Raw genomic sequence first — 139,048 nt, forward strand, 5'->3', positions numbered from 1 at the left:
TTTATTTTTTAATAATAATTTAATATAATTTTTTATAATTACTTATATTTTATTGAGTTGACGTCACTTGCTACCATCCAAATTTCCAATTGTTATCCTTATAATTGCAAGTTTCGAATAACAAAAACCGGAGTTTTAATGATTGAAACTTGATTTGAAAAAAATTCACAAAGAAGATTAATATTGTTTTAGAACTAAATATTAAAATTAAAATTTTATGATTTCCATTTGCATTATTATTCCAATTTATTATTTATATTATGTTTCTCTTTTTCATTTCTAATTTTAAAATATTGGGAAACAAAAATAATTAGCATAAAATTTTTAATATTTAAACATAAATAAATAAGAAAAAAATTATCAAATAAAGATTAAAACTTTTTTATAAAATTATATTGAAATTTTTTTAAAATTTGGTTATAACTTCGTAACAACAGAAACTTTGAAATGCACATAATTGAAGGTTATGGCAATCAATCAAAACTCAAAGTCATAGGTTACAAAAACTATAATTTTTTACTTAAAATTTTCTTACTGTTCAATAATAAAAATTTTGCATGTAAAAAAAATTAGAAAAAGGGTTAAAAAACCTTTTTACTTGCATTGATTTCCCGTAAATGACAGCGTAGAAAAGTAGAATATTTTTATTTCCAATTTCCTTTTTATCAAATTCCACAAATGAGAGGCGCTTGCAAAGAATTTGCTCTGAATCTTCAAATCAGTCAATAAAAGCAGCATGACCCAACACTCATAGCCATTGGATGCTTATCACTTTTCCTTCTCCCCTTTAAAATTTTTATATATATTTTTGGAAGCATATGCCGACATGAACTTTTTTTTTGTTTTTTTCCTCGGATGCTTATCACCTTTCCCTTTCTCATTTGATATTTTTATATATTTTTTGGAAGCATAATCCGACATGATCCCTTTTTATTTTTTTCTTCACTGGATGCTTATCACCTTTCTTTTTTCTCGTTTAATTTTTTAATATATTTTTTGGAAGAATATGCCGGAATGATCACTTTTCTTTTTTGTTTTCATCTCAAATATCGTTTCTATTTTTTTAAAGGACGTAGCAAAAGATCACGGAGTGGCGGATCAAAAATTTGTTTATTTTATCATATCTAAATAATTAGTTTTTTACAATAAAATTCTTATAAATTTTTTAAAAAAGTGAAAAATAACAAAAAAACATAAATAAGAATAACGTGTCTTTATTTTGATTGACATTATTTTTTTCAAAAGTTATCTAATTTTTAAAAAAGCAAAAAAAAAAAAAAAACTCATAAAAGATGTTATTAAACTTAAATTTTTAAATAATTAATTTATTAATATAATATATAAAACAAAATTAATAATAAAATATATACTTTAAAATTGGTCAAGGTAAAATACTTTAAAATACTTTTACCTCAGTCTCTTATTTCTTTTTAAAAAAATGACGTATTTCGATGTAAAAAAATTTCGACTCCTTATCTAATTAGAATTGATTAAACTTATTGAATATAAACTATTATAACATTTGTATCAATTGATACAATTTGTTATAAAATTGATTAATAAAAATTTTGTAAAAATGATATAAAGATTCATTAAATTAAAATATTAAATAATATTTTATTGATATATAAATAAAAATATAAAATCAAATGAATAATTAAAAATATATTTATATATTTAGATAGGGTAAAACACTTTAAAATTATTTTCGATTTGACTCAAATTAAAAAAAAAAAAAACTCGATACAATTTCAAATTTGTTAAAAAATTATATCTATTAAATTCAAAAAAACCAATATATATCAAATAAGAATTTTTTGTCATATATACCTACATTATATTTTTTCAAAAAAAGTGATTGACCAATTTTTTTTTGTTGAGAAATGTTTTTAATTAAAAAAAATAAAATTAGGTCACACGTATACACATTCATTATTTTTTATTGAAAAATGATCTAATTTACAAAAAAAAAAAAAAAACCTTAAAAAAGATGAAAAGTAAAAAAAAAAAAATTGAGTTCACATCCTACATGAACAATGATGATTTGTCATATCTAATTAATTAATTTTTTATAATAAAATTTATATAATTTAAAAAAAGTGAAAAGTAACAAACAATAAAGATAACATGTTTTTATTTCAGTTGCTTTTTTTTTTTTTGGAAAGTTATTTAATTTTTAAAAAGATAAAAAAATGAAAAGAAAAATAAAACATAAAAAAATAAACAATGATCTCATAGTTGATGCCATGGATATATTAAACTTAAAATATCAACTCCTTAAATTAAAGTATCAAATAATCATTTTATTAATATAATATATAAAAAATAAAATTAATAATAAAATATACACTTTCATATATACTTCAAAATTGGTTGGACATAACACCTTAAAAATGTTGCCACCCTGATCTCTTTTTCTTTTAAAAAAAAGCAACACATTTCAATTTGATCATGATCTAAAATAATTTTATCTCTTATCTAATCGAGATGAATCAAATTTGTCAAATACAAATTGTTATGACCTCTTATCAACCAACACAATTTACTATAATATTGATTAATATTAAATTTGTAAAAACGTCACAAAGATTCATTAAATCAAAATATTTATATTGATATATAAATAAAATATAAATCAAATGAATAATTAAAAATATATTTATATATTCGGATAAGATAAAACACCTTAATTCAATCTCGATTTTTTTTAAAAAATAAATATATCAAATCTAAATGAACCGAAATACATCAAAAACAGGATTTTTATCATATACACTTACATTGATATTTTTCTTTAAAAATTGATTGACCAATTTCTTTTATTGAGAAATATTTCTAATTAAAAAAATTTAAAACAAAAAAAAGGCAAAAAGAAAAATAAAATTAGGTACCACATATATATATATATATTCGGTTTTTCATTAAAAGAAAGAATAAAAAACCTTAAAAAAGAGAAAAGAAAAAGAAAAATTAACAAAAAAAAATTGAGTTGCACCTCACATAAGTAATGATGAGTTTTTATAAAAAAAATTATATTATGAATTAAAAAACAAAATTAAAAAAATAAAAAAAATCAGATGCGAAACCAACACATCCACCAATATAATTTTCTTTAAAAATGATTAAATAAAAAAATAAACATATATTTTTAATAATAATATCAAGTGACTCATATTAAAAAAATCAAAATATAAAACATATTAAATATAAAAAAATGTTAATAGAAAAAAAATAAATAAAAATAAATGACTTGACATGTTGTAAATTGTTGATATGAAATGGATCTGACAAAAAAATGTAAAAAAAAATGTTTATCAATTATGTGAAAAAAAAAAACCCTTGATACCAAGTTAGTTTCAAAATAAAATTAAAACGAAAAAATAAAATTTTTTGAAAAATTATAAAAGGAAGAAGTAGAAAAAAGTAAAAAAAAAAATTACTATAAGTAAATCACACAAAAATTTTTATAAAAAAATATATTTTTTAAAATATTGAATATAATAAAAAAGAAAGAAATTGAAAAATTGAGTGAAAAAAATAAAATCAAATGATCAATTTAAAAAATGTGAACCGCACACCTTTTTAGAAGGTTTAAAAAACATGTGATCCGACTAATTAAAAAGGATAAAGCCAGAAGAAAAAGGAATCCATTCAAAAAAAATGGATCCGACTCCTTAAAAAAAATTATGAACCCGACACCCTTTTAAAAAAATTAAAAGAAAAATAAGCAGGAACCACCACAAAAAATAAAAGAAAAATCAAAAAATTTTCATGTGACATTTCACACGATCGACACGTGATATTTTTTGTTATAAATTTGCAGCATATATATATATATATGTATATATATATATAAGATTTCGTTTTTATTTCTTAATTTAAAAGTGTCAACTCAAAAATAATTCAAATGATATGTGTCCATTTCTTTTGATTTGATTATTAATTATTTTTTAGGACTTTAAATTCTATTGGAACTAAAAATTATTATTAATTAGATATAGATTTAAACTAATAATTTTATAAATATAGATTATAATGAATTTATGATTATCACTTTTATGAAATTTGGTTGAGTTTTAATTATATTATAAGTGTAATTTAGTTTTAAAATTTTATAAACTTTAACCCAAGTGTTTCAATTGATAATGACATGATTTGAATTTTCTATTGAGCTATTTCTTTGATAAGTTAAAAATGATTGTCTAACATCATACTTATAATAGTTAAACATTAATTAGAAACCCAACCAAAGGAAAAACAAAAGGTAAAAGATATAAACAACTAAATGCTGATTTTAATTAATATCTGTTCTATAGCAATATAATATAGACAGAAAATTAATTTTAAAAAATTAATATACCTGCAAGCATGCATCCAAGAAAACAGTTATTAAGGTACATTTTAATATTACACATTTTCAAAAATATTTTTTAATCAAATACTCTTTCATATCATTTATCATTTATATAAATATATCTTTTTAATATAATAAGGTATAAAGTTACCGAATACCAACTACAAACTTAATAAATTTCAATCCAAATATTAAAGTTTCGTAATGTGTTAACAAAACATGATTATTAGTTTAAATGTTTTTTATGTTTAAGATTCAACTATATTTTATCTTTGAATCAAATGCTCACCATTATTAACTCATGATTTTTATTAAACTATATAGAATTGTTAGAGATTTAATTAAATTATATAGAAAATGATTAAAAAAAGAATATGACATAATTTATAGATGAATTTGACAAAATCAATAAAATGTATTCTAAGTTTTTGTATTTATATAAATTATGACACATAATTTTTATATAAAATACGATATAAATACATGAATTATTAATGTTTTATATGATATAAATACACAAATTACTATGTGTAGTTTTTGGCAAATGATACATATGATGTATATCATACTATATTGGAATATATCAGTTCAAGCAAAAAAACATTTCTATTCCCATATAGCCTTACAATAAATATATCATACATTCAGGCAATAAAGTCCAAAGTTAACATCCCACCGCTGGACAGTAATTAATTGGAAAGTGGAAGTTCAAGGGCAGACTCCAAATGTTGTTCCATATTCCAATTACTTGTAGGAAAGAACCAATTCCAATAGTACAAATGTTTATCAGAAACACTAAATTTTCTTGGAGATCTCATGTACTGCAATGCTACAGGCATGTATATTCATTATATTAAAGAAGGTAAAGAACACAAAGCTTATATCTGTGACAAACTATTAAGTACCATCATGAGATCACAAGAAGCAAATTAACCAAATCACCAACTGCAGCTTCTTTATCCCCTGAAAAGAAGCGAGTAGTGCGATAAGAGCATCGCCATATCCGACGGGATCTATCATGTTGAACAAACAGGTAACAATAAATGACCAGGTTACACTGCAAAACACCACAAATTGAAATATATTGAAAGATGACAAGACATACCACCATCCTCTCTTGGAATTTTTATGACTTCCCCAGATACATCAGACTGGTAAAAGAATAATCAGAACTAGAAAAATAAAATCCAGATTGATTGGTCATATAAACATAAGCATACATAAAAAGTAAGTAGCAAGAGAAGTAGGGTGAAATCCACCCTCATTTTCCATCAGTCAACATACAAAAATTGCAGCAATTCCCATTTAAGTCAAGATTCATACCTCAATTGGAACTTCAGCACCTAGTTGATAAATGTAGCAAAGCATTTTCCCCTCCGCTATTTGCTTCTGTTGCATAATAGAAAATGTTACCATCAGGGATTGATCCTTTTGTTACAGAAAATAACTCAGAATTTCTCAACAGAATCTCTAACCTACTGAAACAAAAACCAACAATTAAGACTCTCAATTTGACAGTACAAGGGAACCAATGGGATGCGCTAGAGATGGCTTCCAAAATCAATGGTTTGATGTATGTTTTGTCTGTTGAAGATATTTTGAAAAAGAGGAACGGTGAAGTTATCTTGAATGCTATGACCAAATCAGAAAAACAGTATATTTTATTATAATGTGATCAAAACAATCTATTTTTTGGGCTCCTAAAATAAACAAACTCCTACCAAAATCTATTGAAGTAGTACCTCTTTACACGATGGTGGAGCACGCTTCCCCTTAATGGTTCGTGATCTCCTGAAGAAACCTACCTGCAAAATTTATGATCTTTAGTTCTACTAGTTCAAAGAAAGAGAAGAATTTAAAATTCAGTTTCTCACCTTTGGAGACTGAAATATCACCAAGCCTTCATCTGCAGCTTTATCAAGTAATGATTGGAGTCTCCCTGAAGAAGACATTGATTTGGTGATAGCTAAAGAAGGTGAAGAAACAGCCCCATTTGAGTCAGGTGCTTCAACAGTTTTATTACTGCTGACGCGGAAAGGAGGAGGACTTGGGATCGCAGGTGGAGCTTCACTGTTTCCAGCTAAGTGCCTCACTATGTATAGCCCAAATCTACCAAGCTAATACACAGAGACAGATAGAAAGCTTAAGAATTTGATAATTCATAAAACAAAAGATCTGCAATTGTTTTGGATACAAAAGAAAACAAATTCACGTAGAAAAGCTATTCACATAATAAAGCAATTTACGACACAAGTATTTAAAGTTTAAACCAACATACCTTAGTTCAAACTCTGCAATTGAAGTCGTATTGCATATATCTCTGACCAGAGATTCCACCTGCGGTTAGAAATTGTAAACTATAAACTTCTAAAACAAGCAAAAAATTATGTTTTTTCATTCATTTATAAAAAAAAGTCCCTAAGCAGACATATTCACATATTTATTCTCAATTTCTAATTTATGAGTACATAAAAGGCAGACAATTCAACTACTGCATTTTCTCCTAGTCCCATCAATTGTTTCTTCACAGCTACTTAAAACAGAGTTAAAACTTGAAACAGCTATGCAAGCATAGTTCATTAATTGAATTACCCAGTAAACTTCAATAATGGTTTTGCATAACATATATGCTTGCGTTAGTTATTTACAAAAACAATTATGAACTCACCCCAGATGAATTTGCAATAAGCTGGCTAGTCAAACTGGACATATTAGTCTCTTTAGAATCATCTGCTAAATTTAAAGTAGCTGCAAGTCAGCAACCAAAAGGATGTAGATATAAGCTATAGATTGACAGAAATATATAAGATTCTCACCCCAATCTTAGACTCGAAGGAAATCTCATAAAATGGCATTTTCAACAAATCATTGTAGTTTTTAAAAAATTCAAAAGCGAAAAAAGAGATGATGGCAAAACTTCAAAATTTCAAATTTACACACCTTAATCAGTGGGGTACTTCATTGCCAAGTTTGACAGTGGCTACTCCGAGAAAAGACAACAATTAAAATGACATGTGACCAGCAACAATCTGCAATACGATTTTATTTTCCCAATGAGTAGCATGTACATCAACCTTAAATGAAATAGGATTGAGCTGTTGAGACACAAATCGATTAGACCATTTCATGAAATTGTTACAAATTCAAACATGTTTCAATAGTTATAGTCTTTTCTTTCCCTCCTTATGCCACCATGTATTCCTTTCCCTACTTTTTTTCTGCCAAAGCCTTACAGCATAGTGACTGATGATAGATTTACAACCTCTTTCATGAAGAGAGAATGACTTCAAATTGCAGAGACATTATAGGCTATCCCCATTTCGACAAATTTGAGTGGACAATAGAACCAGAAAGAGAGGTGAATTGAATATTATCAACTTGAACCATATACTGTCATTCAATCGCATTATTCATCTCCAAAGTAAATAAACTGAAAACTACCTTTCTATTTATATACTACTGCACTATGTGTGTGCGTATGTTGTGTGCGCGTAGTTCATTTGTTATACACATACACGTATTACTCTGTATATGTAGGTGTACATATGAGTTATGAACCAAGAAATTACCAAAGATTTTAAGGAAAGATTAGTCTGTAAAGCAATCCAAGGGGTAAAATTCTACTAAATCTGAAACAAGTAGAATAACATGTCTTCATGATTATTTTATCTATACTCATTAAATACTCAAAGGATGGAGATGAAAATAAATTTGAAATATTCGTTGGATGAGAGTATAAGGATAGATATAATATAAAAATAAGAATAAAGAATACTTTATCTGTCTTGTTCCTTATCCATTGATATCTCTCACGTTAAGATTTGTTTTTTTTAAATGATTGCATTAAATAACAATGTTAAGTCTCATATTCATAATCCTTCTTTGTTGTTTTTCTTTTTGACGTACATAAAGAGGAACCTTTGATTTCTTTACTATATATAACAAGTGAATATGTGTTAATATTATGTAATTGATTTTTTTATACAAATTTTGAATTACATAATAAAAAATAATCATTTCTCATATTGTAATACATAATAAATAAATTTTTTGAAAATTACTTACCTTTAAAACTATTTGTTGTCCTCGTTTTTTTTTTTTTTTTTTTTTTTGTATAAAAGAAACAATAGTTTAGTTGACAGGAAAAGAAATTATATATACATGATTTAAATTTTTAAATTTATTTAATTTAATTTTTTAAGTTTTAAAATTAATTGTATAAATTAATTGAATTAAGAATTTTTTTTTAACACATCGCTCTTTTACTAACAACTGCTTATTTAATTTTTTTTTTTTCAAATGCACACACATTTCACATTGGTGTTCTTTACCATTAATATAAGTATAAATGTAAATGCAAAAACATGCTTATAAGTTATTTAAATTGTAAAGTACATTTATTTCAATTTATATGTTTTCTTCGAAAAAGGCAGATATCAATTTATATTCAATGTATTTTCAACTATCGTTCTACTTTGTTTTTAATGAATTGTGTGACCCATAAATTTCATTTTAAATAATAAAAATCTTATTTGGTTGTAGTCTACTAGAAATAAAGAATTGCATTTGGATAGATTTTCACAGATATAGAAATCGATTTGACAATGATTGAGTGATAGATTGCTATCAATTCGATAATGATTAGGCTGCCTCTTTGGTATTAATGTTATTTATTAGTAATTGAATCTTCAGCAATTAAAAAATTATTTCATTTGCATTGTGTTAAGTTTGATTAGGGAAAGATAAAAGGAAAAAAAATTGTTATTTTTTATTTGATAGTCGAAAATAAAAAATAATGAATTTATACATTTTTCGTCTTTCAAATTTAATCTTTTCAAATATAAAAAGAAAATATTCATTCCATTTAAACTAATAATTTTACTTTTAATCTCATTTTTATAATGAACTCTTAGTTATGAGATAGTAGCAAATTTTTTTCAAGGTTAATCTATTTCTATTTTAAATTGAAAACCATTAAAAAAACACTTTAAAATATAAATATTCATTTATTTTTAGAGGTCATGTATCATGAGGATACGATGAGATAAAAAAATATATATATGAAAACCGAATATTAGAAAATTTTTAATTTTTGATTTAAATTATTAATATCATTGAAAATCGATCCTTATCATCAAGAACCAAAGGCGAAGGGGAATCATTTTAGAGGGGATATGTATAAAGAATCAAATAAAAGCTTTCAACTGTAAAAGCCTCTTTCAATGTCGAGGAATGTTATAGCTAATCCCCATCTCAGCCTCTAAGTACGGAGAATCCAAGACCAGCCAGACTTTAACGTTGTTTCTTAGATCACTCTTCAGATTAAGACTCTGTAATAAAATACTATTGCTTAAGTCTGTCGAGGACCGTTTGCTGGTTGTTTTTGGACAATAATATTTGTTTTTTTAATCCTTGTGTTAGCAAGGCCCAAACATGGTCATAGTAGGAACTTGATCCAACCTTAAACCAACTTAAAAAGGAGTACATTTTTTTTTTTAACTATTGCAACATAATCATTATAAAAATATATAATCATTTTAAATTTGAAACTTAATCAAGTTGGTTCAATTAACCACCTGCTCAAGAGGTGTTTGGTGTTTCAATTTCTAACATATATTATCTCTTCCCTTATCCATAATTTGCAACCGGTTTTGTATAAAAAATAATATAATTTTTTAAATTATTCAAGGTCTTATCTTATAGCATATGCTTTCAATATGGGATAATAATGTAATATTAAAAGGAGTATATATAGCACAGCAAGAGTGCATGCAACTAGGAGAACATCATGGGCCCCAAACAAGCTTGTAAGATTACTTTATAAACTAGCCATAAGAGGACTAGACATTTCATTAATATCAATAGGATAATTAAACACAAAATGAGGTAAACATAATTAAAGTTAGCTGAAAAAGGAAGACAAAGAATCTTTACTTAAAGAATAAAATTAATAAATATTAGTAGTACTAAGTAGTAATAAAATTAATAAATTCAAATTGATTTTCGATTTTTTTCTCAAACCCTAAGTAGCAGTGTTGGAAGAGACGTTAATGAATAGATTGTTGCTAGCTTTTTTTAATCCACGATTTGTAAACTTTTTGGGATACAATATAGGTCAATAAAGGGAATCCAATGTGATTTTATGTTTTGAATATACTTAGCTTTTTGGCATGATAACAACTTCTCCAAATTGGAAGCAATTTGATTTTTTAATCATGTATGTGACTAAATTAAGGAACAGTCTAATGGTAATTATGTATATTTGACTTCACACAAATTAATTAATTAAAGGAGTACTGATCAAATTCAAATTCCACCAATTTAAAAGAGCAGTTTCTTACATTAAAAAAAAATGTTCTTCAGTTTCAGAAAATATGCAGAGATTAAAGAACAAAAAAAAAAAAAAAAAAAAAAGGCCAAACAAATTCGCTAAATTATAATGATTTATTTAGTTTAATTTAGTTTAGACAATAGAGGCTGCGCTTTCCATCCTATAAACATAAACTCTACATGCTTCCCAAAGTTTAAAATCTAATTTACCAAAAAAAAAAAAAAAGAAATGTAAAGCTTTTAAGTTGAAAATCCAAATTTTAACTATCAAGAACCATTTCCTCTTTAAAGACATTAATTTGATTACAAGTTACAACGAAGAGGAAATGGTTCTTGATAGTTAAAATTTCTACTAATGGGAAAAGAGAAGAGAATCATCTTTTTTGATACAAGCACAGTGACAATGGTGTAACACTAAACTAATTACCTCTATGGAGTATATAAAACATCAAATTAAAAGGCTGTGATACCATAAAAACAACAAAAGGTTTAAGATTTTAGAACACATTTACCTTTAGACCAGCCTTAATTTTTTTCCCCTATGGTATTAAGATTAGCCTCAAGTGTTAGTTTGCTGTTATTATTGGACAACGTTTCTATATGTTACTAATTAAATTCTCCTTTGCTTAATGATCATATTTAATGTTCGAACCTGAATTTGGAGTGCACTTATTTTTAATTAATTTATTATCCTTTCAAATCTCTTCAAAAAAAATTATTACCCTTTCAATTAAGTTTAATATGTTTTCGGGTATGTTAGTTTTTAATCTTTTAAATTATGATTGAGATTCAAACTCAAAATCTTAAATTGCAATATCATTGAATTGCATATTATTCCTTATATACAAAATCCTACTTCCACACCATCCTTCCCCAAAAAGAAGTAATTGAACAAAGAAATATATAAAAGGAAAGGATGTGTACAATCAACAATATACTTTTAAAGCTTTGCAATATCTATTTATTACTCATAATTAGGTTCTCTTTTAGAAAATTATTATAGGGGAATCACTATTTACTGTCCCTCAGGCTTTTCAAAAGAAAAATTTGCTCATAAATATTCCGTGAATTTTGACCCAACGTGGTCCCTTATATACAGTGAAGTTACAAATTCCCTTGATCTTCATATTATTAAACTCTTGTTCCTCATCATAGCAATAATATTGTTTAAATCACTTTCCAAACCAAATTTTCGAACCCACATTCAGTTTGAAGCAGCCTTAAAGACTCACTTGTTATAGAAGTTAGAGATTACTCGTCCCATCAGATAATGATCAGTCACCATACAAAGGAGAGAGATGGGAAGGGAGAGAGGGTCATTTTTTTAATCTACCTGAAGAAGTTCATGCAAATAATAATTTTTACTAATGGGAAAAGAGAAGAGAATCATCTTTTTCGACGAAAGCCAAGCACCATTACAATATAAATACTCTCTAAAATACATAAAAAGAAGACAATAAACGATAGATTGAAAGCATCATCATCACAAAAGTAGTACATTTGCTATATTCTTATAGGAAAAACATGACAAAATGCTAAGGGACAAATTGCTTGTGGTGGTGATCAACAAACGGCTTTTACACCATGCATGTTTCTTCGCCTTAAGGAATTTCTAGCACACACTCCAAAGGAATATAATCAAGAAAAAGCAGTAATATTCTCTCATTTTAGTGATCTCTCTTACTTGGTTGCAACACCTACAAGGTCAAGCCATGTCTATTAATTAGAATTGTAATCAAAATGAATGAAGAAATTAAAGTTAAAAAAAAAAAGAATATGGTGAAAAAAAATGTACCCAAAAATGGATAGCATGGTTTTAGTATGAAGTTCTATTGTTAAAGTCCCTTGGGGCACTGCATCTGAAACATTCCATCCGGCTCGCAAAATTGTGCTCATTGCATCCTGACCTGCATTCATCCATCATATATGTAAAAGTTGAATTGAAATTTCCACAAGAACAAATAGATTCAGGGTCATTTTCTTAATGTTCTTTTTTCTTTTTTTAATTCTTAAAGCTTTCAAAAGCAGTCAAAAGGAAATCTATATAGTAAGGAAAAGAATGATATATAGATAGTAACAACTAAAGCTTTCAAAGAACAGAATCTGGCGAGCAAAACCAAAAGCAAAGTTCTGTACGGAAAAGTTCCGCCATTGTCAAATATTAAAAGAAAAAATGTAACAAGAATTCATCACCTGGTACATATCCAGTCGCCAGATTTCCATCCGGATCGATTACCTCCAAATCCTCTGGAACGTGGGACGTCACAGTCAAAACCTCCAGCAGAGTCATCCTTGAGTGCACCACATTTGAAGCAGCTGGAACGGCTGGCAAAATTGTGGGTGCCGCAGTTTCCAGCAGTGCAGTACCAGTCACCTGGTCGAACATCGGAGCCGGTGGTGAATCCAATTGAGGAGCCACCCCTCCCACCGTAGCTACCAAAGTCACCCGACCGAGATTCCCCGCAACGTTGGCAGGAGTCCCTCCTTTGGAAATTCAGGTGCTGGCATGACCTGCAGTTCCAATCTCCTGGCCTGCTCATGTTTTCTCCTACATAAAAAAACCATTTAATCCAACATGATCAGGGGACAAAACAGGAACAAACAAAAACACAATGTATCAAAAAAAAAAAAAAAACCTTAGGATTTTGAAGTGACAAGTTTATAATTAGATACAAAGAAAATAAACTAACCTGAATAATTAGAATAATAGAAAGCTGATGATATAATGAAGAGGGTGAAGTTGAAGGAATCCTTGAAGGAAATGACTCAAGGAAGGGCTCTTTATATACAATCTTAGACCACTGGAAAAGGAATAAATGGAGGGCTGTGTATGTACTTTTTCTTGTTCTTCACATTGTCTTGATAAATGAAATAATTATAAAAAAAAATTTAAATCTAAAGGAGGAAAAGGGATAAAGGAAAATTCAGGCTATGATTCCAAAGACAGGAAATTTTGAAAATTAATTTGAAATAAATGCTTTGGCTCCGGCTCCTTTTAGGGTTTTGGGATATGATTATAAATTTTAGTGAATGCACAAATACATAGTTTATTGGGTAAATCTGGGAAATATAGAAACAATTTAGCTCTTTTTTATTTTATTATTTTATATTTTCGCAACCCAATGCAAATTTCCTTCTGACACTAAGTGAGGGATTATATACACATTATTATTCCACTTGATGTGCTTGTGAACTTATGGGGTTAAAGAATCAATGTTTCCCATTGAAGAATAATTTACCATATTTATTTGAACAAAAAAATTTTATTAATAAATTTTTCATCATTATCTTTTTTATTTTTAAAGGTCGACGAAATCGAAACCAAAGTGCCTATGGCATGAGATTATCGTAATTTTTTAAGTATAATCAACAACTTTCCGAATGATTAGAGTTATAAGTTTAGGGATTCAGGCACCAAATCTCTAAAATAATTCATTAATTTCTCTTCCACATAAATAATACTTTTGTTTCCAATACAAGTGAAATTAAAAAACTAAAAAAATTTTTGAACACACAAGTGAAATTAATAAACTTAATAGGCAAATAATGACATGAGATAATAGTAGAGATAACGATTGGTCAGGTTAAGTTGTATTTAGATAACCTTAAGTCAAGTCATCTTTTAGTTTAAATTTGTTTAGGTTCAAATTATTTCGAGTTCGAATTATTTTGAATTTAGATAATTTAAATTTACATTTAAATTAGTGAATTATAATCATTCATGTTCCTTTTGTTAACTTTAAAGTAAAATCAATTCAGATTCAAGTTTTAATCATTTCGAATAAATCTTTCAATTCATTCAGATTTAAATGTCATTTTGGGTTCAAATTGAGCATGGTTATAATGTTAATTTTTATTGTCAAGTTAGATTGGATGTTTCGAATTCATACAAGTCAGAAAGACATTTTGGTCACAGTTTGCTTATATAACTATAGTGTAGTCCAACTCTCAAACTCAAGCTGGAGTTACCTCATTGATTCAGCCATGTAGACCTGGCCAGCAGGCCAACAAAATCAGGATCCCACATAAAAGCAAACAGAAGATCCTGTCAGCCTACAAGCACAACAGAGCTAATCCAAATTTTCTGTTCAATCAAGTGAAACCATGAACCTTAGAAAAGGCTCTTTGACCAGTGGCATCTGGGACCCTCCTCCTCTAGCACGGCCAATGCAATCTCAGTCCCCTCAAACAAAATATGGGGAAAAATAAATCTAAGCCAATATGGCTGTTTTGTTTTAACGAAAAAATATAGAGATAAATAAGTTGCTCAATTTTTCAAAGTTATGACAAAATGTGCAATACCCAATAATATAAAAACAATGATTAGGAGTCGTGTATTAAAAATGATTCCAATAAAAAATCACCGATTAAACACAAATCTAAAATATTTATGTTAAGGTGAACGATTCTTATCAATTTTATCAACTTCTTGTTGGTAATATGGCTGCATTTCATTTTACAGTCAAGAATCCAAACAAGCATTTCTTGCCATTACATGAATATTCTGAACAATAAAACCTAGGCAGGGCCACATCTTATCTCAATTTTTTTGGTCTTGTCTCTTTCAATTTTTTTTTTTTTGTTCAGATGTCTCTCTCAACTATACTTGGGAGAATCAACAACAATGCCAGTCAATATGTATGAGTAAAATTGTTGCTGCTTTACATATTTGAATATTCTCCTTTTTGTACTTGAGCTCCAATCGAGTAAACGAATTTCCCTATAATTTTTCACCAACTCAAAACCACTGTTTTTTTTTTTTTTTAACATGCACTCAATTTGTGGCACCATCTTTATTTTCTTAAGGAATTCTTTGAAAGTAAACCCCAAATATATATTGCATCATTCCAAAAAATATTATAATTACTATATACTCAAACTCCTATAATATTCGGGTTATGCTCATCGATTTCTTCTATGGATATATTATTTAAAGGATATTGAAAGTTATTTGATTGTGATTGTAATTTTTATTAAGTAATTTCATAAAATAAAAAGTTCCCATTTACATTTTTCATGTATTTTTAATTCATAAAATAGAATTAAAATCAAGTTACATGATTAGGGATTCAAATTGCCAGACCAAATCTCCTTTTTCCTCTCATTGGTAAGTCGCAACATCAATATTAAGAGAAAAAAAATTAGAAAAGAAAGCACCTAAATGGAATACAAATGGAATCATGCATGCACATTTTTCATTATCTCTTGATAATTTTCTAGGCAGAGGAGAGAAAAAAAAAAGAAGAAAAAGAAAAGGCAAACCAAAAAGAGAGAAAAAAGAAGAGCAAATGGTGAGTTTCAATAAAGATAGGTTTGAAGTTGATGATGGAATAACAAGTCCTTCGAGGCTTTGATTTTGACCATCTTTTTCTTTTCTCTCTTTTTCTGCGGCTGCTTTGCATACTATTCCAATTCTTTTCTTTCAATTTTCTCTCAGAAAAGAAATAACACATGAAGGGAGAATATGTAAGATATATGGCCTGGCCTCCATTCTCTTGGAGAAGGGTAAAGGAAGAAGAGAGCAAACTGTAAAGAGAAGTGGGCTGATTCGATTCGCCTTGGGAATCGTTCCCATGCATGACCACGACCAACTTAATTATATTCCCCTCCCCTTTATTTCTTCCCCACCACTCTTTTACATTCTCCTTTGACAAACACCCCTATTTTGTCGTGTTTTTGTGTGCGTGCGTTTTTACTAGGTAAAAGGAGATTTTCTTTACTTTATTTCTTTTTAACCAAAAAAAAAAAACTTAATTACTATTATACATATATATGGATTACGAAAGATTTAAATTTAGAGTTCGTTTTCATAATCTAATAGTAAAATTTTTTAATTTTACAAATAAGATTAAGAAGTTTTTATATATTTTACATGTTTCACTTTTTTTTCTCTATGATACCCTAAGAGGTATGTATTATTCTGTCAATGCTGTATGTGAAATTTCAAAACTCAACAATTAATGATATAATAATTTATCTTAAATTTATATTTTTCACGGAATATTACAAAATATTGTGTTAATGCAAATGACAAATCCTACTATTATGCTTTCAATTACTTTGATTTTTTTAACAAAAATAAAAATATTAAAATATTTTACGAAATATTTTGTTAATGTAAGCAAAATTAATTTTCATCATTTCTGTTACTTTATATCTAAAAATCAACGAAATTAAAGTACAATGACAAAATTCAATATTAACACATAATACATTGACAAATTTGACCTTAATACCAAACTTATTTATATTCCGAAGTAATCACAAGGTTATTAGCTTCATTTCTTGTATTTTCTTTATAGGAGATAAAGATGGTGGGCTTCAAATTCCCACCTTTCTTGTATTCCTAAATCTTCTTAGCCACTTAGTCAAGAAGTTGAAGACCATTTCTTATGTTGTTAGCATTTCTAGTATTAGCTAACAATATTCATGTTAGCTTCATTTGTTTTTGTTAATTATCATGAGGGGCACATCCAACCAGCAGTTAGAATTTAAGACTATTTTAGAGGTCTCTCGAGTCCGAATCTTGAAAAAAGAGGGGTGAAATTTATTAAGAGTAAATTTTTTTGTCTAGTCCAAAATCATCTATATTAAAATAAAAATGCTAATTAATTAAGGATATATGTTTAACTAGTAAATTTTTTCGGATAACAAGTTGTTATGTTTTAGTACAAAAGAGGTCAAGACTTTTGGGGAATTGAGAAATAAAAATTTATAAATATTGAGAATTGATTTTCGACTTTGTTAAAATTTAATTTTTAAAAAAGATAAATGATTCATTTGAATTAAATTTCGAATTCCATTGTTATCTACTTTATTATGCTACAGAACATGTATAGCATATGGGACAAGAGTCCCCGGCTCACATGCTTTAGGATTCCATTTCATTCCATAAGATAAGGATTTAGTCATCCTTGAGTCCATGACAATGACAATATTGTTACTTGCTCATGCATTTCGATTTTCAATCAAACATGATTTCAAATTTTCTCTTCAATAATGCTCACGTTCTTCGCTTTCTCTTCCGCAAACAAATAGTGATGATGAATAGAACAGCTTTTGTAGTTGAAGTGCCGCCATCGTTGACCTGTTAAGATCATGCATTCAACCAATACATACATACATACATATATATATAGTTATATATATGAAAAGGGAGATTTAAATGAACAACTTTGGGGTTTAAGGACGGGGCCAGGGGATAGGACTAGCATAGCACTACATGAAAAAGAGAGAACCATTTTAAGTATTATAAGTCAAGTAAACCAAAAGCAAATGAACCAAATAAATAAATAAACCAAAAGCTAAAGCAGTTGGCTAAGTTTTCCTTTTGGTACCTATGGCTGAGATTTTTTTTTCCTTTTGTCTTACTTTGGGCCATCGTTCAGTTAGATCTCGGAAAGATGGTAAAACTTAAACACTTGATGATAGATGTTGTTAAAAAGGTATTTGTACTGTGTAAAAAGAAGTAATGTAGTCCTTTTATTCCAATTTTGAGTAATTTAATATGTATATTCTTTAAAAAAATAATAACAACAACAAAAAATAAAGACTTACTTAGATGATGGGATGGTAAATCTCATATCAGACCGGCGTTGCTGAAGAGTGAGCAAGTCGCCATCAGGAAAGTATTCCATGACCAAGCATGAGTACTGGCAACAATCAAGCTCTGCATACAGTGTTGGTAGGAATGGATGATCAAGCATTCCAAAAATCTTCCAGTGCCCACTCGATGCCATAGCCAGAAGTGTTCAAGTTCAACACGACCATTCCAGTAACAGGCGGTTAATGGCTACCCAAGCAGGAATATGTTTCCTTTGTGCTGTTTGGCTACGATTAAAGCTAGGATTGCAGTGTGATAACAGAATCAGAATTTGGCTTAGCCATTGTTTGAGAAGTAACTTCGGTGTGTATTTTTTGCTTTCGAGGATGCTGAATATACGGACACTTGGACCCTCAATGAGAAGCATAATGGAAAGGAAATTTTAACACAAAAATATTAGTATAACTAGTATCTTAATCATCTTTAAAAAATGTGTCTCAAGAGCTAAGCACTCGTTAGCGAAACACTTATAAATATCTCACACATACTGAATGTTCTGCCCATACATGAAAAATGAGCATAAAAAGGGGGGCTACCATTACTTAATGCAATCCCCCGATCAAAATATAACTCCACAAAAGTACTGCAAGGTCCCAGAGAAACATGATTATGTACAATACCATTGATTCCTCGAAGACTCATCCCAAACCCAATCATCTAGTTTCTTCGGGAGTCTCCTTTTGGAAATACCACAAAAACAACAATCTCTAAGTTCTCTTCGTGGTATTGCCTCTAAAACAGTCTTGAACTTGATCACCAACGACCAAGTTGCAGAAGTTCCTCAGATAAACCCGGAAACATATTCAACCTGAGAACGGGTTCAAATGAGAAGCAATGATCATTAGTTGGAGAAAACATATGTAACATTTTGAGATTGAATTCAGCAACATAATTCAATTTATGATCTATAACTGATGACCCAATTTCTTCATTTCTTTTATAATAAGAAACATGCTATCCCAAAGAGAAAACATATCAATATCGTTAACATCATTTTGGGTTCTAATCTTAAATCTAATAGACAAGTTGAAAGAAAGTCTGAAACACCAGCAAAACAACATGCTAGTCTGAAATTTTACATTCTCTAAACAGCATGGGTATCTATGCAATATAAAGAGCAAAGAAGAAATAAATTAAGGGCACAACTAATGGAACAGGCACATTTATTACTCACAAATTGCATTGAGAAGAGGATTGGTCCAGAAATTTTATTAAGATCGTTTTCTGCTTCGGCTCCCAGGACCAGAAAATGTCCTCATGCTGATGGTCTCAGCTGAATTATGCAAGTCTCTCTGGCCAGCCAAAGCACTTCCTCGGAATCCATGAGATGAAGCATTATGAGGAGAACTTGGTCCACTCCCCTTTAAGGCTTCAGTCTCCAAAGTCTTAGCTTCGTCGGTCAGCATTGCTAACTGTTTTAACAGAAGTTGTCAAGTCTCCAAAGTAGATTTTAGATGAGAAAGACTTTGATGATATCATATACCACCGAAGAGAAATATAGCATTGATTGTGTCTGTATTCAAGATCCAATGAAATAGCACATATCAAATGCCACCAAGCATGCCTTTTCCATAAAAAATGGAAAGCAACACCCATATCCACAGTGTATAAATCAGAGAAGTAATCTGGACAAGTCTAAACAAAATTGACAAATGGAGTTGGCAACACCAACTATTGGAACTTCGGCCACTCCAAAAGTAAATGTAACTTTTATCTTAAGTACTTAAAATTAAGAGAACCTGCTGCTATATCAAACAATTTAATTTAATTCTGTACCCGAATTTCATTCTCTTTTAATCGATCCTGAAGTGCAATGATGGCAGGACTTAAACTGCAAATTAATAAGAAAGAACATGAGTACAAACATAAATACAATCATAAATAATGAGAGAGGTCTGCATCTGTTCTAACCAATATTCAATTAACTTGCACATGGAAGCCTGATATGTAGATGTGTGATGGATGAAAGAAAGTGGATGCACTTTGCCATCTCTGAGTCAAATGAAGCAAGTTAGAATAAGATATAAATGATAAGTTACAGTAGGAAAATAGAAATACCAATGAATGGTTAAAAAATGCCTATTAAATAAAACCTCATATTTTGCAAGATGGCCTGGTTATATGCTGCCCGCTCCTCTTCATATAGTACATGTTGTAAATCCGTAAATGACTTTAATGGTGAGTCAAGATGAACAAGAGATGATGTTGGCAAAACATGAAGAGGAATTTCTTTCCTGACATACTCTGCACCACTGTCAACAAACAAAAAGGCAACGATTATCTCAAGTTGACAGTTCCTAACAACTTCAAATAGGTTAGACATGGTTGATTAGTACATGAAAATGCACCAGAAAGATATATATCCATGCAAGTGTAGGCATATGCGGAAACACACATGCATGCATGTTTCTGTGTTTGAGCATATGCATGCCAAATGATCTCCTTCAAATCCAAGAGCTGTTAGTGCCAATTCCCAAAAAAAAAGTATCATGAGATCAAGTATATACCTCATGTCCAAATTCGAGCGGTGCATGGCTTCTTGCATGCTTTCTGACATATCCATGGGGTCAACATCAACAACAGCATGCTGTATACTATTGTTATTATAGTTTCCTCCGCTTTGCTCTCGCCCTAGATAGTTGGCATCAGCATCAGCAAAGAAACCTCCTAAGTCTACAGATCGTCCCCCCCCCTAGTCAAATTCCATATGCACAAACAATTGAAAGAGAACCATAAGGAAGAAAAGCATATAATATCATGTGGAGCATAAAAGCATGAAGCAAATAATAAGTACAAGTACAAACTTAAGAATGTTTACCACTATATAAAACTCATTTTTATAGATACTCAACCCACTTTCACCAGATTAGTAACAAATGATCAACAAGACTGTCATATCTTACCTAGGATACATGATCCAAAAGGAGCAAAAACCGCTATCATAGTTAAAAAGCAGAATCTATTGCATTACATTCATAATTTTCTATTCCCCAGCAAACATACAGACAAGATATTAATATTCAATTCCTTAGGCACCATTTTTAGTTTTCAAGCAAATAAATATAATTCTATTAAGCTTTCTCCCACATAGAAGAAAGAAAAACACTTGGTTTTATTGACCTTATGGGAGGATATGATCTTAAATACAGTATAACAGTGCAATATTATCTATACAGCTGATCCTAAATACTGAGAAAAGGCTCAGTTTGTTGTTTTCTGTTGTAAGCTTTCTCAAAGAAGACATTAACAGCAGGAACGGCCCAGTGTTTTCCTATAAGAAAACACTGTTGCATAGAAACATTCTTAGTGAGGAAATTAGAGAGACCGCTAAGAATGAAAAGGCTATATCATATATTAGAGACAAGTTAAGCAAAGTAACAACATATCTAATGAACCACCTCCTTTTATGCGAACTAAAATCCATGCAGCATAATAGATAAATATGTTCCATTCCATCACCTAAAACATTCCCTATTTCCTTCTTACTTTTTCTGGTTTAAGAGCCCTAACATGGTAACAAGATATATGACAAATTTTAACTTTGATAATCAGAACTTGTACCTTACTAGATCCTTGAATTAATCTGGAATCACCTGTGTCTTGCATAGGACTATCTACTTTTGCAGATCCAGATGTCATCAATGCATTTTCGGAAGAACTTAAAGATGATTCAAGATCAATAACTGAGCTTCTATTCATAGGAGATAAAGCAATAGGTCCTGATATATGACTCTGCTTCCCATCTGACGACTGAAAAGCAATGACTTGGATTCTTCCCACCTGAAATTATCACAAGTCTGTTTTGAGCTTTCCAGGGTTAACAAACACTTCTATAAGATTAGATTTGGTTTAGCATGCATGAAGCACTAACCTTGTTTGTATCTTCACTAAAACAAGAAAATATAAGCCCAATAAATCCAGAATCTAGTAGTTGATACATTGCCTGAGTCCGCACATCTGCAGAAGGTAGGGGGTGGAAGATATTTTAAATGTCCAGCAACCAATCATAAATATATACCTATCTAAGAAGAAATAACTAAAAGTAGTCTTAAGTTAAAAGAAATGACCAATAAGTTCGGTTCAATACTTCAAAATCCAACTGTGCCTACATAATGAAGAATCCTCTTCTTCACAGACTTGTTATCACAATAAGCAAGCACTCTTAGCTCAGCTACACAATGTCACAGGTTCAAATTTTAAGGATGTGGTTCCACACTCGCAAGGTTGAAAGTTACAGAGAACAAAAAAATTGAAAATCTTAATTTGCATCCAAAGGAGTAAATTTAAAATGCAGCCAACAGTAAATATAGGAGAGTGTGCCTGAAATTGCATAACTTAGACATGAAAAATGTCTAAGCACTCATCCATTCAATGATTCATTATACATGAAATTAATAAATTGGCTGAAGTAGACAACAAACACAACTTAGGATTTGCAAAGATATTAGTACATGACGTGAAAATTCAGTAAAAACTAAAAGAAAACAGCACACAAAATTGAAGTGCTGTAATAAATGTTGTTGTCAATCCACAGAGGTAAAAAGGGAACAAAAAGATCACATAATTCTCCCAACTTATTTCGATATAGAGCTTCAAACCGACTAATATATTTTTCTTAGCAAAAAGCTAGAGCAGTAAATTAAATTTTACAAAAGAAAACTAATCGTTCAATACTTACCAACATGAGAAGGAAGAACTGTAATATGGGGATGCGAATGGTACCACCCGATCACTCTTGTTGTTCTGCCAGTTGACGCAGTCATTCTGTGCCTTGAAGTTAATTTCACAACAAAACTAACAATCTTGAACATGTCACTATGCATCAGAACAACAATTTATTTTAACAACAAAGAAATAAATGCAGAAAGATTAAGGATATATCAGCTTGAGCTGAGGCAGCTGCCAATTGTTCAGGATTTGTCTCAACTCGGTCCTTCCGCCGATCAGATCGTGATTGTGGTGATGCTCCCCATATCAATGCAGTGACATTTCCATCTTTTGAGTACTGAAATTTGCAAGAAGAGAACAAAGCATCATAACTGAGTCATATAAGTGAAAAACAGAGTAATAAAAGACCAATGCAAAATCATCATACTACAGCTCTGCTATACTCTTTGGTAGGAAAGCAAGAATTGAAAATACCAGATTTATCATCATTCATCAGTTATTTCCTGTACAAAGAGATTCAAGTTCCTAATACTTTATTTTAGTAAAAATGCTCATCAGATGCAAAGATCCACAAAGTCAAAATGAAGAAAAGGTAGACGCACTTCTAACATTGCTTTTGTGAAATACATCAAACATGCATTTTCTAACGTTTAACAATAATGCCAGAACTAGATTGTCCTCGTTAGTATCGAAAAAAAAAAAAAAAAAAAGAACAAGCATTTAAATAAGCTCAAAAGAAAGAGTAAAGTATTCTCAACCTAAAAAGAAAAAAAGAAAGAGTGTGGTGTGAACTTCTTTAGTTTATCTGCAGTAGCCAAACTGAACTAGAATTTGTAAAACATACAATTCAGTAAACAAACAAAATGCCTAAGATGTAAACTACTTCTCAGCATCTCCAACAAAGAATCTGAGGCTCCAATAGTAACATGACTACATTGTTAATTTACAGATTCATACTTTAAGTGAGACAAAGAAGACATATTAATCAACTTGAACTTTTTTTTCAAAAGGAAAAGCAGAAGAAAACCAGAACCAAAGGACTACGAAGAAGCACCTAAAACATGAAAAACCCACCTGCAATTGAATCAAAGCAAGAACTTTCAAAAATAGTAACTTTATAATTCTATTGAAAAGGAATGAAGTAATAATTACAACACCGAATCTATATGGAATCAGGGAAAAGTATCAATCTACGTACAAGCACAGAATTTCATGAGGAAAAAGATAAAAAGATAAGCTTTGAAATCAAATAAAAGCTGCAACATATAAATAAAGAGCATAGTATTTGCAACTTCAGTTCTGATCTTACTTATAAAGCGAAGGAAAAGGATAAAACTTGAATTCAAGCATAACCCATAGCATATAAATAAAAAGAGTATAATTTGGAAGAACATAATCAAACTTCAACCAAAAATCCAATAACCCAATTCAGCTAACAATTCAAAAAATCCGAAAAATTTCAACATTAATCCCCCTATCAACATCAGCACCATATACAAATTACATTACAAAATAAACCCACAATTTAAAGTAAAAAACAAAACACAAAAAAAAAAAGGATTTTGAGATATGGGTTTAAAGAAAAAAAAAAGATTATATAAGAAAACAAACCTCAATATCTCCGAGAAGAAGACCCATGATCTCTTCAGTTTCAGTAGACAATGCATGCGTAAGACAAGTTAACCAAACATCCTCAGACATTTTCACACATGTTAAAGACATTCTCTTTATCAATACAGCAGACCCAATCTTTTCTAAAAAAACTATATGTTTTTATCTTGGGTCTGTTTCGGTCTCTCTAAGAAAGAAGATCAGAAGATTTTCAGTTCTTCTCTGAAGGAGATCTTTTTTGGGGGCCGATGGATCTTGCTGGACAGGAAAGAATAAAGGGGGGATAGACTACAATCCGTTATAATTCTTTTGTGTACAGCCATAAAATCTAGACCGTTGGATTCTTATACATGACATCCTTTTCGTGCCACGGATTAAACCTGTCCACCGCCGGACTGCAGCCCAATCCGGATCAGGCCTTGGCATAGATTTTTCAAGCTCGAAGTCGGCATGTGTATCTATTTTATTAGGTATTAAATAACTAATTTTTATTAATTTTAATTCAAATATAATTAAAAAATCAAATGTTAATAAAAAATATTTTTATAATATTTTAATGAGTCTAAATGGGCTTTAATGAACTGTTGAAACTAACGTATCTTTTGAGGTATCAATTGGGTCAACCAATGAAAACTTTTTGGAGTGAGACCAATAATTATTTTAATAATTTTGGTTGACTCTCGACAATGTTAATTTTTGGTCGAATTTAACGATGCTAATTACAAAATGAAGAACATTCAAATGAACTTTTAAATTTTAATAAAAAATAAATTCTTTTTTTGCTAAATAAAATTTAATTACCAAAATTTTTAAAATAACATTTTCTTAAATATTTATAATCCAGTTCATCAAAATAAATCTAAACAAATATTTTATGTAAATTAAATCGTGCAACTAAAAAGATTTTTTTAAGAAATTAAATATTTTATAATATTGTATTAATTATCTTTATATGTATAAATAAATACAGATATGGAGAATCTTTTGATTTGATAAAAATGCACATGATTATTCATTACGATTTTTTTTAAATGTCGTTTATCATTTCTATATTAAGGTAAAAACCTCTTAATCCAATTCCCTGTAAAATCCCGCATGCGGCGGAGACCCCTATTGAAGCTCAAGCTGAAGATGAAGTTTATAAATAAAAGAATTTCCTTTGTGATATATATCCCTCACCAGGGGCATGCCATGGGCAAAGTTAATTAGAAATTTTTTATTCTCATTAATTATCCCAAAAATATTTAGAGGATATAATCTTGATCAATCCTAAATATAGAAAGGAGAAAAATTATTCCAATATATAGTTTTGGATTCAAATTAACCTATATGTTATGGACGAAAGTAATTGTTTTGTTTATTATAATCACAGGACATCTTTTAAATGAAGTTTCAACTTTGAATTTTCTTGTTTCAAAAACAAATGAAATTAATTGAGTTCAAAATCACTCAAAAGTTGATTGCATCCATTTAAACTTTAACGAACATTAGAGACAACAGGATAGATGACAACCCTAGCTCTTACATATCAAATGAAAAATAGTAAATTGAATAGCAAATGACCAAAGCAAAACAGAAACGCTTTGTGGAAACGCTAGCTTCAAGTCCTGGGAGATGGGTTGCTTGGATGGTTGGTGCTGGGGCTTGGGTTGGGGGCATCAGAGGTATTATCAGTACTGTTCATTCCCAAAGTGTTCTTTACGGCATCAGCTGCTCCTTGTGCCATGTTCTTCACTTGCTCTCCTGTCTGCACCAAACAGATTGAAAAAAAAGAAGAACAAAGAATTAATTAATTAATTAATATCCCAAAGAAGGGAAGAACAAAATCATTATACATTGTTTTAACTAAAAGCAACATCTAAATTAAATTTGGAATAGAAACAAAAGAAACTGGGTGATGCCTGCTGAAGGAAGTTGGTGGCCTGGGAAGTATAAGTAGACTTCTGATCATTAGAAGACTGAGAGTTGGTGGCCTGCCCTTGGGATGCCTGATTCATCATCTCATCCCTCTTGAGCTGTACAAGGAAAATTAAGATATATCAGGCTATTCAATTCATTGTCTGATTCATGAAAGTCAAATATAAAAAGAACCCATTGCCACAATTTCATTTTTGACATTGTTCATCATCTAGATAACCTAACAACAATTAATGCTTTTTGATAAGAAATATAATTGTTACCTGAGCTTGACCAGTCATTTCACCAGCCATGTTTGCAACATTCTGAGAAGTACTTTGGCTTGACATTTTTTTTAATCGATCACAGCTTAAAAAATTATAGTCTTAAATCTCAAGCGATCACGAAGAAATTTATAGGCAGGAAATGTGCCCTATTTTTGTCATCAGCAACGTTAATCCAAGCATTCACCAACACTTGGCACGTTACAATGAGTCCCAGTTGAACAGGGAACTTAGTACAACAATGGTTGGAATATAATTGCTCGGTCAAGAGAGATCGATGAACCCTCGGCCTACATTTGGCAGAGAATTCTTACGTCTAACAATAAGCATAACCATATAGAGGGAATTATGGTCAATTATTTCCTTTTCTTGAGCGCTTTATATATATATATATATATATATATATATATATATATATATAACACAAATTATTATAGTAATAATGGCACGGTAAAAGATTGGCAAATGAACACTACTCGTAGCAGGTCTGGTACCTCTAGCCAAATCATTGGAAATTACCTTGGCATTCTTGAACTTGCATGGATCTTTTATCCAAGATGTACATGATATGGTAATGAATATTAATATTGGGGATTATTTCATTAAAAGTTTGGTATAATCTTAGTTATATAATTTTAGATATATAATCTTAGATATAATTATTAAAAATGTTTCCATCCTCATTCATTTTCATCTATCCTGCCAAATAAAGCTTTATTGTCATCACTTACAAGTTGCAACCTTATTCCAAACATTAACTAGTTAGAGCATGCTACGTTATCATTACTCCAGCTAGTTGAAAATTAAGATTTTTGTTTTTATTTTTTTGATAAAAAAAATAATGGAAAAACAAAAACTAAAATACAAATAAAAATTAGACAAAATAACAAAAGGAAAGTAAAATTATATAAAAGAACTCTCATACAATCATTTTTTACTGTTTTACTTGAAGTGTTTAAATTTTTATTGTATCTTAAAACCATATTAAAATCTTAAAAAAAATGAAAAGGTTCGATGCGCTGTAAAGTCATTTTACTTTCTTAATCTTTTGTTTTTTTATCTAATTTTCTAATAATAGTTTGATAAAAATTTTATGATCATATAGATTTTTTATTAACAACAAATCCATAATGTCTATTTATAATGATAAACATACTCTCATAAAATTGCATATGCTACTTAAATAAAACAATTTCACATTTAATTAAGTTTAACTAATCTTTGAAATATTTTGTTAAAATCCGATATTTTAAAATGAAATTAAAAATATTAGTACTTACAAATAACCTTCATGCTTTGAGAAGGTAGCTTGACACTTAGATCTTATACAATTTTATGTATAATTTGTCTAGAACCAAAAAATTAGTACTTTACAAATAATTGCCGAGGTATTTGCATAAGTTCTGATTTCTTTGTTAAATTATGGAAAAGAAAACGAAAAGAAGAGTTAAAAATTAGGTTTAGGAACAGATGCCATATATTATCATTTTAATAAACATTATATGCTACCAAAATATTAAGGATTTTGTATTTGCTATCGCTCGTCTTTAAGTGAAAACAATTTAAATAAAATGGTACCCTTGTAATTTATTTTAAAATCATTTTATCAACTTTCAATTTCTGCATTTAATGTTTATATATATAAAGAACCATTACATCTATAACAATATATAAAAATATTCTAAAATAAAGTTTCCGCCAAACTCTTAAAAATAAAAAATAAAATTCAGAAAAGAAACTAAAATCGAAAATGACAATGAGTTTTCCACTATTTGTTCGAAAATAGAAAAATAAAGTAAAATAAGTAAATCCAGGTATAGCAACAGTAACTGCAAAGTTGTATCAATCGTTTCTCTTACATGTTACATGTATCTGTGCTTTCCTGGCGTACACTTGGAACCGGCAAAAATCTAAACCCTCAATTAGATTCATCTTCTCTGATTTAACAACATTTCTGGGATGATCCTTCTTGCTGATCTTTGATAAACTGTCTGGTATATTTTGCAATGAGAAACAAGTGTCATTGTCTCGAAACTCATTGCTTTTCTTCTGTTTCCAAGGTTGAAAGATGGAAGGAGGCCAAAGCAGTCGTAATTACCCGTCAGTCAGTCACTCATATCATCAATTCCTTCAAAATCACTGACACCATCAAATGCTTCATCAAGTGCTTCCTCATTTTCGTTCTCTTGATGATCAGTTTCCATTGCATCTTCTGATTCCTCCTCGTCACTTTCATCCTTGTCCTCAAATATTACTGGGATTGTGGCATTCTCGTCGAACTCATCCTCAACAATCTGTCATAGAAATTGAGAAAAGTAACAATACTCTATAAGTCATAAATTCACTTGCAAAATTTTCACCAGAAACAAACTTTAACATAACACATACCCCTGCATAAAGGAAGTCTAAGCAACTTGATATTTGAAGAGCTGATTCAAAAGTTGAGACTCTAGATTCAATAAGCTGCACAAAAAACAAGCATTCACATTATGATATCAAAGTTAGCCAGTATAAGATCCAAGTTATGATTTATTAAAAAAAAAATCACCCACAATGAAGACTCCCTATCTGACCTGATACAAAGAGTTAAGGGCAAGCAGAGAGGATTCCTGGGACATAATTCCACTAGCATGTTGAAGAAGTAAACTTTTTATCCAAGGGAGGGCACACGCCAATACTGCACCCCTGCAGTGAATTAGAAACATAGCAGCCCAATAAGATTGATAAGACTTTGGAAGAAATTATTTGTGAAAAACAAGAGAACTACATTATCTAAACCTAAAGATAAAAAAAAAAAAAAGGGCACTTGTCTCATTTGCTGTCCTGAAAATTTGCAAATATCACAGCATCATTTTTATGTTTTTGGTTCAAGATTAGGCCCTATGGTCTTTCAGGGACCAGTCTGCAAGAAAGGACAAGTTAAACTAATGTCTTGTTCTGAGTTCAGAAAAATATTTGCGTAAGCCATTTTGGTCTGTGCTGCTTGTTGAAAGGATAAAACCAGATTTTAACCAAAAAAATTCTTACAAAGTATTAATAAAAACAGCTGGCTTAGCAACATTGTTAAATGCTACAAACTGAATCAGTAACTTACCTTAAAATTAGAAACATAAAAAAAAAAATGACAAAAAGAAAAGAATAACAACGATTCCTGGAACCATGAAAACTTCTAATAGCTAAAAGGATAACGACTGCAATTACCCTTCAATGCTTATCAAAAATGAAATCTTGCTGTTTAGACAAGTTGGAATCAAGTGTGGTAGAATCTTAGGAGAAGTACATTTCAGATTTGGGTGACAGCAAATACAAAATGTTCCCGGGCCCCCACCTTTCTTTTTTTTTTTTTTTTCTAAGGCAAATTAGCATTGCTATTATAACACCTGTTTGTAGAAACTGATAAGCCACCATAAAGGAAGTGAATAGGCCTTGTTAACATCACTCTTTTCCCCATGGTCAACCGTACATACTAAACTTCACATACAATTATACTAGTAAGAAAAAAGAAAGAGTGCAAGTATCTTCAATGTAACTCACAGTTGGTCTTACATATAATAATATTTTACCTTGATTGAATTATAGATAATAGAGATCGTAAAAGCTTGAGAACATCAGATGGATTCAATTGAGAGATTGAATTTGCAATAACCTGAAAAAGGAGAATATTGTCATATTAGCTTTAAGATTACATATATAAGTCAAGCATACTTCCATCAATAAAAAACCTGTTTGCAGGAACCAACCTTCTCATCTTGGGTGTATAAGCAATCTAATAGAAGTGCGCGATCATCAGCATGCAGTGCCTGCTTAAGCAGAACATTAACTGAATCTGCAATGGGATGCTTGGCACGAGGAGAGGATTCTTCTCCTTCTTGCGTTCCACAGGCTTCATTTTTTCCATTTTCTACTAAACTTAAACTCGCAAGTTTCTCACCCATGGTAGGCTCATTTGGATCATCATCAACAAGGACTCCATCTACATTCTCTCCATGACCTGTTCCTAAATCACCAACGAATAAATCTCCAGAGAAAAAAGGGCTTATTTCAGCAACTATTGTAGAGACGTGATACGTATTAAATCATGTATAATATTGACAACAAGATAATGCAGTATGTTATGCTGTGTTCTTGTTATTGCCTCATCAGACATATCACAAGATGCTTCGTCCAAGACATGTTGATCCATCCAAAGATTAAGATACAACTATGAATATTGCAATCAATACCTTCCAGTACAAACAGCACACAGACACGAAGCATAGGATACATCATATTTTAATATTTTATTCTGCTAAGCCAAGGGTGTTGTTAAACATTTATATATTGTGCTTACAATATCCATGCATAAAAGTGATGTTAATTCTTTATAAAAAAATAATAATAAGGCTTGAAGGCAAGCAGGTTTTATTTGAGCCATTAGCTCCTCTGGAAGGGAGAGGGAAAGGGGAGGTAGCACAGAACTATTATTTAATAAAAAAAAAGAGGTAGCATAAACGAGGTAGCATATGGTTTGATTTTTACCCACAAACCATGAGAATTTAGAAGCAGATGCTTCATAAGAAAATCAATTCATGTGATAAAAAATCAGACCCAGAGCCTGAAGTAAAATCAAGCAATTATGTAGCCTCCCTCACCAGTATCATTTATGCCTCTTGTAGTTGCAAGGTCTGGATCAGGAGCAGCTCTTTTTTTGTTTGGTTTGCCATTTGGATCACCCGCCACTCCAGACTCTGGAACTTGGAGACCTGCCACAAAATTTTCTCTGGTTATACCACCTACAAATAAGCACAATCACTCCACCAAAGAACTGTCTATATGGGAAATAATGATCACATGGACTTAATTTTGCCATAGACTTCAGTCCCATAAATTCAAGTTAAATGACATTATTCATGTTACATCTTTAGGTGTATGGTAGAATTATATCATGAACAAATGGATACGACATAATAATATCAAAATTTACCCAATTTAGCAGGTCTAATAACTTCCTTAACAAAGATTTATTGCTCATTTTGTATAATGGAAATTTCAATATTATAGCTATACTAAAAGATTCAGCCTCATAACACCTAGACTTTGGAATTAGTCAACACAAGGATCTTAAATGCAACTGTATAAACAAATTTGGAATAACTTGTGTGAAAGCAAGCTCATCATTTCAATGTACTAAATTCAGTGGATCATCCTTTTCCTTTCCCTAATTCAACTTAGTGCTGCAAAAGTAAATCCTTTTTTGCAGATGAAACAACAGTAAAAAATAATAAAATAGATTCCTGAAATCATAAATAGTACACAAAAGCAGCAACCGAGGCTTGGTCTAGCAGTTGTTACTCCTTACGAGGGGGAATGTCCATGGCTCAAATCCCCTCTCCCCCCTTGGACTTCTTTATATGTACCCAAGAAACAAAAAATTCTTAATATTATGATTGAAAAATGATAACAGAAGTGCTCTTCACTCTTCAGAACCCAAGAAAGTTGAAATAAGAGTTTTTCCAATAAATAGAAAAACAGCTCAGGAGATAAGAAAATCTACAACAAACAATCATCAAAAAAAACAAAAAGGGAAAAATCAATGAAAGTAAGCCTAACAAAATTTTAAAATAAATTATTGAAAATTAAAAGAAACAGAGAAAGTTTGATCCTTCAAAATAAAAGATTTAAGTTTTTCTCCATTTCTTTTCTTTAAGAAATAAGCAAATGTTGCAGAATCATGAGTTATTAAAGCATTTTAGAAACTGCATGTCCCACCTTTTACCAAAGCTGCCATGTTTTCTTGAATAGTTTCAGTCTGATCCACAGCATTTATAACAATATTCTCCCCTGTTTTGCAAACATTTACAAGACTGAACTGTGGAGAGTCTAATGGACCATAAGCAATTAGGGCAACAACTTGTTGGCCCATGCCCAGAGCGTGTAATCTGGCAGAGATAATAGAAGTACGGCTTTTCCTTGAGCTTGCACTCATCTGCTGGTTTCTCTCTGCTTTATCAGGTTTTACAGTAATCTTTGTTGGTTTAACATCATCCTGGGAAATGGTCTCCAAATTCCAGATATAAGTGATACCAGACTCTGACACTGCTAAGATTACACAACCACCATCTTCACTACCATTATTCTTACATTCAAAAGCTAATGGAGGGTGAGGCATTGAAATAACCAAGCCACCACTCACGATTTTGGAACTGAAATCACAACTCCAGACTTGAAGATTTTTCTCCCCGAACCCTGATGTAACAATTGTCTTGCCATCATTGGACATAGACATATATTGCACAGAATCCTGTAAAAACAAAATAATGAAAACCATCAAAGCCTTGAGCACACAAGGAAAATCTCCAAATATGTGAGACAACTTAAGTAACTCACTAACTCATCAGGAAACTTTAGAAGCTCTTTTCCATTTTCCAGGCTCACAACACAGGTCTTACCACTGGCTAAAGCCAAATACTTCCCATCTAAAAAGTTTATAGAAAAATAATTAACAAAAAAAAAAAAAAAGGTAACAAAGCAGTAAACATGACATTACTTACTGACCTTGTGAAAAAGTCAAAGAAGAGATGGACCTTTTGGAAGCTTTGAACTCCCTTATTAAATCTCCATTTTCTGACTTCATTTCAGATGCCTTTCCATTACTTCCAATGACATACAGACTATGACCTTTATTTGTGAATGAAAGACCAGCAATTCCACTGGACGAATAAAGGAACAGTATCAGTTAAACCGTCTACTAGAAGAAGATAACCATAAAGAAATTTCACATACTTAGCAGTTTTGCTCAAAGTTATGTAGAAAGATAAATAAGAACAAGGGCCTAGTTTCACTATCTACAAACAGACAAACACAAAAAGGTGCAATTAAATGTAAATGATGAAACTTTAAGCACTTTGGCAACAGCAATTCTTAACAAATTTATCATCATACCTAGGATAGCAACCAGTAGACGTCCACTTCCTATCACCAGCTAAGACATCAATAGCCAAGATGTCCCCTTCATTTGTCCCAACAGCTAGTAAGCAAGTCCCATGCCCCTTTTTATGCTAAAATATCAACACATGAACAATAGAAGAATGATTAACAAACAAGTGTAAAGTTTAAGGAAAAAGTATAGAACATAAAAGAGCTATCAAGAGATCCTGATGCCACCACCTTCTTTCCGATAAAACTGCAAGCCATACAGGAATAACTATTAGCAGGGTTGCCATCTGACTGCTTCCACTCTGCTAATAAACTCCCAGTACTTGTGCTCCAGATCTGCAAAAGTGCAATGAATTTTCACCAATATAAGAGGAAAAGAATAATTATTAAGCTTTCAATCAGGTGGCAACAATTTATACTGCTAAGGAAAGACCAAAATAATGCATTATTTTCATTATGAAACTGAGATGGACCAGACATTTAAGCAAGAAGAGGGTGTAATCCAAAGTACATTACATAATACAAGAATGATCTAATCACAAGCAGCCATGTTTCCAGTTTCTATTAACTACCCTACAATAATGCTGCTATAAATTCCCAAAAGCAACCAGCAACTTAGTATCCCTTCCTCTTCATTTAACCTTTATTATTGCTACTTTGCTACATAATCCCCAGTGATAGCTTGTATATGTAAATACTTAAATGGCTATTATTGATAAGAAACAACTACCATTCCTTAGCAAAGGTTGTAATCTAGATTACTCTTATCAAAGGTCATAATCTAGATTACTCACCCATGAGCTACATAGGAGGTTAATAATTCAGTGACTTGAAACAATGAACTTTTAACATTGGCTTAAGCATTTGCTTAATATCAATTGCAATTAACCAAACAAAAATGTACATATTTTGCAGAGTAGTCGCATTTTAATAAATGAAAACCAATTTTCACCATGCAACTCCTTTGAAAGACAAAATGCAGTAATATCATCAACATAGAGCTTGGCTCCCTGCACATGGTTTTTTTATACCATTAGCAAAAGGATTCTTGCCCTGCTACTAATCGCAATTGGTTTTCAACCTTTACATTGGTTTTTTTCTGGTGCAGCTCGATTTTTATTACTTTCCTCCTTAAGGGTCTCAAGCATATAAATATACATAGAACCTAGCCCGTAATTATTGTCATATATCACACCTACTCCCAATTTCGCTAACTACCGGGCCTGTTTCTTCTCTTTTTAGTGTTAGATGACCCCTTGCTTTTGCAGCCTAAAAAATTACTACACCAATAATAAAACACCAAAACTACCAAGTTTTTACCTTTTACTACTCATATGGACCAGAGCAACCCCCAACTTTCAAACCAAGTACAGCCCCAGGCTTTCCCATTTTTAGCATTTAACCAGACCTAACTAACCCAATTGCCATTATCCAGAAATCCCAGCGTGTCAACTAAAATTTCCTCGAATTTTCTCAATCAAATCTCAACTATCATAAACCTGGTTCAAATCGCAAAACCTACATTCATTTCCCTACAATTACCAACCCTCAAAACCTATTCTTTCCCCTACCAAGCTCAAGGATTCTTTCCATTTTCATATGCTACTTCATGAAGAAGCTGACGCATAGCTTTTTTTCCTCCTAAAGGATACTTCGTGATAATCATATATTCAAAGGGAGAAACTAAGAAAAAAAATACATTTGCAACATAGCATTAGTCCTGCAACATCACAAGGGTAGCATTACTTTCCTTATACAATTTTAAATTTATTTCGAGAGCAATAAAAGATCTCCCAAAAAAACGAACATTCTGAAATATCAAGAACAACCCACTGCATCAAAAAATGGAAAAACAGGTAGGGATAGAAAGAAATACCTTGACGGTTCCATCTGGGGACAAAATGGCGAGGTAGTCACCTTCTGGAGTGAAACATGTAAGGAGGGGTTTCGCCTTCTGCTTTCCCATTTACAGAATCAAACCAAAGCTTCGTTTGTCTTGAGATTAACAAGAGCTTTTAAATTGTTTTGATTTACTGCAGACTGCAGAGCTTGAGAGAAAGTGGAAGAAGAAAAACGGCGCGGGTTGAGGCAGCAGCGAGGGTTTTTGCGTTTCGGCCTTTGGGTTTAGAGGGGTAGTGGCAAAATTATGTAAAAGTTAATATTATTTAGATGACTTATTAACTATTATGTTTTTTTGCTATGGTATTTATTAGTATGTTTGAATTCAATGTAAAAATTATTAAAGTAATAGATTTATTTGTTTCTTTTGTGAAAAAAAAATGAAATAAATAAAAAGAAATTTGTGAAAAATTAGATTAGACTAAATTAATTTTTCCTTTTTCCTAATTTCTATGAAAATGTTTAGCTGTCAAAAATAAACTTAATGCATGAACCTTGGCAAAATAAAAATTATGGTCAATTAATAAAAATAATTATGCAAATTAGGTAAAAGAAAATTTAGTTCTCGAAATTTCCATGAAATTTGAATTGATGCATTTTTTTTCTTTTTTTTCTTTAATATGGTGGGTCAGTTTTTTTCTTTTTTCCAAGAAAAAGATGGTTTTGGCAAATAAATTTTGGCTTCCATTGCAAGAGAGGAGGGATGGAGTCCAAATTATTTTTTTGCCTTCAACTACAACATAAAATGCACTTGGATAGCTAGGGATGCAATTGAAAACAAAAAATCTTAATATTTTTTTTGTCTTCCACTGAATGAAAAGAAATTATCTAAATAATTTATTGGATTTTAAAATAATCAATTGCCCTCATTATAAAATTAAAAATGAAAGACATTTTTCAGTTATAACAATTATTTCGTATATTCAATTTCACCATTATGATTATATTTATAATATTAAAGTTTACTACTATAAAATATAATATTTTTTATTTCAAAATATTATTAATTTCTACGATATTTAAAATTTTTTTAATTTTAATATATTTAATATTAAAATTTTAAAAAAAATTTATAAAATTAAAATTGTATGATTTTAATATCAAAAAATAAAAATTTTAAATATTAAAAAAATTAAATATAAACTTTTTATAGGTCATATTTAGCTTTTTGGAAAAAAAAAAGTCTAATTATCAAGAGGAAAAGAAACGTCGACCTAATTAAAAATGAAAATTGGAAAATATACAAAATATCGAAAAAGTCCCCGAAAGATGAGCGTTAGCAGGGACTTTTATGTACTTGCACATATCTCTCTCTTAATAAGACGGTCCCCTAGTTCCTTTATAAGGACCCCTCTATCTCTCACTTTATACGTCAATTAACTTGTTTTTCATCAAAGCTTTCCTTCAAAAAAAAACAAAAAAAGTTTCCCGTTTCCAGAAAACTCTGGTAAGTTCGAACCTAAGAAAATTCTATCATCAAATTTCACTTTAATTATAATGAATAATCGTATAATTCCTTTAGATAATTATAATGAATAATTGTATAATTCCTTTAGATTTGACTAAAATTTCAAATAGCTTTTGATTGATTTGTTTCTCTTGTCGTTTTTTCTTGGTTGACCTTTGAGCCATGTTTAAGAAAAGGGGAATAATTTACTTGTTAATCTTTAATTTGTTGTTTAGGTGCTTAGTTTTTGGTAAAAAAGTTTGTTTCTTTGGCTTATATGACTACAACATAGTCTGGGTTTGTTCTAAATATGTTTGGATTTTTTATTTTTACTAATTTTTCATGCTTAATTTATATGAAAAAGTGTTTATGTATGCGACTTTTGATCTCATAAGTTGAATGTGATTATTATTAAGGGATTCAAAGAGTTTTTTTTACTAATTTTTAATTCTTAATTTATAATAAAAAAAGTGAGAGAAATTCGAAAAAATAGCTCAGATAAAAAAATTTTGGGATTGAAGCATTGTGATTGTCGCATTATTTTTGTACCGGTAATTTATTTTTATATATGACTTTTGATCTCATAAGCTGAATGTGATTATTATCTAGGGAATCAAAGAGTGCACTTTTGAGGCCTTGAAAAAAGGCAGATTTTTAAGGCAATTGTTACTGATTATTTTAAGTTCCAAAAAATGCCAAAGGATAGAAGAGTTGGTTCCTTAACTTTTGATCGCTCTAGGGTATCTCCTTACCCATGTAGTTCCAGGGATGCCAAGCAATGTCAACATGAGAATCCATTGGGATTGGGATTTGCATCACCCGATTATGTTAAAGAGTTGGAGGATGTAAGGTGCCCCATCTGCATGGAACACCCGCACAATGCAGTTCTTTTGCGGTGTTCTTCCTTTGAGAAGGGTTGTCGCCCTTTCATGTGCAATACAAGTTACCGCCATTCTAATTGTCTTGACCAGTTTTGTAAGACATTAGTGTCATCTCCTTCTACGGCTGTGCTACAGGAAATTCCTTTGGGAAATGTGACTTCTAGTAGATGGAGGGATCCATTGCCCTTTTATGATCAGACTGTGGCTGGTAGTGATCTACAGCCGAAGCTTCTTTGTCCTCTCTGTCGAGGAGAGATTTATGGCTGGAGTGTGGTAGAACCAGCTCGTGAGTTCATGAATTCCAAATCCAGGAGTTGTTCTTCTGCAACATGTGATTTCAGTGGGACTTACAGTGAACTCAGGAAACATGCTAGATCTGATCATCCTTTGGTTCGACCAACAGAAGTGGACTTGGAACGACAGCGTGATTGGACTAGTTTGGAGCGTGAAAGGGATTATGAGGACATGCTTAGCTCAATCCAACCAGTTGCTAGGGATGAAAGTAATGGAGAAAGCATTTCAAGTCTCTTTCATACTTTGTTGAGTTTACATCTTGCGTACTTGAGACTTGCACTTGAGGTCATTAGTGATTCAATAAACATGGAACAAGTTCAATTTAGGAGGAGATCAGGAAGTAGGAGATGGTTTAGGTATGATCTAGAGTTTGATCGTGGTGCTAGAGAGCACATTAGTTCTGTATCAGATAGAGCTTTCCTTGGTCACCACAACAATCCTTCACCAGTAGAGAGATTTCGAGGTAGAAACCACAGCTCACAGGGCATGCTTCAGTGGAGGCATCGCAGTTCACCATCAGAGAGATTTTTACGAGGAAGGCGCCGGAGTTTGCAAGCTAACAGAACGCATCGTGGCCGATTGCGATGGCGAGCACAAAGATGGTCTACATTTGATAATGGGCAGTGATTGTAGGACATTTATGTGTCTCCCAGGTACAAATAAAAATTTATGCCTGGTTGTAATGGTAATTGTTGTTTCTCTAGCTTCCTTAATGTCCTTATTTAGATGATGGAATTGATTGTAGTTTCCTATTTTTTGCATTGCAGATGGAAACAAAAGCAGGAGGCGAGGGTAGTTTAGGTCTATTAGGTTAGGTTCGGAAGTAAAAAGTGAGAAGTCATTGTTATCCCCTTTTTAAATCACAGAATTAATGTTTAATGTTTAATGTTTAAGAACATCAATTTCTTCTTTGGAAATGTTATTTATTTTCAAGAATTATATCTCTTTTGCTTGTGATTTATATGTTCGATGTGTTCATTGTGAATGCTTAATGTGATTGGAAAGAATCATAGCAATCAGGGGTTAACCAACACCTGATCAAAAGTGGCATTGTTGTTAATCAATCAACCCTTGTTTCTTGCAGAAAATGTGAAATGTAACTTTTTGAGCTAATTTACACCCTTATCACGGAAATTTAACTTTTTGTCACTCCTCTCCCTTAACTTTTAATGATGCAAATTTAATCCTCGAAGTTTTAAAATTTATCAATTAGAACATTTTGTTTGTTAAAAGCAACGAGAGACCCCATCTCTTAAGTCGGAGATTGAAAAATTATTGATAAAAGAGAATAAATTAAACAAATTTTCGATTTACAATGGGAATGATTTAATACAAACGGATTATAAATTTGTAATATTTAATCTAGGAACTAGATTAATATGCTTAAAAAGTTTGAGAGCAAAAACAACATTCAAGTCAAACGTCAGGGACTTGGACGCAATTCGCTTTTTTCTTCAGATAATTCTCGATTTCTCCCTTCCTTTACTGAAATGGGTAGGTTTAAGGTTCGAGATTTGATGAGGTCGTTGACGGAGACGCGGTTGCCTACGGGAGAGATTAGGTTGGTGTTTTGCGTCATCAAGGCGTTTCCGCCGCGGTAAGAGGCGACTAGGAGGTTTTGGAAAAGGTAGTTCATTCGGTGGTTGAGGTGTGTTTCGGTGGTGGGAAAGCGTCGGAAAGTTTTTGCCTTTTTGGAGCGTTCAAAAGGGTTTTTAACTAGGGTTTAGAAAGGGAGGGAAAGAGCAAAGGAAAAACCCTATTGGGCTGTCTGTGACCCGACCCATAAAACATCCAATGGGCCAGTTAGTAACCCAAAAGCCCACATTTCGGTCCATTTTTTCTTGGAATGAAAGGATCCCAGCCTGCCCGCTCAGAGGGAGATTTAAAAAGCGCGGAATCAAAGGACCGTTGAGAAACAGCAAATATTGTTTCCCCATCACTTTCTTGAGAAAATCTTTCGATAAAAAGCAAAGATGTTCGCACTATTAATGACCTGGATTCCCCAAAAAGTGATGGAAATGAAGTTGAGGCATCCTCTGGTACTCCTTCTGCACAAGTAAGGCTTTCTTCATGCATTTTCTTTTCAAAGATGATTTTTGTTTTAAATCAAGAATTTGATTCTTTGGGATTTATTTTACAATAATCATTTTGATTCATTTATCATTTTTATATGTTATCATTTATTCTTTTTTTTTTATTTCTTGGGGTCATTTATTCTTATTTCTGCTTATCTTTGGCTCTGTTTGGCTGCTAAGAAAAACAGAGAAAATAAAAGCATACAGAATTTAGATTTTTCTTTTTTTTTTTGTTATTCTCTTTTTATTTTTGGATATTTTCTTGATTAACTTATACTTAAAGTAAAGCGATTACTGATGAGTCTTAGGTCACTGGAGCAAAGGATTCGTTTCAAATAGAAACAAAAATCATGGATAAATTTTGTGAGTTAGTCATTGTTAAATGTGTGTTTCTTGGTTGTTCTGAGTTTTGATGTTCTGTTGGATCCCACGAGAAACTTTAAAGTTCTATTTGAGATAAACTAAGGCTTTTCTTGATGGCTTTATTTGGACAAGAACTTTTTGTTTTTGTTTCAGCACTGTTCCACGGTGGTGTGGGAACTTAATGACATTCTACATTGTTTTTACTTGTACATTGATATTTTTGCGTGCAAATATAGGAGGATGTTGTCGTAGCCAAATCCAATGGAGGTCATGTACCAGACAATATCGAACCTCCATGGGATTCTCAGAAAGTTTCACGTTTTGACTAGCAGACACTTCCATATGATGGGAAAAAGCCTGGTCAACAATTTGCTGACAGGGTTGAGGAACTATCCCAACGCCAAGATAGCTCAGAAGGGGAGAGGCAAGTTTACATTAATCTTTTATTTAAATTTTTTTAAATTAATTTACATTTTCACATTGCTTTCTTTCTTTTTTTGGTTATATTTGACATTGCATTCTTAGCTATGGGGTTTGTTGTATTCAGGAAGAGGGAAACATACACAGATGAGAGTGGGTTCTGTAAACTATGCAACTCAATAGGTCCGAATGTTTGAAACTGTAAGTTCACATGGTATAGGAATAGAGAATTTGTTAAGGCTCAAAGTGGTAGCTTGAATATGTTGAGGGACGTATATGCTTATTTGATTATTGACTTGCACAGTGAAAAAGCAAAAAGATGTTTTAAGGAACTTGAACTGTTTCAACGTATTTTGCATACGTCCTTGTCAACATGAGAATGTTCAGATGCTTCCACTTACTTGAATGCCAAGCCAGGCAAACATCTAACCAAGGAATTTCTGGAAACTCCTACTAAGATCTTACTTTCATTGCTAAAGTAAACTGGAGTACATCTGTTCAGTTTCTTCATGACACCCAGACAAGCCCTAACTGGAAAAAGGGTTTATTAATTAAATGTTTTCCTTCTGAATGAAAGCAATTTAAGAACAAATTGCATTTGACATGACTTAACAACACCTTCAAATTTTTTGGCATGATAAAAGAGGAGGTATATTTGCAGTCTGTTTCAGCTTTGTTCTTTGTCATTGGCAGTTAACACGCCTGAATATGAGGATGATGTTCTTGATGTTCGAGAAAAAATTGAATTGCGTAACCCTCTTGCATTCGCTCCAACAATTGTTAAGCAAACCAGTGATTTTCCAAATATTGCGGTAATACCTTCTAGAATCTTACTTTTTCTTTAAAATTGTGTAATTCAAAGTATTTGACATGAGAAACTTTGCAGGATGATAGAAACTCGATGAACCCTTCCTCATCCAGGCATAAAAGAGGATGCAATTGCAAGAAGTCAAAGTGCCTAAAAAAGTATTGTGATTGCCATCGGGTATGTTTTAACTTGGTAGCTCCATGTGTGATGCTTTTTTTCTTTCTTCTTTTTCCTTTCATTTGACAACTATCTCGCTCTTTCTGGCCGCTTTAATCATAATTTCATATCTAAGCTGGTGCAGCGTGGAGCTTTAAGAACTAAAATTTAAATGGCTGTTATCTTGTTCCTTTTCTCTTCTGATGAAAAGTGGAGTTTAACTTTGTTAAGATGATACAGGGTAGGAAGTCGCTTACCTCTTATCATTCTGACTGCACAAGTATGCTCCTTTATTTTAGGCCGAAGTTGGATGCTCTGATGGATGCGGCTGTGTGGATTGTGACAATTCTTTTGGAAAGAAGTCAGGTTACTTCTAATATAATGTCTACATCGTTTGTTATTTTTTTCAATCAAAGATTGCATTCAGGCTATGAAGTAATTTTCATTAACCCCTGCTGGTTGATGAGCACCCAGCAGCTTAAAATTGTGTCTGAATCATTGTGTATTGAGATGGAGAAAATGAATGCCCTCGAGCTCTTTCAGATAGACTTTTGGGGTGTCTCCTTCAAGACACTGAACCTTAAGTACTTATTTCCCTGATTCGATTGTTGAATCAGTTGTGATTTTTTGGCACACTAAAAAAATGTGCAAAAGTTCTTACTGACGTAATTATACCAGATATTGTTCAATTGATGTCAAATATGTGAGGAGCTGACACCGGTAGTGTCATCATCATGCTTGCATACATGTATTATATGCCCTTTTTTTTAATTATTAACTTACTCTACCATGCTGGAGCTACAGAATCAATACTTCAGAGAGTGAAAAAATGAAACTCTCATGAGAAGCTGAATACGGCGGAGGTTATGTCCGATGGAATCAAGGGTGGGACAGCAAATCAGTTCTCACCAATAAACCATTTGTCTGTTGTCACAGTGCCTTTTTTGACATCACCAATATGGGGGACTTCCAAAATGTCTCACAGGCTCAATCACAGAAAGGAAGTGACCTCCAGTTGTCACCTGGTTACTCCAATTGGTTCTCTTCTGCCTTGACTCCTACACAAGCATTTGCAAGCAAGGTGTCACATGAATTGGGTTCTAGTAGTGCGCTCTGTGACATAATGGAAGATGCTTCACCAGACATCCTCACGGAAAATTCCAACCCCACCAACACAGTGAAATCTGGCTCACCAAATCATAAACGTGTGTCTCCTCCACAGCTTAGTCCACAAAGTGGTATTTTGCAGGCTGTGCCTTCTTTCCCACTTCTTACACCATCCTGTAACTCTGAAGACCGTATGAATCAAACTAAAAATGATCATCAAGGTAGCAGTCATGACTAGTGAATGGAATGCATAGAGTAGGGTTAACTCATCATTTTGTTATTTTGATGGACTTTGCAAGTAATTGGTAGATATAGGTTTCTCACAGAAAGCTAAGTACCCGATCAAGATTTTACTGCTTTTGTCAGTGACATGCCAAGAAACTGCTTAAATATGTAGCTGAGCATAGCCCTTTATATTGCAAAGAGCGCTACGAGTTTCAATGCTGACAGAGGTGATAGTTCTTGGCCTTTTCTAGCAGTGTTAGTCAAGTTCTTTAGTGTTGCAATTATTTGATGAAATAATGCATGTAGTTACTAACTGTAAAAAGATTCATAGATTTCAAATAGGTTTGCAGCACTAGATCCATCAAAGTCTTGTAGTCCTGCGAATGGATTTTACTCTAATCCATTATCTTTGGTGGTCAGAATGTTTCCTTTACTTCTTATGGTTCCTCTTTAATAGACATGGTAATAACATGCGGCTACTTTATATTGATGGCTGCTTTTTTTTTTTTTTTTTCTTTTCTGTATATAGGCATCTACTCACTTTCTTAGCAAAATTTATCAAGTAAACGCCTTCTTTCTCCTCTATTATTCATCAACTTTTGATCGGAAGAGTCCATCGGAAAAATCAATTGGGATGTGTAGATCAAGCAGATGCTCTTCTTATGGTCTGTCATGTCTTGCAACTCAGTTCCAATTGTCTCATTGGTCTGAAAAACATGTAGAAACCTTCACCTCTTATAAATTACTGGACATCAACAACACCTTAAACTGATTCATAATTACTAGACAAAGCTTGAATGGATGCTGATAGGCTACAAAGGAAAACAAATGAAGATAGAAGCCAAATGCCACTAATTCAAACATCATATTAACTAATACCAAAATGCTTTGAAAGTACAATAAACTAGGCTATTACGATCCACATCCTACATTCAAAATGAAAAACACATCCGAAACTTTATTTTGAGGGCTAATTCAACTATACCATATACCCAACAACCCGTTTTGTTTACTACCTACTTGTACATATGCAGTTTTCTCTCCTTTTCTGCCATTATTGTTTCCCTGTTCTTTTTTCCTCCACTAGCTCAAAGTAAAAACTGATCCTGTGCTACATTTAGCGGGACCCCTCAAGTCCCAGCCTTGATGTAAGCCAATGGCAGATCTCATCCATCTCTTTAGGGACTGTGTAATGACCAATCCTGCACAGTCAAATCAAAACTTAAAATGCTGCATGGTCTGTCAATTAACAAAGAGCTAATTACTGCTATTGTAAAAGCCTAAATAGTTACCCTTCATAGGTTTTAAAAGTGAGGTTCTGAAATCCTGCTGTACTCAAGGAATGGGCAGATTTTTCTCCATATTTGTAGGGGACAACGTCATCACCTGCAATAAGATTATAAGAGGATCAGTTTGGTGGACTAAACATGAAAATTTTCTCATACATGTTGAAGTAAGAGTTGTAATCAGAAAGTTAATAATAAAGCGTTTTCCTGATAGCCTTTGAACTATGAGGGAAACAATGTGTCCACTTGTCTGTCAACATTTTGAGTTTTGTTAACCGGAACATCTTTCCAAGCAGATTTTGAATAAGAACATGTTATGTATTTTATTCAAATTGTCATTGCTTAATATGGAAGATTCATAGTTCATGCGTAATATGACAGAGCAGGACTTTCATGTTTTCAAGCCTATTTAACCTATCAGTGATTAGATCCAAAAAGACTCTTTGGTGAGGCTTTGACAGAAAAAAGTGCACAAGTTGATATTTACAGTTTTGGAGACTAAAGTATATTAAGGTGTATCCCAAAAGAAAAGTAAGTTGCAATATTTGCTTAAAAAAGACAAAAGATACATACAAGTTCCATGGCTAAGCAAAATTGGCAAGGATGCAGCACGCCTCACAGTTTCATGTGATACTTCGATTTTGTTCTTTAAGCCCCTGCAAGGCAACACCTTTAATGAGTAAGTAGATGAAAAATTTTCCAAAATTTAAAGGTATTCAATTATTTTGTTATCGCAGGCAGAGAGTAAAACAAAACTGCTGGGTGAATCCCCTGTATTAGATTCTTCTGAATCACTATATCATGATGATTCCTAACAAAACTAATCTCATGTTCGCATGGCAAAGAAGTATATATGAAACATGAAAGAGTATACAGGTGAGTTTGTTAGCAAATTAATTCTGAATGATGCCATACCTTGAACCTGGAAGCCATCCACTTAATCCAATAACTGCCCTTAGGTTGGTGGAGTATGGGTTTCCATTTCCATACCTTCCCAAAGCACATGCAGTCGCAGAGTAGAGGGCCATTGCAGCACCCATGCTAAAGCCTCCAATACCCACCTTAACTGTCAAAAGGGAACTGATATGATAGTAAGTTTTACATTTAGATTTATCTGGAGATGGACACTACTTAAAAGATCTACTTATATATAGCCTTGATGTTCTATAAATTTAATAAAATAAATCATATCGAGGATGGCACAAAGAGTAAAAGGGAAAAAATGCACAGGGATTGCCTATTTCAGTAGTAATAAAAGTTTATTTCTAACTCAAGGCTAAACTTTATTCAGTGATTAAGAATGGAGAAATTGGTAAAAACTAAACCACAACTTAATTTGCATATGTAGATATGAAATTCAAGTTTAAGCATTTTATTTAGTTATTGTTGAAAATAAATTTATGTTTAAATCTTGTATGGTAATTTATTTTCATAATAAAGCTTTAAAATACCATCAGATGGCTCAGCTGACAACAAGTTTGCAATATGTGCCGCTGAAGCATCTAAGCCCTCCCAATCATCTGGACCATCTTCTGAAAGCTCACCAACATCAAACCCTGATGCAAGCAATTTTAATGATTCTATCAGTGTCAAAGCATTCACATGACTTTAGTTACAGGATACTAGAAATGTGAGATATACAATTTCATAAACCAGATGATAGAACCAAAAATTTTCTTACATGCAGTGCAAGGAAATCCTCCAAGTATAGCCACAGGACGAGTAGGAGCAGTTGGGCAAATCCATTTTATCTGAAATATAGAGAATCAAGAGAATTATGTGAGAATCATGGATGACAAAACTGGAATGGCATAGTTCAACTAAAATCTTAGGTATTGGGGGATAAAGCAATATGAGTATCAGAAATAATGCAAGTTAAAAGTAATTTAAGAAAAGCATCCTTACATTTGGCAGAGGAAGACTTTCCAAGAGCTGGGACCAGCTGCAACAAAATAGGAATGAAAATGAGGATTAAAAAGCCTTTTTTTTATAGTTAACTTCATGTTTCCAACATAAAGATAAGGAGAAGTGCAAGTTTTTATTGTCAGCTACACATGAAAATGCAACTGCAGCCAGAGCTTCTATAATTCCATTAGTGAGATAACCACTATGTAACAGATACTGGGATCAAGCAGTTAAGTGAGAGCAGCCAGCATCCCAAAGCCAAAACTGCAAGTTTGGCAGACTTGTCCATGCAGGGTGATCAAGAGTTAAAACCAGTTTTACCTTGAATCTAGAATTTGTGCTTTACTGCTTTGGGATTTAAGTAAAGAATTCTAGAACCACCCATAACATAATACTAAACAAAAATGAATATCCCTTGCCAAAAGGTAAAAATAATGTTTTGTTAATTTGGCAGTTGCAGCAAGTTAATTTGTGGTCCCCTATCTATGAACATGGAATATACTCTTTTCACATTTTAATGCTTCCCAAATCGAGCTTAACATCAGATGAGACAAAAGGAAGAATAATTTACTGAATATTATTTCACAGCTGCACTGCTTTCTCCATCGAACTTATTCCAATAAAGAGTACAAGGAAAAGAAAACAACTCAACAGTGAAAATCATAGTATGATATGGACCACTTACTATAAAACATGCCAAGATGTTGACATTCGGATCAAACAACTTTCTTTTTCTTCTTTAATGATTCAGAAAGTCCATTCTACTGTTACAGGATTTCTACTTAAACTTAAAATACAGAAGGATAGAATTAAACTTTATCCACAGTTCTCAGCAAGTTAGGGATAAGATTAAATCCAGAGTAAACAGTTCTTGAGTTCACATGCGGAATAGTGATTGTCTCCATTCAATGAATGAAGTTCAGTGAGAAAGTGGTCGACAACTAGGTTGTACCATATGCATATGAACTTTTATTCTAAAGTTTCCATATAAACTCGACTCTAAAGAACACATATTATCAGCACTATGACAAAATCCTAATTTGTAATTATCATGTTTCTTCATCAGATTGTTGTTAGCAATAAAGTGATAGATGCAAGAGTTGACAAATCCAAAGAAGCAACTGACAAATTACAGGAACAAGAAGCAATACCTTGAGCCATTGTCACCGAGGCCATGAAGCCAGACTATGGTTGCCTGGTGTTTTCCTTTTGGTCGAACCACATGTGTCCTTCCAAAGTCAAATGTCCTTCTAGCAGTTCGACTACCTAAAAATCAACAACAATGAAGTTCAACTATCAATATAGGTCAAGTTGAAAGAAGATAAACATTACTAGAAACCTTATAAATGAATCAAAATAGCATCATCAATCCCTATATCTGACAGCAATAGTAAAGTTAAAGAAGTTGAAATGAGAAAAGGAGTAAGCATAAAGATAGCAACAAACCAGAGCCGACAGTACGATGAGAGTAGCTCATGTTTTGTTTTCCCAGTTAAGAAACTGCACTAAACAGGCAACTGTATGGCAAGGAATGAGAAGAGGTGATACAATGAAGAAAACACAGAAGGGTATTGTCTATTTATAACCAGAGGGGCAATGTGGAAATGGAATAAAACAGGTGAATATTGTGTGCAACAGGCTACTCATTGAGCCTAAAATTGCCTAGAAAACTCAAAAAGGAGGGAGAGAGAGGCATCCTTGAAAAGGAAGGGGTAAAGACAATGACAAAAGCAAAAAATCTTTTCAATAGAGAGAATCCAAGCAGAGCAGAGCACCATCATCCATCCCTTAATAGAGATTAGCAACATAGAGAGAATCTATGCTTGTGGTCAGTGGCCAAAAATTAAAGCAAAGCCCCGAGCAACAACTCACCAGAATATTACTGAAAACGAGAAAAGAATAATCTGAATTTGAAAAAGATAATATCTTTGCTCAATCATTTGTTTATGAATTCTTTGATGATTTGATTGATACCCATTAAGCAGAAAGCTTAGAAGTTTCAACTTTTATACACCCTTACAAATTTTTGGTATAATTGAAATATACTGAAAGGACTCAAAGACAGAATGAAGCTCAGTTCTTTTTATTTTCTCTTTACTCAATAAACTTCGACTTCTTATTAGTAGATACACATGTATACATTCATACAATTACTATTAAAATATTTATAAAGAAAAAAGTTTCTTTTTTTTGGATTTTATTAAAGGTTACCAACCTGGATTTCTTATGCGGAAGAGACAGCAGAAAAAGCATATGGCCTTTTTTTCTCTCCTGGCATCCTCTTTCTTCCTTTCCTGCTTCCCACTATAATTTTTGGCTGCTCAATTCGCACCATAAAAGTTTTGTTTGTTTATATTCATGGGGAACATCATAAGTATTAAGCACATAGGAAGTCAAAACTACATCTCATTTTTGATTCTTTGCTAGATATTCAGCTGACAATATTACCCTTACTTTTAATCCCCTTAGATTTAAGGTTAGTATCATTGCTTGCAACCTTAAAGGCCAAAAAGCCTATCCCAAGCAAAAAAGAAAAAAAAATACCGGTACTACTGATTTGCAGAGTTGCAGACCCACCATTTTTGCTGGTCTCATGTTCATTCAGGTCAGTGTCTCTGAGCCCATATTATTCCATCACTATGTACCTATAAAATGCAGCTTTAATGCAGCACGCTTCCAAAGAAAATTCTGTTTTTGTGATGCATTTTTATCCAATCCTTACTTGTCATATATGCACTCAGCTTAATTATCATCTTCAGGCTGTCATTCATGCCTTCTAGCTGTAGTGTTCAATAGCCAAAAATGCCTTTATGAAAACTTTGCACAGATACAAATAAAAAAGCGAACTCTATATATTTAACTGGTTGACTAAGGGGAAAATACTGCTGACATGGCAAGCGATGATTGGTTACTGTGTTGAATGGTGGCATCTGATTAACCTTTAGGTCAGCTTTTCAGTAATTTTTTCCATCCTTTCTGGGAGAAAAACTTGGTGCAACTTTTTCATTGTCAACTGCTCCTTTACCCTACCACACACTCACTTTGGGCAAGAATCAATCAATAAGTATATCTAGATAACTGAAAACAACATATGCTGTTGGCACTACCCCTGAGTGTGGCCTAATTTATTACTGATATATACTAGAAAATGCACTAGCCAATTTGTGTCAATAAAATTATATTAATATTACTTGATGTGAAAAGCTGAAATTCTTTCAAATGGATTACTATTGACAAAGAGAATAGTTCCAGCTAGCTCAAGTACCAATCCTTTTTTTTTCTCCTTGTTTGATTCATCTGCAAAGCTGGCTCCCAAAATGCAGTGAAAAATGAAAGGTATTTTGATTCTGCAGAAAAAAAACCAAGGATTTTAACATCGCACATTATGAATAAAGTGTTAGGCAATGGGAAGCTGGTGCTGCTCAAGTATTGACTAGGAAATTTTTTTTGAAACCATGCAGAGAATAGCTATAGGTTTCCTATAACTTTCATTTTCAGTGAAAAATAAACTAATGAGTGAATGTGGGTTAAAGATGAAGGTACATAATTAATTAATATATAAAAAAAAAAAAAAATACAAGTGGTGATCCTTGTTTTGTTACATTGATGGAAAAGACTGGTCATTTGAATCATCTCACAGATGGTGGAGACTTGAGAGTGTAGCATTGATTCAACACTTATTGGAGATTAAAAAAAAAGTGAAAAACAAATATTTATAGGGTGACAAATTTGCAAATTGCAACAAATTGTATGTTAAGAAGGAGAAATTTTATTTTAATGGTAACTCTTCTCTTACTTGGAAATAAAGGAAATTTTATTTCTTATATATTTTTTGAAATAAAAACTTATTTGAATACAAATTAAAGAATAAAAATTTATTTGGATAAAATAAAATTATAGGAGGTTATTTTAAAAAAATAAAATAGTTAGTAGATTTTTTTAGTAATTTAGCTATCAAAATTCAATGATTAGAGATGAAATTTACTTGAAATTATTTTCCCCATATTAATGTAATATACTACTGTAAAGTCGGACGAAAAAACTTACATAAAGATTTTTAGGTGAAATTTATGAATTTTTTCTTAAAAATGATTTAAAAAAAATTAATAAAAAATCTGAACTTATAAATTGATGGAATTCAATATGAAGATAAATAACGCGTATAAAATTATTAAAAATGTTATTTATAATTTAAATTTAAGCGATAATTATTTAATGATAAAACTTATGTCAATATTTTTACTAAAAATATCTATTTAAAAAATATATCATTTTTTTTTTCAAATTTTACACATCTGATTTATATAATGATATATTTAAATTTATTGATTTAGTTTTTAATTTTATTTAATTGTTTCTAGTAAAAATTTTAACAAATTTCATTAAGAAACCTCATCTAAATCTTTACCCAAAACTGTATTGCTCAAAACATGAGCAAAATAAATTCTTCTATATGAAAGACATTAAATGTTAATTAAACTCAGACATTTGAATAAAGTTTAAGCATATAATAATGTCTCTAGAGATTAAAAAAAAGCTGGTTCTCATGCATGAACTAGACAATTAGGAAACATATAGAAGGTATAGGTAGGGTTTCTTTCTTGTCTTTAATATGTACATTTTGCAAATGGAAATAATTTAATTAGTGAATATTGTAGTTAAAGATTAGTGATTGAAGGAACAAACAAGCTTGCAAGTCCAAGTGACTATTCTTCCTGGATATGTTTTAAAATGATATTCTTACAGAACATTTAAGACATTTGATAATTTTGAATCTTTTGATAACAAAATAATATCTACAATCTAAAATTTAACTTATTTTATTCATATATTTATTTTTAAAAGTAACATTCAATAAATTTAAATTCAAATTTTAACACGTACAATTTTTTTTTAATCTTCAAGACTTTGTACAAAAAAAAATTAATACCAAAAGTTTTCTTCCTTTTTCTTTTAATATGAAAATAAGTAGGTCTTTTAAATTATGATTTAATGTGATTTTTTTTACCTTTCATTCAATCGATCCTAGAGTTATAAGATATAAGATTTAGTTTGTTATTATTGTTATCGAACGAAAACAAGTAAGTCTTTTACATGTGAATTAACAGATAAAATTAGTGCTTATGCCTTGGGAAATTTCATTATTCTTTTTTCTGCATATTGCAGTTAATCTCTTGTAATGTGTATTAAGATCTTAGTTGTATTTTATTTAAACAACTATAGTATTAAAAAAACTACTATTTTTATATACCATATTTTTCATTATTTTTCATATAATTGTTTCTCTAATAACTACTCTTTTTAGCTTATAAGTAGAGATCCAAATATTTCATTCTAAGATTGATACATGACAAACTTATGGTTTAAGAGAAAGAAAAGGAGCTGTGGCGTAATCCCCAGGCCCTTAGAAATTTTTGAGGAAAACAAAATATATATATTCGAGAGGCTGCTATGCTATTCCATCTGGCTTTTTGTTGCGGATTCCAATTTCCAAGGCCCCTACAAACTTAGATGTCTTTTTTTTTTTATTATTCATGAAACCATGAACGAAGCAGATTTGCCATGTGGAAGAACCCCTTAAAAAAGATAGAATATGGAGAGAGAGAGCGAGAGATATAAAGGTAAGGAGATTGTGTTGTTTTCTTTCTATTTGTTCAGTATATATTTTCCCACGTTCCTTGAGATTATGTGTATTCCCTGTTAATGGTATGGAAATGACAGAAATATGTTCCATCTCTTTTTCTTTTTTTCTCCTTTCTCAGCAACAAATGGTGAGCATATTAGGTTGTGAATGTGACCCAACACTCAATAGTTTTCTGGATGAATCTAAATCCAAATCTTATTGATACCAAATATTGCCGGAAAAGCTTTCCAAAATTTGGTGTAAATTTGATGGACAATAACATTTCGTGGAGTTAACAAGTAAAAAAAAAAAAATGCGGTTTCAGTTAAGCTCTTGGGAATGGAACAAAGGTGGCTGAACGTGGAAATATCCCTGCTCTGCATGCATTTGTCTCATAATTATTGGTAAGAATTTGATGGGAATTTTGAATCTATTCTCGTTTTTTGCGTTAACCCTTTCTAGTTTTCAGCAAACCCATAATAGCTATTGGGGATTGCTTGATTTGTAATCTTCAGGGAAACAAGATCCGTGAGAAAAAACGTTTAGAACACACCTTCCACAGAATATATCAGTTTTCCTTCTTTTTTTTGGGTGGGGGGAGGGGGGGGGGGGGGTCCTAGAATATATATACATACCACTTTCTTGATGTTTCATTTTCTTCCTGTCCTTGTTTTTGGCTTCGATTTGTTGTTTTTAGCTAGAAATTGTGCATGCTTTTACTTTAAAAAGAGGACAATAATCAAGCAAATGTATTGGTGATCTGATCTCCAAAATTTTTACACCAGGTTTTTGTTGAAGAGAAGAAAACCGGGAACAATAATAAATAAAAAATAAAAAACTAATATGTACTTCAAGTTGTTTGATAGAAGAAGCAATTCTTTTCTCTTTCCATTTCAATAACGACTCAAATTTATTGGTCTTACTTTGTTAATGGTCCACATTTATCATTCATCATTAATATTTCAACTGATTCGATTTTGATTTTATCAACGTAGTTTAAATTTTGACCATCTGGTGTCGATACTAATGAATCTAAATGTCATGAAACCATAGCAAAATATCGGTTTAATTATAGTAAGATTCCTTCAAAACTTAACACCAGGAAGTTTCATTTCATGAAAGAATAGAAAGGTAACAGTGGATTATTTGGCTTGGCAATGCATTGAAGTTAACCTAAGAAGATCCATAGTTCAAAAAGATGACCAACACCCTCTGTCTAAATTGCTACAAAAAATAAAATCTCAAACGTTGCCAGAGCAACAGCCATAAGAACCAAAGGCCGATAAAAACCAAACAAGACATAATGCTTTTTGAACGTTTGAAGGTGCACTGTATACCGGACATCATTCCATCACCTTCTGCAATTTTATTCCAAGAGGAAAAATTGAAAGTTTCAATTAATGATGATCATCGTCACCATGTCCGTCGGGAGGTCCTCCAGGTCCCACAACTTCCAGCTGCCGAACATCAACAGAAATAATTAGGAAAATCCTACAATGCCTTAGTCAACATAGTTCTATTGCTGTACAGGTTTAAAAAAAAAAGGCTGGAATGGTAAGAATGCCACTTTAATTCATTTTATCTAATTGCGTTACAGGGCAATAGACTAAGGGAATGGGATGAGACAACCTTAAAGTTTCCAGAACTCAACTTTGTCATAGCATTATGGCCTCAACCTTAAACATTTCATGTTCACCTAAAATCAGACTTTGGTCTTTGGTACGTCCTTCAAGGATGTTCTAGAAAATTTTAAAATATCTTACAGCTTATACATTTGCAACTCAATCTAATAGATGATTGTTAGTTGCATTCACTGATCACATTTACAGAGTTAAAGATGAAGTAACCAGAACCAAGTTGAACAACAAAACATCCATTTACCTAAGCTATTTATTGTACAAACTGATTATTCAATCATGGTCTTGACTAGAGCCTACGAGGCTTGCCTGAGAATAAACTAATACTATTTATTTGTTCCACAATGCCCTAGATCATTATCAATTAATTCAAATCTTCAGAGTTTTTAGTGATTCCATGTATGGGTTAACAGAAATAATAAGCTGGATGTGGATCCAATGAATGGAAAGAAATTGACATTTTAGATGTGAGCTCATGTACGTCATCTCAAGGCTAGGATATAAGGAGTGAACGTTTTCTAATACAAGATATCCACTTACCACAAAATACTGTGAGCAAACTGGGCATTCATGTGGCTTGCCTTTTTCCAGCCAAAACCAGACAACATCATGCTCATCCTCTGCAATTTTTAAAATAGGCAAATCAAATGAACTTGAGTATTAGTTCAAGCAGAATGACTCAATTTTGTATAAAACTGAGAAAAAGCATACAAGAACCACAGTTGGAACTTAGAAAAGCAGAAACAGAGAATTGATGAAAGAAACTTACCGCCTTCACCTCCTGGGCATCCAACTATTCTCTTGTCATAGTAGGACTTGATGACCGCAGGAGCTTCCTACAACCAGATAAAATGACTTCTACCATCAAAAGTCAAGTCACGACATCTCTTATGATTTCATAAAGGTCAATATTTCCAGTTTCTAGCAGGAAAAACATATTTTCACCATAAATAGAGGTCCAAACTCAAAACGATAAATTTTAAAAAGAAGATTATTAGTTAGCCATGATTCAACATAAATGGATAAAACATTGCAGTACATCAATATAGCCAAAAAAACATTGCCTTCAAAACTTTAATAGATTCAGAAAACAAAATATCGTGTAGAAACAAATTTTTTTTCCGCACCTTGTGTGATATCTATAATATTCTAGTTCTCCAAAAAGAGATAGAACTATGATCTAGGAAGCAAATTAAGCCATACCATAGTAATGATGCTGAAAACTAAAACATTAACACCCCATATCTGGCACATGTATTGTCACCATTCCATGGAAGGTCAAGGTTCACAGTTCAGCATCCCCTCCCCTCCCTCAGGCCTAGTCTACCAGTGACCAGAGGCCCACAAGTGAGAGGAGCTGAAGAAAGAATGAAGGAAAAAAAGAACCCCTTGCATGAGGAAAATTAAACCTAAAGGCTCATATAAGTTATGTAAAAGATTGCTAATATTCATTACTCAAATCCAAAAATGAATTAAAAGCCCAAAGATAACACAAATGCTAACAAAAATCTCGAACAATCACTAGGCAATTCCAACTAGTTAATAACATTGAATAGAGATTTAGCAACAGTACCAAATAATGCACCTGGTAACATCTTTTGGTACATATTTACTTATATTATGAAACATCAGATAAAAAGTCCAAGGATAAAAGATTGTTACAGAATATATCAATATCAGCTAAAAGGTAAACCACTTAAATAGAATTATACTAAATTCCAAGTAGTTGAAGCCGTATATAAATTACACACAAACAGAACAAAGGAACGAATGCAAATAAAACATAGTAGTAAATTATAGCAAAAGAAAAGAAAAAAAAAAGGGCTAAAATTTTCAGTATTTCAAACACCATCTGTCATTGATTCCATATAAGATGATACCCACATGGTCAAATATGAGTTCTCCAATTGTAATAGTCTGTGAAAGACATTGCAATTCGTACTAACCTTTGTGCCAAAAGGACCCACAGGATTGTTAAAATCTTCAAGGATTTTCTTTCCCTAAACAAAATAAAGCAAAAAAGAAGAATCAGAATAAGAAAGCAACGGCCTTTAAATTTAGCCATAATGCTTACAACAATATAGTGGACAATTTGAATCTTCAATAGCAGAAAAGTAACATAACAAGAAATTTCTCATATTTTAAAACCAAACAGAGAGCGGCAGAGGAAAAATCACCTCAAGCTCAAAGTCAAGCTCCTCGCGCTCATGACCAGTGGCGATAGGCATTACATCCTCAACCCTCTTCTTCACAGCAGTATCCGCTACACAACCCAAACCAATCGAAATCAAAAACACGAAATCACTATCGGATACGCCAACAACAACATTCTTTTGAAATAAAAACTAAGCCTAACTTTAACCTCTTCTAATTTCGAAGCACATTAATCAATGACCTAAAATATTCATGGAGAAATAAATGAACAGTTAAAAGACTATCTAGGGATAAAAAGCTTGAAATCAAAACGATTCGTTGACGAGGATCTAAGGAAATTAGGGTTACCTGAGTCGGATGAGAAGCGGAGAGTCAGGAGAGAAGCGGAAGGGGATGGAGAAATGTGAGATTTGAAACGAAGCAGCACCGTTTTAGAAGCGGATTCGCATGGAGCTGTGGCTAGGGTTTTGAGCTGTGAAGTCACTAGCCTTCTCCACATATTTCTGAATTAAAAGATTTTAGGGTTTTTGTATTTTTGCTGATCTCAGGTCACGCCCCGGCCTTTTTTGAAGACGATCAAAAAATGCAATTTCGTTCTTTTTTCTTGGTTTTGGCTCAGTCTATTTGTTTTTCAGTGAAAAAAGGTAGGGAAATGTTGCGAAATGAGGTTTCAAAAAGAATGGGGAGCCGCCGACGATGATTGATGAGGTACATTTTGGCACGTGTCAATTTGTTTCACGTGCGAACTTTATGGAAGTTTTGGATTTTGACTGCGCTTCGAGTGGTGAGGTTCAGTTGGGGCAACAAGTCGACACCTCAGAGGTGGTAACTGTCTGAATCGAATCCTGTTTATTTTAGTATTTTTTAATATTATATAATATATAAATTTTTAAAATTTAATTTAATTTGAATTAAAATCAAATTTTTATATGATTTGATTTAAATTAAATTTTATTTATTTGATTCTGTTTATTGATTTTTAAAATTTATATATTATTTTAATATAAAATTTTAATATATTTAAGTAAATTTGATATAAATTATTTTTTTATTTTATAAAAATTTAAAATATGTCTAATTAAAATATATATATAATTTTATTCGATTCAATTTTTTTATTTTTTATTTTTTGATTCAAAATTCAAACTAAATTTAATATATATATATTTAATTTTTAAATTTAATTTGAATTGAATAAAACAAAAATTATTCAACATGAACCAAATATTATAATTTCAAATTAATTTTTGATTTTTGATTTTTATTTTTTCATCCCTAATTCCCATGTCAGTAAAGAGTTTACTAAAATTTGTTAGTCCAAATTAAGGAAATTGAGTTAAAAAATTTGAGGAATTGAGAGATTTGTTTTATTTATTTATTTATTTATATTTTTTTTTACAAAAATAAAAAATAGTAAAAAATAGATTCTAAAAGGCATACATCAACTGCACGGAATCATATGCAATATATACTTTTATAATTGATGTTATCAATTTTATAATTAACGTTATTAGATATTGAATATGATAATTAAAGTGAAAATTTTAAAATTTTATAGACAAATCAGTCGACTGTTGAAATTATGATGCAATATTATTTGTCAATTAAAAGGAGAAAATGCATGGTTTTTGGTGGTCTTCCACATACTAGATATATAACATCACAAAGTGCTAGTAAACTGAAATAAGTTCTATGTTGTCTTAACAATCTATAATCTAAAATTGATATTGATGGATGAAACATAATTAAGTTCCAACTCAGTTTATCAGCTTTTGTCTTTTCCTTCTAGGGTTGGGTTCCTGCCCTTCATCTTCATCCTTAGCCAATTTGCTTCCCAACTTCTTTAAATCTTCTTCACTTACGAGTCCTTGCAGTTTCTGGTTAAGTGCATAAGCTTCCCTCATTTTTCTTCTGCATTCTTTGCTCGCGGAATCATGAGAAACCACTGAAATAAATTGCAAGGAAATAAGAAAAGGAGCTTATCCATAAAAGCCATACTGTATGAAGCAGCAAACCTGAAGAAAAATACCAGATTGGCCTATATCATGGCTTTTAAAATGTATTAAACAATCCAAGTTGTTTTTTAAGGCATAGCATTAAATGTATTAATCCAAGTTGTTAATATGATCTATACTGAATTTATAATTTATCTTAATTGGATGCAATCATCTTTGAAAGACAGTGACGGATTCAAGTTTTATTCTCGGAGTGTCCACTTATTATAGTGGATGTTGAGTGCTGGATCTTGGCTGGCTATAGGTTGTGGCTGGGTATTGGATAGTGGCAGAGAATGGAGTGATTAGGGAATTAAAAAAAATGTGTTCAAAGAAAAGTTTTGGGGGTGTCTAAGGAAAATATTTTGGGGTTTTCGAGACAAAATTTCCCTTTAAATTTTCCTATTTTCCAACTTTTGGGAGTGTTCATGGACGCCCTAACGAACCATTTGCATCCGCTACAGTTAATAGGTGGATCTAGCAGGTTTAGGATTCAAATCCCAGCACATGCAACAATTTCCCTATTTTCAGACTATGACTTCTTTTGTAAAAAAAAAAAAATTCATCGCTACAATTACTAAAGAAAGTGAAAATGAGGTGATATCTTACTGAAATTACATGATAAAAAAACATTGTGTGCTAAATAACACTCAAATAACTGATGCCTCCGTATTTGAAAAGGTATGCAAAACTAATGGCCTAAGTTGTAGATTCAACTCTGGGATATGAATAGGGATATTATATTGTTGAGATTGACATCTAACTTATCCCTCATAATGAGATAACGTACCTGGTTTTGGATAATCTCTTCCAATAATGCACTTTGCTTTAGTTTGCACGCTTAGTGGAGCTGTCCATGGCTCATATATATACTCCTTTGGCATGTCTGATATCCGCTAACAACAATCATATGTTAGATATAGCACATGACAGCTTGCCAAGAGATGATGATGAATGGGGTAGAAATTAAATGTACCTTTTAGTACGGGGAGAAAATGCCTAATATAATTACCATTGGGATCGTATTTCCTTCCAAACGATGTAGGGGAATATATGCGGTTATACTGTTGAATACAACAATCATTCAATGTTGAAAGCCCAGTTATGTAAACAGCAAATTTGGCAGCAATTCTAGAGGGAAAATTGTGACTCTAAGAACCTAGATCTCAAACAACTAAGCGACAAATGAAAGATGGAGGCATATAATAGCAAACTAATAATCTACTACCTCAAATTATTTAGCAAATACAGATAAAAAAAATATTGTGATTCTAAACAACCTGATTTGACAATGTAGTATCATGCAGTGAACATATTTAGCACATGCCTAGATCATTCATCAATAAGATAATCCAAACTCGTGTAATTACAGCTACATTTTACCATATATGGTAACGAATTCCTGAAAATTATAAACGTATAGATGCTTCGAACCTGGTAAAAGAATGATGAACACGATAGCCACAGCCAGTTCCCATTATTAATTGCCCAATCTGAATCAATCAGAAGTCTCTCAAAGACATCACGTCCTTTTTCCCAATGAACAAACTAGAAAACGAATGCAATTTTATGTCAAGAGAAAATGGTAGAAAGAAGAAAGATATGTGCTGAAGCATTGAGGTAACATACCAGATCTCCACGAGTAAGGAAACATGCTACACAATGACGTGCAAGATGGTGCATCCAACCCCACTTCCGTAGCTACAGTGACCCATGTTTATAAAATTAAAATGGACATCCAAAATATGACACCAAATGTGCAAAAGATTAGATAGAGGGAGCAAGTTAAGCCACAGAAACCTGGACCATGATAGCATCAATCCAAGGGTAACCTGTTCTAGCTTCCCTCCAAGCAGCTAGGAGTTTGTCATCAACATTCCATGGAATCTGAAATCACAAAATAGCATAGCATCAAAGATTTATTTATAGCTAGTACACATTCCAATACATCATGCCAGTTACAGCTATGCAATGTGGAAACCAATTTCTGCAATATTCAGATTTTATGGATGATAGGTAACACATGGAAAACACTGAATAATTTCAATATAGCCTGAGCTAATCATAATTGAAGAGGTGAGAGAACTTACGAAAAACACTGGGTTCTAAGCAAAGAGAAGTTCATCCTAGAAGAATAAGTTACAATCACAACCATTCTCCTTTTTTTTTTTCTTTTTTTTTTTTAATTTTAAGCACAACCATTCAGAAATCCTGTGCTGGTTTCAATTTAAGGTAAACATAACCAGTTCGTTTGGAACTATAACACAATTTATAGTGAAACAATTCTGGCTATAAAAGAAACACAGCTTGAATGAATACAGAAAAGTGTTGTAAGACTTGCTTCAAACAATTATCATCTAGAGTACTAATATCAGGTAATTTTTAGGCCAACAGCCATGTGATCTAGAGTGTTGGACTCAGTTCCAGTGATGAGGACTCAATCCCTCACAACCTCAAGTACCAAAAAAATGAGGTGGTTTTTATTTATTTTGTTTCCTTTCCTGCTCTTTCTTTTTCTCCATTTCTGAGAGGAAACATGGAGAAAGAAACAAACAGAAGCAGACTTCTGTAAAAATAGGTTTAGTTTAGTACATTAAATGCACTGACCTGCTTGCAAATTTTATTACCCTTCATTTTATCAAAATTAGGAGTTCCAAAGGCCACAGTATAGAAAAATTCACGCCATAGCAACTGCAAAGATCGAATCTAGCAGTCAATTCTTTGAAAGAAAAATGATAGGGGGACTAAACAACAAATAATCTCAACATAGCATGTTGAAGAATAAATAATAGGCAACTGACCTGTCCAACAAGAGAAACAGGTGGTGATGTATGCCTTTTGACATTTTTATAGACATCTTTAAGGCACTGGTAAAAATACCTGGAAGAGAGACAGCCAAACTGCCGAAAGGATCAAAAATAGAGAGCTAACATTTTAAAAAAAAAAAAAAAAGGAAGGGCCAGTATTGCAAATTAATTTATAACCCCCTTCCGTCAACATGCAGGGGTGAAATCTCTTAAAGATTTTTGTCTGCATATTAAAAATTTTTTGCAATCAAAGTTATGCTCCAAGACAATATCAATCAATCTTTTTGTCACTCACTTTCAAGTAAGGTGATAGAACAGTTGTTGCTGGCTTTACATATGCAGAGGGGTCACCCTTAGGTTTCTCAAAATTGGCCACCCATTCCTATAGTAAAAGAAAGTAGTCACATTAATGCAAGTGCTGTAAACAACTCAATTTAAAAAATATTAAAAGAAATAAAACATGGGAAAATCAATAAGATAAGTGAAGGTATTTTGCATGAAATCAGGTTCATTTAATGACAAACCAGAGGGGATTTCACATTTCAGCAGGAACTTACAATTGTCCTCACAAAGCCATTAGAAGGAAAAATACAGATGGACTAATCCCAATTATAACCAGAAGCATCTATATGTTTTCTCGATAGGCACTAACAAATTATAACTTCCTCTCAAGGAGATGAAGAATATCACAATAACAGGAGTGCAGCCAACTCTTTCTCCTCAGATTGATAGACTACATCAGAAACTTGTAAGCAGGCAAGACATTTCACAAGCCTCATATTCACCCAAAACAACTTAAGCGCATGAGACTTATCTAACCTACCAAATGCACCTCTTCTCATCATACATTTCATTATTACCTTAATTAGTCAATTCAAATGGGTTCAACTTTATTACAAGGAACTCACTTAGAAATTAACACAAGCCCTTATTTAAACGTAAAAAGAAAGAAAAAAGTTAACCGAAAGTTTTCCATGGTTGTCACAAAACCACAAAGTAATCTACAAAGGACACTTTAATCTATCATATATCTACATTATGTACTACCAATGGTAAGTCATAGCAGTTGAAAATTGAATTGTAAAACTTTGTCAATTCTGCCATCCAACGAAAGGCTGCCTTTTCTAAAACTTAAATGCCATAATATTGTGATCACTAATTCAATGCTCAGGCCTAAAAGGCACATAATACCTTGTCACTTAGCGATTCTCTCAATCTCCTCAATGCTTCAGACTCACCACCTCTAAAGGGAGTGAATTCATCCTGCACAAGGAATCCCTTCTTTATAAAGAACTCTTTAAAACAAAGCCACATTTCTGAAACATTGACGGCTCCATACCTGATCCTTTTCCACATACCCAAGTTCCTTTAGCGTTGGAACTTGTAAAATCTCACAGCTTCCAACATCCCCAACAGGAGGAATTGAAGAAAGATCAACCGAAAGTGGTGAAGATGCCCACGGGGGTTCACCAGCAAGCTTTAAAAAGGATTGATAATTCAGTGGTGGCCTTCCCCCATTCTTTTGGTAGACATTAGTTGCATTCAGGAAAAGAAGCAATCAATTAGTAGACAATAAATAGCATCCTTGATAGCCAAAAAAATGACACCCTTGACATACCCAACTTCTTGCTTACCTTCTCTATAATATCTGCAGGATTGAAAAGTGTATGACTCACTGGAGAGAAGACCTCGATTCCAGCCGTAGAAGCATAATTCTGTTGAAACAAAGGCAACATTTGATTTGATATAGCACCAATAAATTTGAGAATCTAAAGGAAGGCTAATATAATGATCTTCCCAGAGAAAAAAAATGTAGTCTTACCTTAACTCTATTATCCAAAGCTTGATAATATGGATCAGTGTCATACTCAAAGCAAAGCTTTTTCACATCCCACTGCCAAAAACCCATAACACAAGCAAACATTACTTAAAAAAAAAAAAACTTCTCCATAGTTTTAACTTTTAACCTAACAAAAATATATATTATAAAAGAGTAAATCACCTCTTTTAAGCAGTGAATCAAAACCTGGCTAGGCTCACCCTTCAACACCAACAACCTAGACCCAAGTTTCTTCAAATTTAAGTCAAGGTCATGGAGGCTCTCCAGCAAAAAGCGGATCCTGTTTATGCCCGCACGGGTCGACCCGGGGGAGAACGCATTTGGGTCCGGCTCCATGTAGTGAGGGTCGATCACGAACAAAGGGTAAACATAGTTGGAGCCTCTTGAAGCATACTCGAGCGCCGGGTTGTCGTGGATCCGGAGCCCCTTTCGGAACCATACTAACGAACCCGACCCCGATGGCATGGTCGAATTCAATAGAGAAAGTGGAAGTTTCATGAGACGAGAGAGTTTTTGGACCGTTGGGGTTGTTTGGCGCGTTAAAATGAGGGGTAAAAGAAGAGATGTTGGGTGTAGGATAAGGATGCTTGTGACGTGAGAAGAGGCCTGTTTCTAATTCTGCGCACACGGTACACGTTAGAGATATGTGGTGCAGTTACTGTGTCGCGGTTACTGTGGCGCCACGGCGAGGGTTCTACGGCCTGTTGCTTTTTTGTGGTCAAAAGTCTCCTTTCTAAGTTTTTACCTTTCACTTTTTTTTTTTTTTGAACCTTTTTGAAGTTTTGCGATAAGGCGGATAACAAAATAGAAAACTTATTTAAATCAAAGTGTTTGGTTTAATTAGTTTTTATGTAATCCATTTGGCTTCAGTTCTTAAGTTTAAAAATTTAATTGAATTGTACATTTATTAATATTTTAAATATTTATAGGTTTTATAACATTATAAAATAAATATTATATTTATCTATATAAATTAAAAATAATATAAAAATTACAAAAAAATCAAATTTTTCTAAAATTTACCTACCAAATCCAACCTATCCCAATTGATGGAATTTAGTTTGAATTGATTGGTTAAAAATATTATTTAACTAGTTTTTTTTAACCCGTACAGTGTATGGGATTTTTATTAAATTTTTCATAATTTTAAATTTAATTTTAAATTATTTATCTAGTATATAAGCATATATTTATAAATACTAAGTTATAATTAAATGATATTTTATACATAATATATTACAAATGATATTATTCATCTAAAAAAAATCTAAACTTTTATAAATTTTCAAGAATTATAACAATTTTTTTTCATTAATTTTGTTTTCAATTTATTTACTAAATACTAAAAATTTTGTTACCATTTTTTCTTGTTTGATAAAAAATCAAGAATTAATATTTAAATAGTTAAGATTAATAATTATTTTTATCATAACGTTGATTGGATGGTGTGTATATATATATTTGATTGAACAATAAATCACAATTATTTATTTTGTTACAATAATTTGCTTTTTAATAGTTTTTACTTTTGACATACTTCAAGTAATTATTACACAAATATATTAGGTTAACAATCATTTTTATATATGTCAACAAAATAAAATTTTTTTTAGATAAAAAGGAAACAATAATTTTTTATGCTATGCTTAAAACTTTTTTTTTGCAATATTTTTTTTATTTTTAATTATTTTTAACATAATTGATAATATTTTTTGTGAGTTAGATATAATAATAATCATCATTCTTCTCATATCATCAATTTTAGACAAAAAAATTCAACAATAAAAAATATAGTAAAAAGAAATAGAGAATATAAATTTACATATTAATTTGTCAAAATTAAATATATACAATAATAAAAGTAAATATGTTAATAAATTAACAAATAATAAAAACATTTAAGAAATGAATAAAATAAAAAAATATAATACAAAAAATTAATTATAATCAATCTGAGCAAAATTAAAAAAATTATAGACTAAAGAGAAACAAATAAATTTACCAAATATATAATAAAAAATATTTGAATTATAACATAAATAAAATATTATATTTGTTTTCAAAACAAAAACATATTTTTATTTAATTTTTTTATCAACATTCAAATGTCTCATATTTTTTTATAAAGATGTAAGCTTTTATTACTTTAAAAATATATGCTTTCTAGTCAATAATTTATTAATTTATCGAAAAATATTAAATTTAAATAATCTATTAAATAATTTTTAATTTTTGATAGATTTTTATTTGAATTTAAAAATTATTTTAAATATTAAATTTAAATAATTTATTAAAAAAATTATTTGACAAAAAATAAAATTTTATTAAGTATATATATTTAAAACTGTTATTAAATTTTTAAAAACTATAAATTATGATTTAATATATTTGAATTCAAATCTTATGTAAAATTTTCAATATTAGATAGATATTGATTTTAATTTAAATAATTATAAAAAATTCAATTTAAATAATTTATTAAAAATTTTATTTGATAAATAAAATAATATAAATATTATTCTATATATCATTAAAAAAGATTATCCAACTAAACATCCACATAAACAATTTTAATCATGTAATTTTGTATGTTGTAATATAATATATATATTAGATTCAATTTTTGCAAACCTAAAATTGTAATTTTTATTTAAAATCTCAAATCATTATCAATCTTATTTTGCATTATTTTTAATGATATATTAGGTGAAGAAGTTTATTTTTAATATGTGTTAGGGTTTAGTAAAAATAAGAAATAAAAAAAAAAAAAACATATTCTAATGTAAGTTGATTTCTCCATTAAACGAGTTTGATAAAAAAAAAATTTTAAAAGCGAATCAAGTCTTAACTTGTGTTTGGTTTAATTTATTTTGTAATTATATAATATATATTATTATATATATTTTTATATAATATAAAAAGATAAAGAGTAAAAATTAATTTATACAGTATTTTATGGTTTTAAATTTTGTAATTATTAATTTTAATAAATTAAAAAATAAATTTATTTTTATTTTTACTTCCCTTTAATCTTTTAACTTTATTAAAATCAATAATTAAAAAAATGTAAATTTTTTTAGAATTATACTATATAAGTTGATTTTTTTAAAGATAAATATATAATATTTTAATATAAATATTAAAAGATATTCATATTTTAAATTTAATAAAAAAATATTAAAATTTAAATAAAAATACAATGTTTTTATTTTATTAAAAAGTAGTAGTTATTTAGTTGGGCATGAACGGTACAATTTAATAATATAAGAAAGTTTAGACAGAATTTAAACTTGACTAGTTCTTTATTGTTACATAATTTTATTTTAACTTGTTCTTTATTATTACATAATTTTATTTTAACATTTTGACAATTTTTATTTTGAATGAATTGGTCTACTTGACTAACTTGGAAGACAAGTTTGACTTAGTAAACTTTTAACGTACAATTTTATATTGCTAATAAACCAAAATTACTAAAAAACCAAAAGAAAAGAAAACCGCTTAGCCTAACGCCCGAGGCACTCTTTCTTACCGTCAGATCATTATCATTCCTCATTCCTTTACCGTCCGATCATCAACAGCTCTTCTAAGCCATCTATGAAATCCCTAGCCACCATATAAACCCAAATTCAACATCTGCTCCCAACATATTCCATTTTTTGATTTCGATCACAAAAATTCCATTTAGAAATTTCTTTTTCCATTTCACCGATTCAAGTCAAATTCATCGATCATGAGATTCAAGAAAGGCAGCAAAGTTGAGGTATTGACCAAGAAGGAGGTTCCAACCGGCGCTTGGCGCTGCGCGGAGATTATCTCTGGCAACGGTCATACGTACAGCGTGAAGTACGGTTGGTTTCCGATCACTGGCGACGCGGCGGCGGTGGAAAGAGTCCCTAGGAAAGCGATTAGGCCTTGCCCTCCTCCTATAAACGGGACCGATAATTGGGTTTCTGGTGATGTCGTAGAGGTCTTCGACGAATTGTGTTGGAAGCCGGCGGTGATTGTTAGGGTTTTCGGTGGAAACAACTTTTCGGTTCGGATTCTTGGATCGAATAGCGAACTCAAAGCACATCAATCTCGATTGCGTGTTCGACAATCTTGGGAAGATGGCAATTGGTTCCTTGTTGGAAAGGTAAATTTTTGGAATCCTTTTTTTGTTAAACTATAATTTTAATATTTCTCTTTATGTCTTTTGTTAGATGTTATTGATTCTTACCCTAATTGTTATTTTCGACTTTAGGGTTTGTCAAATTCCACAGGACGGCCGAAAAGGAAAAGATCTTCGATTGGCTTCTCGGATGCTCGTGGGCAGAAGAAGAGGGTGATTGAGAAAGGTAGTATTGGTGTTCAAAGAATAATAATTCGGCTTCCTACGCCTGCCTCTGAAAAGGTAGATGCATTTGTTTCCCCAAATAATATACTGGGTGAAAGATGTATGCCTTCTTCCTTTCATAGAATTGATGATACCATGAGTTGCGCATCATCTGTTGGTAGTTGTAGTGGTTTAGGGAATAATGGTCTTTACTTGTCTCCTAGTTCTGTAACAAACGGTTGTGAAAACTTAGAGGATTATTGTAGTGATGCTGATTCGTATTCTAAAAGGAGATGCGGAGAAGAAGGAAGTTCCTTTTCCACTAGTGTGGAATTGGGAACTGATTTCCATAGGTCGGAGCTACATGCCTATCAACAAGCTCTTGGTGCATTTTATGCTTCTGGGCCTTTGACTTGGGAAGAAGAAGAAAAGGTGACCAATCTACGCCGTTCTCTTAATATTTCAAATGATGAACATTCGAGGGAGCTAAGAAAGTTGAGACATGATGATAATAGGCTTTCTATTAGTTGTTACTAAATTTAAAGAATTACTTTTCTATCTGTTAATGCAGTAGTGTTATGTTTTACTCCAATGATGCTGATATTGTAAAGATACTTGAAAGTTTAAATTTTGTAATTGCTTTAGTAGTTTCTTCTCCTATCTCCATGATAGAGGTTCGTTCTATATTCATTTTTTCCCTTTCTTTTTGTTTTCGCATCTCACCTTGTGCATCTGTGGCATATTGTTGGGTGGATATGCACTTAAATTTCAGCATAGCAAATTCTACCTTCCCTTAGTCAAACTGTTGAGTAACATTAAAATGCAAAGATGTGAATTACATTTTTAGTTGCTGAAACTGATTTCCTAAAATGAATTTGATGTTCCAGTGTTTTCCCACATATTTTTTTCACTATTTTTGTCCTCTAAGATTACTTTGACCTTGTTCATGTTTTTTAAACCCCCCCCCCCCAAAAAAAAAAGACCTTTTTCTTGATCACTAGCCGGGGTCTTGTAAATTCTGATGTGGTGCTGGCTGGTTTATGGATTCTAGCTGGTGTTTTATATATTTTCACTTTTATGTATGTGAAACTGTTCTACATCATCTCATGATGATGGATAGGAATGTTATACTTGCTTTATTTTAGCAGTATATGGCATTAATGTGGAGAAATATCTTGATACTTTCTCAGAATATCTCATGGCCAATGTTGGAGGCATCCATACCTTGCTTCTAAAGCCATTATGGGTTGAGTTTGTCATCTCTTGCAGTTGACCAGGGAGCAACATCCATGGTTTATTGCTAAAGGAGCTCTTAAGCCCTGTTGTTGGTATGAATCATTTCTAAAAATATTTTTCAAAATTTGATTTATTTATGGCAATGCTGGTATAGGTCATTGTATTCCTTGTTGCATATAAAACAAGACAATCTTAAAAGCCGCCCTACAGTTAGTATGTAAATTGATACGTTGCAGTTGAACTTACGGAAAGACAATTCTTTTTTTTTTTTTTTTTAAAGGATACATGAGAATTTAAGTTATAATATAATAGTTGGAAATGGTTTTTATCTCTAGAATGTACATATCCAATAATGGAACAATATGGGTAGGACGATTAATAAACCTCTCTCTCTCTCTCTCTTGTGCAAAAACTTGTAATTTAAATGCTTGAGTATTGACAAGAACATGTTACCATCTTTTAACTGTAAAAATTCAAATTTGGCCGTTTGGGGGCTACATTCTTACTGTCTCTCGGTATAAACAAGTTCATACATTATGATGATTGATGATATTGTTCAAGTTAAATATGCATGGTTACATGCTATGATGAAATGGTGTTCTAACTTCATAGGTGGTTGCTTGATTTGTTAGATGGGTACTTGTAAGTTCCTTCAAAACTCCAAGTTCGAAAATCTTCTCTTGTCCTTGAGAGTAATGTGCTGTAAGAGGTTTCTTCCCCCCTTGCATGATACTGTATGTTTTCAATCCTAATGAATTTTGCATGAAAAAATCCCTGCCGTGGTTAATTTCTACTTTTCCCCTGATAATGTACAGTGGATGCGAATCCATGCTGCGGGTAGCATGAACTTTTCCTCTAATCATGTACACTTGGTGATGCACTGAAAGACTTCTTGAGGAGAAATGTCTGTTTACATATTCATATGTCAGGTTCCTATTCATTGTTATTGAATGCAGCCATCAACTGAAATAGATGCTTCAGTTTATACCTTTTAATACCAGGTAGGTCGTTCCAATTTGTAAGTCTTGTCTGCTATTTGCTGTTCACTCGTTTTATGCTACTTATGGCATTTTTGTTGAGACTAGTGGGAGGTGGTTTAGGATTTTACATCATTTTACTATTTGATAGGGCTGTGCCAAAATATCAAGAAAACAGGCACTGAGCTGTTTAGTTTTTGATAGTCATTATGTTTTCATTACCTGATGTAATTGGAACCGAAGAAATTGGTCTGCTTGTTTTTCTCCATTAGACACGGAAAAAATCCAATTCATTGTTAGCACAAAAAGATCCTAAAAGAAATGCCAAAATTTGGAATTGTTTAGTGGACCAAGCCCAAGCACAATGCTGTGCAAATAAAAGGCCAGGTTCAAATGAATTCATTGTTTAAACTGAGTCCAATGTGAAATGCCACCTGCCCTTCCTGTCTTTCAGCATTCTCCTCCCCCACAAAGTCGTTGCAAACCTCTTAGCTCGGATCTCAGTGGGTTACTCACCCTCAGACTGTCATGCCTCATCGTCATTCTCTTCCCCATGTGCCATGACTTCCTCTTCCAGCCTGCTTCCTTCTTCAAGTTAAGTTATTAACTTTACTTTTTTAAAGCTTTTTGGAATTTGTAACATGTTTTAATTGAACAGTTTGGAATTTCTTCATTTATTTTACAAGAGAAGTAATTGTTTCCTTTCTGTTTTAAATTTTTAGTTCTTGTGTCAAACATGCAGTTTATAAATTTTAACCAAAGGTATATTATGATGCTTGTTTGGATTTGATTAGGGAAACAGTTTTTATACGTAATGCTTGACAGGCAGCTAAACTTTAGTGTGATTTTATTAAAACACTTGATTATTTTGTGGAAAACATACAAGAAGTGATGACTAGATTTTTTTCTGTCTGATTGTAGCTACTAGGCTTCCAAAGCTTTTTCTCTCTTTTGTAGTTTTTGAAATTATTGCCACTGCTTGCTCAAATATTAGATTGAAAAAGCTGAATTTGTGGATTTGGTTAACTATATTCTTTTATGCTATGTTTGGAAAGATGAATTTGAGAGAGTGGCTTGGATTTGATTTGCTATACAGACTGTGAGAATGAAATTTACATGCTATGCACAAATTAGTTAAGATTCAGTATGCCTATACATTTGAACATGTATAACAAGATAATTTCAGATTCACAAATATATAGTTATTTCAAATTCACTACCAAATAGCAATCCATCAAATTTATGAATTTGGAAATAATCATGAAGGTCTGGCCCTATTTGTATGTTCTTTATCATATAATTTATCCTAAATATAAATATAAATTCTTTCTTTTATATGATAAAGACCGAGTGCTTCACCCTTCATTTTATTGATTATGAATGAAACATGAAGCTTTTTTTTTCTTTTTTCATTACAAGTCATTTTTCCTTTTTTTATTAATCTTTTGAGCAAGTTGATTTGAAGAATTTCACGAGTAACGACCATTTCACTGGATATGAAATTTAGTTTTGCATTTATTGTTTTAATTTCATATCATGGAATGTGGATTTGCAGTTGTATGTTTTCATTTAGTTGTGTTAAATTGAAACTGCCAACCCAGAGTTTAACTTAAAAAAAAATTGCCTTGTGGTATGCTGATATGGTTTGGTTCATGTGGAGCCTATTTGGTGACTTGATGTCATTGTTATTATTATTTTGGCCAGCTAGGCGATGTCATTGTAAGTTTGTTACTTTGTTAGAGCTTGTTGTTTCCTTGTTTGGATAATTTTTAAGTTGTGATGTTTGTTTTTGGAAAGCTTAGAAATTTTAGTGGTTGTCAATTAAGTTGTGGTTGTTTTTTCTTTTTCAAGTAATTCATTCACACCAAAAAAAAAGAAAAAAAGAAAAAAAAAGAACTAGAGGATTTGTTTGGTTTGGCCAGTGGCAATTATGGCATGGAAGTTGGCTTCAAAGGTACAGGATATCCTCTCCAAGATACGGTCAGCCCTCTCATTCTTATATACTCCTTTTCTCCTCTTTACATTTTCAGCCCATTACTTAAATTTGAAGTGTTTTTGTTTTACTTTATCAAATCTAATAAGCCAATTGATGCATTGAAGGTGCAATGAAGAATTGGAGACTGTTGAGCCAAGATGCAGTGATGAATGTATGTTATCTATTTTGAACTTTTTCTAAAGCAAGTTGCCTTGTTTCCAATCAAATGCAGTTGATAGAGCTTGAAACTATAATATTTATATTGAAATTTAACATAGTTAATCTTTGTAGTTATTTGGTGATGTATAATATTACATATGACTCATTTTTTATATGAAAATGCTGCATTGGTTAGCGAGGAGCCCAACTTTACGGTTATTTTACCCAAAAAAAGTGCCTTTTTTTTTTTGTTCTTTTTTAAGTAAGAAAAGTAAAAATTGAGTGAAATTTTGATTCAAATATAATGTTAAATTACCAATCTGTTCATAATTTGACATGATTTTGATTAGCACTGGTATGATTTATTTAAGCTCTTTGACCTTTTTATTTTGAATGAATTATATTAGTCTACTAACTTGGGAGACAACTTTGACTCTTTACAAGAATGATGGCTCACTTTTTGACTATATTTTGAATGAATTATTTAAAAACTATTATAAAAAATCTTAGTTTGAATAATATTATGATTGTAAATAATAATAACCATGAAAGATAATAATAGCAATAATAAAATTAAGATAATTATGAGAATATTAATTTTGGATTTTTAATTTTAGTGGTCAAGTAATTTTTGAAAACTTTAAATATTAAAAAATATAATTTATTTATTTAATTAATTATTTCTTATATTTTTAAAGTAATATAATAAATTAAATTCCTGCCTAAGATATTCTTTTATTACTCTTTAGCAAATGTGTTTTAACAAATTTTATACATGAATAAAGACGTGTAAATAAAATAAAAAAGTTCAAAATGAAAATAAATAATATTATAAACAATAAATAAAAATAATAATAGTAGTAGTAATAAAACAAAAATAATTGTTTTTTTTTTTCATTTAGGTCCCCACAATTTTGGTTCGAAACTCGGCAACTTCTTCCAATCTGTTACTAATGGGCTAAACGAAAGCCCAAAGCACTCTCTTCCTTATCGTCCGATCATTGGGATTACCTCATCACCGTCCCATCATCATCAACTGTAATAATCCCTCTAGGAAATCCCCAGCCCATATAAACCCATATTGAAACCTAATTCCCATTGAAACCTAATTCAATATAAACCCATATTGAAACCTAATTCCCAAAACTTCCATTCTTTCATTTCTTTAGGAAAATTTCCATTGAACAATTCTTTTTTCCTTTTCACTTATTCGAATCAAATTCACCGATCATGAGATTCAAGAAAGGTACCAAAGTTGAGGTTTTGATCAAGAAGGAGGTTCCAACCGGCGCTTGGTGCTGCGGCGAGATTATCTCCGGCAATGGCCATACGTACAGCGTGAAGTACGGTTGGTTTCCGATCACTGGCGAGGCGGCGATGGTGGAAAAAGTCCCTAGGAAAACGATTAGGCCTTGCCCTCCTCCTATAAATGGGACGGATGATTGGTTTGCTGGCCATGTCATTGAGGTTTTCGACGAGTTGTGTTGGAAACCGGCAGTGATCGCTAGGGTTTTGGGTGGAAACAACTTTTCTGTTAGGATTATTGGATCGAATAGCGAACTCAAAGCGCATCAATCTCGATTGCGTGTTCGACAATCTTGGCAAGATGGAAACTGGTTCCTGGTTCGAAAGGTATTTTTTTTCGCAATAATTTTAATCTTTTTCTTTATTTTTTTTTATACATTATTGATTTTTACCCTAATCATTATTTTCGACAACAGGTTTCGTCAAGCTCCACTCGATCGCCTAAGAGAAAAAGATCTTCTCTTGGTGATATTGGTGTGCAGAAGAAGAGGGTGATTGACAAAGGTTGTATTGGTGGTAAAAGGATAATAGTTCGGCTTCCTTATCCAGCCTCTGAAAAGGTAGGTGCATTTGTTTCCCCAAATAATGTAGTGGGTGAAAGATGTATGCCTTCTTTCTTTCATAGAATTGATGATACCATGAGTCGCTTATCATCTGTTGGTAGTTGTAGTGGCTTAGGGAATCATGGTGTTAACTTGTCTCCTTGTTCTGTAACAAACGATTGTGAAAACTTAGAGGATTATCGTAGTGATGCTGACTCGAATTCTGAAAGGAGATGTGGAGAAGAAGGAAGTTCTGTTTCCACTAGCGTGGAAGTGGGAATGGATTTCCACAGGTCGGAGTTACATGCCTATCAGCAAACACTTGAGGCATTGTATGCTTCTGGGCCTTTGACTTGGGAAGAAGAATTAAAGGTGACCAATCTACGTTGTACTCTTAATATTTCGAATGATGAACATTTAAGGGAGCTAAGAAGGTTAAGATTTGATGATAATAGGCTTTTGTCTTGTTGTTACTAGATTCAATGAAATGATTTTCTTGATTTGTTGTTACTAGATTTAATGGAATGATTTTCTATCTGGTTATGGAATAGTGTTATGTTTTACACCAATGGTGCTGATATGTAAAGATACTGGTTAGTTTCAATCTTTGTAAATGAATTATTTATTTCATATACTGTCTTTATGTTTGAAGTTTTTATAATGTTTCACGTTTTTTCTTCCTTGCCAATATTGTACATTCCATATGTTATTAGGTGATGTGAATATTAACTCAACAGAGTACAAAGATACTTCTTCTAAGGGATATTGCCGGTAATAGCATTTATGCAAAGAGGTGAAATACACTTTAATGACTGGGAAGGATACTCTAAGATGATTACCACTATAGAAGTTCCCAAGTTCCAGAAACTATAATGTTTATAGCCTGGTTACTCAGTAATATTTATATTCAAGTGTATGCGTCTCTTAATTCATGTTGGACCTTGCTTATGTTCACCAATTTCGTTATTGTAAATTACGGTTCGGTGCTGGTGGGTATAGGGATTCTGGCTGGAATTGTATATATTTGCAGTTTTATATATGTTGTACATCATCTCATGATGGTGGGTATGAATACTATAATTTCTTTATTTCAGCAGTATATGGAATTTTGTTAAGGAATGTCTTGATTCTTTTTCAGAATATCTCATGGCAAATGTTGGGGGCATCCATACCTTGCTTCAAAACTCATAAGCCATGATGGGTTAAGTTTGTCACCTCTTGCTGTTAACCAGCGGGCAACATCCATGGTTTATTCCCTAACGGAATCCTTAAGACCTGCTGTTGGTATGAATTTATGTTCAAAAATATTTTTGAATCTGGAGTTATCTATGAAAATGCTGGTATAGGTCACTGAATCTCTTTTTGCTGATAAATCAAAATAATCCAAAAGATGTCCTTCAGCTTTAGTATGTGAATTGATCTGTTGCTGTTGCTCTTGCAGAAAGATAGTTCTTTTTTTTTTTTTTTTTTTTTGCAAAATACAAGTGAATTCAAGTTTTAATAGCCAGAAATTTCGGTATCTCTGGATTGTGCATTTCCAATAATGGAACATTTTCAGTTGGATAATTAATAGATGGCTCTGAACCTACCTCTGCATCCTCTCTCTCTCTCTCTGTGTGTGCAAAGACTTCTCAGTTTTCATATTAAATGCTTGAGTAGACAAGAATATGTTACCATCTTTGAACCACACAAGATAATATTTGGCCTTCTGGGGATGCATTCTAGCTCTATCATTCTCCGTTTAAACAAGTTTGTGCATTCTGATTATTGATGATATTGGTAAGTTAAAATTTTTATTTACTTAAAATGATCAAATGGTGTTTTAACTTCATATTTGGTTGCTTGATTTTGTTAGATGGGTACTTCTAAGTCTCTTTGATGAACTGCAAGTTTGAAAACCTTCCTGTCCATGAGAGTGTTTGTTGTAAAGAAAATTTTCTTGCACCATATAACACTATTTATTTTCTTTATCATGGATTCTGCATGACAAAAATCCATGCTGCAGTTAACATGTTCTTTTCCTCCTATCATGTACACTGAATGAAAATCCATGTTGTGGGTATTAGGCAAGATAGAAACCTGGTAAAGTCTATAGGAGGAGGGGCAAGGACAGCAATGCAAATATTATAATATGGCAAGATTCTAAAGCCATTATCTACTTAAAGGGAATGTTGGCTGATAATCATTAAGGTGTTTGCTGTCACTTAATAAGGCCCTATCGATCATATTAGGACATTATGAAGATGCTGGCTGTCTTCTAATCTTGTCTATAGCATTTAATCATGACTAACCCTTTATCTACTTGCTGACATTTAATCATGACTACGGCAGGCTGCCCAAACTTTGACTGCCTTTATATTAGGGAGATTTTTGTGTTGTAGTGTTATGTAGAGAGAAATTAATTTTGAATGTTGAACGTGTGATATGCATTCCTAGGCAGTGATTCTATAATCCAAAGTTTGTTTTTTGAAGTTATTGTCTTTCTTGATTTTAGTTTTCATAATTCACCTAAATTCCCTTTTTTTCTTCCTAATTTTTTTTATTGTTTATGTTCATATGTCAATAAAGTTTTTAAGCCTTACATATCCTATTGTTATTGTTTGAACCTAAATTTTAAGTCCTAAATCAGCTTCTATCTTGTCTAAATATGCTGTTTATAAGATCCTACATCAGGGATGCTTGGGGAGACTTGTATGGGTTGATGTTTGATGAGAAGATTGTTGTATATTCAGATTTTGGATCCGTATTCATTGCTGTTGCATGCAGCATGGATTGAAAGAGTTGCTTCAGTCATACCCTTTGGTACTGGGTAGGTTCCATTCAATTGGTAAGTCTTGTTTGCTACTTACATGTGTTATGCGACCTTTGGCATTTTCTTTGAGACTGGGAGAGGGGGTTGGGTGTGGTTTAGGGATTTACATCATTTTACTTTGGGGAAATTGTGCTTCTGTATATTATATGTTACTTAAGTTGTGGAAAAACCTGATGCAATACTTGATATAGATCATAGTTTTTCTAGTGAAGAGTATGGTCAGAAATGTCAAATTTTTATTTATTCTCAAAGTTTTCTACAAACTGATTTATTGAACACCAATCAGTGTTATATGTCTTATGAATATGGTCTAAATGTTTACTCTAGACATGGGTTATCTTAAGCTCCTAATAAACTGTTTCAATTGCAATTTTGTTGTTTAAATATAATTCTGCTGGTTAAAATAGAACATTCTGTTGTGCTCCGTTCTGCCTTTTCTGATATTTAGCAGCACAAGGACCAGGAGCATACTTCCTTCTGACTAAAGCTGGAATCGTCGAGGCTTGAGCATATTGATGTTACCAATATCATCTAATTGTAAATTAAAGATGTGGTAACTTACTTTTGCTATGGGATGTTGGAGATTGTAATTCTATAATTACTAGTATCATTGGATCTTGAATCTTGATCGAAAAAATTTATGTCTTTGGAAATTTTTTTAATAGAATGATTTTCTACTTTTTTTTTTTTTGGTAATGACTGAATCTGTCTTGTTGAATCTTCTTGATCTGATTTGTGTCGAGTTTGACGGTCTAAGTCAAGACTATTAAAAGTTGAACTGTAAAACGAATTTACAAAATGGGGAATTTCTCTTTTGATTTAGGTATAAGAAAAAAACAGGGAAACTAAAGTTGCACTGTAGATAAACCTGTATAAAATGGAGTAAGAGGCAATTTTAAATTAAAATAGTTTACTTTATTGAAAAAAATTGGCTCTTACCATTTAATTTCATTTAATGAAAATAGATATTTGCTTTTGTTTCATCGGTTCCTAAAGTATAGAACGATATAACCCCCTAAATGGATTAATCAAGCACGTTAGTTTGTTGCATAAGCAATGCAAATCATTTTTAAATATTTTACAGATGATGTAATTTTCGGACCCTAAGCAGCTTAACATCATCCAACACCGGTCCACAAAGAGAACCCGTGTTATCACTTTTCGTGGTGTAAAATGTGCTATAGAACATAACCCTAGTTCGAGTCGACTCTGCCTTGAATGGAAGTGTAGCTCGCTTGAATCCTCCTTTCCCCTTGGAGACATATGGGACCTTGACGGTGTTCTTGCCTGCAAATGCTTCTACCACCATGGAACCTTCACATGCATTGTTAGCATCACCTACAGCAAATGAGAGGACATAGCTTCTACCAGTTGTGGTCTTAACGATTTGTGAAAGTGCACTTTCTTTTCCGGCTATGAGTTCAATGGCTCGTTCGCCCTCTGGAACTGAGAAATGTTCACTGTCAATGTACTTAACGGCTTTGAGGGAGTCAATTATCCAGCCTGGTAAAGGACTGTGATCATCTTCAATGTGGGGTGGAATTATTACTCCTTCTGAAGTTGGTTCTTTGAAGACATAAGGGCCTTCTTCAAAATTTCCATTCTTTAGTAGATTGACTGCAAATGTTGAATCGAACAAGTTAGTTATGCAGATATCAAACATTATGAATTGATCGTGTTTATTTTATTTATATGTCGACATTACCTCCGGTGCGTTTAGGAGGGTTCAAGGTCTTCAATGTGACAGAATCAATAAGAGGACCGCAAGCTGCATCCTCCTCCACACCTGGATTATGTATTGAAATGTCAATTACAGGCTCACTTGCCAAGAAAGCCCATGCATATGAATCCCATCCATTGCTGCTATACATTGTTTGAATTGGAAATAAACCATAGTCGTTTTTCTTGTAGTTCGGTGAAACTGACACGTTCAGTTTTTCCTCTTGAGCACATGTGCGAGCTGCGCTGAAGGTTAGAGAGTAAGACAAGCCCTTAATCACCTCAATCTTCTGCTTAATCCGGGCCTCATTGCCTAACCTAACTGCAAAGGCTCCCTCGGGTACAATTAGCAGCATGTCACCTTGCTTTTGACCTGACTTGATGTACTCAACATAGCCTGAAATTTCCCAGTTGGGTATTGCCTTGGGGCTCATCACTTTTGTTCCGTTCAATTCTGATGGCTTTGGCCCAGACTCGAAGTTTCCATTTGGCAATAAACCTGAAAATTTTTAATCACCAAATTTAGATCCATCAGCAATTTCATATTCAAAGATCTATTGTCATCACATGTTCTGTACAAAGACCATGTGAGAAAGAAGAATGGGTGACATTTTAGTCATCTTTGGACCCACAAACATGGCTTAAATTACTTATATAGTACAAAACTGACATGTTAAATTTGATCGATCCTTCAGCGGCCATTGAATGACAGACAACTTATTTATAGCAAATATTATTCTATTGCTGCAAGGACATGCTCCCTCTAGGCTTCATTTACTTCAAGGCGGTCCTGATGAGTATAGATCCAGACCGTCAAAGAATCTACAAGGGACTTTAACCCTTATCTAAGAGGCAGTTTCCTTATAAAAACCAATCCTGACTGTTTGATTAATGCAGCATCTTAAGGTTGAGATTCTCCTTCAAAAGGAAAAGTTTTCTGATCGATATTTTGCCTATAATATTCATTGCAGTTCATGAATTCAACAACCATGCACATGCACATCAATGCAGTTTTTCACTTGTCCTGGGCCGTAGCTGTATAAAATGACAATATTTTATAGAATGAGAAGGAAATGTACTGAGTTAGATAGTAAAGTAGAAACTGGGACATTGGAGTGGCATTGTGGTCATTTAGTAAGGCTTGATGTCTGCCAATGCATGCCTTGTTAAGTTGCTATGGAAATTGTGCAAACCGATCTGGGTTTCACGTGGCCGAAGGCTGCATGTATAGCATGTAAATTATTATGCCTTTCTATGACAGCGAATCTTTTATTATATTCACCTGAATATTTCAGTGGGCAGCACCTTTCGATTAATAACTCAATGCCAGCTAAATATGAGACAGCCAAACGTAAAAGTTAGATTTATGTCAAGGAGGAGCCAACTGGCTGGCTAGCTAAACCTAAAAGCTTTGTTTATAGTTGTATCTAAGTTTGCCTTTTAAGATTAAATCTCTAATTACCGTTCAAATGAAACCTAAATCAGATAAATAACAGACAATCACAACTTAAATCACACTATTCATGCTTACATTGACACTATCAACCAATAATAAACAAAATAATTGCTTTAAAGACACTTATTAAGATTATTATTTAAAGAAATGTTTTTATTTAATTTATTAAAAATTATCATATTATTTGTAATAAAAGAATTACTATCACATTACTAAGTAATTAATACTATTATTATAATTAATATAAAAACTAATTCCCCCGACACTCGAAAGCAAATCTTGAAGCGCCACAACATATTAAAACCCTATTCCTCGATGAAAACAAATACTACTAGAATTATAGAACTATATACGGAATGATCCATGTGGTTTCATAATGTCTCGCCAACTTTCCTGAGTGTCAATTAATAGAGTAGCTCTGAAATTGGAAGCTTAGGGCGGGAAATACGAGAAAAGGTTGGAACTGACTAGACCTACACGCATTTACGGTATCTTTCCTAGAAGCTAAATTTATTGCTCTCGGAACAAGTAGATGAACCTAATTACTTCGACGGTGAAATTTTTAATTTTTGTACGTAAAGTTAATATATATTTTTAAAATATAAAAATTAGTTAAAAATAATATATATTGTCAGTTATTTAATTTTATTTGTAAAATTAAAAAAAATTATAATAACAATATATATTAAAAAAAAATCATTTTAACTTTATAGAACTCCATATTTTAATAAAGGCGAATAAATCATTTGGATTAAACACAAGTGCATTAAAGGCTTCTTCTTCCTCTTCAACTCCTATAGCATTAATATACCATAGCCCGGAAAGGAAATATTTAATTTACGAAATGTTATTGCTAAAGAGTGATACCAACTTAAAGATTGAAATTATTTCATACTTAGTACACATATATAAATTTTAATTCTTTGTTTTCAATTACCATATGTATTTTTATAGGTTACAAAATACAAACATTCATTCATTTACTATGTGAGTTCAATTGCACTTAAAGAACTAAAAACCCTAACTTTCTAAGTGGAGAAAAGGACATAGTTTACTCAATAAATGGCGAGCAGAGACATCCATGGAGATTGGAGAAGCAAGCTTTGGAATCAAAATCTTGTAAACAGCTGGTTCCAATATGTGAGTAGTGATAATAAGATATAAACCTTTTTTTTTTTCTTTTATTAATGCAAACTACAACCAAAGCAAGAAGAAGGTACTGCAAGTAAGCTGAAAACATAGATTTTTTAGAGCTTACCATCTTTGACAGACGAGGCTAATTGAGAAGTGGCGCAAAGTAGCAATAAGAACACTGCGATCCTCTGCATTGTATTAATTTGTAAAGGAAACAGAGATGGAAGGTAGGAGATTAAGAGGGAATTTGGATGGAAATCACTCAGTGGCAGTGTGGGCTTTTATGTGCTTAGCTCTAAAAGAAAGCCATTAGTATTTACTAAAACCACATGAGTGCCACTGGAAGAATCCCATGCACATTTTATTCGAGTTACCTATGAATTCATTTATTATCGATTGATTTTAAGTTAAATGCTCTTATCCGACTTTATATCTTTCATTTTCACCTTCTAATAATACTTCAAGTTGCAAGAGTAGTGTTTGCTAAGAAATACATATTATATAGTTTGTTTTTATATGTAGCATATGATTTGTTTGTATAACATATAGTTCCATAATTTGAGGGGTCCTAATTGCTTGTTTGAATAGAAATATTAATTGCTTGGGGGTTTTTTTTTAATAATGAAACGTAATTTAGATGCATGAGTGCGCAAAATGATTCCAGATTTGGTGTTCTTATTGATATGGTGGACGTTGAGGACAAGATATTCAAAACCACATGGATTTATGGAAAACTGTTGCCTTGTCGGTTAAGGGCTAACTAATATAATTTTAAAACAAAAGAACAAATATAATATAGCCAAAAAAATGATAAAAATGCTTTTGAGAAAGGCACATGACTGAAGGAAGAGTTAGCCCTTGAGTTGATTTAAATTTGGTTGTCGAGCCAATTAATTTGTGAGCTAAAAAAAAGGGCAAAATTCAGATCTTAACCCTAGCAAACCATGTGCAATTGCAAGTGAGAATTTTGATTGAGTTTGCCTTCATTCGATTAGTTTAATAGTTTTTCTTTTGCTTCTATTCCCCGTTGGTCGCCAATAATTCTACAGTTTATTTTTGTTGACACGTGCATGAAGAGTGCGGGAATGGGGCTAAGAGATAAGTTACATTTTTATTACTTGATAAAAACAAAAACCTTAATGATAACAAGCATCTTCGACAAAAACCCTTTTTATTGCTTGATGAAATCAATATTTGGTGCTAATTAAAGGGTTTTGCAGGGTATAATCTTGGTCCTAATCCCTTAGTTGCTTTGTTTCTTGTCATAAAATATGTTCTTATATTATTCACATTTTCTGGATTGATCATCCTCATGCAGTTCAATATTTTAATCTGATCAAGTTTGCTTGACGCAAGTGATTGATAAAAGGTCCTCTGACAAAATTTTGGCTCAGCTCAATTCGGCAGGAATATATAGTTTGCATTTTCCTCTCTGACGAGGGTCAGGGATTAGATCTGAAGAAAATAACTAAATTTCCAGAAGTAAAATATATGTGGCCTAGCAACGGTGATACAGCATATGACATTGTGAATTATATAAAAAGCAAGGGCAAAAACTTTGGCATGTAGCTAATTGATTCTTATACACAGGAATCATCGGTGAAAGTATGCACAATCTTGTGATTTTAACTGATCAGTTGTTTGGATGATTAATGGATAGTTAATCTTTTATTATTAATAAGAATCAAACTAAATCAAGTTTATTGAAGTGGCCAACTCTAAAAATAGGTTGAACGGCTCGTCTCTTTTGCTATTTCTCGCTCTATTTTTCATGCGGGTAGCTAGGAATAGAAAGAAGAATATACTTGTTCTGCCCATTAACACAGTCCAAATGTTGATTAATTTTTAAATTAGTTAACATATCATTAAAATTAACGTTTGAAGTTTCGGATTTTAAAAAATTCATATAATATTATTTTCAGACAGATGAAAATATTTTGATTTCTTGTTTTTTTTTTCATTTTAATAATTTTGATTCTAAATCAAAATCGGCCGGTTTTGGTTTCAATTTCAAGCTTTTCTGTTTTGGGCTGTATTATTTTCCATAAAAGTCAGGAATAAATTTTTTTTTTTTTACCCCAAATCCACTAACCATAGATTGCACATGATATTTATGTGCAGATTTTAAAAAATTACTCAAAATTTTTATCTTTCAAACGTGGCCTACACATGATATAATTATATTGGCTAATTAATGCCATGTAAGTGTAACAAGCTGGTTAACAATCCAGAAATTAACCAATGACATCTTGTTTCAATGGCAAGAAAAAAATCTTTAAATCTTGAAATTTCATATTCAAATCCCAATAAATATGATTTCGTTTAATTAAATACGGATTTGATTTATTCATTGGATGATACTGTTAAATATTGCTTTATTATGATTTCCACTAATACATATAATTCATTAAAAAATTTTAAATTTTAGCCTAAAAAGTGGTATCCGTTTGAATTGCCGGGGACGTGAATGTTCATGAAACAAATTGCATAATTCTTAAGTAGTTCATTTTGCTATAATTCGGATGATATACGTGTAATAACCTCTTTTAAGAATTAGAGGAAAACAAAATGATAAACTAAATACAATTGTGTTAAAATTAAAGACCAAACATCAATACACGTATAATTGTTAAAATTTTGTACTTTAATTATACGTTTAGTACTTTAATTATAACCCACTATTTATATTAAAATTTAAAAATTCCTAATTAGATCAAAAAATAAAGTTTGAATACCTAATTGTTAATTTTTAAATTTTAGATATCATAATAGGAATTTGACTATGTCTTGAATATCACATGAAAATTCATGCATATTATTCATGCAATTAAAATTTTTTTTATTTTAATCATTTTAAGATATTATTTATTTTTATATAAAAAGTACTACTGCTTATTAACATTCCTTTAAACAAAAGGAAAAGGGAAAAGAATTTATCTAATTTTTTTAGTTCACTCTAAAAACTTGGTATTCTATTTCTAATTCTAATGATCTCATAAATATAATCACAATGCTGACGTGGAATGATATAAGTAGATCCTGATTATCATAAAAAAGTCCAGCCCTCCACGTATCAAAGAGGACGAGGGTTGGGGGTCCCCAGCATAGACGATGGAAGAAGTTCACAAACACATGAAATCAGAAGAACAAAGCTAAAAAAAAGGAGAATGCATCACACCGATCATTAATGATCCAACGGTCTAAAATCAATATTACAAAGCAGAATCAACTGTCTGTCTTCAAACCTGACACAAACGTTACCCAGAATTCCGACGAACTTAAAAAACAACGTAGGATTTTACATAGGTTTCCATTTCGACAATTTATTTTTATCCTTACCCGATAATTATTAGCCTTCAATCACTTCTCGGGCCAAACCGAGATATCGGACGCCAGACGAGAGGCGATCGCTGAGTGGTACATGATATCGTGAAACGACGAATTCTCCATCGTCTTCCTTCGAAGTTGCTTCGCTTTCTCCTCGGTGAAGCATCCGAGCGAGTATCTGGATCTGGATCGACCCGGATCTGACTCTGAATCGGAAACGCCCGTCTTTCTCTCCGACGTGTTGCGGACATTGCCATCGTTAAGGTAATCGGGGTTGGAAGACCACCCGAAGAGAGGGGTCCACCAGGAGGAAGAGGAAGCGGGTTTTCTACGACTTGGGTCGGGCTTTTTAAGTGATTCGGACGAGGCACGGATTGGAGTTGAGAGAGAGCATGCGAGAGCCATCGCCATGAAAAACAGACAATTTTTCAAAGATGAAAGTGTTGGTAAATGAACAGAAAAACTTTTCCACTATTTGTTTTTCGGTATGGAGATTAGGGAGAGTTATCCTCTACCGTTTACAACGTTCGGCTCTTTGGGACATTTTACAATGTGAGGGTATTTTGGGGACATCATTTAATGTTAGGCCATTAACGAGGTAGGTTACATAGATTTTACCATAGGGACCGATGTAGGAGATTATGTAAGATTGGTAAAGTTCAGGGAACTGGATAAGATAGGACATGGAGGGCATGCGAGAGTGCGCTGGAGGTACTTTTTCTTTTTTTTTTTTTAATTTATTTAGTGTTTTTTTGGTTTTGAGGATAATGATAATGAGAATTTTGGATGTATTTGTGCACTTTTTTAAGGCAAGTTGTCACAGAAAAGTGCAAGTGGGGACTTGACGGAATCGTCAAGGAAGGGATATTTTTGCCCTCCTAATTTTTTTATTAATTTATAATTTTAAAAAAATATTTCCTATCATTTATGAATTAACATTTATTTTTAATTTGGTAAAGTTTAGAAAATGGTACTTATTTTGGTAAATCTTTTATAGTTAAAACAATTGCTTACACAATTCTATATTTAGTTCAAATTTAACATACTTTTTTTAGAAAAATAGGGGTTTATTTAACTGCAAATTTCTTTCTATTAATTGGAAATTCATTTTACTCAATTAATTTGCATATATAGAAACATAGATTTCTAGAAAAGAAAAAGATATATTTTTTCCTTCTATATAATAATAAGATTTTTTATATAAGAAGTTCATGTCCTTGATTATAATAGTTTTAATACCATTAATAGTTTTTAATTATAATAATTTAGTTCAAATGATTTACTAAATTGGTTGATTTAGGGTGAAATGACATTTATGTTTTCTGGTTTTCATGGAAATAAATTTGCATTTTACATATATTTGGAAGGGAATATATGTTTCTAATTGTGATTTTAAACCAGCATAACCTATCCCCAACTCAACCCTATTGACTCCTGCACATGTATTAAGTTGCTGTCATATCCTTCTTCATGATCTCCTCCACAATACTACATCAACCATCTTACAGTAATGATTGTGGCATTTTTCTTCAGGCCTATCTACTGTTTTAAACTCTTCTGTCATCTTATTCTTTCTAATCATCGTCTGAATAAACCTACAAAACACAATTCTAAAATTCAAATAGTAGTTTAATAACGAAATAATCATCGTAAAATTACGATAACATTATTATCCATTATTGTTATCGAAAAAAATGTGATTGAGAAATTTATTTACAATCAAAATAATATGTAACGATCGTAAAATAATAACGTAATGAAAAATAATGACAGTAACAAATTATTATTATTGTTATTCTCGTTTTTTTACTTATAGATCAACAGTTCAAGAAAAAAATAAAATTTCAACATTCTTAAAATAGAGTAATAAGCTTGCAAAAGTAAAAATAAAAATAAAAGTAAAAAATAAAACTCAAAATCTCAAGTTTTTAGTATCAAAATCAATCTAAAAATAAATTAAAAAATAGATAAATTATTTATCAACCATTCAATCGGCACTTCAACAGCAACCCTAGCTTAATCCGTAAATTATCCAAATTCAAATCAATTTTGAGTTCTTAATCAACATTCAAGATGAAGAAAGTAAGAACAAAAAGTTAAATTACCTTTTTTTTTTATAAAATTTTTGTAAAATGATGTTTATTTTTGTGAGAGTTTGAGAGAGACGAACGATGTATTCTGTAAGCACTAGACAAGTGATAGTGATGAAAGGATGCGAAAGAAAATGAGAGATAAAAAAGAGAGAGAGAGATTAGAAGAAGATTCTCAAGAGCCAAGCTCCAGAAGCACGAAGAAGATGAACAGAAGAGAACGAGCTAGGTGCTTGGGTTTGCCGGGATTAGACAAAATTAGGGGATATTGGGGCACGTGGTTGGATGAGGGATTGGGTGAGGTAGGGTGAGATGGAGTGGGGGTTAGGGCCGTTGAGGGGATGGAGGGATGAATTTTTTATTTAATTTTGTAATTAATTTTTAAAATTTTTTTAGATAAAATTTTATTAGAAGTTTTAAAAATTTATAATTAAAAAAATAAGGGATTAATAATTTAATATAATATATACATATAGAGATTTTAGATGAAAAATTTTGATAAATTTTTTTGTATAAGTTAGATGAAAAATAATTAAAATTAAATATTATATTTTAATTTTGTTATATATTAATTTATGATTTTGAATTTAAAATTTAATAATTTTTTTTGTTGTTTTGGTATTTATATTGTTGTCAATTTTTTTGATATTAGATTAATTCTTATTATTTTGTGTAATTATTGAAGATTTTTATTTTTTATATAATTATTGAAAGTAATTTGTAATAAAAAAAATTTATATCAATTAGTATATAAAAAAGATTAAGTTACTTAATAAATTTAACGTTTTATAATCTATTACTCTTATTAAGATTAAAAACTAAAATATATATATATATAAGTTTGAAAATTTTATTAAAATATAAGTTTGAAAATTTTTTAATTTTTGAAAATTTTTTAGATAAAATCTAATTAGAGGGATTGAAGATTTATAATTAAAAAAATTAAAGGATTAATAATTTAATATGATATATATAGAGATTTAGGATGAAAAATTTTGATATATATTTTTTATAAGTTAGATGAAAATTAATTAAAATTAAATATTATATTTTGATTGTGTTATATATTAATTTATAATTTTGTATCTGAAATTTAACAATTTTTTGGTTGTTTTGATATTTATATTATTGTCAATTCTTTTGATATTATATTAATTATGGTTATTTTTGTATAATTATTGAAGATTGTATTTATTATATAATTATTGAAAGTTATTTGTGATAAAAAAATTTATATAAATTAATGTATCAAAAAGATTAAGTTATTTAATAATATTATTAAGATTAAAAACTAAAAATTAAAAAATTTAGCATAAATTCAATTTTTAATGATGTAATAAGTAATATTAATATTTCTAAATATAAGTTTATTTTATTTTTATACAAAATAACAAATATGCCACTACGTGAAGAATTCTCGAGTAAAAGAGTAGAGAGTGCGCTAATTGATGATATAGGTTAATATTTTGGAACACCTGTGTCAAATATAAGAGAAAATGTTTCATGCAAACTTTGTGGTAAAGTTATAAAAAGATGAATAACATGTTTCAATGAACACATTGCTCATAAAATCGATAATGTTGCATCATGTCCCAACGTTATTGGTATGTTATGTTTTTATAATTTCTTTGAAAATATTATTGTTAATTTCTCAATAAAAATTATAAAATTATATAAGCATATGCAACTAATTTTTTTCTTTTTTTTTTAACTATAATATTAATAGGTATAGTAAAAGAAAGTATGATGAAACTCATTCAAGAAAGCAAATAAAAAAAAATAAAAAAGGAAAAAAATGAATTTTTATCACAGTTAAGAAGGAAATATGATTATGAAAGATTTATTGATAAAGACATTGCTACTAGACAAGCCGTGTAAGATAATATCTAATCACAACATGAGTGGCATAGAAGACAAGAATTCAGACAAAGAACTAGCTGTTGGAGTAACATATATGAAGAGGGATGAAACTCTCATGGCTCAATTGCTAAATATTTTAAAGAAAGAACAAGGAAATCAATTTCAAATGAGTCTGAATTTTCATTAAAGGGAGCTATACCTAAATTGGTTAGAAGTAAGAGTTCAAGGCAACCAAAAGTAAGTGATTCATTTTTAAAGACATTAAAAAAAATATGGGTGAATTAGTATCAAAATTTTTGATATATGATTGACTTCATTTTCAGTTAGCAAATTCTCTATGCTAGTATAATTTGATTTTTGTGACAGTAGAAATTAACCAACATGTAAAACTTTCAATACCTTATGAGATCTTAAATGTGTATTTAGAGTCTGAGTATCAATAAGTTCATAAATGTGTTAATGGATTAAAAGCTCATTCAAATGAATTGGGCATCACTTTGATGTGTGATAGTTGGACCAATAGTTTGAATCAAATGAATATCATTAATTTTCTTGCTTACTATAGTAAATGGACTATTTTTTAAAAATCTGTAGATGTTTCAAGTGTTCGTAGTAGAGATGTAAACTTTTATTACAGATTATTAGATGAAGTTGTGGAAAAAATTGAGAAAAAATACATTATTTAAATAGTCACTGATAATGAGGCAGCACTTAAAGCTGTAGGAAAAAGATTGATGGAGAAGAGAAAACATTTGTATTGGACAGCATATTCAGCTTATTGTTTGGACTTGTGCCTCAAAGATATTGGCAAAAAAAAAATAGCAAAAGTTTGGGATGATGTAAAGAAAGTGACTTGTTTTATATACAATCACATTTGAACTGTTAATTTGATGAAGAAATATACACAAGGTAAGCAAATACTTCATCATGCTCTTACCTGATTTGCCACTTATTTCATACAATTAAAAGAAATAACGAGGCAAAAGTAAGGTTTGAGAGAGATGCTTAATTCAAATGTTAGTACTTAATAATTAGTATAACTATTTAAATTTAGCATATTTTTATGATATCATTGTTTAAAATATTAATTTAAAATATATTACTCTAAAAATTTATTGATGAATATATACAAATTTAAAGAATCAAAATGGGGACAATAAAAATCAAGACTTGCTTATGAAGTCAAAAAAATCATTTTGGAAAAAAATTTTTGAAAAAAAACAAACGATATAATAAAAGTTTATGAGCTTTTGGTAAAAGTGTTGCGCCTTGTGGATGATGACGAAAAACCAACAAAGGGTTTTATTTACGAGACTGTGGATATAGCTGAATAAGTAATTCAACAAAATTATTATTATTTTGCTGAATATAAAAAGATTATTGACAATAGATGAAGTTTTATGTACTCTGACTTGCATTCAGCTGGTAAATAAATCAAGAATATAGATTGTATTTAAAAAATATTTATTTTTTATACTTAAATTACTTATATATTTATTTTTTATTACTTTAATATAATATTGTTATGAATTATGTTTAGGTTACTATCTAAATCCACAATTTTAATTTGGAGTGAAACATTCTGCAAATGTATTTAAAGAAATATTAGAAGGCATAAAAACAGTTATTGAAATATTAAAACCTTTGATAGATACTTAAATAAAAATGATTAATTAGGTTAGTATTTAATACTATTTTATAACTTTATCATTTATTTTATGTATTAAAAATTGAATTATTTTTTATTTATTCATTTATTATTGTATTTTCAATCGATGTAGTTGTTTTTATTTCGAGACAAATATGAAACATTTGTTTCTCCATAGGCACAAAGAGCTTGGAAGCAAATGAATCCAGGTAAATAGTAAATTAAATAATTATAATTTATTTATATTATTTAATTGTATAACACATTCAAATTTAATTTAAATAATTTTACACAGTTGAGTGGTGGATGATATATGGTACTTGTATTCTTGAATTACAAAAACTAACAATCAAAGTGCTTAGTCAAACAACATCTGCATCAAATTATGAACGTAATTGGAGCACATTTAGCTATATTTACACCAAAGCAAGAAACAAATTGAAGTTTGAAAGACTTAAGAAATGTATATACCTATTACAACATAAGGCTGAGAATGAGACATCAGAAAAGAATGAGCATTAATGAGATAAATAATAGTTTTAATCCTATTAGCCTTGACCATATTTTTTAAGATGATGATTCACTAACAGAATGACTGCAAGAGAAAGAAAATCTTTTGTTAGATGGTCAAAACTTTGATTGGTTGCCCACAGATAATTTTGATAATGAAATGAATGTTGAACAATCATGCCAATCTCAACAAAGGAATGTGACTCATTCAAGTTCAAGTCCAACATCAAGTCAGAGTGATGATGGTGGGTGTTTTAAGTCCAGATGATAATGATGATGATGGTGATGGTGTGAATTTTGGTGATAATATGGATGCAAATAGACCTTACAACTCACTTGAAGGAGAATTTGGGCTTGCTGCTACTGGTGAACTTTTCATTAACATGATAGAATATGTTGGGCTAAAAGCCTCCAATCCAATTACACCAGCGGAAGCGAAATCAAACAATAAATCAAACACACAAGAGACAACAATTTAACGTGATTCGGTCCAACTGACCTACATCCACGGATGAGAAACAAGATCCACTAGTTGTAGAGAATTACAAACATACATCAAATCATCAACCTCACTCAACAATCAATACTCATAAGACACTCTCAATCTCCTCTAGTCCTATGGAGTATTCTCAATTCAAACAAACATAAACCCAAACCCTTGTGCACCCTTTCAACATAACCAAACACATACCCATATGCTCCCATACACCATACCTATGTGGACCCTCTCAATCTCCTCTAGTCCGTTCACAAACAAACATACACACCCATAAGACGTAGAGCCCTAATACTCCTATGGGGTGTCTATCCCACAAAACCCTACAACTCTCTTACATCTTTTTCTCATACCTAACCCTGTAGAGACTTCACCTATTTATAACCATACAAACTTGCCCATTAAGAATCCCTCTCCTCTTAGAATTCTTTTCCTATAAGTCAAACTTGCCTATTAAGAATCTCTTTCCTTTTAGAATTCTTCTCTTGCAAGTCAAACTTACCTATTAAGAATCCTCTTTCTCTTAAAATTCTTCTTTTGCAAGTCTTTTTGTCCATCAAGCAATATCTGACAAATCCCAAACAAATCTCTAACAAATCCCAAACAAATCTCTTATGAGATTTGAGTCATTATTCCCAACAATCTCCACTTTGACTCAAATTCCATCAATCATCTGTCTTCATGTTAGATATGCTTGGCTCCACCTACAATGTAAGTTTTACAATCATCTTCTCTTCTCTTGTGTCTTCACGCTTCATACAAACCAATCTTCAATCTTCAAAACTCGAACTCAAACTCTTCTCTTGAATTGAGCTCCTCTAAATTTATTTCCTTTCATGTCTTAAACCAAGCTTTTCCCATATCTCAAACTATCAACTATTCTCATGTCTCGAACTATCGGCTCTTTCCACATCTTGAATCTTCAACTCTTCTCATGTTTCGAACCTTCAGCTCTGATACCACTTGTTGGGAAACACCACAGCTCTGATATCATTTGTTGGAGAACACCACAGCTCTGATACCACTTGTTGGAGAACATCACAGCTCTGATACCATTTGTTGGGCTAAAAGCCTCCAATCCAATCACACCAGCGAAAGCGAAATCAAACAATAAATCAAACACACAAGAGACAACAATTTAACGTGGTTCGGTCCAACTGACCTACATCCACGGATGAGAAACAAGATCCACTAGTTGTAGAGAATTACAAACATACATCAAATCATCAACCTCACTCAACAATCAATACTCATAAGACACTCTCAATCTCCTCTAGTCCTATGGAGTATTCTCAACCCAAAAAAATACAAACCCAAACCCTTGTGCACCCTTTCAACATAACCAAACACATACCCATATGCTCCCATACACCATACCTATGTGGACCCTCTCAATCTCCTCTAGTCCGCTCACAAACAAACATACACACCCATAAGACGTAGAGCCCCAATACTCCTATGGGGTATCTATCCCACAAAACCCTACAACTCTCTTACATCTTTTTCTCATACCTAACCCTGTAGAGACTTCACCTATTTATAACCATACAAACTTGCCCATTAAGAATCCCTCTCCTCTTAGAATTCTTCTCCTGTAAGTCAAACTTGCCTATTAAGAATCTCTTTCCTTTTAGAATTCTTCTCTTGCAAGTCAAACTTACCTATTAAGAATCCTCTTTCTCTTGGAATTCTTCTTTTGGAATTCTTCTTGTCCATCAAGCAATATCTGACAAATCCCAAACAAATCTCTAACAAATCCCAAACAAATCTCTTATGAGATTTGAGTCATTATTTCCAACAGAATAAAGAGTAAGTCCATTTGCTAAATCTAGTGAGGGTCAAAGTGTATGTACAGCTCGATCAAAAGGAAAAGCCAAGAAGCACCACTATGATATTTTTAGAAGTTCTTCATCTTCAGGTGGGAGATCAAATTCTAGTAATTTTAAGTATAGTGAATTATTTGCTAGTACTTAAGGACGTTACTATCCACCGAAACAACTTAATTTTTGACCTCCTTATGGTTATCCACATCCATATGATTATTATTCACCTCAAATGTATCTTCCATCTCAAATGTATCATTTACCACAAATGTATTCGCCACCATAAATGTATCATCATCAAATATATCATCCACCTCAAATGTATCAAGAACAAAGGCTATAGAGATAGAGATGAAGCACTTCAAATGTATCAAGAACAAAAGCTACAGAGATAGAGATGGAGTCAACTTGGCTCTCAAAGTGAAAATAGAGAATTTGATCCTCCTTGTCATTCTACCATGTGATAAAATTTGAAATATATATCAATAATCGTAGTTGATAGAATTTGAAATTATTATATTTTTAAGTTTGTAATTTTATTAAATATAGATGCTTGGTATTTAACATATTATGTTTTGTTAATATTTGATTTGTTTAGAATTAATATTGAATATGAACTTGGTCAAGAAAAATTTTGTGGATAAACCAAATATGAATGCTTTATTTAATCTAAATAAAATTGTGAATAATTTTTTTAAAAAATAAAAAATATAGTGTCATAAACTATTTTTAAAATCATTGAATAAGAGTTTTTATAATTATAATTATTACATTTTATAATAAATTATGCCAAAAAAAATTCATGACCGCGATGACTGCAGTAACTGCAATGATTTCCTTTATATTCAAAAACGTAATTAACGCGACACGATCGAAAATGTAACCACGACCGTTATTTAAATTCCTGTCACAAATATTAGAAAGATGATTATCAACCATATTATATAAATTCACAGAAAGATCATGCATGATAAGAATTCATTAAAGAGAACCAATTAACATCTTAACTGACCCTTCCTGTCCTCACTGAAGCTAACAGTTCTGACCTTCAACTCCCCTCTACTGGTTGTCAACTCATCTAATAACTCAGCATCAAACATTTCAACTCCATCCTCCTCGTTCCCAGGACAAGGTGTCTCATTTTCCTGAAGAAAAAATATATTTTAGTTGCTTAGCACAAACATTTCTATTAGTATAGTAACAGAATGCCAAATAGGAATACCCTGAAAGAGTGGCTGAGGGATAATCTTGGGAGGGCACCAGTAATTTCCTCATATTCAGCTGCATCAAGTTCCTGCAGATAATTTGGTTGAATGAGCTTCGGGAGAATGTACTGTCTTATGCTGATGAGAAGGAAGAAGGGCAAAGGGAACAAGATTCCAGCAATAGGAATCCAAGTCACTCCAAAGCACAGCAGGAGATATATGAATTGGAAGAGTGTAAACATCAAAATATATCTGTATGGTACTGATTCCACAAAAGAAGCATGAACTCCTTCCAAGACCCTGCCAATTGTGATTATAAAGCACCGCAGGAATTAGCAAAAATAATTGTAAAATAAAATAGAAATATATTGTCATAGCGAATTAGCACTACCGCGTCTATTACTATGTTAAATGGCCTAGTAATGTGTTTATTTTGAACAATCAAGGTACTTGAAGCAAGAACATAACCACCAAATGAATCCATTCTGCTTACAACTTGGCAGTTTCTGTTTTTCTTGAGAATTTAAAATGCTGAAAATTAGAGAATCAAACTATCTTGTTTTCAAAAATTTTTAATGTGCACAGTTACCAAAAAGAGATAAGTCACAAACTTGTATCGCCTGCCAGGTGTAACGAAGAGAAGTAGCATCCTTTCCCAGAACTGGTTTCCAGGTAGACTATCAATGGCCATGTAAGCAAAATATCCCCAAAGAACTGATGTAGGTATCAACTTGATTGCAGGCATAGCGCATATTGATATAGCAACTAGGAGTGACTGCAAAAGATTACTCACTCTCTGCTCATTGACTCGGACAGGCAAGTAGGCATCAATATGCTTTTCAGGATCAAATGTTTCCTTCTTATTTTCTCCTTTGTTTTCACCTTTCATAACAACCTTCTTCAAGTCTTCCAGCTCTTTAACTACTGTAGTCTGTAACAGGAACAGTTAAGGCCTTAAGGAATAGAGAATATGTCGGCATTATATCAGATTTATCAGTATATATTCTGCAAATCTATGTAATGTATCTCCAAAATCATAGCAATGTACTTAAAACTTGTGGTTTATTTAATCTCTTCTTTGTGCTTTGACATGGAATAACAAAGAACAAGAAAATGGACTTAGAAATAATTTAGGGATTGCAAATCATTTTTTCTGAATATCAAGTCAGTATCTTGTAAATTCAAAAGAAATTATTCAGGGAATATGGACCTGCTGTACGGGGTTGAAGCAAAACTTCCATATTTTGAAATCAATTGTGGACTCATTAGCAGTGGTTTCAGGCCAAAGCATCACCTTTTGGGAGAATTAGTTAGTGATCAGATAACTTACTTCTGAACTGCTGTCCATTTCTATGAAGACTGCTTGCATCTTGCCATATATTTCAGAGTTGCTAGCTTTCCGCTTTATGCTTTCTTTTGCACTCTTCACCATCTTACGTCTGATTAGCTGCATATCATACATCAGTTGAAGTTAAGCATGTAATCAGGTAAATGATATCTAATTGAATACTTCTTTTTAGAATATATTTACCCACCTCCCCTTTGAGAACTGCAAGGCTCTTGGTGTGCATAGGAGACTGTGGTAGGACTCCATTTGAAGGGGGAAGGCCAATTAATCCACAAAGCAAAGTCTGCAAGCATGTTTTGATGGTACACCATAAGTCTATGATAAGATAGTGCATAATTTGGGTGGCAGTATTGTCTGACCATGGGCTTTACCATGAATCCCAGCAGCAAGATGTCGTAATGATATGCAGAAGGATTCTTAAGATTGAACTCCTTTTGTTGTGCCATCTGTGAAGCAACACTGTGGTCGAAAAAGTAAAGTCCTGCAACCATCACAGCTGGAATAAAGGCAGCAAAGATGTAAAATGGAGGGATCTTTCCCATATCCTGCATTTTGATTATTTAAAACACTGTCAACTTTGAAGCCATTTTTGCACAACAGTAATTAATCTCAAATAGCCTTGAACTGATGAGATCAATTGACATATCTTATTATCATTTTCTCTAAAATATAAATTACTAACTCAATTTGTTCAAAGATCGATTATTAGCTCCGGCCAAAAATGTGCCTTACAAACACTTCTTTTGCAGAGTCAATATCTAAAACTTATTTCTTAGCCACCACATTTTTTGATGAATGTTACCCTGTTTATTTGTTTGTTTTTGAAGGACAGATACAAAGGCAGACAACTATGTCATAATTCAAGAGACAAAATGAAATACGGAAGCAATAATGACTTTTGTGTAAGACTTGATTTTTTTAATGGAAATCTAAGACAACATATACAATTACAGAATATGGTTACCTTGATTACAGTCCAATGTTTTAATGATGCAGATTCCCAAGGAAGAGGACTAAAGAGCCTTCTGGGAACTCCAGATGGAACTTTGCTTGGTACACTGAAAGACAGCGCTGTCCACACAACAACCATTAAAGGAACACCATAATCGGCAATGAAACTTCTCAACCATCCTGTAGACCATTAGTAACATCTTTCAAAACCCATATATCAGCTTCTTTCTTATACTAATTGCCAATAGTCAAATACCATAAATTTGCTTGACAAACCTGTGCCATACCGCCATGACCTGGCCCTTCTGCTTTTCAAGGCAGTATAGAGAAGGCCAAATGTGAATATGATTCCTAGTAATCCATTTGTGTAAAGCCATTGAAATTGATACTTTTCTAACGTTGGATCTTGAGCTTTGGGAATTTCAAACTCACTCACAACTCCCTGCAATTGTATCAGCGAGGTGTTAAACATTGTAGAGTAGAAATTGCTGTGCCATAAACTAGCAGTTGATTTATTTTCTTGATCATACTTTACCTTGATGGCCTCTTGAATAAACAGAACAGTAATCAACATGCCAAAAAGTTCGCCCGCTATCCTTGTGAACCTATTAATTATTGTGCAAGCATTGAACATTGCAAGGAGAAACAAGAAGAGAGCAGTCCAAACACAAACCCTGTAAAAATTAAAAATTAAAAAGATCAATAAATTCCCAAACTTCTGCAAAATTTTCACTTGAAACCATAACAATGGAAAATGCTCTTACCATCCAGCCCAAGCCAAGTAAAGTTCCTTCCCCAAGTCTTTTCTTCCCTTGGCAAAGTTGTACAAATATGTGTACATTATAACTGTTGGCTCGGCAACTCCCAGAACCAAAAGAGGTTGACCACCAAATAATGAGTGTATAATGCCGCAAAGGGCAGTAGATGCCAAAGTTTCTACCATGCTTAGACTCCCATCTACATCCAAAAATATGTTAAACATTAGTTTCAACTTCGTCATTGGATGCTTTAAAACTGTAAGTAATAGAAAAAGAAATACTAGCTGCAAACTGCTTAATGTAACAGTGACAAACCTGTATCTCTACTCAGTTGCTCGCCGAAGGCGATAACAGGTAGAGCAGAAGCAAAGAAGATGTAGGTAGTTGGGGCCAATATACTGTAATAAGAGAGTAAATATTGAACCAAAACAACAAAACATAAGTATATCATGATTTGCTTCAGTTTTGATTCTATCTAATGTATCCAACAATTAATCAAAATCAAAAGGTACCCCAGTCCCGAACGAAGAACACAAATCCAATCTTGTTTGTAGCAAGCTGCTCTTCCTTGCACATCATTTGCAATACCCTTCAAAGGGGCTTTGAAGTTTTCCATTTCTGGTGCAAGAAACATGCAACACTAATAACCAAGATAAGTTTGGAAACTAAAACAGAATGTGAAGCAGGTTGATGTTCTTTTCTCAAATTCAAGAATCAGAATTTAGTGCAATCTAATTAAGTTAAACAAATAGACAGCAGATAAGATGCAAATCATCTCTTCATAGAAAGAAAGAGATAGAGAATTGAATAAAAAAGCAGAGCAGCTCTGTTATAAACCTGTATACAAAGGATGTCAAAGAGAGAAGGACTAAAGAGAATTTGGAAGAGTTTCAATATTTTCATCAAAGAACTCGACTACTAGCCTGGAACTAAAGCAATTTCAAGAAATTTAACATAACAAAAAGGAACTATCATCAAATGGTTCTGTTCTTTTTTTTTTCAATAAAATCTTTTTGCGAGAGAATGATACTATCAAAAACTCAGAAAGTAATCTAAATAGTTTCATAATAAAAATCAAGAAATTCTTTAGTCACAAACACATTAATGAATAAATTCCCAGATATTTTGTATTACTCTCTTTACTTTCTTCTCTTCCAAACAACAACTATATTGTTATATTATATACCAACTCACTATCCAAATTTCATTTCATTTTTTCATCATTTTTCCACTAACCAAACAAAATATTTCTTTCCTAACGTGTTTGGTTTGGCTTTCACATAAAAACCCCAACAATCTCCAAACTTTCTGAAATGAATTTCAGCATGCACCGATGCAGGTGCTAACAAAACTAAAGTACATTAACATATATAAACACATATACTTTGCATGCACATACAAATAAATAAATAAAACGTGAACATTGGTTTACAGATTCAACAATGGTTGGGAGAGAGTTTGACACAGAGATTTTTTCTCTCCTGGGATTTTTATAGGAAAAAAACAGCAGAAAAACGAGTGACGAAGTCAGTGTTGATGATGTGTCGTAAGAGTAATTTTCTCCTCTTAGTTGGCGGCTGGAAAATGAAGAGAGGCAAAAGAAGAAAACTAGGCAAGCAACAACAAGAGTCCCAACACGTCTTTAAAAAGACCCGCCAGTACCGCTGCTGGACTGGACCCTTCTACCGGTAATGTTAGAGAGAGAGAGTCCTCAAAACTTTTTTTTAATGTTTGACTGAGAATAGAAAGCAAAGCCAATAGAAATGGCCAAAATTGTAGGGACTAGGGATAGGGAGGGATCTTTCCATATTTTTGAGAAAACCTTGATGATTGTTTTGGTAATTAACGTTGGACTTTTGCCTTGGAAGATTTTATTCTGTGCCATGCTGTTGGAGTTGGAAAGTCCACGTGCAAGGGTGCAACTACAAGTCCAACCATCGTTTGTCGTTTGTCACTTAATAGAAAGTTGTATTAAATATGTGACTACAAAAGAAAAAAAAATGGGTAGATTAGTTAATTAGATGAGAGAAAATAAGCAAGAATTCACAAGGTGATATGATATAAAATTAATACGAATAAATTATATAAAAATAATATAATTTAAAATTTTAATAAAAATTATAAATATCTTAAGTAAATAAAAAAAACATATTTTATATTTTAATGTCGATATAAATTATAATACGTAATTTTTGTATAAAATATAATACTGATATATGAATTATCAATATTTTATATGAAACAAATATATGAATTATTATATTTAAAAATAAACATATCATAAAGTAAAATTTCAAATTTCAAATATAATTCAATTGATTTATATAGTTATTTTAAAAAAAAATGATGTTCAATAAATTTAAAATTTAAATTTTAGTATTTATAATTTTTTAGTTTATTTTATGATATTTTTGTAAAAAAAAAAGGACTAAATTTTAAAATTTAGTATGCCTTTATAAAAATGATGGGGTACATTAAATTTAGTTCCATAATGCTACAGCTTTGAGAATTAAAACAATTAGAAATCAATAAAAAAAAAAGACTAAAAGCATTTATCTAAAAGTGCTTTTCATGTTTTTAAAGTCTGAACACAACTAGAAAAGAGTTGACAATGGAGCTTTCATATATGCAAAATAAAAAATTCTTTTAGGGATCAAGGTGAAATTTGTGATTATATTATGTCTCAATATCAATATTTGTCACTATATTAAGACTCAATCTTAAATTTTGCTGTTGTACTTCAATTTTATTGAATTTACTAGTGGGTTTTCAATTTTGGTGATTTGGATAAAAAAAATAACATAATTAAAATCCTTCATGAAATATTTTATTTGAGCAAATGGCAAAATTTATCACTACACTTTAAAATTTTTTTGACAAAAATAACATAATTGGAATATTTCACAAAATAGTATATTAATGCAGATTATACATTTTCATCAATTTTATTCTTTTATGTCTTAAAATAAAAAAAAAATATTTTTTGAAGGTACAATGACAACATTCAATATTGATCTTCGGTTTAAAAAATTTTAAGGTAACGAGCAGCTATTCTATTCCAAGAAGCCTCAATGGAAACTCATATTGAATTTACAAATTGATCATCAAAAGAAATTATTATTATTGAAAATCAAATTTAAACCTTACAAACGAAATTTTACGTTAGATTTATTCAATTATCGATTAATTCATTTGTTTGATTTAATTTAATTATTTTTATATAAATATAATATTTGATTATAATTTATAATTATAATTTTTATTGTACATGTAATTGTATAAAAAAAAAAAAAACATATAATTTTCAATTCTCATGACCCGAAATCATTAGATTGATCTCTAACCGAAAGCCTAATCAATTAGTTAACCACACATCGTTAATATTTATCAAGCTACCAAGTATGGAGTAATAAGAAGAATCATTGGTTGGACTTTGGAACTCCAACAAAAAGTTTAATTACAAAAACACCTCGTATGATCAAGCAAAATATCCTAACAAGTTATTTGATTTTTGTTAAATAAATGGCAATAATTGTTTGATTCATATCATCAGACTTTTTTATTTAATTTAGGTAGCTGTAGCAGCCATTGCCCCTTCTACTGTATAGATTTGTCCCCTGATTTTAAATATGCAACATTAAACCTAATTAACAACGAAATAAAAATTAATTAATTTTAGATGAAGAATAAATTATTATGTGCTATCCAAACATAAAAGACTTATAGTAATTTTCTTTGACTTCAGCAATTGATTAATCGAATATTAAATTTTTAATTTTAATCATTTAAAATTAAACTCAATATCAAATAAAAAAATGTTTTACTTTTATTTTACTCATTTAATGTGGATACTTTTGGGGACTTAATTGAGAGTTTTTTTTTATTATTTTAATTTGAAAAAGAATATATTTAAATCTCCCTTTTAACAATTAGATCATGCACCAACTTTGAACCAAATGTTCAATTATAAATTGTTATATTAATTAAAAATTTTAATTAAAAATGAATATATTAATTAGCATGGATCGGATTGAAACTTCAAACGTGTTTGAAAAGTCGAAAGGTGTGTCTATAGAAACAAATTTCAAAGAAAACTGATAGAGATATAAATAGTCTTCCTTTTTCTGCTCTGACTGCTCCTTTTTCCTAATGAGAAAAAAAAGGCCAGCTTTAGAAATTCCTCACTTGCTTTAACGTTTTCTTTGCTGTGGTAACGAATTGAATGGCATAGAAAAATCTGTGTTCTTTACAAGTTTTTTGGGGAGTTTGGTGAAGGGTACAAGTTTAGGTCAATATATATTTTCAAAGAAACAACAAAATTGGAAACGAAATGTTGGGAATCATTGGCTGAGTTTAGTTGCAACATGGCATGATATTGATGTTGCAATGGAAAAGGACTTGAGTTCTTGGGCTTGAAGTTTGTGTTTGTGTGATCAATATGATGTTTGGGTTGTCAGAAAAAAGAATAGGACAAAAGCCTTGTTCAATTTTCTTATGTCTTGTAAAGTTAAAACAAGGTGGAATTTCGTTCTTTGAAAAGACAAGGTGGTTGGGGTTGAAAACACGATTCAACCCAATTAAGGATGAGAAACCTAACAATTAGATGGGTTTAGTTTGGCTCAATTAATATTTTTGAGTTTAAATGTGAAATTTTCAATCAAATTGTTCCTATTCACTTTTCTTTTCAAGATTTTACAAAACAAATTTGTGCGCATGCCTTTTTTTTTTTTTTAACTTTTGGTGCCATCAATTTTTTTTTTGAAAGAAATAATCACTAAATTTTTATTTTGTCAGAATTTTCATGCACTTGAGTAGTTAATTCAATTTTATATACGATTTTTTTTTTTTGCTCCTCAAATTGTACTTGATAAAAACAAAATAAAATTTTCAATATATAAAATATAAAATCCTGACAAATCAAAGAAAATAGGTTACCTTTGATAGGTCAAGAAATTAAAGCTAAGAACACAAATATTGTACCCTTAGCAATAATCTGGGTTTAAGTTAGGCTCAATTAAAGTGTTTGATTTTTAATTAGGAAAATAAAATGAGCCAACCTCCCCCTTCTTGATTTTTTGCAACTCAAAATTCCTCAGATATTCTTTAATGAATCATAAATTACAGGACACTGCATCCATTACAAAACAAAACTTTCATCTTTTTTTTTTTTGTTTAATTCAACAACTTTGATTTGGCAAAACCGATTATTGAATTTAACATTAAAAAAAATAAAAAATTTCACGATAGAATAGAATATAAAGTGGATTCGAATGTTATTTCTCCAGCCAATAATTGAAAGCAAAAGCATATTGCATTGAATCAGTGGTTAATTGGCAGAACAGAAACGAGGGTTTCCACATAAGTCAATGCAGAAAAGCGTTGGGGCGCACCTGGAATACAGAGGGGCTCCCCTGTTTTCTTCTCCAAATCGAACCAAGCGGGCTTTTAACCTCCGCCATCATCTAGCAATATTTTATCACCACTCCTAGAATACGCTATAGCTCTGGTGTGGAATATATTCGTCAACCAATCCCATTCGTCTTGCCATAGACAACCTAGTTCGGTCCGTGGCTCCTTAACTCCATATCCTTCATCAACCATAAAACAGATTGTCCTTAACAAGACCGGTTGAGCAATCACGAAAAACACACAAGCATCCGCCCAATTCTCCAACATTTTTGAAACTAAAATACTTAAAATCAATGTCACATTCAGGTATTTCATAATATTCCTCAGCCCCAAGATCAAGAGCAAATATCAGTTTAGCTACAAAATTTTCTCCTATTTCATCCCCTACCCAATGCAAGGAACCATTAACATAAGCACCGTCATTGTAATTAATAGGAATGTTATAAGGGCAATCTTTAATCCTCCTCCAAGAATTAGCTTTCAGACTGTAAACCATAACTTTGAAGCAATTTTGAGTTTTGGATCTCAGCATTTTCACCACCTTGTAATCATTGTTGATGACATCATACCCAAATCCAAGTATGGTATTCTTATCATAGCCATATTCAGGTATGATATCATGATCCATGGTCATATCATCGCCCATTGTTGGCAGATAATAGGATTTTCTGGTTGATGGATTCCACAAAGCAATGCCTGCATCACGATGGTATACGGCAAATAATCCATTGCAAGAACCAATTATTCTGGAACGATATTTGGTGATTTCAGCTGGAAATGGGCGAGAGAATTGCACCAAGTTGCCGAGCGAGTCGAAGTACACCGAATAGGCCTGATCATCATTTTCTATACAACTATCAAGAAAGAGCTGCACATTGGTGTTGGTTTTCAAGGACTGATTGAGATGTAGTTTGACGAAATCTGAATCATCTATGAGGGAACCCCATGGCTTGGACACGCATTTAAAGCGGAGTAGTGTCTTCACTGGAAGCCGACAAAGTACGTCAGGGATCAAATCGGATGGAAAAGAAGACATTGGTGGATTCTGCAAGTGAGAAGACGGTTTGGTTGACGGTTTTGAAGAGAAATGAAAAGTTACTTTAGATTAGAATGGTCAAAACCGATGAGCAAGCGGGAAGGTGAATGGAAAATGCCTTTAGCTTAGCTGTAACCTGTAAGTGAGTTCAATATCAGACTGTGGAAGTCAAACCTTCATGTGCCCTTCATTTCTCAATTTTTTAGGCTTCTATTTCAAGCTTATCATCATCATCAGCACCGACTCCGATTATTTAATTGGTTGTTTGCAGTAACCTGATAGCGTTAACCAGTTCAAATATATTGTTTTCAGATACGATTTCATCCCCGATAAGATTTTTTTTTTTTTGGGTTTCAAAATCTAGGATCTGGGTTTATAAGAACACAACCAGCGTGGCTGTGATTGAAGAAAACACCGTGTGCCTCTTGCTTTTGCCTCGTCTTTGTACTTGAAATGTCATACCAATTTATTGACCTTTGATTTTTATCTTAACGTTTTGCAAAGTCTAAGACTTGCAATGACCTCTCCAGCCCTCAAAAGGGAACAAGAGAGGGTCATTTTTGGTGCATTTCATTTATCATTTTTTTATTACAATCTTTCAATTATGTAATTATAATAAAAAAAATATGTAAAAACTTACCATTTATAAATGTAAATTACGTATAAAATTTTGATCAAATTCACATAATTTTAAATTATGATTAATTAATTATAATACAATAACTATAAATGATATGCTCTCATTCTTTTTGAGGTCATATCTCCCCCAGTTTTAACAAGTCGGACACTAAATCCCCAAACTTAATCGGAGAACTAATTTCTATTTAGTGTATACTGCCTTCAAATCCCGAATCAATATGGGAAAACTGTTCTAGAGAGTTTGAACAGCATCTACTACCTTAAAGGAAACCAAAGCTTCACGGATTTTTAAAGATAAAAAATTGAACTGGAAAGAAAGACATACAAGGAAATTTGCAAGGGAAGTTCATTTTATTTCCACAGAAAAGACGAGAACAAAAGACTCGGACCCACAATCCAACCTGGCTAGCAAACTGAAACAAACAGTTGTTGAATGCCCTTGACCACTTTAGTACCCTTTCATGCATCTGTTGCCGTATCCCTCTCTCCAGTTTTCCCTTACCTGCCAATAAGAAGGCCAATCTTTATCTTACGAGCAACCTCAATCATGATCATTCTCTTCATGAGTCACTGGACCTGTCTGCCATATTCTAACGGTACCACTTCAGATCCTGAAACATAGGATTCCCCTAAGAAACGTACACATTGGACAGGACCATGGTGACCCTTGTTGCAACCTACAAGGATAAAGCACAACATAATTAGGACTCTTAACACTCTGACAAACACCAGTAAATATTACATCATCCAGTCAGTTCCACTCGCTACATAAACACAGTTCATCTGCTTTGATGGGATCCATCGTTTACCCTTTTCAGATTTTTTCAACAACTTGCAGCATATCCATCATTCTACTGAGTTATTGGTGTATCAGAAAACACGTTATAATGCACTTTCATCCAGCATTTAAGCAATACCTGAACACGAGACCTAAATTTTTTATAAAGAGCATCATGCAGTAACTAAATATTGCCAGTAATGAAGGTGTCTACACGGCCATTCGAAGACAACGCTAAAATGATCAAATTTGGGGATTAGCTAATATTGAAGTCCCAAACAATTGTCTTCATAGATATTGCTGTTCATCTCACAATCTCAAGAGGCACTCTTCTCCAGTATGAAAATCTAAGACATGGACCCACATTTCTAATCTCACCTTGTTTGCTTTTTGGAACTCTGGATCTGGATGCGTGTGTATCCACTTATTTTTTTAAAGGATTATCAACATTGAGATCATTTTAACTTAAGCAAAATAACCACATAGTTCCTATGTACTTTTGTTTTTTGAAATATGTTACCATGCACTTTTCCTTTTGAGATTTTACAAAAGAAAATTTGTATGCGTCTGTATTTTTCTTTTTGAACTTCTGATGTCATCAATTTTTCATATTTTCAAAGAAATAATCACTAAATTTATATTATAAATCAAATTTTCATGCACTTGAGTATTTAACTTATTAGTATATATATGTATTTATTTTACTCAAACAATCAAGTTTAAATTCTTCAAACTGCACTTGATAAAAACAAAATCAAAATTTCAATATATTATAAATAAAAAGTCGGTGACAAATCAAAGAAATTAATATAGGTTACCATTGATTGGTCAAGAAATTAAAACTAAGCACACAATACCCTTTGATTTGGAGAATCTCTCACTACTCACTACTTTATTTGTCCACAGGTTTTATTTTAGTACTAGTTGTTCAATTTTCATATCAAATATTGCTAAAAAAGTATTGGAAGTTTCTCAAGAAATGAGATAATGGGAGTCCGAGAATAAGATGGGTTTTAGCAATGAGTCTAGCATAACATGTAAATTTTGTTGCTTAATTTCTATTAGAAAGTTTATAAAAAAAAATAAAAAGGCTGAACCAAGGTGGCAGCACGTGCTTGATGGTTTTTTTGTTCCTTTTAACTTTTCTCTGTAAAGGAACAAGAACGTGGGTTTGAATGGGCATGATCCATTCCGATTAAGGGTGCAAAAACCAGCAATAATCTGGGTTTAACTGGGGCTAAATTAAAGTGTTTGACAGCTTGGTTTTTAATTTAATTAAGATTATAAAATGAGCCAACTTAAACATCTAACCTCTGTAAGTTTGTAGTCTCTACTCTCCCCTTCTTCATTTTTGCAACTCTAAATTCCTCAGATATTCTTGAATTAATTGTAAATTAAGGACACTTATGCTACATCCATCACATTGTTATCTTCCTACCTTTTATTTCGTGATGTTCCATCACAAAATAAAACTTTTTATTTTTTGTAATTCAAGAACTCTGTCACCACCATTTATAACGTTTTGACATATATAAGCAGTTGTTGAATTTAACATAAAGAAATGCATGTCAAATTTCTCACTATAGAAGAATGCAAATGTTTTTTTAAATTAGCCTGAAAATAAAGAAAATGATTGCAGTAGTTGATATTTGAATTTCAAACATAAAAGATGTCACTTCTTAAAATAATTACATGAATTATCTGAACTAAACCCTGAATTCAATACAAACGTAATTTCTCCTGCCAATTACTGAAAGCAAAAGCCTAACAGAGATAGAAAAGATGCCATTTGCATTAACTTTGGTTGCATTGAACTAATCGTTGATTGGGAGTACAGAAACAAGGCTTTCCACATAAGTCATTGCAGAAAAGTGTTCGGGTGCACCTGGAATACGGAGAATCTCCCCTGTTTGCTTCTCCAGATGGAACCAAGCAGGCTGCTTTTGTCCACCATCATCTAGCAATATTTTATCACCATTGCTAGAATATGCTATAGCTCTGGTATAAAATATATTCGTCAGCCATTCTTCTCCTGATAGATAAACTAGTTCAGTCCATGACTCCTTAACTCCATATTCCTTCATCACCCATAAAATGATATGATCCTCGTCATAACAATTCGTATACTCCCGGAAAACACACAAGCATTCTCCCAACACTCCCACATTCTTATAACCAAAATTTCTGAAATTAATTTCACATTCAGGCACATCATGATACTCCTCAACCCCAAGATCAAGACCAAAGATCAATCTACCCCCAAAATATTTGTCTTTCGTATCGCCTACCCAATGCAGGGAACCATTAGCATAGGCACCATCCTGTTTGAGACTATAAGGAATGACATAAGGGCAATCCTTAATCCTCCTCCAAGAATTAGCTTTCAGGCTATAGACCATAACTGTCCCAGATTTTACCATCATTTTGACCACCTTGTAGTCATTGCCGATGACATCATACCCAAATCCAAGAATGTGATAGTCACCCTTGATCACATCTCCACATATTAATGGTGGTAGATAATGGCATGTTCTAGTTGATGGATTCCACAAAGCAATGCCTGCTTCATAATGGTATACAGCAAGTAAACCATTGCAAGAACCAAATATTCTGGAACAATATCCGGATAATTTAGTTGCAAAGGGGCGAGGGAGTTGCTCCAAATTGCCCAGCGAATCAAAGTCTACTGAATATGCCTTATCATCATTTACTGAACGACTGTAAAGAACAAGCCTGACATTGCTGTTGGTTTTGAAGGAGTGATGGAGATGGAGTTTGGCAAAATCAGAGTCATCTATGAGGGAACCCCATGGCTTCGACACACATTTGAAGCGTACAAGTGTCTTCACGGGAAGCCAACGAAGTACATCGGTGATCACGTCGGTAGGGACAGTAGACATTGGAGGATTCCGCTAGCTAGAGAAAATACGGAGTAAGGTTGAGGCTACGAAGCACAGACACAACGAAACCCTAACGTACCGTTGTGGTACCAGTATCCAACACGAACAGGCCGTTTACACGATAGAATAAGCACAGACAGACCGACAAAAAAATAAAAATTAAATCGTATACGGCCTCAACACGATCAAGACATACTTGGACAAAGATTGGACGGCGAATAACCAAAAAAAAAAAAAAGATAGAGGTTGCAGGACGGCGACCGACACCAAAAATTGGGTGAGCTGACGGCTGCTGGATGATTTTGTTGAGAGAGAGAGAGGAGAGGGAATCAGAGGGTTTTTTAGAGAGAGAAAGGAATTACAGACAGAGAGTGGGATGAGAAAATGAAAACAAAAATTTGATCCTTTTATGATCAGTGCTAAACGCACGTTTTAACCAGGACAGGGGAAGGGGGGAAAAGAAAATATTAAAAACTAAAGATTAAAAATTAAATTACCTAAAAATTTTAGTATAATTTATAATTCAATTAGACTTGATCTTGTACAAAAACAAAGAATTATATTTTGGGATTTTTTTTGACTGATAATTATATCGGTTTAAGTCTTAAAGAGAATTTTAAAATATTTAAGTTTTTGAATAGAATAAGATTATGAAAACTAAATACTAATAATAATTTTTTATTATATAATAAAAAATTTTAGGTAGAAATATTCAATGGGCTATTTATAATATGTCTTGCTTAATGACAAAAGAATTTTATAAATAATTTGATTATATATTAATAAAAAAATATCATATTTAATGACACTATTTTTGTATAAAAAATATATTTTATTATTATATCTTATCGTACTTATATATTTATTTTTATAATCCTTAGTTGTTAAGGTTCTGGCCTCGGGGTACTGTAGGAAACGGAGGAATCTAATTAGGTGAGGAAGACGGTTAATGGTCATAACCAACTTTTTTTTTTTAATTTACCCTTAAAATTTTTTTTTATCTTATTATTTATTTAACAATCTTACTACTTAACTGATTAAAAAAATTATAAATATAAATTTTTTTAAATATCAACTTTAATAATATATTAATTAATTAAAAAAATAATCGCCATTACCAACCTAAAATAAAGAAAAAGAAGCATTGGTTTGGATGAGTTCATCGTCGGCTCATGGAAAAGTGAATCCATCATGTTATTATTATTTTTTCCTCACCAACTCCAACTCTGAATATTTAATTGATAGTTTATCTTTATTCGATTTCCCGTTAAAAAAAACAAAATCTTTATTGGATTTCTTGGACATTTGTTTAGATCTTATTGCTAACAACAATTTATTAACAAGAAGCAGAAGACAAGAAAGTGTGGAGAGCACTGATGCCAATGGACAAACCTTACCATGAGGAAAAGAGCGTAAAGATCACCCTTTTTATAAAAGTAATAACTATTTGAATTAAATCGAATTTGATTTTAATATTTTATAATATATAAAATTATAAATTTTTAAAATTTAATCCAATCGAAATTTTATATCATTTGTTTCCAATCAAATTCAGTTTGCTTAGATGATTGTTGATTTAGATAAGAGGATTGACGCTTTTTTATTTTTTTTTGTTAAGCTTTATAAGGAAAAGAACAAGAAGGTGGGTTTGAAAAGACGTGAACCATTCCAATTAAGGGTGGCAAAAACTAGCATGATCTGGGTTTGCTCATTCAAAGTGTATGACAGTTTGATCTTTAATTAAGATTATAAAAGTGAACCAACCCAAACATTCTAATAAGAAACAGCCTCATTTAACAACTTAAGGAAGAGGGGAATAGAGGTCCAGTATGTATGCCTGAGATGTGGACAAGAAGAGGAAACAATGATGCATGTGATCAAACGATGCAGGTTGGCAAGTGACATCTGGAAAATGGGATGCTGGGGGGATGGATGGTCTAATGCAGATATTGAAATTGAGAAGGGATGGCTGAGCTATTTGTTTGAGAAAGGAGACCAAAACAGCTTGGAAATGTGACTGACAACATGATATGACACAATAGGAACGTAGATATAAAAAACAAAGTATGTAAAACAGCTAAAGAAACTATGGCATATGTGAGGCAATTTCTTGAGGAATACAGAGGAGCTCAAGTACGGTCTGGTTTGCAAATCACGCGGCAGATTACAAAATGGAGAGCCCCAGAAGAAGGTTATGCTAAGGCAAACTTTGATGGAGCACTTAAGGTGGATGGATGTGTGTGTGGGATAAGGGTTGTAGTGAGGGATGGAATAGGCAATGTATTAGTCTCACGGACCTAAAGAAGAGTCTTGAATCTCATATCGAATATAATAGGAGGGTCATTGGAGTATAAAATGGTTCACATTATCTCTTCTTTGTGAAACGTTTTTTGTAAGATAAAATCATGAAATCAGGGGAGCTAGAACGGACAATACTTCACAAAACCATAAATCATGACAGGTAAGTTGATCAGAAGAGTGTATGCCCAGGTCCTGGAGTCGCGCAGGTCGGAACTTAAGTCTCCACTTGTGACACTAAGGACAAACTCAAACAGAGTAAAGCAGGTTAGAGATCCAGTTGTTGCAGAGGCTCTAGCTTTGAACACTGCGATTGAATTCTCCAAACAGCTGGGCATACAATCGATTATAGTGGAGAGGGATGCTCTAGAGGTGGTGAACCAGCTAACGTCCGAGGAGGAGAATCTGTCGACGATTGGAGAACTTATCCAGGATGCAAAGACATTGAGGCAAAATTTTAGTCACTTTTCAGTTGTTCATACAAAAAGGGAGGCAAATGGAGCTGCATACGGACTAGCAAAGCATGCAATTACATCACCAACAGAGGAGTTACAATGGATCTATGAATGCCCTACCATTATCTCTTATGTAATGCTTGCTGAAAGCACGCTTATATAAATCAATTATATTTCAAAATAAAAAAAATAAAGAACAGCCTCAAGAAGTCAAGATTAACCTCAAATGTACAGCTAGCCCTTGTAAATTTGTAATCTCCCCCATGTTCATTTCTTTAACTCCGAATTCCCAAGAATATTCTTGAAAGAAATCTAAATTACCGGACTCTATGCTTGTGCTGCAGATATCCATCGTATAGTTATGTTCCACTTCTTATTTCAAGATGTTACAAAATAAAAACTTTTTTTTTTGGGGTAATTCAAGAACGTTGGTACCACTATTTTAACATTTTGGCATGAACAATTATTGAATTTAACATTAAAAAAATAAAAAAATCACTATAGAATAGAGTATAAAGTGGATACAAATGTTATTTCTCCAACCAATAATTGAAAGCAAAAGCATATTGCTTTGAATCAGTGGTTAATTGGCAGAACAGAAACGAGGGTTTCCACATAAGTCAATGCAGAAAAGCGTTGGGGCGCTCCTGGAATACAGAGAGTCTCCCCTGTTTTTGTCTCCAAATCGAACCAAGCGGGCTTAAAACCTTTGCCATCATCTAGCAATATGTTATCACTGTTGAAAAATCAACACGCACGTAATAACACAAATATATTTGTTTTGGTTTAACTCAAAGTGACCTCTTAAAATAAGAAAAGTTACCAAAAATTTTTTATTCAAAACTTAACTCAAAACCCAATTACATATTTTTAATAGTCTACTCACCTAGTTATTATCTTAGTATCTAACTATATGTGATTATCAAATCAAAATCAAAAGATCTTATTTATAAGGGTGAAACCCTTATACCTTTATTAAACTCTTGATGTAGGATATAAAATAAACTCAAACTCACTTAACTTTTGATGTGAGATTATGAGATTCAAGACAAATTTCAACAAATCCTTCCATCACTTGAATCTCCAAACACTTCAATAATATCTACAAAACTTACATGTTTACCTTTCTTCTTTTCTTTCATCACAGGAATCTTTGTAATTAAGCATCTATCAAGCATGTACAAGTATTTTTAACCCTATGTCTTTGTAGAATCACATTCTTGTACACTTTCAATTAATCATTAGTATGTGTACATTCAAGAAGCTAACTCATCCAAAATAATTAAATTGTAGTTATAACTCGGTACATACCTTATATGATGAAGCGTCCTAATAATGAGATCTAAGCCGAACACTCCCAATGCCACGATTGTGAGATCTAAGCCTAACACTCTCAATGCCTTGAATCTACACATTTTCATTGTTAGTAACCATAATATCTCCATACTTCTTATTCTCATCTAATTCCTATAAGTAACTCTTATCATTGCAAACATGAACTGTAGCAATTGAATCTAAAACTCAACATTTATCACTTTTCAAAATCTAAGTTTCATTCACACAAATCGTCAAAACAACATCATCATCATAAGACAAAACAGCAGTAGTATCACTTTTTCCTTCATCCAATTTTTTTTATCATTCGTCTTTTTGAAAGCAGCCATATCCCTTATCAGCTTTTTGTAGTGCACTTGGATATATCCCTTTTCACCACAATAATAATATTTTATATCATTGTAATATCTGTCTCTTGACTTAGATCTCTCTCTTGATCTATCAATCCTCTTTTGAGTCCTTCCTTGATCAAAATCCTCTACAGCTAGTATACTCCCCCTAAGTTATGAGTTCTATGTTCTCATAAACTTTTCGTTCTCACACAACAAGGTAGTCACATCATTCAACTTTAAAATAGATTAATCCACTAATAAAATATGAACAGAAATTAAATACTTCTCTTCATTTTTTAACGCATCAACAGAAATTACCAGCAATTAAGAAACTAATTTATTAAATTCATTCATGTGATTATGAAGACTCGTACCTTCTTCCATCTTCAGAGAATACAAATCTATCTTCAAACATTATATGTTAGTTAATGACTTATATGCATAAATACCTTCAAGATGATTCCAAAAACTTTTCGGAATACTTCCAGTCAACACACTATACTTTACCTCTGAGATTAGAAAAAATTGAGATAGTCTATGGGTATTAGTTATGAGTGTTTGATTTGATTTGATATTTTTTTGTAATTCTCTACAACTAATGGATCTTATTTTTCATCCGTAAACGTAGATCAATTAGATCGAATCATGTTAAATTATTATTTTTTGTGTGATTATTTGATCGTTTGATCATTTGATTTTGCTTCCGTTAATATGATTGGATTGAGGTTTTTTAGCCTATCAATCACTACTCTTAGAATACGCTATAGCTCTGGTGTGGAATATATCGTCAACCAACCCCATTGGTCTCCCCATATACAACCTAGTTCAGTCAATGACTCCTTAACTCCATATTCTTTCATCACCATGACATGATCCTGGATATCACCGGTTAACCAACCATGGAAAACATACAAGCATCCTCCCAGCACTCCTACATTCTTGTAACCAAAATTGATGAAATCAGTGTCAGCTACAGGCACCAAATGATACTCCTCTGTCCAAAGATCAAAAGCAAAGATAACTCTACCTCCAAAATATCCGGCTATTTCATTCCCTACCCAATGGAGGGAACCATTAACATAAGCACCGTCGTTATAATTAAAAGGAATGTCATATAGGCAATCTTTAATCCTCCTCCAAGAATTAGCTTTCAGACTATAAACCACAACTTTGAAGCAATTTTGAGTCTTGGATCTCAGCATTTTCACCACCTTGTAATCATTGTTGATGACATCATACCGAAATCCAAGTATGGTATTCTTATCATATCCATATCCAGGTATGATATCATGATCCATGGTTATATCATCACCCATTGTTGGCAGATAATGGCATTTTCTGGTTGATGGATTCCACAAAGCAATGCCTGCATCACGATGGTATACGGCAAGTAAACCATTGCAAGAACCAAATCTAGAATGGTTTTTGGTCCTCTCAGCTGCAAATGGGCGAGGGAATTGCACCAAGTTGCACAGCAAGTCGAAGTACACTGAATAGGCTTTATCATCTTTTTCTATACCATTATCAAGAAGAAGCTTAACATGCGTGTTGATTTTCAAGGACTGATGGAGATGGAGTTTGGTGAAATCTGGGTCATCTATGAAAGAACCCCTCGGCTTGTACACTCTTTTGAAGCGCAGCAGTGTCTTCAATGGAAGCCGACAAAGTTTGTCAGCGATCAGATCGGTTGGAAAAATAGACATTGGTGGATTCAGCAAGAGATTAGAAAGTTTGGTTGAGGGTTTGCAGAGAAAAGAAAACTTCTTTTAGATGAGGATGGTCACTGGATACTCTGTATTCATGTGCCCTTCCTTTGTTTTTCATATTTTTATACTTCCTTTCTCATCATCAGCACCGACTCCGAATAATTTAGTACCCCATGGTTTAATGTAATCTTATTGCTTAAATTTTTTTTTACATTTATTGGTTTCAGAATATTTATTGGTTTAAGATGAAATTGTTGTTTTTATAAAAATAAATGATATAAAAAATGTTTAAAATTACGATTTAATATGATTTTTTTTTTTTCATTTGATCAATCTTAAAATTATGATATATAAAATTTAATTTATTGTTGTTGTGATTTCAAAGTATGCTTTAATGCAAAACAAAAATGACCATTTGAAATCTCAAATTTGTAAATGGCCATTGTAAAACGTAAAATGAGATTTCAACGCCAATTAAATCTCTAAATGCGGACTTAGGAAGATTTGAGCAAAAGATTGGGTTGCAGTGCAAGAAAAAAGAGCTTGAGTCTTCACTCAGAGACAACTAATGTAGAAAATCATTGACAACTATTGGCATAAAACAATCATTGAATTTAAACATTAAACTAAATCAAAATTTTCATTCTGGAATATAAAGCCAATACAAATGTTATTTCTCTAGCCAATAATAAAAGCAAAACCCCAAAAAGAGAAAGAAAAGATGACAACAAATTGCATTAACTTTGCTTGCATTTCAGTTGTTAATTGACAGAAACAAGGCTTTCCACATAAATCATTGTGGATAAACGTTGGGGTGCACCTTGAATACAGAGATATTCCCCTGTTTCATCCTCCAGATTGAACCAAGCTGGCTGACGACCTCCGCCATCATCCAGCAATATTTTATCACCATCCCTGGAATAGGCCACAGCTCTGGTGTGAAATATATTCGTCAGCCATTCGTCTCGTGACAGATGACGTAGCTCAGTCCAAGACTCCTTCACTCCATATTCCTTCATCACCCATAAATTGACATGGTCCTCCACTGGACAAGTTGAGAAGTCACGAGAAACGCATAAACATCCGCCCAATGCTCCCACATTCATGTAACCAAAACCTGTACAATAACCGCCACATTTTTTCTCTCTGAAGCTTCTGTCACCTTCAGGAATTTCATAGTACTCCTCAGTCCCAAGATCAAGAGCAAAGATCACTTTACCTCCATAGAATTCTCCTATTTCATCCCCTACCCAATGAAGGGAATTATTTATATAAGCATCGTCGTTGTAATTAGTAGGAAAGTCATAAGGGCAATCCTTAATCCTCCTCCAAGAATTAGCTTTCAGATCGTAAACCATAACTTTGTAGCAATTTTGACTCTTGGATCTCAGCATTTTCACCACCTTGTAGTAATTGCTAATGGCATCATACCCAAATCCAAGTATGGTATTTTTATCATAGTCATATCCAGGTATGGTATCATGATCCATGGTTATATCATCATCCAATGCTGGCAGATAATGGCATTTTCTGATTGATGGATTCCACAACACAATGCCTGCTTCACGATGGTATACAGCAAGTAATCCATTGCAAGAACCAATTATTCTGGAACGATATTTGGTTATTTCAGCTGTAAATGGGCGAGAGAATTGCACCAAGTTGCCGAGCGAGTAGAAGTCCACCGAATATGCCTGATCATCATTTTCTATACAATTATCAAGAAAGAGCTTAACATTGGTGTTGGTTTTCCAGGACTGATTGAGATGTAGTTTGACGAAATCTGAGTCATCTATGAGGGAACCCCATGGCTTGGTCACGCATTTGAAGCGGAGAAGTGACTTCACCGGAAGCCGACAAAGTATGTCAGGGATCAAATCGGATGGGAAAGGAGACATTGGTGGAACCGGTGAGAGGGAAAAATGTTTGGTTGAAGGTCTTGAACAGAATGAAAAGTTCTTTTAGATGAGAATGGTCAAAACAAATGAGCAAACAAGAAAGTGACTGGAAAATGCCATTAGCTTAGCTGCAACCTGTGAGCTAATTACCAGGCTGTGGAAATCAAACCCTCATGTGCCCTTCCTTACCTTCTCAATTTTTTACTTTACTTTTCATGCTTATCATCATCAGCACGGAGTCAGATTATTTAATTTGTTGTTTGTAGTAACCTGATAGCGTCAACCTGTTCAAATATATTGGTTTCAGATACGATTTCATCCCCGATGAGATTTTTTATGGGCTCTCCAGTCCTCAAAGGGGGACTGGAGAGGATCCGAATCCGGTTTGAGCTCGTATCTCCCCCAGTTTTAATAAGTCAAACTAAATTCCCAACCTTAATCAGAAAATTAATTTCTATTTTAGTATATACTGCCTTCAAATCCCGAATCAATATGGAAAAACTATTAGAAATCTATAGAGATATTGCCATTGACTTCATAGAGTTTGAACAGCATCTACTACCTTAAAGCAAACCAAAGGTTCACAAATTTTTAAAGATAAAAAATTGAACTGGAAAGAAAGATATACAAGGAAATTTGAAAGGAAAGTTAATTTTATTTCGACAGAAAAGACGGACGCAAAAAACTCACCCATAATCCTACAACGTGGCAAGCAAGCTGAAACAAACACTTGTTGAATGCCCTTGATAAATTTAATACCATGTCATGCATCTGTTGGCTTATTCCTCTCTCCAGTTTTCCCTTCCCTGCCAATGTGTAGGCCACTCTCAATCCTACGGGCAACCTCATCGGCCACAGCCTTCACTTTCCCACTCGGTCCATTTCCGGGTAGATGATCATTCTCTTCATGAGTCACTGGTCCTGTCTGCCATATTCTAATGGTACCATCTTCAGATCCTGAAGCATAGGATTCCCCTCCAGGTGAGAAACGTACACAGTGGACAGGACCATGGTGACCCTTGTTGCAACCTACAAGGATAAAGCACAACATAATTAGGACTCTTTTAACACTCTGACAAACACCAGTAAAAAATACATCATCCAATCAGTTCCACTCGCTACATAAACACAGATCATCTGCTTTGATGGGATCCTTTACATTTCTCAGATTTTTTTCAACAACTTGCAGCATATCCATCATTCTACTGAGTTTTTGGTGTGTCAGAAAACACCTTATAATGCACCTTCATCCAGCATTTAACCAACACCTGAACATAAGACCTAAATATTTTTATAAACCGTATTACGCTGTAACTAAATATTGTCAAGTAATGGAGGTGTCTACATGGCCATTCAAAGACGATGTTAAAATGATCCAATTTGGGGATTAGCTACTATTCAAGCCCCAAACAAGTAGTCTTCATAGATATTGCTGTTCATCTCACAATCTCAAGAGGCACCTACCAAGCTCTTCTCCAGTATGAAAATCAAAGACATGGACCCACATGTCTTCTCCTCCAGCAATGAACTTATTGCCATGCTTTGGTTCCAATGAAGCTGATTCCACATTGCATGGCATATTGTAGCTTTTCACCAATCCAAAACTAATAAGGCGAAAAACAAATGTCAGCAGCTATTGGCGAAAGAATAAAGTCTACTCTTTACAAAAGATGTCCAACTAAAGACTTACTGATTTGCATCCCAAAACTTAACAGTAGATCCATCAGCAGTGGTTATATAGCGACCATCCTGACTCACTTCAGCACTGGTGACAGGTGATATGGTCTCAAGTGTTTGAACAATTTTGCCACTTCTTAGATCCCACAACCTACACACATGCAAGGTTTAGAGGTAACAAGGTTCAGGAATTCATATAGAAAACCATATAATCATGTGAAATCACTGCTTCAGTGACAAAGACACAGCATGGATGTCTTACTACAAATTTCTTTTATTTAATTTTTAATAAACCAATACATCAAAGGTTTGAGAATACACCAAAAGATCCAACATGGAAGACATGATTTTCAATATATACATGGAATACTTTACCAATAACCTAAACTCAAATGTCTCACTTTTTCTTTACTTTCCTAAATCCCATCAATTATCTAAGAAAACTTCCAAATTCCCATACAGCCCGATACTAAAAATATTTATAAAGTCAACCACCGAATGTTGGCACCAGCATTTTCTTCAGCCAAGTAAAATGAACCCAAAAAATGTTTTGTAACAAGTATGCAAAACCTGCAAAATGCCCTAAAACTTCCATGCTTGACTTTTAAACTTAAGAAACAATATGCATCCCTTACACAAGCACAGAATAGTCCACCTATTAGACATCTTATTTAAAAATCCTCTGAGTGACACAAACTAATTCAAAACAGATATGATACTTGTGACAATGAATTATCTTATGGCAACCAATTGGAGAAAAAAAAAGGTCAAGGTGCTATCAATTGAACACAGTCATACCTAACACCTTTAGTATCAGTACAAGAACTTAAGATCGTCTGGTCACTGTGGAGCCATGCAACAGTTCTAATTGAACCAGGAGAATTATCCACTTGTCTTGGAGGAGCATCCAGACGATTCAAATCAAATATTCGAAGAATTTTCTCAACTCCACCAGTGAGTAGAAGGTGTGTATCCTATACAAATAACAATTTACTCAGAAGCTGCAAACAGATAACAAAAGGGAAAGACATATATAGATAAATTTATCTTCACTGAAGAATAAATTAATGAATCAGGAATATAAGTGCTAGATGCAAAAAGTTAATTGCAATATAAACATAATTATATGTTAAAGAAAACAAATTTAAAAATTTTGAAGGTCTCAGATGAAAAAAATCCACTGAAGCCCACTTAAAATGACTCTGCAACTTCAGTCCATCAACAAAAAGGATATGCAATCAGACCTAGCAAATCATTCAAGTGCCAAAATAAAACATGAAGGATAATATATAGATAATGAAAAATGACCCAAAAAAGTATGCAAACTTATTTTAATGGTAAACGAAATATAGACAAAATTCAAAATAAGAATATCCAAACCATTAAATTAATTCAGTTCTTTCACCCTTAGTTGCTATGGAAACTTTATTAAATGGTTGAACCTTGAAAAAATAACTTTACCCACTGGCATTTCAAGAAGTACAACGCTCTTGCAATAATATCTAAATAGAAAGTAGTGATTATATATTATCAAAAGAAAAAAAAAAAAAGCTCATGGGGAACATATATGATAAAATACTTGTTTTCCGTGCCAGCCCTATCAAAGGGCACTACATAGGCATTAAATGAAGGTCTATAACTAAACTTATAAAAAATTATAGAGGAGAAGAATTATTCCAATGGAAAAGTAATTAAGCCATACCTCCGAAAAGGCACATGCTCGAACGATATGTTTGTGCTCAAACGAGTGCAATTCATCACCAGTCAATGCATCCCACAGTTTCCTGGAAATATTGGAGGAAAATGATAAATCCCACTTTTCAATTAACCATCATCACTGAATGACACTATGAGAAAGAGATGTAAGAACAACAATAAGAAAAGCAATATCAGCTTTTAGTAGTTCATACACATGTAAATGTGTATTTGGAAGAGATCTTCAAAAAAAAGCCCATAGTAGATATCATTCAATCATTAATATAAATTAGCACAAGTCAATCAACTGAATTTATCAAGTTCACAAATTTGTAACATACCAGAATAACCAATCACATACAGCATATATTTTTCATGCTGCATGTACATATATATTATTATTGCATCTAAGAAAAGATCAATATTACAACAGAAAGAAATACACAGCATCCATCCAATGGCAATCATGCAATGCTTTTTACTCCATCAAAAAATTGGAGAAAAAAGAACAATTTGTAAAGCCAAGACTCATGACCATACACCATCCAAACGCTTGCCCACTAGAGAATAGCTTTGGAGACTCATTAACCAAACTTCTCCTCACAATGAGTTAATGAGGGACAAAGAGCCCAGTAGCACAAATGGATGAGGTCCCATTTTTTTTTTGGGAGAGTGTTTGATAGAAAATAAATGCAAAGGGAGAAGGAAAATCAGTTGCAAAGGTGGAACTTGATATCTCTTAGCACACAAAAAAAACCCCCAAACAATGATTTTTATTGCTAAATAAAATTACGTACGCAGAAAAATCAGCTGAGGCAGATGCTGCACGTAACGCATTGGTATCCAGGCAGGAGCTCCATACTGCACCCTTATGCCCTTCAAATGTGCCAATCCAATCTCCAGTCTCCCCATTTCTTAACATTGGACTGGAGTCTGAATTTCCAATGCGTCATTACAAATAGAGTCGATAAACAGAGTCAATTCACGTCACAGCATGCAAAAACAATCATTGTCATCTACCATGACTTCTCAGGAAAATAGAAATTAAAAATGTTAACATAGCAAGAAATTAATTGATATACCTAGATAACCTACAAAAATGGATTATGGAAGACGAAAGGATCAACAATAAAATTAAAAAAAAAATCCCATACTCAACATGATTAACCACAAAATAGATTTCCTGCTTCCAAAACATCATTCCATTTCAAGTGACAGAACAACAATAACTTACAGTTCCTTAAACCTAAACAATTGCTAAAGGCCAGTTAAATGCAATCTTACTTCAACATTGTATCACCATATTTGAAATCACATAACTATAAAACTACTTAAGAGTTTGCAGTTCAATCTAATGAGACTAAAATTATTACTGCATAACTAATCAAAGAAAAAGGAAGTTAATAAGCAAGTTTGAAACATTAAATAAATAAATTCAAAGCTGAAAATTAATATGGTCCAGAGGACCAGAACAGACTAACTCAAAACCCAATTCAACATTCCTGTATCTCAATTCAAATACATAGCTGATTATACCAAAATAATCACTAAAACATAATTCTAAAAAAAAAAAAAAACCAAATATATAATTGGTGTGAATCAATCAATAAATCAAAGCCCTACCTTTACTGGCACTAATAAGAAAAAAGCCATCAGGGGTGATGGGGCTGTAGAACAAATCAACCACTGGCCTTGAATGCCCATGGCACACTAATGGTACAGCCACCTTTTTCTTCTCCATTTCTCCAATTTAACAACAACAACAATAGTAAAATCAAAAACCCAAAAAAATAAATTCCTAACTTGATCCTTTTAGATCAATTAAAAAAAAATTTCTTAATATTACAAAGTGGGTCAATATTACATAACCGAACCAAAACACTATTTTTCTTGTCAGAAATTATGATACTTGAAACAAAACAAAAAAAGTTTTTCTTTTTCTAAAAGAAGGGGTTGAGAAGAAACCCTACAGCTTAATTTTTTTTTATGATGTTGGAAATGTTATTGCTAGGTACTGTAAATGCTAGAATATGAAAATCAAAACAATTTTTTATTTATTGCTAAATATGAAAAAAAGGAAAAAAATAAATGAAAAATAAATAGCTGATTTGTAAGGGCTTGGAGAGAGCAACGAGACCATGGAAGCAGATCATTATATAGTAGTCTGAGATTTGTTGGTTTTGCAAAGAAGGGTTGCTATTTTTGGATAATATAAGCTTTAGCACTCCATTTCTTTTCATATTTAACTTATCCACCATCTAATTGGCAAAATTACAAAGTCAACCATGGCATTTAAATTTTTAAGCAAATCATTATACTTGCATAAAATGTGCAATGTCTCAACTCTAATTTGATCCAAATAGAATCACAATTCTTATTTTAATTCAACTTATCTCAATTTTTTAAAAAAATTAAACTTATATCCTACACTGATGATGAAAATTTTCACTTCAACGGCAAAATTAAAAAATTGATGTGTTTTTTAATAAAATAGATTTATAAATATTAAAAATTAATTACTGTATGAACAAATGTCAACTTCTAATTCTGCCAAAGCTGTTTAAAATTTCTATTATTGTGTGTTAAATTTTTATAAATCTTTATCCAATTAATAATAAAAAAAATTTGACATGAGATGTAAGAAAAATAATGGTCGTAACATACATAATGTAATGTAATAAAAAGGAAAAGATTGTAGTGTAAGAATGTCTTAGTTGAAGGAAACAATTGTTGGCCTATAGTTTATTTATTTATTTATTTTTTAAAAAAAATTTAAAAAAATTTAAAGTTTGGTACATTATATTTATATATTTTTTAAAATATTATAAATAATTATGCATATAAATTCATTTAAATTGATAATCTTTAAATATTAATTGTCTAATCTCAAACCAACTTATCAAAAAATTAAATCATAGATTTTACACTTTTTTATTAAAAGAAAAGAAAAGAGATTTGGACATCTCTTTAAATATATTCACCATTAAATTGACCAGTTCATGGGAAAAAAATAAAAATAAGTAAAGGAAGTTTTATTTTTATTCCAAACCAAAAAAAAAAAAGGGGTACAAGTGGTAATTTGAAGATGTAAGGAGGGTAATATCGAGAAAGAAAGAAAGGAAGCGGGTACTAAAAGGTCAAGATCTCGAAATCGTGCCTGTTGTGGCAGTGTTTTGGAGTCTTTCATTATCTCAGTCCGAAAACCTTCTTAGCTCGCAGGGCTCTTTCTCTTCTCTTCTGTTCAACGTTATCCGTTTCTCGCTTTTTCCTCCCAAAGCAAGCCAAGATTTTTCTGCAGGAAAAAAAAAAAACCCTAAGTAATTTGGCGAGGAAATGTCGGGGAAAGGAGCAAAAGGGTTGATTACGGCTGGCAAATCGACCAAGGACAAAGACAAGGACAAGAAGAAACCCATCTCTCGCTCTTCTCGTGCTGGTCTCCAGGTCCGTCTCTCTTTTGGCCCTTAATTTTCCGCTTGAATTAGCTTTTCTTTTGATGTTTTCCGTGAATTAGATTTTGTGAATTTTGTATTTATGAAGCATTCTTTAATTCTAGGAAACGTTATAGTTTCAGATCAAGAAAGGGAGGTTCTTTTTGTTAATTTATTCTCTTGTTTATTGCTTTGTAATTGTTTAATTAATTTATTTTTTGTTGAGAAAATGGCTTCTAAATTTATTGTGGAATAATTTAGGGAGGAATTTGAATTAGTATTAGTTATATCTTTCGGAAATCTGCCGGATCTAGTGTATCAAATCAAAGTAAACTATGTTTTGCTGTGTTAAAGGGTTATCGATAGATAATCTGGCCGAACAATGTCATGCTTTAAAGATTGGCTTTTGGTGCATGTCCGATTGTCTTGTTTCTGTGCGTTTTGATTTCTGGGTCCCATGGTAAACAGTTTATCTTGCTAAAGGGTCCTTATAAATGAACCTTTTAGTTTTCTTGCATGGATGTCTCTGTTTATTGGGCTCTTTGTTGATAACATTTCACTTTTCCGCTGATTTTTATGTTTGAAGTTAGTTGTTGCAAAGAAGAGACTTATGTGTTGTATGAACAATTATGGTCCAGAGTTCTGTCTTATCAATTTTTATTTCCATGATGGGGGTGAAAAAAGAGAAGCAGAGAGGTAGGATTTGGAGTTGAGACAAGATTTTCCTGTTGATAACTCTGGTTCTGCCTTTTCATCTAATGGATTAATTGCCATAGCGTCTGAGATTTGTATGTAATTTCCTTATTCCAAGGAGCTAAGAAATTTTTGTGAAGGAGCTTTAAGGGTGTGGTCTGTGAAAAAACTAGATAGTAACTCTTGCTCTAAGTCAAATGACTATAGTTCAGGATATGCTGGTTTAAAATGTGCTAATGTGCCATTTGACTTTTTTTATTTTCTGTTCTGATGTATTATGATTGCTGCAACAAGTTCAGTAAACTGATTTGTGATTCATAAGGTAATGAATGGTTTTCTCTTGTTTCTTTAAATGTTCACTGAATGAGCTTGAGGTTTACATACAAAATAACAGCCATGAAATGATAACCAATAATGAAGGTTTACTTTTTGATCCATTTTTTATGAGGGATTCATGCACAACATTATGACATGCTTTCAATCATGGTTTTGTTTTGAGGTACCTTATTGGTATAACAAAAATGGACTCATTAGTATTGCTCTGGTAAAACTCCATTGTCTTAGTAAAAGTATGTGTAAGTTTGAATTTGTGGGTGAAAGAAATATTTTTATAGGGAAAGAGTATTCTCGTTTCTTTCTAGTCTGCATTGACTATTTTATGCCACATTTCTTTCTAGTCTGCATTGACTGTTTTATGCCTAAATGGAATCTAGAATAGCAATGAGATTTGTGGATTGACTATAGTGTGGTCTGTTCCAGCAAAGGAGAACTGAGAGTTACTTGGCAAAAAATAGACACAGACCATATAACGACATGCATATTAATAAAACCAAACAACATTTCGTTAGTCTGGACTGCTTTTTTAGAGCTTTTAATGATCCTCGCTAAACTTAATTTTCTGAGTTTGGCAAGTCAGCATCCTTTTCCATGTTTGTACTTTATTCTGCATCCTAAACTGTTTGGCAGAAATTGGGTTTTCTGTGTGTGGTCAAGGAAAATTAGTATATCATCATCCGTAGGATACATGATAAAATGAATATATTGTTCTACTTTGAACTCTAGTAGAACTACAGTTAATTATTCTAAATTATAATCAGTTGCTTTTTATGTTTTATATGTGCTCCCTTTAGTTTCCTGTGGGTCGTGTCCACCGGCTGCTGAAGACAAGGGTTAATGCAAATGGAAGGGTTGGAGCAACTGCTGCTGTGTACACAGCTGCCATACTGGAGTACCTGACTGCAGAAGTGCTAGAACTGGCAGGTAATGCTAGCAAGGATTTGAAGGTTAAGCGTATTACACCTAGGCATTTGCAGCTTGCTATCCGGGGTGATGAAGAATTAGACACCTTGATCAAGGGAACCATAGCTGGCGGTGGTGTTATCCCGCACATTCACAAATCACTTATCAACAAATCCTCCAAGGAGTAGCTTATGTAATTGATCTCCGTTCGTTAGTCTTTACCCATAAACCTCAGAAAAATGTTTGAGGCCTGTTTGTTTCTGGACAAGGTGGATACTTGTTTTGTCTAGTAGCTAATTATGGAAATTCAGAATTTGAATTAGAAAGATGAATTGATGGATTATTAGTCCAAACTGTTCTGATATTTTATGTGGATGCATTCCTCATTAAAACTTAGGATGGCTGTGGGCGTTAGAATGATTCTTTTCTCCAATAATTTAATTTATCCACAAATCTTTTAGCCCCAATGATGTTATCTCTTTCACGAGAGAACAAAAAATTACTGGAACTGGGGTAAGATTATGTGGACTCCATTCTATCCTTTTTTCTGATATAACATTCTTATTTCTTCTAAGCTCTACAACTCAGTTTTCATTAAAATTTAACTTTTTTTTTAATTTGCATTTTTATTAATTTTGAGGATGCTGCATGCAGAAAGTAAAGAGGCAAAAGTGCTGCATGTAGAAAGTGAAAGAGACAAAGGCTAAGTAGACAAATCAACGACCAAATGGAGCCTAAATGCCCAAGTAATAAGATAAACAACTTAGGATGGCCAGCACCCAACGGAATGTATTGCCTTCCACCACCACATATCTGATTTTTTTTTTTTTTTTGGAGTATTCATTCGACACTCCACTTCCACGTCATATTCGATGTTATTTGGGTTGAGAAGCATGCTATGTTTGACTTTGCTTTGTTTTTCCTGAAAGAAAAGAAGACATTTCAAATAAACCCTTTTTTAAAAGATAAATAAAATAAAATACTAAAAAACTCCTAAAATTTATCAAATTTTTAAGTATAGGTTTATATTATACTCAAATATTTTTTGATTTGATTTTAGATAAACTCTTATTTTAAATGAAAGGTGGACCATCGTGGTACCCAATGTCAACTCAGATTTTCCTTTCTTTTTCTTTTTGTTCGAAGAGATTTTCTTTTACGTGTTTACGTTGAAGCAAATATGGCTAGGGTCGGTAAATCAATCCGAAATCATCGGGTTTCGATCCGATCTGATTATTTTAGGGTCAGATTTTTTTTTTTAAAATTGAGTTTTTGGTTGGATTGGATCGGTTTTATTTTTTAAAATGTTAGATTCGGGTCGGGGTCGGGTTTGTATGAAATCCGACCCTACCCGACCTGAAATATTTACCAAAATATCTTTAATATATATATAATTTTTTTTAGGGTTTCTGAATTTTAATTTCTTTTGGGTTTTGGTCGCTCTCTCTCGTCTTCCTCAGCCGTTTTGTTTTGCATTTCTACTTCTATCTGCCAGACTGCCAGGTTGTTTCACACTCACACAGGTGCTGCCCACTCCCAAGCGTGCATTTCAATTCCGCCAGTTCTTTCTATTTTTAATTTCCAAAAACATTATTTTAATTATTATTTTAATCAATTCAGTCTTCCTATTTTAGTCTTGAATAAATTTCAAACCATTTAATTTAAACCCTCTTTATCAGATCCAAACCGTTTCTTTGAGTCTGATAAAACCCAAAGCAAAACAGAAAAAAAAACCAAGAAGAAGAAGGAGAAGAAGCTTTTTTTTTTCTCTGAAAACAACTTTAACAATTTTTTTTTTTTATTGCTTGGTTTTGAAAGGCTTGTTTCTCAACAACCTTAATCTTTTGTAAGAAATTTTTTTTAATTTTTTAGAATTTTTAACTTTCGTTTTTAAAAAGTCGCTGCTTTACTTTCTTGTTCATCTTTCTCGATTTTTTTAGTAAGCAGTTTTGATTTTCGTTTCTTCCAACGAAATCCAAAACGTTTCAATTTTCATTTTTTTCTCCTTTTATTTTCTTTTTCTTCCTCAAAATGTTTGCTATGTCGATCTTCTTCTAAGTTTTTCAGTGCGAGTTTAGCAAGGATATTAATTTGAATTTCTAAAAAAAATAACTTTTTTGGTTGATTTTCGGGGTTTTTCTTTCAAAAATGATGTTATCAGCGTCGCCGACGACTTTAGCGAAAAGTTCGCTAGATTTAGGTAGGAAACAGGCCATAGATGATTTTACTAGATGTTATTTTCAGGCATGTTTGCTATGTTTCCTTATTCTCCCTTTATCTCTTGTTGCCTTATTTGAAGGCAATAACAAACATAATGATGATAACATTCTGATCTACAAGAAATTTAAGTTGATGAGTTACTACCTTGCTTGTATGAAATTCACTGAAAAATTTCGTTCTTGTTTATATAATAGGTGAGGATTCTTGTTAGATTATATGTTTATAGTTGAATATGATCGTCTGGTTCTGATCCATGCATATCAGCAATACTGAAGTTCTCAGTGTGTTACCTTAGCATTTTTTTGAAGGGGGAATCATAACAAAATGGTTCTGTTTGAGATAATTAGTCTAGTCTTTCTGAATAGCTTGCTTTGCCCTTCAAGTTATAATCTTAGTTTATTGTCATTAGCATAAACTTTAGTGGTGTTTGGAAATTAATCATGTCTGTTATTTTTGAATGAAGGTAAAATGTCTAATTTGGGAGATAATTCGTGTTCCCCAACACCTCTTACTTCTACCTCACATCAATCACCAATTCAGCAAACTCCAATTTCAACATCTGATGAAAATACAACTCAATCATTAAGTGTGACGAATCATGGTGCTGAAGTTGATGATAGTGGGTATAACTCAAGTAAGCTAAAATCAGAAGTATGAAAACATTTTAAAAAAGAGAAAATCAATAATGAATGGAAGGCAATATGCAATTATTGTAAGAAAAAACTTGGTGGTGCTTCAAAGAATGGGACAAGTCATTTACGTGAGCATTCAGACAGGTGCAGCAAGCGATTTCAAATGGATATTCGTCAACAAGTGCTGGTAGCAAATCAAAGGAAGGCAGATGGAAAAGTAACACTAAGAAACTTTTCCTTTGATCAAAATGTCATAAGGAGGGAGCTTGCCAACATGATAATCATGCATGAATATCCTTTATCAATGGTTGATCATGTGCAATTCAGAAAGTATTCTTACAGTCTCCAACCTTTGTTTGCTATGCCTTCTCGAAATACTATAAAGAGTGATATTTTGAAGATTTTCAAAGAAGAAAAGGCAAAAATAATATCCAAGTTGGAAGCTAATGAAGGGAGAATTGCTATCACAACTGATATGTGGACTGCTGATCACAAAAAAAAAGGATACATGGCTGTCACTGCTCATTACATCGATAATCAATGAAACTTACAAAAACGCATCATCAGGTATATTTTATTAAATTGTCTTATTTTGATAATGTTTATTTTTTATTAAGTAATTATTATTATTGAATTAATTATTAAATTAGTGTAAATAATTGATTGTTTAATTAGGTTTGAATATGTGCCAACTCCACATACAAAAGAGGTCATTGCTTCAAGTTTGATGAAATGTTTCCTAGATTGGAATATTGATAGAAAACTTTCATCTATTACAGTGGATAATTGTAGTGTGAATGATGGTGTTATTGAGTTGTTAATTGATAGAATTGGTTGTGATGCATTTTTGCTTAATAGGGCTTTTTTTCATATGCGTTGTTGTGCACACATCTTGCATTTGATTGTGAAAGATGGATTGAGTGTGATTGGAGATGAAATTGAAAGAATTTGTGATAGTGTCCAGCGCGTCAATTGCACATTCCAACTTTAAAAAAGTTGTGTGTTGATGTCAAAACACGATGAAACTCTACTTATTTGATGCTTCGAACAACTTTGTTTTATAAAGATGTTTTTTCTCGTTGTGTGCAATTACATGGTGATCCTTTGTACAAACATTTATCAACTGAAAATGATTGGATCATTGCAACCGAGATTTGTGAGAAGTTGAAATTGTTTTATGATATCACTGAAGGATTTTCTGGCACAAAATATGCTACTGCAAATCTTTATTTTCCTAATATTTGCAAAATCAGATTGGCATTGAATGAATGGATTATGCAGACCGATAGAATTATTTCATGTATGACTGTGAGCATGTTAGGCAAATTTGAAAAATATTGGAATGATGTGCATGGTATAATGGGTGTTGCTACAATTTTAGATCCAAGATATAAAACAGAGTTGTTGGAGTATTACTTTGAAAAGATTTATGGAGAAAATGCTGAATTTGAAATTGAAAGGATTGTGCAAATATGTCGGGATTTGCTTAAGGAGTATGAGGAAATTTTGGCTTTGAAAAAGGAAGAAGGACCTTCTAGTTCAAGCTTTTCATTCTTAGATGGTGTTGGTATTACTGAATTGGGAAATTTGAGAGACTATGATGATTTTGTTTCAGGATAAAAAAAAAATCAAAAGTAAAATCAGAGTTAGATCGTTACTTGGATGAAGAAGTCATACCAAGAAAAGGAGATTTTGATATATTGAATTGGTGGAAACTAACTGGGCCTCAATTTCCGACCTTACAACTTATTGTTAGAGATATATATGCCATACCAATTTCTAATGTTGCTTCAGAGTCTACTTTTAGTACTGGAGGGAGGTTGGTGAATGCACAATGTAATAGACTTCATCCATCAACTATAGAAGCTTTAACATGTTGTCAAAGTTGGTTATGGGCTAAAGAAGAAAGTACAATAATTCATATTATGTAATTTTATTTTTTATTTTAGCATATTGTTAGTTATTATATTTTGTTGTTATATATTATTTGTTAATGTTTTATTATTTCATTTGTAGGGTCAATTTCATTAGAAGAAAATTCTTTTTACGAGGATGTTAATGATAGTGAGATTGAGGAAAAGATAACTAGTTTGGTAAATAATATTATCTTTTTTAACTAATTCATTTTTTATATTATTATTTTTAAATATATTATTTTATGATATTTATTTATTCATCTTATTGTTTTATTTTATAGGACTAGTGTGGTCAGAGGAGAATGATGATATGAAGCTTACTGATGATGAAATGATTTGTTGTGGTCTTTGAAGATTTTCACCATATTGGATGAAAGAATGTTCAAACAATTTAGCTTTTTATTGTGGTAGTTTAAGCTTTTAATGTTTATCTTGTATTATGTATTATATTTAAATTTTAGTTATTAACTTATGCTTATTTGATATTTAAATTTTAGTTTACTAAGTTTTATATATTTCATAATTCCATCATTTATTGTGAGAATTTGTTAGTTTTGATTTACTATGTTTTATGTATTTTATAATTCTATTATTTATGGTAAGAATTTATGATATTTTTATTAAATAAAAAAGTTGTATGTACTAAGTTTGAATTTGTGAGTGATTATGTTAAATTTGTTTATGTTTGTAATATATTTAGATTATGATTTATTACATTTGCAATAATTTTGAATAGGTAGTAGATTAAATTAGGGTCGAGTCGAGTAAAATTCGGGTAAATAATATTTAAGCAGGTCGGAGTCGGGTTTTTCAGCTACAACCTCCGAGCGAGGGCGGGTTGGGTATCGGGTAAAAGCATTAAAGCATCGGGTCGGAGGCGGGGAAAGTGAAAAACCGATCAAATGCAAGATGTGTGCACAACAACGCATATGAAAAAAAGCCCTATTAAGCAAAAATGCATCACAACCAATTCTATCAATTAATAACTCAATAACACCATCATTCACACTACAATTATCCACTGTAATAGATGAAAGTTTTCTATCAATATTCCAATCTAGGAAACATTTCATCAAACTTGAAGCAATGACCTCTTTTGTATGTGGAGTTGGCACATATTCAAACCTAATTAAACAATCAATTATTTACACTAATTTAATAATTAATTCAATAATAATAATTACTTAATAAAAAATAAACATTATCAAAATAAGACAATTTAATAAAATATACCTGATGATGCGTTTTTGTAAGTTTCATTGATTATCGATGTAATGAGCAGTGACAGCCATGTATCCTTTTTTTTGGTGATCAGCAGTCCACATATCAGTTGTGATAGCAATTCTCCCTTCATTAGCTTCCAACTTGGATATTATTTTTGCCTTTTCCTCTTTGAAAATCTTCAAAATATCACTCTTTATAGTATTTCGAGAAGGCATAGCAAACAAAGGTTGGAGACTGTAAGAATACTTTTTGAATTGCATATGATCAACCATTGATAAAGGATATTCGTGCATGATTATCATGTTGGCAAGCTCCCTCCTTGTGACATTTTGATCAAAGGAAAAGTTTTTTAGTGTTACTTTTCCATCTGCCTTCCTTTGATTTGCTACCAGCACTTGTTGACGAATATCCATTTGAAATCGCTTGCTGCACCTGTCTGAATGCTCACGTAAATGACTTGTCCCATTCTTTGAAGCACCACCAAGTTTTTTCTTACAATAATTGCATATTGCCTTCCATTCATTATTGATTTTCTCTTTTTTAAAATGTTTCCATACTTCTGATTTTAGCTTACTTGAGTTATACCCACTATCATCAACTTCAGCACCATGATTCGTCACACTTAATGATTGAGTTGTATTTTCATCAGATGTTGAAATTGGAGTTTGCTGAATTGGTGATTGATGTGAGATAGAAGTAAGAGGTATTGGGGAACACGAATTATCTCCCAAATTAGACATTTTACCTTCATTCAAAAATAACAGACATGATTAATTTCCAAACACCACTAAAGTTTATGCTAATGACAATAAACTAAGATTATAACTTGAAGGGTAAAGCAAGCTATTCAGAAAGACTAGACTAATTATCTCAAACAGAACAATTATGTTATGATTCCCCCTTCAAAAAAATGCTAAGGTAACACACTGAGAACTTCAGTATTGCTGATATGCATGGATTAGAACCAGACGATGGCATATTCAACTATAGACATATAATCTAACAAGAATCCTCACCTATTATATAAACAAGAATGAAATTTCTCAGTGAATTTCATACAAGCAAGGTAGTAACTCATCAACTTAAATTTCTTATAGATCAGAATATTATCATCATTATGTTTGTTATTGCCTCAAATAAGGCAACAAGAGATAAAGGGAGAATAAGGAGACATAGCAAACATGCCTGAAAATAACATCTAGTAAAATCATCTATGGCCTATTTCCTACCTAAATCTAGCGAACTTTTCGCTAAAGTCGTCGGTGACGCTGAAAACATCATTTTTGAAAGAAAAACCCCGAAAATCAACCAAAAAAGTTTTTTTTTTTAGAAATTCAAATTAATATCCTTGCTAAACTCGCACTGAAAAACTTAGAAGAAGATCCACATAGCAGACATTTTAAGGAAGAAAAAGAAAATAAAAGGAGAAAAAAATTGAAAATTGAAACGTTTCGGATTTCGTTGGAAGAAACAGAAATCAAAACTGCTTACTAAAAAAATCGAGAAAGATGAACAAGAAAGTAAAGCAGCGACTTTTTAAAAACGAAAGTTAAAAATTCTAAAAAATTAAAAAAAATTTCTTACAAAAGATTAAGGTTGTTGAGAAACAAGCCTTTCAAAACCAAGCAATAAAAAAAAAAAAAAAACTGTTAAAGTTGTTTTCAGAGAAAAAAAAATAAGCTTCTTCTCCTTCTTCTTCTTGTTTTTTTGTTTGTTTTGCTTTGGGTTTTATCAGACTCAAAGAAACGGTTTGGATCTGATAAAGAGGGTTTAAATTAAATGGTTTGAAATTTATTCAAGACTAAAATAGGAGGACTTAATTGATTAAAATAATAATTAAAATAATATTTTTAGAAATAAAAAATAGAAAGAACTGACGGAATTGAAATGCACGCTTGGGAGTGGGCAACACCTGTGTGAGTGTGAAGCAGCCTGGCAATCTGACAGATAGAAACAGAAATGCAAAATAGAACGGCTAAGGAAGACGAGAGAGAGCAGCCAAAACCCAAAAGAAATTAAAATTCAGAAACCCTAAAAAAATTATATATATAAAAGGTATTTTGGTAAATATTCCGGGTCGGGTAGGATCGGATTTCATACAAACCCAACCCGGACCCGAATCCGACATTTTAAAAAATAAACCGATCCGACCCGATTTTTGAAAAAAAAATCCGATCCTAAAATAATCGGGTCGGGTCGAAACCCGACGGTTTCGGATTGATTTACCGACCCTAGATATGGGAAAAAAAAAAAGCAAATGTTTTTTTCAGAAAAATCTTTATTTTCTTTCTCTTCTAATTCTCACTCCCCGATCTCACTTAACCGAAGTTGCTCCAGCCACTACTCGATCTGATCAGACCACATGAGACCGAACCTTATACCATTATGGTTGAAAAAATGTCTCAAAAAGGGCTGAAACAACTTGAAAGAGGCAGTAGTTGGATTGAGAGATCGAGAGTGATAATCAAGGGAAGACGAAGAAAGGAAAAACAACTTTATTTTATGTTTCAATGTTTTTTTCAATTCTGGGCCCTGTCTTCGTGCCATGCAGTTTCCATATTGATTGTAACAAAAGTTAATCTCCCTTTGTGATAAAGAGCTTGATTGGGTACAAATATGGAGCCCCGGTCCCATCTTCACTAAAATTTTCATACTTTTCCCAGTCCTATCTTCACTTCGGAAACCAGTGGTTTCTGGACTTGTTACTTCTTTAACATCTTCACAGAATCGTATCCCATCAAAACAATGCCTCACCTCCCTCTGACATAAACTAGTACTAATTTCACTTGTCATTAATTTTGCTGACTGACTAATCCACCTGTTCATCAATCTGCACGATGCATGCACAAAGTGGATTACTACTATATTTAGTTCAGAGAACTACTTACCCCCTCTAGGGAATAAATGCAAATGAATGGTTTCAAATTTACTTACCATTTTCTTGCCAATTTAGTGTTATCTTTGTGCCGTATCCTCAGCTCGTTTCTAAGTTTTTGAATCTCTGTTGCATTTTTCTGGAAGTGAAGAGTGAAACAAAGCATATTTTATTCAATCCTCCGACATAACAAAGCCTTTAAAAAGAAGATTGATATTCAAAGAATTTTAGCTGCACCTCATGCATCAGGTTCCACCACTTATCAGATTGCTGTTGCAATAAACGCCATTCCATAGCCATGTCATACCCAATAGTGTTGGCCTGGGAACAATGTGAGGTTGACTTTGCTTCTCCCTTTGAATGGAGGGAAAAAGAAAAAAAGAACAGCTGATGGTAAGAATCAATTATAATGGTTAACCATGATACTGAAATGATGAAGCATGACTAACAAATAAGAAGCATCAATCACCATCTCTAAACGCAGCTGTTTAAGTTTGGCTTTGGGGATAGTCAAATGGCCCACAAATGTAACCAATTTTGCAGGCTTCTCCAGAGTCACTCTTCCACCGACAACTATTCTGTAGATCAAATCATCAAAGTACAAAACAACGATGTCAATAGCAGGACAAACTACACTGAACTGAGTATTTTCGTGTAAATTCCTGTTCTATGGGAATGGATTTTCTTTGATTCTCTAGGTGTCATATGGCTGTTTTATCTCTAAAACATTTCCTAATTGATAAAAAAAAAAAATTCCAGTGTTCCTTTAAGTATTTGGAAGGTTCAACAGTCAATGATCGTCCTCATTTCTTACTTTCAGTTGCATTTTACAAATCCAGGAAAATGAATTCCTGAGGAATAAGATCATCATGAAGGAACAAGAAAATGAGAATGACATTTAAAAGTACTCCGAGATTGCTAGAGAACATGCTACCTTCCACCTTCCAGCATTAGACATCTCTTTTCTAACTCAGATATTGCAAATTCTGTTGCAATTTGTGACTTAAATATAACCAGAGCTCGTCCTGTTAGCAAAAAATAACAAATTGGCATATCATTCATCAAAACTTAAGGAAAAAATAACCAGGAATGAGTAACAAGGCAACTTGAGATGCCATACCAGAGTCGGGGCTAAAAAAGGAATTCCGTGGTCTCATCTTTGCTTCAACCTTTTCACCAAGACATTGCCAAACTAGATCCTTAGTAGGAGAAAGGAAAATGGTTAATAATCACACTTCAAAAAGACCCTATTGATTGTGTTATGAAGCATGCTTTTTAGTAAGCAACAAGTCATAAGCTTGCTGGTCTTTGACGCAATTAAAGCAAAACATAGACTTCTTTCTAGTTGACAAGTGGCGTGGCAGTTATAGATTATTAGAAATATCTCACACTGCATTTTTTTTCATGTGTGGGATATTATAAGCTATCTGTAAATCATAGGAATGAGCCATTTATTTAGCCACATTTTGAAAACACCAATCCCTTTTCTTTTACTTATTTTGAGTTATCTTTCAGAAGGAAAATAATTTTTAAGCTAGAACTACAACCTCAGAGGTAAAAGACAGTTTTGATCTGCAATTACCATTGTCTGCTAAAAAGAAAATTTCTGATTTGAACTCAAATTAACTATCCATATGAAAATCAAATATCAGATTTAGTCAGAACCACAGATTGCATCTCATCATCCACCATAATTTGAACATGAGTTGTTTTATAGTAAGAAGAAGAGAACAATATAGATAAGCTCAATAATATGTATCTACAAGATTAATTCATTTAATCGGTGGTTAGCATATCTTAGTCCTCTTTAAACTTGAAACTATGATATATATTTACAATTGAAGAATTTAATCCTCCTACTAAATCCAAAACCAAAACACAATCTCAATCCCTAGATTAAGATGGTACATTCCACCTTATGGCTCGGGAGACCCAAATACATATGCAAAGAACTCAGGGCAATATAGTAGTAAAGCTCAAGGACTTCAGCAAATGTACCTCAACTTCTGATGATGAGAATGAGGGATCAAGATTTTCTAGTAAGATAAGGGTGCCCCTTTCATTTGCACTTTGCAGTTTTTCTTCCCAAGGCTGATAAAAGAGAGGAAAGTGAAATTTATAAAGTGAATAATAATGAAACAATCAGACATAACGTCCTATGTCAAACCCTTTAATAATCTATATGCAATATCAGATGGTAGAGTGGAAAGGAATTCCATAGTGTTGTTAAAGGTTGAGGCTCACTTGTTCTCCGAACCAATTTCCTTTTTCCTGCAAGTATAACGGCAGAATAAATTAGTACGGTCGTTATATTCATTTTAAACCACTGTTAAATAGCTCATCAGTGTTAAATGTGTTATCCATCCCAAAACTTCATATCATAAATTAGTGCCTAAACATATCTTGACAAATAACAAATACTTTGGTGTTTTTTAATGTAAATTATACCCTATACTTCTTAGACACTCTTGAACAATAGGATGATGGAACATTCAGACATGTCCTTTACAGTGTAGAAGTATGATATGACTACATGTGGAAATATGGAAAAGACTTCTTCGTATATGAGTTTAAAGTAATGGGAAATATTGTTGCCTGTTCTTAATTAAGAATGGTCCACGACTTATAAGAAAGCAAGCTACATGGGCTTAGCACACATCACAAGGGTGCGTGGGCGGGTAGGGTAAAATCCTTGATTTAAGTGGTAGTACTCCTTGTACCAAAATTTCACAAGTAATATGATATTTTTAAAATCCTTGATTCAAGTGGTAGTACTCCTTGTACCAAAATTTCACAAGCAATATGATATTGTTCATAAACATATCCCCGATTTAAAAGCATTGTACAGGCAAATGCAATAGTTTTCATATCAGTATCTACACTACATACATAGCCTTTTCATATGTCTACAGTGACTTAAAAATTTGAAATATAAGTTGCATCAAATACTTAGATTTAGTACGTTCTTAGATAATACGTAACATTTTTCCAAGAAACCAATCATGTAGGAATTTTATGGGATTATATTTAACTTACATTATATGGCTTTCTTTTGACGTCGATGAAGGGCTTACTGATCTTGATATTATTATCCTCACAAAGTCTGGGAGCTTCTTCATTTCCAAACTTGCTTGGCTTTCGCACCATTGTTTCTCCCTTGGAGATTTTTTGGTCCTGGTATGGAAAATCCATTCTGTTCAAATCTCTATTTATGGGACCAAACTTTTTCCCCTTTGCCCTAAGCTTTAGAGAAGGTGAACCATAGGACTGCAATTCTAAGTCCTCAGAAAGAGCAAGATACTTTATCCTCTTCATAGTTCGATTTTCAGGAACATCCTTTTCTGAGAAATCCTCATATTTTAACTGGGTTTTGCCTTCAGAAGAGATTCCAACAAACCGAGTTTTGTCCTTCTTATCTGAGAAATGCACTTCTTAACCAGAGTGAGATGCTGCTTCAATGGATTTTTTGAATGACATTAAAGAAATAAATACAGACTTTATATGCAAAAAGTTCCTTTAGAGGCTACCTTCAGCAATTGGACTCAGTTTGGTGCCATAACTGTTACAATTGAATGTTTTTCCTACTGACTTAGGCTGCTGAATATTTGATGGTCTAGTTGATGTTTCCACTGATTCATTCAAATTTGGTGGGACCGTACCAGGATAAAGGAGCCTTTGATCACTTCTGTTGAAAAAGTACTCCACTGCGGTACATATGTATCTCTGTAAGCTAAACATACACAATGTTGTGCTAAAATGCAGTAAATGTCAAAAAGTTAGCATTAGATGCATAACAATCAGTAAAGAAACAGCCTTTCAACGAAAAGTCACAAACCTTTTATTCCGGCTATTGTATCTGGAAAGTTATCTACTGCCCTGCAGCTTCCAACATCAAAAGTTCGATAGAATGTAAAATCAGCCATACTTAATTCTACTTTAGAAGGTTGAGGATTGCGCCTGTCCTTTGATGCGCAAACAACATTACATTTCCCAGAAATAGCTTCCTAAAATCAAAAGGTGTTAAGAAACTTAAAAGAACTATAGAAGCAACCTTCTAGAAAGTTAGGCAGTTAAACATTACCAGAACATTGACATTGGAAAGGCCTCTGCCTTCCCCAGATGCTAAAAGTAGTTCATTTTGAAGTGGCTCATCATCTCCAAACAAATCTCTTATTTCTTCGGGACGAAAAAACCATACAACCTCCACCATCCTTTCATGGTTTGGTAGCTCCCATATTTTTACAAGCTTACCAACACTAAACACAGGCTCAGGCCCAAAATAGACACAATCAAAAAGAGAATACTCAATACCATCATATACAAAGGATTCATAAAGTTGACTGGTCGGATTCTGCTCATCAACTTCCAACTTATTACCCCACTTAAATTCAACATCAGTTTCTTCATTTACTTCCTTGACATGCTTCTCACCAGTCATAATATCTCCCATTAGTAGTTTAGGGCCTTTAAGCTTTTGAAAAACTAGTCTCTGACACTCTAGAAATAAATAGACAACATTAAAAATGCATGTTCAAGTATAACAACACCACCCAAGAAGACGCAAACTAGACAATGAGAATGGGATATCTACGAAAAAATGCTAGGAGACAACTTTGGGATAAATCTTAAAATGGACTGCAAAGATAAATATTTGAACATGTAGGCAGCAGAAATCGGAATAGAAAGAAAGAAAGAAATATGACAAATAGATTGAAAAAGCATACTGATTTTTCTCATATTTTAGATATTCTCTAGAATATTAAATGAAATTAGAAAGAAAAAATTTTGTTTTTCCAACCCTCAACTCATATGCTTAAGTGAACGCTTCAATATTACCGCCCCCTATATGCAAGGACAATAGCTGACAAGTTCTCTTGCATAAACTGAAAATTTTCCAAGCCATGTTATATCGGATTGCCTATCACAGTCACGATACCAATTTCTCATTTTCTATACTTCATTATCAACATTGTCGAAGGACTTCATGATATCTATTTTTAAGATTTAAAAAAAATAAATAAACAAGAGCTTACATTTGCTAATCATTGAGTGTTTATTTGAGCAAAAACCGGTCAATTAAAATTGTCATGATACCGAAACAACTATGACAAGAATAACTGCACGAATGATAGCACCCTAACAATGGTAATCTTGTTTTCCTTGCAAGGGTGATTCCTATCTAATTATGTCTATAAGGATCAAACGTGAAACATTACTTCCTAAAAAGTCAAACATAGTAATATTTCAAAAAGGGTAAGTGTGCAAAAAAAGTAATGCAAATTGTCCTCGCCCAAGTTTATTAACAATAAAGCACACAACTTCAAGGAAGATGGGAATGAATCTCTTCATTTTGTTGTTGTGAATATGGAGAAAAGGTTGGCCCTCAAGCATCCAAAATTCCATATGGTTTATTTGGTAAGCCACCTATGTACCACATCCCCCCCCCCCCCCAACGGCTTTCATCTTAAATCAGAGCCCACTTTTTTCCACTTTGAAACTCCTTTTCATTTTAACTTTCTTGCTAAACAAGAAACCAAATTGCACAAACCAAACCCATTAAGAGCAAGTGTACGTGGATTTTTGGATAAAGTAAAGGAAATCAAAAAGAAAAAGGGCAAAAGATACAACATTCAAACACACCGATAGCCTTAATATGAAACCAAAAAAAAATTACAAAGAGAATATGAGAAAATGAAGGAAACCCACTTGATCCATGGAGTCTCTGAAGAGAAGTAAGAAATGGGTATTGCAAAGAATCACTGAAAACAAAAAAGAAAAGAAAAGAAATGATAGTAAAACTTACTGCTTTAACATGAAAATGGGAGTGAAGAAAGGAAGGGGAATTGTGGGTTTTTCCATTAAAAAATGCTAAAAGAGGGAAGAAAGTTGAAAGGATCGTCGGTTTATACTTTGTTTTTACTTGTACTTTTTTAGTTTTTACAAAGACTAAAGTCTAAAACTCTTAACATTAGGCAAAGGAGGAGGTAAAGAACTAAAGATTGTGGTTTTATTCGGGTAATGACTTTTTACATAAGAACATCTTGCGATTTATATATGAATGCAACTATGCATGAGTTTGTATATACAAAGGGGAGGAATTAATTTATACTAAAAAATAAATAATATTTAATCTCAATCTTTGAATGCATTTATTGAAATTAATTGATCCATCTTCTATATAACTAATCAATTATTAAAAAATATATATAATTTTTTAATTTTATATTGATATAAATTGATCTATTCCTATGTGTATATATATATATATATAAAGTTAAGATCAGCTTATGTTAATATAAAATTTTTTAATTTTACACCATTTTCTAATAATTGATTTTAATAAATTTAAGAAATGTGAGAGATAAATCAAATATATATTATTTAATCTCATTTATTGAATTTATTAAAATCAATTATTAAAAAAATATAAAAATA

General features: G+C 32.1%; 21 protein-coding genes and 2 pseudogenes across 68 annotated transcripts; 5 read left to right on the forward strand and 18 right to left on the reverse strand.

The window, feature by feature from the left end:
- Nucleotides 1–4,971: 4,971 nt before the first annotated feature.
- Nucleotides 4,972–8,688, reverse strand: LOC111275450 (uncharacterized). Its single transcript, XM_089755874.1, has 12 exons — nt 8,664–8,688; nt 8,207–8,286; nt 7,870–7,947; nt 7,694–7,744; nt 7,374–7,449; nt 7,023–7,102; nt 6,629–6,691; nt 6,229–6,471; nt 6,097–6,159; nt 5,678–5,743; nt 5,460–5,505; nt 4,972–5,367 (listed from the first exon to the last, which is right to left on the reverse strand). Exons 1-12 carry the CDS (start codon nt 8,686–8,688, stop codon nt 5,270–5,272), a joined length of 969 nt encoding a protein of 322 aa, XP_089612000.1. The 3' UTR covers nt 4,972–5,269.
- Nucleotides 8,689–12,030: 3,342 nt separating this feature from the next.
- On the reverse strand, nt 12,031–13,500 carry LOC111318545 (RNA-binding protein involved in heterochromatin assembly dri1-like). Its single transcript, XM_022921404.2, has 4 exons — nt 13,375–13,500; nt 12,878–13,232; nt 12,480–12,591; nt 12,031–12,381 (listed from the first exon to the last, which is right to left on the reverse strand). The coding sequence occupies exons 2-3, from the start codon at nt 13,222–13,224 to the stop codon at nt 12,501–12,503; spliced, it is 438 nt and encodes a 145-aa protein (XP_022777139.1). The 5' UTR covers nt 13,225–13,232; nt 13,375–13,500; the 3' UTR covers nt 12,031–12,381; nt 12,480–12,500.
- A 3,934-nt stretch (nt 13,501–17,434) lies between these two features.
- On the reverse strand, nt 17,435–18,527 carry LOC111274462 (protein kinase PINOID 2-like). Its single transcript, XM_022859121.2, has 2 exons — nt 18,242–18,527; nt 17,435–17,771 (listed from the first exon to the last, which is right to left on the reverse strand). The coding sequence occupies exons 1-2, from the start codon at nt 18,421–18,423 to the stop codon at nt 17,678–17,680; spliced, it is 276 nt and encodes a 91-aa protein (XP_022714856.2). The 5' UTR covers nt 18,424–18,527; the 3' UTR covers nt 17,435–17,677.
- Nucleotides 18,528–18,683: 156 nt separating this feature from the next.
- On the reverse strand, nt 18,684–24,950 carry LOC111274460 (uncharacterized). Of its 2 annotated transcripts, none has more exons than XM_089755473.1 (11): nt 24,567–24,950; nt 23,166–23,292; nt 22,966–23,052; nt 22,159–22,244; nt 21,849–22,067; nt 20,795–20,979; nt 20,381–20,584; nt 20,199–20,279; nt 20,064–20,118; nt 19,462–19,699; nt 18,684–19,095 (listed from the first exon to the last, which is right to left on the reverse strand). In XM_089755473.1, exons 1-10 carry the CDS (start codon nt 24,675–24,677, stop codon nt 19,499–19,501), a joined length of 1,356 nt encoding a protein of 451 aa, XP_089611599.1. In that variant the 5' UTR covers nt 24,678–24,950; the 3' UTR covers nt 18,684–19,095; nt 19,462–19,498. The 2 variants fall into 2 exon arrangements, with proteins under 2 accessions (XP_089611599.1, XP_089611600.1); XM_089755474.1 differs by having other exon boundaries at nt 20,381–20,539; nt 24,567–24,922.
- Nucleotides 24,951–25,981: 1,031 nt separating this feature from the next.
- On the reverse strand, nt 25,982–26,877 carry LOC111274111 (uncharacterized). Its single transcript, XM_022858762.2, has 3 exons — nt 26,747–26,877; nt 26,468–26,581; nt 25,982–26,313 (listed from the first exon to the last, which is right to left on the reverse strand). The coding sequence occupies exons 1-3, from the start codon at nt 26,810–26,812 to the stop codon at nt 26,167–26,169; spliced, it is 327 nt and encodes a 108-aa protein (XP_022714497.2). The 5' UTR covers nt 26,813–26,877; the 3' UTR covers nt 25,982–26,166.
- Nucleotides 26,878–28,452: 1,575 nt separating this feature from the next.
- LOC111274112 (uncharacterized) lies at nt 28,453–35,795 on the reverse strand. 4 transcript variants are annotated; one of them, XM_089755464.1, is made up of 12 exons: nt 35,538–35,795; nt 33,893–33,997; nt 33,668–33,783; nt 33,281–33,435; nt 33,113–33,201; nt 32,495–33,026; nt 31,378–31,488; nt 30,487–30,737; nt 30,310–30,392; nt 29,320–29,431; nt 29,135–29,209; nt 28,453–29,040 (listed from the first exon to the last, which is right to left on the reverse strand). In XM_089755464.1, the coding sequence occupies exons 1-12, from the start codon at nt 35,625–35,627 to the stop codon at nt 28,852–28,854; spliced, it is 1,908 nt and encodes a 635-aa protein (XP_089611590.1). In that variant the 5' UTR covers nt 35,628–35,795; the 3' UTR covers nt 28,453–28,851. The 4 variants fall into 4 exon arrangements, with proteins under 4 accessions (XP_089611590.1, XP_089611589.1, XP_089611588.1 ...); XM_089755463.1 differs by having other exon boundaries at nt 30,487–30,743; XM_089755462.1 differs by having other exon boundaries at nt 30,487–30,764.
- Nucleotides 35,796–36,919: 1,124 nt separating this feature from the next.
- On the forward strand, nt 36,920–39,121 carry LOC111274463 (uncharacterized). 2 transcript variants are annotated; one of them, XM_022859123.2, is made up of 3 exons: nt 36,920–37,007; nt 37,617–38,835; nt 38,950–39,121. In XM_022859123.2, exon 2 carries the CDS (start codon nt 37,700–37,702, stop codon nt 38,807–38,809), a length of 1,110 nt encoding a protein of 369 aa, XP_022714858.2. In that variant the 5' UTR covers nt 36,920–37,007; nt 37,617–37,699; the 3' UTR covers nt 38,810–38,835; nt 38,950–39,121. The 2 variants fall into 2 exon arrangements, with proteins under 2 accessions (XP_022714858.2, XP_022714860.2); XM_022859125.2 differs by lacking the exon at nt 36,920–37,007 and having other exon boundaries at nt 37,062–38,835.
- A 2,560-nt stretch (nt 39,122–41,681) lies between these two features.
- LOC111274114 (uncharacterized) lies at nt 41,682–44,039 on the forward strand. The gene is made up of 3 exons (XM_089755215.1): nt 41,682–41,852; nt 41,927–42,025; nt 42,245–44,039. Exons 2-3 carry the CDS (start codon nt 41,942–41,944, stop codon nt 42,602–42,604), a joined length of 444 nt encoding a protein of 147 aa, XP_089611341.1. The 5' UTR covers nt 41,682–41,852; nt 41,927–41,941; the 3' UTR covers nt 42,605–44,039.
- Nucleotides 44,040–44,182: 143 nt separating this feature from the next.
- LOC111274464 (alpha/beta-Hydrolases superfamily protein) lies at nt 44,183–48,660 on the reverse strand. Its single transcript, XM_022859126.2, has 9 exons — nt 47,974–48,660; nt 47,679–47,793; nt 46,528–46,564; nt 46,304–46,373; nt 46,074–46,178; nt 45,538–45,688; nt 45,196–45,278; nt 44,629–44,722; nt 44,183–44,538 (listed from the first exon to the last, which is right to left on the reverse strand). Exons 1-9 carry the CDS (start codon nt 48,002–48,004, stop codon nt 44,454–44,456), a joined length of 771 nt encoding a protein of 256 aa, XP_022714861.2. The 5' UTR covers nt 48,005–48,660; the 3' UTR covers nt 44,183–44,453.
- A 4,574-nt stretch (nt 48,661–53,234) lies between these two features.
- Nucleotides 53,235–56,663, reverse strand: LOC111274465 (cytochrome c oxidase subunit 5b-1, mitochondrial-like). The gene is made up of 6 exons (XM_022859127.2): nt 56,290–56,663; nt 55,965–56,050; nt 55,734–55,787; nt 54,557–54,623; nt 54,328–54,407; nt 53,235–53,607 (listed from the first exon to the last, which is right to left on the reverse strand). The coding sequence occupies exons 1-6, from the start codon at nt 56,438–56,440 to the stop codon at nt 53,548–53,550; spliced, it is 498 nt and encodes a 165-aa protein (XP_022714862.2). The 5' UTR covers nt 56,441–56,663; the 3' UTR covers nt 53,235–53,547.
- Nucleotides 56,664–57,513: 850 nt separating this feature from the next.
- Nucleotides 57,514–63,130, reverse strand: UVR3 (DNA photolyase family protein). 4 transcript variants are annotated; one of them, XM_022859128.2, is made up of 14 exons: nt 62,745–63,129; nt 62,565–62,636; nt 62,377–62,457; nt 62,082–62,261; nt 61,934–62,005; nt 61,038–61,124; nt 60,737–60,835; nt 60,543–60,626; nt 59,736–59,822; nt 59,565–59,636; nt 59,370–59,483; nt 58,912–58,999; nt 58,726–58,821; nt 57,514–57,886 (listed from the first exon to the last, which is right to left on the reverse strand). In XM_022859128.2, exons 1-14 carry the CDS (start codon nt 63,078–63,080, stop codon nt 57,699–57,701), a joined length of 1,656 nt encoding a protein of 551 aa, XP_022714863.2. In that variant the 5' UTR covers nt 63,081–63,129; the 3' UTR covers nt 57,514–57,698. The 4 variants fall into 4 exon arrangements, with proteins under 4 accessions (XP_022714863.2, XP_022714865.2, XP_022714866.2 ...); XM_022859130.2 differs by lacking the exon at nt 60,543–60,626 and having other exon boundaries at nt 62,745–63,130; XM_022859131.2 differs by lacking the exons at nt 60,543–60,626; nt 60,737–60,835 and having other exon boundaries at nt 62,745–63,112.
- A 3,099-nt stretch (nt 63,131–66,229) lies between these two features.
- LOC111274468 (uncharacterized) lies at nt 66,230–71,379 on the forward strand. Of its 9 annotated transcripts, none has more exons than XM_089755798.1 (6): nt 66,230–66,717; nt 66,826–67,329; nt 68,088–68,225; nt 68,766–68,867; nt 68,949–71,090; nt 71,211–71,379. In XM_089755798.1, the coding sequence occupies exons 1-3, from the start codon at nt 66,316–66,318 to the stop codon at nt 68,130–68,132; spliced, it is 951 nt and encodes a 316-aa protein (XP_089611924.1). In that variant the 5' UTR covers nt 66,230–66,315; the 3' UTR covers nt 68,133–68,225; nt 68,766–68,867; nt 68,949–71,090; nt 71,211–71,379. The 9 variants fall into 9 exon arrangements, with proteins under 9 accessions (XP_089611924.1, XP_089611925.1, XP_089611926.1 ...); XM_089755799.1 differs by having other exon boundaries at nt 68,949–69,704; XM_089755800.1 differs by having other exon boundaries at nt 68,949–69,134.
- LOC111274470 (uncharacterized) lies at nt 70,998–77,574 on the forward strand. Of its 26 annotated transcripts, none has more exons than XR_016334316.1 (6): nt 72,300–72,876; nt 72,966–73,463; nt 74,230–74,375; nt 75,753–75,918; nt 76,355–76,456; nt 76,988–77,574. XR_016334316.1 is itself a non-coding variant. In XM_089755802.1 (4 exons), exons 3-4 carry the CDS (start codon nt 72,475–72,477, stop codon nt 73,566–73,568), a joined length of 1,005 nt encoding a protein of 334 aa, XP_089611928.1. In that variant the 5' UTR covers nt 70,998–71,090; nt 71,211–71,257; nt 72,147–72,474; the 3' UTR covers nt 73,569–73,591. The 26 variants fall into 26 exon arrangements, 1 of the variants encoding a protein (XP_089611928.1); XR_016334318.1 differs by having other exon boundaries at nt 77,015–77,574; XR_016334319.1 differs by having other exon boundaries at nt 75,824–75,918; nt 76,352–76,456.
- LOC111274115 (BIIDXI-like protein At5g11420) lies at nt 76,982–80,483 on the reverse strand. Its single transcript, XM_022858764.2, has 3 exons — nt 80,337–80,483; nt 77,609–78,121; nt 76,982–77,520 (listed from the first exon to the last, which is right to left on the reverse strand). Exons 1-3 carry the CDS (start codon nt 80,404–80,406, stop codon nt 76,982–76,984), a joined length of 1,122 nt encoding a protein of 373 aa, XP_022714499.2. The 5' UTR covers nt 80,407–80,483.
- A 2,882-nt stretch (nt 80,484–83,365) lies between these two features.
- On the reverse strand, nt 83,366–84,058 carry LOC111318546 (plant/protein). Its single transcript, XM_022921406.2, has one exon. The coding sequence runs from the start codon at nt 83,948–83,950 to the stop codon at nt 83,573–83,575; it is 378 nt and encodes a 125-aa protein (XP_022777141.2). The 5' UTR covers nt 83,951–84,058; the 3' UTR covers nt 83,366–83,572.
- Nucleotides 84,059–92,678: 8,620 nt separating this feature from the next.
- On the reverse strand, nt 92,679–98,068 carry LOC111274472 (boron transporter 4-like). Of its 7 annotated transcripts, XM_089755247.1 has the most exons (14): nt 97,661–98,068; nt 96,741–96,846; nt 96,544–96,626; nt 96,235–96,427; nt 96,006–96,144; nt 95,747–95,912; nt 95,484–95,650; nt 94,891–95,064; nt 94,707–94,802; nt 94,502–94,618; nt 93,783–94,102; nt 93,189–93,471; nt 92,979–93,111; nt 92,679–92,870 (listed from the first exon to the last, which is right to left on the reverse strand). In XM_089755247.1, the coding sequence occupies exons 2-14, from the start codon at nt 96,842–96,844 to the stop codon at nt 92,863–92,865; spliced, it is 1,983 nt and encodes a 660-aa protein (XP_089611373.1). In that variant the 5' UTR covers nt 96,845–96,846; nt 97,661–98,068; the 3' UTR covers nt 92,679–92,862. The 7 variants fall into 7 exon arrangements, with proteins under 7 accessions (XP_089611373.1, XP_089611374.1, XP_089611369.1 ...); XM_089755248.1 differs by lacking the exon at nt 97,661–98,068 and having other exon boundaries at nt 92,682–92,870; nt 96,741–97,522; XM_089755243.1 differs by lacking the exon at nt 92,679–92,870 and having other exon boundaries at nt 92,926–93,111.
- A 3,411-nt stretch (nt 98,069–101,479) lies between these two features.
- LOC111274116 (F-box protein CPR1-like) lies at nt 101,480–103,336 on the reverse strand (annotated as a pseudogene).
- Nucleotides 103,337–103,421: 85 nt separating this feature from the next.
- On the reverse strand, nt 103,422–107,481 carry LOC111274473 (F-box protein CPR1-like). Its single transcript, XM_022859151.2, has 2 exons — nt 105,976–107,481; nt 103,422–103,989 (listed from the first exon to the last, which is right to left on the reverse strand). The coding sequence occupies exons 1-2, from the start codon at nt 106,988–106,990 to the stop codon at nt 103,880–103,882; spliced, it is 1,125 nt and encodes a 374-aa protein (XP_022714886.2). The 5' UTR covers nt 106,991–107,481; the 3' UTR covers nt 103,422–103,879.
- Nucleotides 107,482–109,820: 2,339 nt separating this feature from the next.
- On the reverse strand, nt 109,821–113,113 carry LOC111318547 (F-box protein CPR1-like; annotated as a pseudogene).
- Nucleotides 113,114–113,729: 616 nt separating this feature from the next.
- Nucleotides 113,730–115,154, reverse strand: LOC111274474 (F-box protein CPR1-like). The gene has a single exon (XM_089755863.1). It carries the CDS (start codon nt 115,012–115,014, stop codon nt 113,878–113,880), a length of 1,137 nt encoding a protein of 378 aa, XP_089611989.1. The 5' UTR covers nt 115,015–115,154; the 3' UTR covers nt 113,730–113,877.
- Nucleotides 115,155–115,518: 364 nt separating this feature from the next.
- LOC111274475 (uncharacterized) lies at nt 115,519–120,515 on the reverse strand. The gene is made up of 7 exons (XM_022859152.2): nt 120,010–120,515; nt 119,184–119,319; nt 118,394–118,475; nt 117,490–117,665; nt 116,705–116,842; nt 116,479–116,618; nt 115,519–116,043 (listed from the first exon to the last, which is right to left on the reverse strand). The coding sequence occupies exons 1-7, from the start codon at nt 120,125–120,127 to the stop codon at nt 115,778–115,780; spliced, it is 1,056 nt and encodes a 351-aa protein (XP_022714887.2). The 5' UTR covers nt 120,128–120,515; the 3' UTR covers nt 115,519–115,777.
- Nucleotides 120,516–121,547: 1,032 nt separating this feature from the next.
- LOC111274476 (putative histone H2A variant 3) lies at nt 121,548–124,166 on the forward strand. Its single transcript, XM_022859153.2, has 2 exons — nt 121,548–121,827; nt 123,638–124,166. The coding sequence occupies exons 1-2, from the start codon at nt 121,720–121,722 to the stop codon at nt 123,932–123,934; spliced, it is 405 nt and encodes a 134-aa protein (XP_022714888.1). The 5' UTR covers nt 121,548–121,719; the 3' UTR covers nt 123,935–124,166.
- A 7,886-nt stretch (nt 124,167–132,052) lies between these two features.
- Nucleotides 132,053–137,190, reverse strand: LOC111318548 (protein ANTI-SILENCING 1-like). Its single transcript, XM_089755617.1, has 12 exons — nt 136,695–137,190; nt 136,449–136,617; nt 136,141–136,317; nt 135,650–136,029; nt 134,858–134,884; nt 134,612–134,704; nt 133,734–133,812; nt 133,548–133,638; nt 133,083–133,191; nt 132,851–132,967; nt 132,673–132,752; nt 132,053–132,568 (listed from the first exon to the last, which is right to left on the reverse strand). Coding segments are annotated over exons 1-12 (1,692 nt in total). The 5' UTR covers nt 137,064–137,190; the 3' UTR covers nt 132,053–132,567.
- Nucleotides 137,191–139,048: the final 1,858 nt, after the last annotated feature.

Source organism: Durio zibethinus, chromosome 26 (genome assembly GCF_047325235.1).
Source record: "Durio zibethinus cultivar Kanyao isolate XHJ-2024 chromosome 26, ASM4732523v1, whole genome shotgun sequence".
In the NCBI taxonomy this organism is placed as follows: domain Eukaryota; kingdom Viridiplantae; phylum Streptophyta; class Magnoliopsida; order Malvales; family Malvaceae; genus Durio; species Durio zibethinus.

Coding starts and splice junctions, on each gene's coding strand:
- LOC111274476 (XM_022859153.2), top strand. CDS start 121,720: ATGTCGGGGAAAGGAGCAAAAGGGTTGATTACGGCTGGCAAATCGACC. Junction 121,828..123,637: donor CTTCTCGTGCTGGTCTCCAG/GTCCGTCTCTCT, acceptor TGCTCCCTTTAG/TTTCCTGTGGGTCGTGTCCA.
- LOC111318545 (XM_022921404.2), bottom strand. CDS start 13,224: ATGAGCAGGCCAGGAGATTGGAACTGCAGGTCATGCCAGCACCTGAAT. Junction 12,592..12,877: donor GGCGACTGGATATGTACCAG/GTGATGAATTCT, acceptor GGATGAATGCAG/GTCAGGATGCAATGAGCACA.
- LOC111274472 (XM_089755244.1), bottom strand. CDS start 96,862: ATGTTTCTTGCACCAGAAATGGAAAACTTCAAAGCCCCTTTGAAGGGT. Junction 96,627..96,740: donor GTTCTTCGTTCGGGACTGGG/GTACCTTTTGAT, acceptor CTCTTATTACAG/TATATTGGCCCCAACTACCT. Junction 96,428..96,543: donor GCAACTGAGTAGAGATACAG/GTTTGTCACTGT, acceptor TTTTGGATGTAG/ATGGGAGTCTAAGCATGGTA.
- LOC111274460 (XM_089755473.1), bottom strand. CDS start 24,677: ATGTCTTTAACATGTGTGAAAATGTCTGAGGATGTTTGGTTAACTTGT. Junction 22,068..22,158: donor TTAGTGAAGATACAAACAAG/GTTAGTGCTTCA, acceptor TGATAATTTCAG/GTGGGAAGAATCCAAGTCAT. Junction 20,119..20,198: donor TGCAAGTTAATTGAATATTG/GTTAGAACAGAT, acceptor ATTAATTTGCAG/TTTAAGTCCTGCCATCATTG.
- LOC111274465 (XM_022859127.2), bottom strand. CDS start 56,440: ATGTGGAGAAGGCTAGTGACTTCACAGCTCAAAACCCTAGCCACAGCT. Junction 56,051..56,289: donor CCGCTTCTCATCCGACTCAG/GTAACCCTAATT, acceptor TGGGTTGTGTAG/CGGATACTGCTGTGAAGAAG. Junction 55,788..55,964: donor AGCTTGACTTTGAGCTTGAG/GTGATTTTTCCT, acceptor TATTTTGTTTAG/GGAAAGAAAATCCTTGAAGA.
- LOC111274468 (XM_022859133.2), top strand. CDS start 66,316: ATGAGATTCAAGAAAGGCAGCAAAGTTGAGGTATTGACCAAGAAGGAG. Junction 66,718..66,825: donor ATTGGTTCCTTGTTGGAAAG/GTAAATTTTTGG, acceptor TTTCGACTTTAG/GGTTTGTCAAATTCCACAGG.
- LOC111274475 (XM_022859152.2), bottom strand. CDS start 120,127: ATGGAGAAGAAAAAGGTGGCTGTACCATTAGTGTGCCATGGGCATTCA. Junction 117,666..118,393: donor GAGCATGTGCCTTTTCGGAG/GTATGGCTTAAT, acceptor TTATTTGTATAG/GATACACACCTTCTACTCAC. Junction 116,843..117,489: donor ACTGATACTAAAGGTGTTAG/GTATGACTGTGT, acceptor GCATGTGTGTAG/GTTGTGGGATCTAAGAAGTG.
- LOC111274111 (XM_022858762.2), bottom strand. CDS start 26,812: ATGTCAAGCCAAAGTACTTCTCAGAATGTTGCAAACATGGCTGGTGAA. Junction 26,582..26,746: donor AAATGACTGGTCAAGCTCAG/GTAACAATTATA, acceptor TTCCTTGTACAG/CTCAAGAGGGATGAGATGAT. Junction 26,314..26,467: donor CCACCAACTTCCTTCAGCAG/GCATCACCCAGT, acceptor TGTTTGGTGCAG/ACAGGAGAGCAAGTGAAGAA.
- LOC111318548 (XM_089755617.1), bottom strand. CDS start 137,063: ATGGGAGATATTATGACTGGTGAGAAGCATGTCAAGGAAGTAAATGAA. Junction 134,705..134,857: donor GAAATTGGTTCGGAGAACAA/GTGAGCCTCAAC, acceptor CTCTTTTATCAG/CCTTGGGAAGAAAAACTGCA. Junction 133,639..133,733: donor CTTTTTTAGCCCCGACTCTG/GTATGGCATCTC, acceptor TTTTGCTAACAG/GACGAGCTCTGGTTATATTT.
- LOC111274462 (XM_022859121.2), bottom strand. CDS start 18,423: ATGGCATCGAGTGGGCACTGGAAGATTTTTGGAATGCTTGATCATCCA. Junction 17,772..18,241: donor TTTACCATCCCATCATCTAA/GTAAGTCTTTAT, acceptor TGATCTTAACAG/GTCAACGATGGCGGCACTTC.
- LOC111274114 (XM_089755215.1), top strand. CDS start 41,942: ATGAACCCTTCCTCATCCAGGCATAAAAGAGGATGCAATTGCAAGAAG. Junction 42,026..42,244: donor AGTATTGTGATTGCCATCGG/GTATGTTTTAAC, acceptor AAGATGATACAG/GGTAGGAAGTCGCTTACCTC.
- LOC111274473 (XM_022859151.2), bottom strand. CDS start 106,990: ATGTCTACTGTCCCTACCGACGTGATCACCGATGTACTTCGTTGGCTT. Junction 103,990..105,975: donor GGAGATTCTCCGTATTCCAG/GTGCACCCGAAC, acceptor TTATCCTTGTAG/GTTGCAACAAGGGTCACCAT.
- LOC111275450 (XM_089755874.1), bottom strand. CDS start 8,688: ATGGTAAAGAACACCAATGTGAAAT. Junction 6,160..6,228: donor TGATATTTCAGTCTCCAAAG/GTGAGAAACTGA, acceptor TAAATTTTGCAG/GTAGGTTTCTTCAGGAGATC. Junction 5,506..5,677: donor GTGCTGAAGTTCCAATTGAG/GTATGAATCTTG, acceptor TTCTTTTACCAG/TCTGATGTATCTGGGGAAGT.
- LOC111274115 (XM_022858764.2), bottom strand. CDS start 80,406: ATGCAGAGGATCGCAGTGTTCTTATTGCTACTTTGCGCCACTTCTCAA. Junction 78,122..80,336: donor AGCCTCGTCTGTCAAAGATG/GTAAGCTCTAAA, acceptor AAAAATTTTCAG/GTTTATTGCCAAATGGAAAC. Junction 77,521..77,608: donor CCCTCCTAAACGCACCGGAG/GTAATGTCGACA, acceptor CAACATTTGCAG/TCAATCTACTAAAGAATGGA.
- LOC111274463 (XM_022859123.2), top strand. CDS start 37,700: ATGCCAAAGGATAGAAGAGTTGGTTCCTTAACTTTTGATCGCTCTAGG.
- UVR3 (XM_022859128.2), bottom strand. CDS start 63,080: ATGAAACTTCCACTTTCTCTATTGAATTCGACCATGCCATCGGGGTCG. Junction 62,458..62,564: donor CTTTGGATAATAGAGTTAAG/GTAAGACTACAT, acceptor TTGTTTCAACAG/AATTATGCTTCTACGGCTGG. Junction 59,637..59,735: donor TTGATGCTATCATGGTCCAG/GTTTCTGTGGCT, acceptor GGGTCACTGTAG/CTACGGAAGTGGGGTTGGAT.
- LOC111318546 (XM_022921406.2), bottom strand. CDS start 83,950: ATGGCGATGGCTCTCGCATGCTCTCTCTCAACTCCAATCCGTGCCTCG.
- LOC111274470 (XM_089755802.1), top strand. CDS start 72,475: ATGAGATTCAAGAAAGGTACCAAAGTTGAGGTTTTGATCAAGAAGGAG. Junction 72,877..72,965: donor ACTGGTTCCTGGTTCGAAAG/GTATTTTTTTTC, acceptor TTTCGACAACAG/GTTTCGTCAAGCTCCACTCG.
- LOC111274474 (XM_089755863.1), bottom strand. CDS start 115,014: ATGTCTCCTTTCCCATCCGATTTGATCCCTGACATACTTTGTCGGCTT.
- LOC111274112 (XM_089755462.1), bottom strand. CDS start 35,627: ATGGGAAAGCAGAAGGCGAAACCCCTCCTTACATGTTTCACTCCAGAA. Junction 33,436..33,667: donor TCTACTGGTTGCTATCCTAG/GTATGATGATAA, acceptor TTATTCGTCCAG/TGGAATTGCTGGTCTTTCAT. Junction 29,041..29,134: donor TAGACTTCCTTTATGCAGGG/GTATGTGTTATG, acceptor TTTCTATGACAG/ATTGTTGAGGATGAGTTCGA.
- LOC111274464 (XM_022859126.2), bottom strand. CDS start 48,004: ATGAGCTACTCTCATCGTACTGTCGGCTCTG. Junction 45,689..46,073: donor GTCAGCTGAGCCATCTGATG/GTATTTTAAAGC, acceptor CCCTTTTGACAG/TTAAGGTGGGTATTGGAGGC. Junction 44,539..44,628: donor ACTTTTAAAACCTATGAAGG/GTAACTATTTAG, acceptor TTGACTGTGCAG/GATTGGTCATTACACAGTCC.